The sequence below is a fragment of the Mauremys reevesii genome, linkage group 26, assembly GCF_016161935.1.
Source record: "Mauremys reevesii isolate NIE-2019 linkage group 26, ASM1616193v1, whole genome shotgun sequence".
NCBI lineage: Eukaryota > Metazoa > Chordata > Testudines > Geoemydidae > Mauremys > Mauremys reevesii.
The window spans coordinates 1887241-2008184 of record NC_052648.1 but is presented as its reverse complement, the minus strand read 5'-3'; the positions used below and the strand labels follow the sequence as shown (position 1 = coordinate 2008184).

Sequence of the window (120944 nt, the reverse complement as noted above, 5' to 3'; positions counted from 1 at the left end):
TCTGAAAAGTTTGAGGACCGTTGTGGTTTAGATGGTCAGGAGGCATGGACCCCTCGGTGCTGCTATAAAGCACGACTTTCATGGTGTTCCATAGGGAAGATCATAGTTAGAGGGGACAGCTTTGTGGTCTGTGTGAAACACGGTTGCTGGAACCACTGGTTCAAAATGCTGGAGTTCGCTCACCACTTCATCTTTCCAAGGCAGAGGATTTGAATTTTATGCAGTTTCCTGTGCACGTGGGTCTTAGCAACAGAGGCTGTCTGTTGTGAATGGACACTAACCATTCCTTGGCTCTTACCAAGAGGAGGTGAGGTTTGCTCCAGCATCACTGGCCAAAATGTTCCCCTCTCCCCTCTGTTCAGCACTCTGCTGGGTACTGGGAAGCTGCTCCCCATCCCGAAGTGGCTGTGTTTTGGTGGTGGTAGGTATGCACAGTTTGTCAAGTCCTTTGGGATCCTGCAGGCTGAAAAGTGCTGTAGAAAGGGGAGGCTTTTTGAAGCTGTGCTACAAAAGGGCTAAGGGCATCTGTGGGCTTGTAGCTGGTGGTGGTGATTTGAGGTCAGCGCATGTTAGGCTGCGTAATGTTGTGTGGAAATAGTACCCATATCTCAGAGTCCATGTGCCATGGCTGCAGACGGTTCAGTAGCACAGCAGGTGCTCTAAGACCATAAGAATTGCCCTAGGACAGGAGTGAGCAAACTACATCCTGGGGGCTGCATCCAGCCCTCCAGCCATTTTAATCCGCCCCTCGAACTCCCGCTGGGGAGTGGAGTGTAGGGCTTGCTCCGCTCCAGCTGGAGAGCGGGGTTGGGGGCCACTCCGCATGGCTCCCAGAAACAGCAGTATGTCCTCCCTCCAGCTCCTATGCATAGGGGCAGCCAGGAGGCTCTGCTCTGTATGCTGCCCCCACCCCAAGCGCTGCCCCTGCAGCTCCCATTGGTCAGGAACCATGGCCAAAGGCAGCTGCAAGGGCGGTGCCTGCGGACGGGGCAGTGTGCAGCAGAGCCACCTGGCCGCCCCATCGTGTAGGAGCTGGAGGGGGGACATACCTCAAGCAGCTCCCAGAAGCAGCGTCAAGCCCTGTCCTGAGCCTGCACCCCTGAGCCGCCTCTCCTCCCCTGTGTCCCAACCCCCTGCCCCAGCCCTGATCCCCCTCCTGCCCTCCAAACCCCTCGGTCCCAGCCCGAAGCACCTTCCTATACCCCAAACCCCTCATCCTCAGTCCCACCCCAGAGCCTGCACCCCCAGCTGGAGCCCTCACGTACCCCTGCAGCCCCAGTCCAAAGCCCCCTCCCACACCCTGAACTTCTCATTTCTGGCCCCACCCCGGAGCCCACACAACCAGCCAGAGTCCTCACCCCCTCCCGCACCCCAATCCCAATTTATTGAGCATTCATGGCCCGCCACACAATTTCTATAGCCAGATGTGGCCCTCAGGCCAAAAAGTTTGCCCACCCCTGGCCTAGGACATCAAGACTGGGTCCATCAAATTTGGCATCTTGCCTCTAGTGGGGTTAACAGTAGATACTTGTGGTGTGTTAATAAAAGATCTGACGAAAGATCCACAAGATCCTGCCTCTCTGTGCTCCATGAGAAGTGTTGTTGTCCCTCAAATACTTAAACTTGTACATCATGTCTCCAACCTTCACATGTGATCTCAGAGCCCTGAGCAGTTCCAGTCCCCCTGGTAGGAGAGAATTCCTGTTAACGCCTTTGCTAAAAACCACTTTGTGACACATTAGGAGGCTTTGTCTGCCTAGATGGATTACACACGTCACTTTTCAAATAATAGCTTGCTTAGAGCAACTGTTTTGAACTCTGCCAAATCCATGGAATTTTTGGGAAGTGACCTGTTGGTTCAGGGGGCACTGAGCCAACCAGTGGAAAGCAGTTGGTAGACGGTGTTGTTTGTCTTAAGGGTAGAGGCTTCTGGGAAATGAAGGGACCAAAAAGAGAGGCCGGTGCCAAAATAGTTTTACTGCATACCGAAAATGGAGCCTGCTCCTAGCCCTGGGGAAAACTCCTCCCAGCAGAGCATGCAGCCTTAACCACACCATCAGTTCGCATCTCCTTTCGGAGAGAGCAACACTTCAGCGTCTTCTCTTTTCCTAGGCCAGGTCAACTAATTATCCCAGCTCCCTCCTATTCCCCCCCAGCAAGCCTGAGCTCCTGCTGGCCCTTGGAACAGGAGTAACTCATTGTTGCAAATGAGTTTAATCCAATGTTAGAAGCCTTTATGGTTCTTAATAGAAAATGGCATGAATAGCAAAGGAAAAAATGTCAGATGTTTCCTGTAAGGCCTTTAAGAGCTCTCCTGGGCGTGATTACAACATGTGCGGGGATAGGTTTGAGCAGGGCGGTGGGGGGGGGGGGGGGAGAAAGAGGCGCTCTGGCAGCATCTTACATCCCCATCTGCAAGCCTCATTACAACGAGCGACTTGAGAGGACAGGGGGAAAAACAACCAAGGCCAGAGCACATCGCTGCTTTCCAGTCCTCCAGGCTCCAGCACCCGAACCGTCCAAGGGAGCAAGAGCCTCTCATCCAGCAGGGTTAAACTGAGGACAAGGCACAATTGAGGGGAATTGTGGGAAGGCTGTAGGCTTATAAAGATCCCCCGAGCACCCGCTTGTCCTTGGGCTTGTGAAGAGTCCAAACAGCAAGGCCTCCACACTTCATATCAGGCTTCTGGTCTGAGATTTGTGCTTTGCAGGAGATTTGTCATGATGAGCTTTGAGTCAACAGCCCTAGAGAGTTGGGCCGACAATCACTAGGGTGAGTTGGCCTTCCAGCCAACTCAAGTATCACCAAGCTGTTGCCTAATGGGCCAGGATGACCTGACCACAGCAAAAAGGGTGGAGGGGGGAGACACACCTGAGAGAGTGTAGTAGTACTTACTGGGACCCAAGAACCTCTTAATGCCACCTGTCAAGGGGGTGCAGAGAGGTTACAGGCATCTCGTGGGTCTGGTGTGTACATTCTGGTTCACCAGAGTGTCATGTGAGGTCTTGAGTAATTGCCTGTGTCACTCTGGTCAACAAAATCACTGTGGAATGTATGTTCGGATACCAGGGAGAGAGAGAGTGTGTGTGTGTGTGTGCTGATCACCAGCAAAGGTGGAAGACAGGTTTGCTGTCAGACAAGGTATGTTTGTTCGTCTATCTGTTAACGTGTAAACTGAGTATTGTCTCATTCACAGCGGGCTTCTTGTCACCAGTCTGAACTGAATGCAAGTCTAAGTCTGTAAGAACTTTGGAGAAAGGAACCAAGAGAGGGAGAGAAACAGCTGGGGGCTGGGGGGAGAACCTTATCAAAGGTTTGCTTGGCTATGTTGGGGGGGTGGGGGCAGAGAAGACTCCCAAACACCCTGCACTGAGGAAGTAAAAGGACAGTGGTTTTGCTTCATGAAGAGGGGCCTCAGCCAGGCTTGGTCAAAACACTGATAAGAACTTTGGGCAGTGGCACGCCATGTACGCATGCAAGGCATGCCCTACGTGCCAAGCAGCTGTGCCTTGGTCAACTAGTGGCCCACGGGCCAGATCTGGCCCACAGGACTATTCCATCTGGCCCGCGTGGAGGATGCTCTTCTGTAGAGCAAAATGGCATCCTCTGCGCAGCGTGCATCAAAGTCACACTGCTTGGAAGATGCCATTTTGGGTCACCTAAGACATGCAAGTGAATTATTGCCTTACTAAGTGTCATGCTGTGCCACTGGCTTGGGGTGAGAAAACTTCTTCAGCCAGAAGGTTAATCTGTTAGCTAAGTTTAGTCTCTAGAAAGCGTGTTATGATTTTGATTCTTTTTCCAATATTCTTACTCATTACTACCTGACTTTCTAATTGTTGATAATAAACAAACATTTTCTCTATAAATCAATCTAAGGGCTGTGTTGTTAAGCAAGGTGCTGGTCCTGAACTGAATCACACAAGCTGGAACGTACTGTTCTTTTGGGAACAGCGATCCTGGTCATTCTGGGAGTGTTCAGGGGATAAGGGGCTGGATGCTGCAGGGAACACTTGGAGTATTCAGAGGTTGGGGTGTGCCTGTCAATACCTGTACAGAGACAATGAGGCCTGGCAGAGCTTGCATTGCAGAGGCCGGTGGATTCAGGGAGCTAATCCACAGCAGGCACAGACAAGGCTGTCACGTGCTGAGGACAGGCGGTGGGGAGGTGCCTCAACGCTTGAGGAGCATCACACTAATAAAGGATGGATCAATATCCAGTTTGTCTTCATCGAACACCAGAGTCTTTAGTCCCATTTCCCCAGAGGTTCTCTTACCTCGCAGGCAAGTCCAAAGATTCCTAGGGAGGCAGAGCCCAGATGCCCAACTCTCCCCAAACTCAGCACCTTTTCCACAAGCTGATTCTCTCCTCCAGCCCCTTTGTGGAGCGCTTTCGCCCTCGGCACTCTTCCAGCATTTCAGTCTTTGTGGGGATTGCCTCTCCTTCTCTGCAAGGAGCTAAACCTGCTTAAATAGCCCCCAGGCCCCTCCCACTCCCAGCAGTCTCTGAGAGGAGTGGTTAATTGGAGTCACCTGCTTGGGGGAGGGGGACATTTCTCACTGTCAGAGCTCCAGAAGCACAGGCCAGCTAGTGGTGCCGCAAGCTTGGCAGTGACACTGACTGACCAGAATAGAGAGGAGCCAGTCAAGCAAGGGAGAAGGCAGTTCCTGAGCCCACCATTGAGCCCATTTAAAATAGGGATTATTCTCTTGCTGACTTCTTCCTTTACATTTAAATTTGTCAACTTTTTGCCATGTCAGAGAGAAACTCAGGGTGGATGCAGTGAGTCAGATGAGAGGAAAATTTCGGGCTCCTTCCTTTCCTCTGTAGGCAGGTATTGCTGCAAGCAGGACGCTAACTCTGGTGCAATTGACAGATGTTCCTCCTCCACCAGTGGGGTTAGAATTCGCACATTTAACAGAGATTTGGACTTCCACAGCCATTGGCTGCTCTGCTTTAGCCTGATCCAGACTCCCCGCTGAGGGTTGTGAGTTCAGTCCTTGAGGGGGCCACTTAGGGTTCTGGGGCAAAATCAGTACTTGGTCCTGCTAGTGAAGGCAGGGGGCTGGACTGGAGACTTTTCGGGATCCCTTCAGTTCTATGAGATAGGTATATCTCCATATAAAGCCATGGCTCAGAATCTCAGGGGTTCTGATACAGCTGGACTCGGGGGCGGTCACTGGCTACATATATTTTATGTTGCTGACGAGAAGAGTTAGTGAAGGAATCTTTGCTCCTTTTCCCTCTTTTTCTTTCTCCCAGAGCGTCAGACACCTCATTCCCCGTCTGCCCTGAAATCTGTGCTGTCTCCTGTCAGTCCCCTCTTCGTGACTCATCCTCCTGGCTACTGAGACACCCTTTGCAAGCTAATATTCTCTCCTGGGAAAGTTGCAGGTGAGGGTGCTCAGTCAATATTCCATTGCCTTTGTGTATTGACTAATGTTCATCGCCTCTGCCAGCTGCTGGGAATCATGTACTTAGCATAAGGAGAGGCAGGAAGGCTCAGTGGCTACAGCAGTAGCTTAGGCCTTGGGAGGATCCAGGTTCTGTTCCCTGCTCTGCTACAAACGCCTTGTGTGACCTTGGTCAAGCCTCTCCGTGCCTCAGTTTCCCCATCTGTAAAACAGGTACCATAGTCTGGCCCTGCCTCATGGGGACGTCGTGAGGATAAATACGTTAAAGTTTGTGAGATGCTCAGATACTACGGTAATCGGGACCCTATGAGTACCTACGACAGCAAGGGATCCTCTCAGATGCAGAGCTCCCTGGTGATTCTTGGGGAACATCAGAGGTTTCAGGAGATTGATAGTGAGACATCGAACCTCTTTCACCTGTAGATCACTGGGGTGAGTTTGGCCCTGGAGGGCAGTAATGATGGAAAGTTATTGTCTAGTGGTCCTGATGTGAAATGAGTTCAGAGTCCATTGCCTAGTGGACACCACACAAACGCGACTCTCTCTCAGTTAGTACTAATTGGCTTCCTTGCTGGGTGTCTCAGCAGAGATGTGCACCAGAGGGACTGAAGTAGGTGGCCTGTCTGAGGAAGCATGTGCAGCCTGCACTGTTCTGGCTCTGAGGATAAAGAGCGGATTCAGGCTCCAAGGTTTTCAATCAGGCACCTTTTGCCAGCACAGATTGAATTCCCTTTACAAAATAAAATAAAGCCTTTGTCTGTACAACACCTTTCTGTCTTGCCTTGCAATGGATGGATTACAAATGTCACCTACTCCATAGAGAAGTTATCAGTGTGCATATGTTACACAGTATCTGTACAATGGGACAACACTGACTAATTCCCAGTCAAGTCATGCTAATTATGATTCTTACATTTGGCTGGAGGCTAAGAGTTGAAGAGGACAAAGAGAATGTGAATTTGTTTTCATTTATGGGAATTCTTCCTCAGACGTTGGAAGGAATCTCTCCTTATTTTAGTTTCATATTCACATATATATTTCAGCATCCTTTTTCAGAAGGATACAGCTGGCTCCATAGCTACTTATACACTGGAACGTTGTGATGGTGCATAGTCAATCCTTCTGAAACAATTTTAAGAAAGTCCTGAGGGTGAAAATCAATGTTCTCTTGAAAATGGGACTTTCATACAGGGAAAATTTTCAAATATAACTTTTTAAAGCCTCATCTTCCAAGAGTTTCACAACTTTCCAAGGCCACTCTTACTTCTGCGCCACATTTGGCCTTTGCAGTGGGAGGGGCGGTTACAGGAAGGGGGGACGGGGGAGTCAAAGTTTAAGGTGGCTAGAGCCTGCACAAGCCCTCCCGTCGCACCACCTCTGCCTGTGTATCTGACTGTTACATTATAAAGTACCTTTCTTTCCCCCAATCTCGGTGATCTGATTGGTCTGCGATTTAATGCAGCTCTTCAGCTGCTGAACAATCAAGCCCGGTAATGTTGTCTCCGTCCCAGGGCTGGCCTTAGAGAAAATGGCACTGGACTGGAACTTGGGAGCCCTCTGCTCTCTGCCACAGAGGCTGCTGTGTGGCTTTAGATAAGTCACCTCACCTCTCTGGGCTGGAGTTTCACCATCTGTAAAATGGGGAAAATATCCATCTTCATATGGCACTTAAAGCTACAGATGAAAGTGGCCTATTTAAATGCCAGGTATTGCAGCCTGTGTTGGGCTACACTGTCTTGGAGATGTGTAGGTCTCTTTGTTCCATCTCTTCTGTCCATCCTTAACTGCTAGGATGACTGGTCAGCTCCATTTTTATATACTGTATGTATAAAATCTCCACGACCATAAATCTCCATGTATCTACAAGAGCCTAGGATTGTCCTTAATATGAGCACCAGTTTATAAAGGACATTGTCAAGTACTTTGTAAAGTACTTACTATTCTAAAGGTTAGAAGTGTTTATTTTTCTCTTCTTTGTTTATAAGAACTCCACCCTTATAGGCTTAAAAATCACGTATTTTTCCTTCTGATTTTGTCCTTCACTGAATATTTTCCATCCTCTGTATTTCTAATTGAACTTGAAATCAACAGGAACTTCTTGTTGTTTGTGCACTAACCTCACTACTGGTGTCAGCACAGCTCTGGGGACAAGGTGTACATTAAGTTCTGCCACTGCACAGGGAACAAAATATTGTTACACTAGGGCCTACATAAACATTGGCTCCTCTTCATTTTTGTCTCAGCAATATTAAAAACAAGACCCTGGAAATTGGGAAAACCTTTTCCCATTAGATCAAAACAAGTTTAAGGTATGTCAGCAACTTTTAATATGGCCCTTGTAAGAAAACAGGCAGCCGTAAGCTCTGCCTGCACACTTTCTAGTCTGCTGTGTATTTAAGCTGTTAGAATGTTGGCTGTAGGGAGATTTCTAGCTCTCTGACCCAAATAAAGAAAGGTGCAGGATGAGTCCAAGGAAAATACGAGTAGGAATGATCTCACCCTGTGGGGACACTGTGTGCCTGCTAAACTCCAGACAGACATGTAGAAACCCTCACTATTTTCCTCTGCATGTGTCCACTCCTACTATGAATGAGAGTGGAAATGATTTCCAGAAGCTGTTCTGGAAGAAAAGTGACCTATAACTTCCGAAGGAAAGGCTACAAACATAAGATGTCTGTGTCCCCACATTACATAGAGATCTGTCTAGAAAAGGGATGAGGTTGTATCTGTATTTAACAGGCTTTGCCCTGCATTTTCAAAATCCTTCCATCTGTCATCATTCTGCATTGTACTGGTTTACCCACCTGTAGAGAAATGGACAGAGATGAATGTGCCGTCACTGAGTTTCCTGCATTCAGAGTGGGGCATACAGCTTAGCACGTTCGTAGCTTCTTGCATATGCCAAGAGCCTAGTGTTCCTCTGACGCTGCAGTAGCTCCATGGGCTTCATTGGGGTGACTTGTGATTTATGGTGGTGTCAGTGAGAGGCAAATCAGGCCCAGATTTCAAACATGGTACCTAAGAAAATTCACTCAAGGGGAATATTCCAGGCCTGTTGCTTTGGAGACCCATCTTCTGTATCTTGCTGAAAAATTCTGTAGAGTGTAGACATCACAGTTGGCAGTCTTGGCACAGAGGCTGAGGATTGAATGGGCAATGGAGACTGCCCTTTCCTGCCAGCCCTGAGAGCTGGATCCTCCACCGCAGTCCATCAGCAGGGGATTGGTGTGCAGTGAAAACGCTTTCCTGACTGTCACGGCTCCCCAGCACCATACGATCTGAGCCCAAGTAACAATCGCTTTTCTCTCTCCTTCACAGGTGGGATTTAAAACGAACAGATTGGTGTGTGTGTTCTGCTAACTTCCCTATTATCTAGCTTAGAAAGGCACGGTTCTACACTGGGCAAATTCATGAGGTCTCCAGGGTCCACTGGTGGCTTCGTTAGTATTAGACTATTGTGTCCTATGGGATGGGAGGTAAAGGAAGAAATGTGGCTGGGCTCTGTTAGTGGGGGTCCCAGATGTTCTCTACGGCTTTACCAGCCAGCAGCGGCAAGGGTCACCGGTGGGAACCCTGATTGTTGTTAGTGCTTCCATGACTTCATCTTGTGTGAAGGGGCTAACTGCCTGGAAGGAGGAGCTTGGCTTGTTCCTGGTGTCCCATGAGCCTGTCCCAGATGCCCTTCACCCCAGGTTTGCATTTGTTTTTCTCCCTCCCAGTGTTCTCTTTAGGTTTTGTTTTCAGTCCCCAGCCTAACACAGAAGGAAGTGAATTAACATCTAATGGTGGTTGTTTCAGAGGTTTGTTAAATCACTACATGGTATGTGAAAGCCGTGGGGGTTTCACACACCAGTGTGGACACCAGGCTCCCGAAGCCCCAGGTGAGGCACGGGGTAGCCATGGCAGGAGAGGTGTTCGAGCTGTAACTGCTGAGGCCCAAGCAGAGGGGTCAGGATTGCTGCTGATGTCCCTGTCCCCACCCCGACTTTGCATGGCTCCGGGTGCTGCTCCCTTTCTGGTTAGGGGCTGTATCATTTCACATGTCCATGCACCAGGGGTTGGCAAACATCTGGTTTGGAGAGGAGACATGAGGCAGCTCAGAGACTTATGTTTGGTTTCTGAAATTTTATTGCAAAACTAACAGTGCAAGAAAACAAAACCCTTATGAATTCCAAGGGAACAATTCCTGCATTGGTCTAACCACTTGCTCTAACTTCCTGTACTTTTATTTAGTTTTTGAAGGACAGTGTGTGTCCTCGTTTGCCCTTGTCTGGGCTTGGCTAGAAGATGCAGAGGGGCCAGAGCAGCACTCACTGTGACATGGCATCCAAACTCCTGTTTATGGGGTGTTCGACCTTAAGGATTTTTATTGCTCTGATATCATTAAGCAACGCCTCACTTGGATGGCAGAAAACGTTATTACTGCACAGGCACATTTTATTTGCTTTGGATTGAATGGTTCCAGTTTTTATTTTTGTAATGCTGCGGTTTTGATGGGCTGGTTTGTGTCTATATAGATACAGATATTTCTCCATGTTAAGCAAATTCTCTGATGTGAATTCCTGCTGGGACTAGCTCACAAGGGACCCTTGTGTGCGCTCCTCATTCCACATGGGTTACATCTCTCTCATTCTGCGCTTTTCTTCCTTGAACCAAACAGGTATTTTGGAGAGTCGGTGCTGGGCCTGGCATAATGAGCCATCAGGCTTCTGTCAAAGTAACATGCTTCCCATCAAACTCTGCCACCACCAGAAGTGGCACTAACAGGTCCCTTGTTGGCCATCTAGCAGGAAGGCCATAGGCTGAATGGGCCACAGACACTGAACAACTCTCTTTCCCCTTAGCAAGGGGTCTTTCCAAAGTAGGATGGAGGGATGTTAGCTGGGGGATAATGTGTGGAAAGCCTGCATGGTTGCTGCCCAAGCGACACGTGTTCTTGGGACTGAGGACTTGGGCTTTAGGGCTCTCAGTCCAGCATCTTCGACAGAATTTAGTTCACTGAAATTTTTTGGCTTAAAAAAAAAAAAAAAAAAAAGTAGGGCTGGCTTCCCCCGTGAGTGGCCCCGAGAGAGGCAGTGGTTGTTAGTGAAGATCTGACAGTCACCATGGTTTTGCTTTGGTTTGCCATGAAGGTGCCGGACAGAATGATGAAAATTGCAGTACGGGTGGGAAGTGACAGTTACTTTCAATTCAAGCTGAACTCCTTTTATTTACAGCATCGTGAGCATTCCTAGGGGCTCCTGACCCAGCTGTAGCCAGCCCTAGTTGGCTAAAGATGACTTGTGTGTGTTTCAGGCAAGTTAAGAGTAATATAAAGGCTGCTTAACAGCTGCAAATTTACTATAGATAAAGGCTGGCTCTACAAAGTAAAAACTTCCTGTTCCACCATTCATGGAACATAAAATTAACCACTGCTGGACTGCCACCTTCGCCGGGGGTCCCTCCCCATCGCCTCACCTCCCACTCTGTAGCACACAGGCTACGTGGTCATTTTGTCTTCAGACCTTACCAAAAGTTTCAGATGAGCATGCAAAGGTCCCGCTGCTCCACCAGCGAGGAGCCCAGGGTGCCCCGCTCTGGGGCTCTGGTGTTTGTGGAACCTCCAAGAGAACAGCAGGAATGAGAGGCTGCCAGAGCACAGCTGCAGCAAGTCAGAGTTCACAATCCTCCTGCACGTGTGCACAGAGCAAGGAGGAGCGCGAGCTGGCTTTCGTCACTCCTGAAAACCTTCCAGCGTGGGCCGCAGCTGTACCCAGAACTTCCTCGTATTCTGATGACACCGAGAGGGGCAGGGTCATCCCAAAGCTGCCTTGTAAGTGGAGTTTTGAGTCCTCCTGTGTTTGCTGTGTGGTGAATTTGGTGCTGGTGGAAGGTGCTGGACTGAGAGTCAATTATCCACACAGCCGGCCCAGCAAAGGGAGCAGCAGAAAGAGCTTTCCCTCCCACCCCCCTGCCAATACGCTTCGTTCCCCGTAGGAGCGAGGGCAGGAGTCCGTGGCCTGTTTAAGTGCTGGCCTCTTCTCTAAGATGACTAACACAAAGGCCAGGTAGCGCCGCTTGTGTGGGTGGTTTGTGCGACGTGGACACTTCACCTTCTGACCGGTTCAGAGCAGGTAACCACCTTTGGTCACTGCAGCCCCCCAAATAGTCTGCTGCAGCTCGGCCCCTGGCTACTGTAATCGTCTGTGCTGAGCCTGTTCCCCATGGGAAGCCGCTGAATGGGAGACGTATGTGATGGGTTTGTTCTCTAATGGCTGGAAGGGGATGGAACAATACAGCAAGTGGTAGAACTGGCTTTTGGGAGTCCAAAGGATCCTGGATGAATCTCTAGTTAAGCCCACGTTCACTGTAAGCTGGTGCGTTCTTGTGAGCGATGCTAGAAGGAAAATGCCATTAGAGCCAGGGCTATAAATTCCACCCTCCCCGGCCCGCCCCATCAAAAAAAAAAAAGTCACTGATCTAAAAGGGAACCCATTTAATTCTGGAATGTTCTGACCTTTTTGTGGTGCAAGATGGTTTTAAAAAAACCACTAAGCTGCTCTCCTGATGACTTTTTCATATTGTTTACTTTTGTAACCCTTCTCTGTGGACTGGGAGCCAGAAATGACGTCCACTCCTAGTCCAGCATCAGAGAAGAAGAACTTCAGAGGAAGGAATGCAACTTCATAAACAGCGAACCACAGACACTAATGGGGAGCAGAGGCAAGCCTGCAGGTTAAATTCCTTGCAAGAGAAGCCCACACGTTCTCACCTCTCTGGGATTCAAGAATGATTTCGACTCTAGCCTTCATTTTTCTCCTAAGCCTCTGTTGTCCTTTTGCATCAAGTCAGATGACAGGTGTAGGAGGTAAGTGGGTTTTAATTACCTCTATGTGCGCGGACCTTCTCTGCAAACACTGCATGCAGCAGAGCTGCGAGAAAGCAGATGACTCGTCAACCATAGCTGGTGATACCTGAATTGGATTTTTATCAATTGTAGCTTCATATAAAACCTTGAGTCAGTCGGTTTAAATGTTCCAGTCCTAGGCTGTATTTTTTCCTCTATTTAACAATGTTTTAACAAATTAAATCTCTTCCCCTTTGGCAGCTGGAACTGACCAAATTTTTGTTATTTTGCAAATAGGATAACGTGCCCCTGGCAAGTCATCTTTGTTTTGCAAATGATGAGATTAAAGACCTATTTGCTGCAGGATGTTCTGTGGCAGATACCTGGGATTTCTGTGTGCTCTGCATACGCACACAGCTCTATCGTCTCGGCTAGGAATTCAGCCCTGGGTGGGATTCATGGCAGTGCTTTGTTTCTTGAGCAGTATGGTCAGGATTGTCGCTCAAGTCATGAGGAATCTGTGATTCCCATGTCAAGCAAAGCAAGAACTAAAAGAGCCAGTTCCAAAGGGCGAAATGCGTTTGTAAAGAGCGCGAGGGAGCTCAGGAATATGGGCTGCAAACTAAAGGGCATGTCTGCAAATGCTCAGATTGCCCGGGGGAATCCCACTGGGGCACCTAGCTCCTTGTGTGCGTTATGCAATCTTTTCCGCTGTTCATTTTAAAATAGTATCGGGCTACTAGGGACAGACAAACCCATTCAGATAAAATAGAACCTTAAGCCAGAACCCTCACAGAATAGTTTTGTGAAGTCAGAAAACGTTTTGACCAGCCTCCACTCCCTACTGGGAAGAGCAGGTTTCATTTGGTGTTTGACTTAGACACGCTTGTGGTGTTTGTCGGTTCGTTTCCTAGACCGAATTGTGCTGGAGAGGTGACAAATATTCACCCAAACTTTGAAATACTTGTCAGAGCCAACCCTCCAGACATTCAGGGTTATTCATTACAGAACATACAACGTGCTGTATGGAGTCAACTAGGTGGACCTTCATGTCTGATATCCCGCCACTGGCGTTGGCAGATACCTCAGGCTTCAGAGGAGGAGGACAGTCCCTTCTCCCATAATGCACCTGACCAATTACACAGTGCTGTGTGTGGATAGGAAATTTCCTTACTGCTCCCTGTGCGAGGTACCGGGGGATCAGGTTGGTCAGAAATGCCTTGAGGAGAGAAGAGAAGAGAAAAGAAAAGAAAGAGTAGTGGTCTCCCTTTTGGGGTCAGGAAAAGAGCAGCACAGCTGACCCATCTGGCGTGGCTTTTACTGAGCGATTTTTTAAATGCGCTGTTCCCCACTGGAGCATAGATGAGCTTTGCAGCATGCCTCAAAGGCCACCCAAGTTTAGGTTCTAGCGCCCAGAACCAGAGCGGTTATTAAGCACCATTGATTGCAATGGATGGTAGAGGCTTAAATACCTTGGCAGAGCTGGACCTAAAGACCAAGTTGTGAGTAACTGAAATCCCGAGCCCAGCTCCCCTCCCTGAAAACCCAGGGGCTAACGGCAAGACGTTTTATTTGCTTCAGTGACCCTGTAGCTTACGGCTGCTATGGGACTGCATGAGGACAGAGGCAGTCTCTAGGCAGACAAGGCCAAAACCACGCAAGACTTCACGGGTTAAAACAAATGCCTTGAATTTCATTGCAGAACTGACTGGGAGCCAAGGCAGGTTGCAGGCTGTCATGTTCTGAATTAGCTGCGATTTCCAAATGATCTTCAGGCCCAATCCCGTGTAGCGTATGCAGTGGTGTCACCTCACAGAGACAAATGCATGGACAATTGTGCTGTGTTACAAATCACGTGACACCTCCCCCTCCCCCCCAGCCAATCAGTATCCAGGAGTATACACTAGACAGAGACTCTCTCGCTCAGCATGGCAGGGGATTCGAATGAACTAGCCTCAGGGGTTAGTTAATTCAGCTGGAACGTTCCATTGTCATGAGCAGGACCATCAGATATTTCAAAGAGGAGCCAAATCAGAATTCAGAGGGGTTGGTTTTGCCCAGTGGTGACCTGGGAATTGTTTTGCACACCTCTGTTCAACCCCCCTGGAGCGGCAGTGCCTGCAGGCGCATGTGCCTCGTCCCTTGCACGTCCCAGAATCCACAACAAGGCAATTCTATGCCGGGGGATCTGCTGCTGTCCATAAGTGGGCAGGCGAAACTGCCCCACAAAGCACCCTTAAAGCAGTGGATGAAGAGCCTCCTGGATCTTAGGAACAGGATGGGCCGTGCCCCCCTGGGCAGCAGCTCTTCTTTCTATGCATGGGCGCAGCCTTAGGGCCAGCTGATGTTTGATGCTGCCCCTCATAGAATCCTCCACCGCCTTGGGCTGGAAACTGCCTTCCGCAGTCAGCAGCATACCCCTTCTGTATGCAGCCAGCACAAAACCTGCCCCACGAACCGTTAGCCCCACCGCTAAACTGCCAGGCCAGCTCATGCGCCAGCTGTGGGACTAAGTGTCACCTTGGCAGGTTACCCAAATGCCACCTAAACCCTCCCCCTCCCCGGAGTCGTGGGAGAGAGACAGGGAGGTGTGTCACCCATCTTGCCTTTCCTGCACCTGTCACAATGTGGCCAGTAAATGCATTATGGAAGTCGATGGTTACCCCTTGAAGAAGAGGGGTCTGGTTATTGGCTTTGGGGTGAAATGAAGACAGGTTCCTCCTACGGTTTTAATGTTGATCACATTACCAGGTACTCCTTGAAAAAGTCCCTGCATTCTCATCCCTGACTCAGCGCCGTTGATGTCCAATGTAATCTTCCTTCTGGAGTGTGCAACTCCTTATTACTCTCAGCAACCACCTCCTAGCCCCAGACTGGGGAGGGGGTCCTCGCTAGTGGGTTGTAATTATTTGGAGAGGCATAACAATGAAGAATCAGTAAACACAATGCAGAGGTGAGCAGACAATTTGGCATGTTCCACTACTGATGCTCCTGTTTTCAGTAGGAGGGGATGTCGGGCACCAGATGCTTGCAGAGATGAGAGAAACTAACCTGGCACTGAAGGAAGTCAGAGATTTGCTGAAGCAGCAGGTACGTGAGAAAGCCGTCCAGTTCTCTCCCATACTGTGCCAGAGGGACCAGGGAGGCAGCTGCCTCGCACACTGACCTGTTGAACAGGGGGATCAAAATGGTATTCTCATCCCATGTAAGGGTAGGATCCCCACACCTAGCTCTGAGCATCGCTGAATTCTGGGATAATTTGGATTCAAATTTCCATGCAAACTGCTTGAGCCCTCATCTTACCAAAAACTAACACAAATGAAGAATGATTTGTATACATGAATAGACAGACTGGACATATATCACTGGAGTAATGTGTGGCAGGGCCAGTAGGAGAATCATTTTTTCCTTGGTTTTGTGGGCTTATGAAGTCAACAGGCAGAGGCCAGGCTGGAAGAGAGAGGAGCCCATTCAGCCACCCAGTAGGGTCTAGGAAACAGAAGTCACATGGGATCTGAACAAGCCCTGTATTCACGGTCTCTGTTTCCTCCTGGTGCTTTAATCCTACACCTCACAGACTCCAGCAGCAGCTAAGGGACTTTGGAACGTTGGGTGAATTTAGATCTTGTCTGTTTTACCAAGGAGGTGGCAGTTTGTCTGGTCAGCTCCTTTTTAGCTCCATAGAAAGGTTCCATTCTCCCTCTCTCGCTTCTGTTCACGGAAGGCAGCAGCCTGTGCCTGCCAGAGAATTGGAATGGCAGCCAGGCCCCTGCGCCAGTGCAAACTGGGCAGCCTCTAATCTGCAAAACCATCTGTTGCACTGAGTTACTCTCACATTTCAGGCTGTTGCATAAATATCCAGTGTTTGCTAGGAATCAGGTCAGACATGGCTCCTGGTAGCCTGGGGCGGTGCTTTCCAACACGCCCTTCAAGCTGAGCGTTGCTTCTCCACACAGGCTTTTTTATTTATTCTGCCATGGATTCAGTCTCTCTCGAATGAAGGACTCACGCACATCACTAGAAAGCTAAGGTGGAAGCTTACACAGAGGTGCTGTTCATTTCGTTAAGTTTTTCTATTACCTTATTTGCCACAATTCAGCATTTCACACATCAGTAAGGAGCAACAACAGGTGGCGATGCAGCCGAATCCACAGCACCAGGCTGAATTAGAGGTGGTGCTGGATAGCAGCGCTCCAATCCTGCTCCAAACTCCCTCACTGGCTGGAATGCTTTGAATTGGGGATTTGGGTTTGGTGCGACATCTGGATTAGATTCAATTATTCTAAACACATGACGTGAAGATTACTGTAGCCCCAGGGTAACGCTGGATGGAGGAAGAGTCTGGTGTAAAAGGAAATCCTGGCCTTGTACGTAGGAGCTGTGGGCGAGGTCTGAACAGGTGCTGCCGTGTGGGCACAATCCTGATCAATGGTGATGAGAACACAAGGTCTGTGGGTGCTGGAGAGAGACTAGGGGATGTCACTTTGCAGTCTGACTCCTCCCCTTCCCTCACTTGGGCAGCGCTGCTCCCACCGCTGTTATGGAACCACAGAAATGGGAGCTGGAAAAGACCTATGAAGTCATGTAGACAATTCCCCAGCCAGTGCACTTTGGACACTGGGCTCCCAGGCACTCAGGGTCTGCCATTGTATTTTGAAAGGTGCCTACGCTGAGTGCAAAGTCTTGCCTTAAAACACTTAGCTCATGCATTTTCCTAGTTGCGATGGGGCCACAGATGAAAGGGGTGTTTTGCCTGGGACCTAACTGGTGTCCCCAGAACCAGACTAAAGCCTTGGGCTGCTTCTGCCCTTGCTAGCTGCTTTATCTGGGTTATAACCGGGCTCTCTGGCTTGGGTGTAGCTTTAGGAGAGCTGGGGCCATGGAGAGTCCTGCAACGCTGAGTTCTACATGTGCCTTGAAACACACACATCGTTGTCTGTGCCAGGCCAACATCCTTTACTCCTCTGGAGGGACAGCCTGTCTCCACCCCCACCACTGCAGATTAGCCACATTTTTTTAATGACCCTGTTGATCTTCCCCCACCCCCTCTTTGGATTAAAGGAACTGGCTAGGCAGATGGCCAGTCCCTTGCAGCCATTTCAGTGGCTTCTGCCAGCTGCTTTGCTTTCATCCTCCCACACTAGAAAACCCAGCAGGTTGCTAAGTGAATGGGGGGGGGGGGTGTCCCTGGAGTAAGTGCCTTTGGGAGGGGAAGAGCAGGACAGAGCCTGGGTCTCAGAGCAGCTGTGCACCAGCTCTGGCACCTGCAGTGCTGAGCAGGCTGTCCGACACCCCAGATACTCGGAGAGTCTCTGCTCTCCCTCGATTTCCCACCTGTCAAACCAGTAAAAGCAGCAAAGAGTCCTGTGGCACCTTACAGACTAACAGACGTTTTGGAGCATGAGCTGTCGTGGGTGAATACCCACTTCATCGGATGCACGGATGTATTCACCCACGAAAGCTCATGCTCCAATACGTGTTAGTTTATAAGGTGCCACAGGACTCTCTGCTGCTTTTACAGATCCAGACCAACACGGCTCCCCCTCTGATACCTGTCAGACCAGGAGGCCCTTCATCTAGTGGCCCCTATGTGACACTAATTAACCCCTTACTGGCCCTGACTTTCCCTTTCATGCCCTCCAGCTTAGAGGGGAGGTACAGCTGCAGGGAATAGCACTCAGTGCTATGAGGGAGAAGTCCAGCAACCTACATGAGTATTAAAGCCCCTGGAAAAAGGAAACATGTCTCTCCCCTGGCCCATGGTAAGCTCATCTCAGCAGCAAGGGGGGCCTGCCTCCTCTAGGCTGAAGGGTGTGTGAGAGGTGTGTGGACTGAGACCGCCCTGCGCAAGGCCCACAACTCAGGTGTTGGTGCAAGACTACGCCTCTTGTAAACAGACGTGTAGAAGCACAGGTGTGCAAGTCCCTTCTGGCACTGAAAAGCCTCAGTGCAAGTGACCCGAATGGGAGCGGAAGCGTCTGGCTAACTGGTGGCTCTTGTTTCCTTCCTAGATTAAGGAGATCACGTTCCTGAAAAACACGGTCATGGAGTGCGATGCCTGCGGTGAGTTGCTCCGTGAAATGCCCCAGGCCCAACTGCTCACTGCTGCCTCCTACGTTTGTTTAAACAAGCAACAGACCATCACCTACCCCAGCCCCCATCAAGGGGTTGGCTTGTTCACCTTCATGAAAAGTGCCCTAGGATAATCCTCAGACTTGGCAACGCCCCTGTTCAAAGCACTTCGTAACCGTTAACTAAGCTTCGTGACCCACTCCTGGGAGGCAGCTGAGGATAATTATACCCAGCTGTGAACTAGGGAAAGTGAAGCAACTTGCCCCCAGGAAGTCAGTGTCGGAGCTGGGGGTAGAACGTGGGTATTTCTGGACCCCAGCCCTGTGCTCAGGTCTTTGTCCTAGGGTGTCACCCCCTTAGCAATCGCAGGCGGAACAATTAGCTGGTGCAGGGGCTGGGAGCACACGCGCCTACATAAGCCTCTTCCCTTCTGCCACCCAGGCCTGGCCCAGACACACACGTGCTAGGTTAATTACGCTGCTGTAAAACGCTGTGTGGACAGTTGTCTTTTAGATCCGCTCAGACGTGTTCCTAGTCAACGTAAGCTAAACCGCTGCTCTTCGCCTGAACGCGGCGTGTCCACACAGCCTTTCGCATCTGTTTGAAAATCACGCCTCAAGTTAAACCTGTGCAGTGCTGCAGGGAGGTGAGCCCGGAGTCCTCTCAATCGCCGGCTGCCTCGGGACCAGCCTTGGTCCACACAAACCCCAGCTCTTTGTACTCTCAACTGCTGATAGAGTCTGTTCCATAACAGCCCCCCGCCGGGCCATGCTGCACCGGGCGGGCAGTCATTTCGGTTTTCAGGTGCCTACAGCCTCCTGTCGCCTAATAACCCCATGGGGCAAGGGCTCTGAGGGGGTAGTTAGGGGGCGGAAGTGGGAGGGGGCGGATGGGGGCAAGTTTGCTAGTTAAGAGTTGGCCGCTTCTGTTACTCTGTGCCAGTCCTTCCAAGCCATTTCTGCCCCGTCCGAGCAAGGAAACAAATCAACATTTTGTACATCAATTGCTGCCTGCTCCCCACTAAGCGACTTTCTGGACTGAGATTTACTTCCAGTGTATTTGGTTTTAGGAGAGCGCAGTTGAGGGAGATGTTCCGTTATTTGCCAGCACATCTAAAGAATAGAGCAGTAAGTGGTTCCACATTTCTGCAGCAGAAGAGATTAGCCAGAGCCTCTGGGACCCGCCGTACAGAATCACATTCATCCACAGCAGTTGTTTTAATAAGTTGCTCATAAAACTGTCTTGAACTTTCTTCCTCTCACTTGATCTCTGTCTTCCCTGCTCATTACTCTGGTTTCCAAAGAGGTTGGGGAAAGATGGATTACTTGGCATTCCTGGGGCTATCCTTCGAGCTGTCAGGGCCTTGAACGAGAACACTTCATAGCATCCCTGCAGCTCTAATCCATACCGTCAAGGCAGTAACAGTCCTCCCATGGGACAACCTTGGAGCTTCAGAAATAGATGCTAATCTTAGATCCCCAGCTGGGAGTCGTACCAGCCCTCTCTTCTGGGGCCAGTTCTGGACCCTCTGCTACCCTGGGGAGTCTGGGTAATGGGTGTGATGGTTATGCGAGCAGGATCGGGAAGGATGTGGATGTCATTAATGTACCAGATGGGGAGTCAAGATTCCAGGCTGTATTTCCCACTGAGTCTGAGAGGCCTCAGACAAGTAACTTTTGTGCCTCAGTTTCCCCATCTGCAAAATAGGAACATGACTGTTTTCCCTCCCAGGGCAGTGAGAGATCATTCACTGTTTGTGAAGCACTATGAGAAGGCCCCAGGTAAGTGTAACATCGGATAGGTGCTGGCTGTGGCAGCTCTGTTCCTAACATGTTTTCTATTCTCCAGGCATGCACCCAGGGGCAACGGGCCCAGGGATCAGCATAGCACGATTTCCCAGATGTTTGCCAAACCCGTGTTTCCGTGGAGTTACCTGCACAGAGACTGACTCTGGCTTCCACTGTGGACCCTGCCCCCTGGGCTTCACAGGCAACGGGACCCACTGCACAGATATCAATGAGGTCAGACCCCACCTGCAGTGAGTCACTGGACATTACAGAAACCTGTGGCTAACTCCTCTCTGGAGCAGAGTAGGAGTCTCTCACGTTAGCCTTGTCATCAGCAGTGGAGGTCACACAGTTACACTTTCCTGCCTAATGCAACAGACCAGTGCACTATGTAATTTAACTGGAGTGGATGCATCTCTCATGTATTAAAACTCCCTTCTTCTTGCTCCATCCAAAAAGTCTTTAAAGGCCTGGTGTCTCTTTCTAAAAGTGATGCAAACAGGAGGCATGGGCCTGATGCAAAAAGTTATCAGGTGAGGGTCGCTGGCCTGTGATGTGCACCTCAGACTAGATGATCATAATGGACCCCTGAAACCTGCACAGCAGGCTCCCTCCGAACACACTAAACCAGCCTCAGTGTTTCCAATCTGTCTCTGCAGTTTAAGATCAGATTCTACTAGGCAAATGATTTTTTCTCCCTGATTCTTTGGCTAGTCGCTTACTAAAGACCGGTTTTACGTCCTTTGTACGGCTAGAATTTCGTTCTGTTGCTGAGGTTTGTTGGATGGCAACAGGTTTCTTTGTTTAATGACACTGGGGATATAATGCACGAGGATTAAATTAAAACGGTGGGAAAAGATGAAGCAATTTAAAATGAAGGGAAGGATAATCTTTGGGGCTGGAGGTGCCGTTGAACGCTAACGCTCTCCTTCAGAAAGGGGCAATTTCACCACAGTGCTGTGAATAAACCCTGACCTCTCAAAACCAGCATGGCCAATTATACAGAACTTTGGACTCTGAGACGCTACCAAGAAGGGTCAGTTACTACCCTGCCTGGGAAGCAGACGGCACCTTGGAAATTAACGGGAAGGAATCTTCTCAGCTGATTTGCTTTCCTTGTCTGCGCCCTATTCAGCTTGGGAGAGCGGAGGACATGGGGAGCTAGGGTGACCAGACAGCAAGTGTGAAAAATTGGGATGGGGGTGGGGGGGTAATAGGAGCCTATATAAGAAAGAGACCCAAAAATCAGGACTGTCCCTATAAAATCGGGACATCTGGTCACCCTATGGGGAGCTGCACTTTCCACTGGCACAGAAATTCAAATCCCCCCATTCACTCTTGGGGCCGTCCCTCCTTGCCCTGTCCCGCCGGGGTCAGACTATAGGAATGGCTGGTTTATAATCACAACTAGCAATTCAGCAGGAACTCTCCTTCTTACCTACAGTGCAGCACGAATCCCTGCTTCCCAAGAGTCAACTGCATTAACACGGCCCCTGGCTTCCATTGTGACCCCTGTCCCACCGGCTACACTGGGCCAGCACCCCAAGGGGTGGGGCTAGCATTCGCCAAAGCCAACAAACAGGTACATCCACCCCCCTCATCCCATCCCCAAAAGCCACTTTAAGTGAGGTGGCTGCTTTCTACTGAGGTGCAACTCACCCTCCCACTTTCTCCTTCCCGGACAGGTCTGTACAGACATCAATGAATGTGTGACCGACAGCGCCAGGGCTTGCGTCCCCAACTCCATCTGCATCAACACTCGGGTAAGTAGCACCAGCTGGCCTGGGCCGCTGCCCCGAGACACCCTGTAGCATCCCCTTTCCGTTGGGACGGAGCAGTCGCACCCGCGGGATGGGGGTTCAAGCAACGTTTTCCCAGCACCCACCTTACTTCTTGTCGCTCCTCTGGCAGGGATCCTACCGGTGCGGGTCCTGTAAGCCTGGCTTTGTTGGGGACCAGATTGCTGGGTGCAGGAGCCAGGCAGAGAGACGCTGTCCCAACGGGGAACTCAGTCCGTGCCATGAGAGAGCTCGCTGCATCGTTGAACGTGACGGGACCATCTCGTGTGTGGTGAGAAGCAAACTGCCCTTTGCTTAGACAGCAAGGCCTTCGGGGGGGGGGGTTTGTTTTCCCTTCACGTCCGTACACGGGTTCCTGTGTCTATCACTGACCCCTGCTGGCCAGCACTTGCCACCAGTTCAAGTCTGCATCACTTCCTGCTCCCAGCGGAGCTGAGAGGGGAACCTCTCCGTTAGCACAGCGCAGAGCGGCCTGTTGCTTGCTGAGAAGATGCTGCCTACGTGCAGTGAGCCGACGCTTCCAGGTCTCTGTGTCCCCGCAGCCCCTGAGCACTGCACTGGTGAGCCCTGTTCAGACTGGGCGCTACGGTCCAGTGGAACACGCTGGGGCCAGGGGGAGCCCAGGGCTGCTGAATCTCTCTGTGCCTCAGTATGCGGCTGAGAGCTCAGATCTGAACTAACACGTCACAGCACAGCTGCCTCTTCCAGGGGACAGCTCACCTGGGGAATGGGGCGTCCAATCCCCCAGGATTTGTGAGGCCAAGTGCAGCCCTGCAGCCCGGATGCATGTGCTCAGCAGAGCGGGGCTGCAGTAGATCTCTCACTGCACCCTCGCTCCCCACCCCTGCTGTCTTGCAGTGCATTGTCGGCTGGGCCGGGAACGGCTACGTCTGCGGGAGGGACACGGACATCGATGGATTCCCGGATGAGAAGCTGCGCTGCACAGACCGAAAATGCCGCAAGGTAAGAGATTGAGCAGGACACCAGGGCAGTGCAGAGCAAGAGGCCAGCCCTAAAGAGCTCAAAACGCAGGTCAGCTCCGCTTCCCCAGCCCTATGGAACCGCTGTCCCCCAAGCCAAGCAGGCGAGTCGCTCGGAGCAGCCCCGGGACTGGCTCCAGAGTGACCTGACTCCCAGGGCAGGCGCGTCGCTCGGAGCAGCCGCCCCGGGACTGGCTCCAGAGTGACCTGACTCCCAGGGCAGGCGCGTCGCTCGGAGCAGCCGCCCCGGGACTGGCTCCGGAGCGACCTGACTCCCAGGGCAGGCGCGTCGCTCGGAGCAGCCGCCCCGGGACTGGCTCAGGAGTGACCTGACTCCCAGGGCAGGCGCGTCGCTCGGAGCAGCCGCCCCGGGACTGGCTCCGGAGTGACCTGACTCCCAGGGCAGATGAGTCGCCCGGAGCAGCCCCGGGACTGGCTCCGGAGCGACCCGACTCCCAGGGCCGGCGCGTTGCTCGCGGCCGCCCCGGGACTGGCTCTGGAGCGATCCGACTCCCAGGGCCGGCTTGCCCAGGATTTTGTGGTTTGAAAGAGGGCGGCGGGGAGGGTGTTTGCACAATACACCAGCAGCTCAAGGTACTTCACGGCTGCTCTTCTGCCAGGATAATTGCGTGACCATCCCCAACTCCGGCCAGGAGGATGCGGACAAGGATGGCATCGGTGACGCGTGCGATGATGATGCTGATGGAGACGGGATATTAAATGCCGAGGTTTGGACTCTCTAATGCTTAGCCCCAAGCCGTGCCAGCACATACCCACCGAACCCAGGGAAACAAGGAGGTCCCAGCATGCAGTGCTCCAGCTCTGCCTACATGCCTGGAGACCTGTAGCCTTCACCCTGGGATGCTGAAGTTGAGGCCGGCGCTAATCAGCGTGTGCCTCTGCTGGGCAAAGCTTGGGCGGCCCCTACGGCACCTGAAGCAAAGGGGGCTTTCTGGGGTGAGGGCTTCAGATGTGCCCTAAGGAGCCATTGTTCTGTCCAGGGCTTTGCTCCTCTCGTGAAACGATCAAGGCAGGAAGGGGTGGCTGTGGAGGAAGAGGGGGAGGCTGCGATTGGATGAAATCGTGCTTCTCTGAGGGAGTGGCAGGGATGGGTGAGTCCCAGCTTTTCAGTGTTGGTCCTGGGCAAATGCTGGTCCCAGCTGAACATACACCACTCCTGGGCTTTGCGACAACGCCTGGAATGAGGGCATCAGGCTGGGCTCAGATCGTTCAGAGTAGGTCTGTCCCGGGACCCCTTTCTGTACCTTCCCCACGGCCGGGCACAGCTTCATCACGGCTCCCTTCCCCCCACCTCACAGGACAACTGCGTCCTTGTGCGCAACACGGACCAGCGCAACACGGACAAGGATAGCTTCGGCGACGCCTGCGACAACTGCCGGCACGTGAAGAACAACGACCAGCGGGACCGCGACAGCGACGGGAAGGGAGACGCGTGTGATGATGACATCGATGGAGACAGTAAGGGCAGGGGGGGGGCTGGGACACAGACCACACCCAAACGAGAGTGGCGGTGCCTCGAGCTGGCCCCGGCCCACAGACTGAGTCACATTGGGCAGAAACCAGATACTGGAGACAGGTGGCCTAAAGCGCTGCAGGAAAAGCACTAATTTCTGACTGGCTAAAGCCCTTCTAATCACTGTGTCCTTGGGCAGAGATTCGCCCCCACCAAGGACACAGGCCAAGAGCCTTCACAGTTCACAAGAGGCCACAACACATGCGATCTCCACACTGGCCCTAGAACCCGACTCCCCAAATCAGAGCTGCAGCAGCTTCCACGTAGAAATGAAGCCGCTGGGCACACTGAGCGGCTCCCAGCCTAGGCCACTCAGTGGCTGAAGGCCTGCTGAGTGCTCCATCTGCCTCAGGCTGATGAGGGAACACTCGGAGTTAAAGCAGCAAGTGTCAGGGCCAGGTCCTGGAAGAGGTTTGCTGGTCTATACGTCATCACCAGATAGCTGGGCTGGGGGTAAATGCATGTTTTCTAGAGCCAGAAACCACAACTGCCCCAGGCCTGGGAGAGAGGAAATTCCTTTACAGACTATTCCCCAGAGTCGCTACAACTAAGGAATCTCCCTGGCGCGATTCATTGGTGGAGAAGCTCATGGCATTGTGATAAGAAGTGAAGTCAGAGAGATTGCTGAGTGTATTGTGGCTGGCCTGTCTCAGACCTCCAGAAGATGCTGTCGGAGTTTTCCGAGTCTAACAGCCAATGCGTAGTAAATAAGCCAAGGCTAATACATAAAATCTGCTTTAGAGCAGTTTGGGAAAACACTGACAACTTTGGTGTAAACCCTCTGCAGCCGGTTACTCCTGGACAGAGAAGATGCTGACTGTTTGCAGCTCTGTCACTCTCTGTGAGGAATGCAGGTTGGAGAACAGTTCCTCTCTCAGGCCGGCATGGTACAGATGTGTCTAGGAATGATAACCTGGGTGAGATTTCTTTGTAATGGCAAACCTGGACACTTGTAGAAGCAGCTGTTAACAAGGAGAGTTAACACCCTGTGTCCAGTACCAAGCCACAGGCGGGGAACTACCAGTCCGGGGGGATTTTCTCATCGGTCTCCCTCCCACTAAACAGCCTTCCTTCCTCACCCCTCACATACCAGCTGGATATTTGGAGTACCCAGGAAAGGTTTAGCTCTCACCCAGGTCACAGAGGGGATATGGGCACTAGGGAGAATACCGTGCCCTGGGGGAGATGTCACGGGCGGGCTGCTGTAACTTCTGGATTAGCGTTCGTTGCTTGGAAAACTAAAGTCTCCCACCCTTGGAGCGGCAAAGGGGGAAAAAAATCTAGTGTAGACAAAGCTCAGTTTGGTGAATGCAGCGAACAGCTGTGGGCACCGTTTTGGCCTTTGACAGACATAGCTGCCCTCTGTAGGCAACTTGTGGTATTGCCGGCCAAAACTGAAGTCAAGTACGTTCACACCTCTAGTGCAAAAAGCTCAACAATTCAATGCTCTGCTTTGGCCTCTGGTTCCCGTCAGGCTGTTTACCTGACCCAAATCTTCTGTTTTCTTTTTGTCTCTTTAGTTAGTAAGGTTATACCGTGCTGAACAAACTAATTTATGTTTACAGGCATGTGCTTCTGCCTTTGAACCATTAAAGGGTTCAGAATAATGTGGCCTCTGGTCTTCTGATTTCAGTCCCCGGGGATGATTCAGCCCCAGAGAAGAGCCTTTGGAGGCACTGAAATGCCAGTGAACATAAATACATGAAATGCACATAGAGGGGCATGAAGAACTGGGCCAGTCCCAGCTTCCTGCCCTCTCTGACCTAGCCAAGCTTGCTGCATATGCCTCTCGTGGCAGTGCTGGGTTAAAGGGCCCTGTGTTTGTGGCTTACAGAGATCAAAAACGTGGTGGACAACTGCAAAAACACCCCCAACCCTGATCAGAAAGACCGTGATGGGGACGGAGTGGGGGACGTGTGTGACAGCTGCCCCACCATCAGTAACCCAGACCAGGCAAGTAATCACTGCTCCTGCTTGCGCTCTCATCAGCGGGTGTAGTGGCAGGGATGCCACCCACGCTGCCCAGCCATGGGCTGCCTTGCTGGTAGCTCAATCTCTACTACAGAAGGGCAGCCTGGAGAGACCACAGCTCCCAGCATGCAATGGGCCTGATGGAGCAGCAGCTTCGCATCCTAAAATACTGCTCTCCATGACTGTTGCAGGGAGAAATCCACCAGTTCACCATGAGCACGGCAGGAGAAAGTGCTTCCTCTGTGGGGCCCTCTTCACCTCGCCGGCGCTAAATATCAATTGAGGGGGCAGGTGCTTCGGCCAAAGCAGTCTCAGTTCTTCCTTGGGATCTAAATCTTCAGTCCACCTGGGGCACGTTTCAGCTGATGGTTAATGTTTTGTTTTACCAGGAAGATGCTGACCATGACCTCGTGGGGGACCTGTGTGACACCAACCAGGACCGGTGAGAACCAGCTGCCCCCAGGCTCATTTGGGGAACAAGTAACAGCTGCTCGAGACAACTATTGGCCTATTACAGAGGTGGGCAAACTACAGCCCGTGGGCCACATCCGGCCCACGGGACGCTCCTGCCTGGCCCTTGAGCTCCCGGCCAGGGAGACTGGCCTGTGGCCCCTCCCCTGCAGCCACGCCACCGGCGGGCAGCACTCTGGGTGCCGGGGCTCGCACTCCTGCAGGGCAGCGCAGCAGCATGTCTGGCTCCAGCCGGGCAGCACGGCTGCCAGACATGCTGCTCTGAGTGGCATGGTAAGGGGGTCGGGGGGCTGGATAACGGGCGGGGGACCCGAGGGGCAGTCAGGGGACAGGGAGCAGAGGGGGTGGATGGGGCGGAGGTTTGGATAAGCATGGGAGTCCTGGGGGGGGGCCTATCGGGGCAGGGGTGTGGATCGGGGTCAGAGCAGTCAGGGAGCAGGCAGGGGGGTAGGGGTGTGGATGGGGTCGGGGCAGTCAGAGGACAAGGAGCAGGGGGGTTGGATGGGTCAGGAGTTCTATGGCGGGTAGTCAGGCAGTGGGAAGTGGGAGGGGGAGGGGGCCAGGCTGTTTGGGGAGGCACAGCCTTCCCTACCTGGCCCTCCACACAGTTTTGCAACCCCGAGGTGGCCCTTGGGCCAAAAAGTTTGCCCACCCCTGGTCTATTAAGACATGTCCAGCTTGAGTGAATTTAACTCATCATGGCTTAAGTCACAGGTTAGATTTTTATGGCTGGCGAAACCACCAGCTGCCCCTTTCCTGCTGTCAGGCAGGATCCCAGCTCACCTGACAGGTGGGTGCCTTTGTAAAACACACACACACACACACACTTGTTGCAGGCTTCTTGCTGTTGCATGTGGGGCAGAGTTCATGTGCCCCTGTTGCGCCCTTTAGTATCCACTGGTCTTGCCAGATGTTCTGATCTCGGCTTTTCTGATGTTCTCGCTGCCAGAGATGGGGACGGCCACCAGGACTCACATGATAACTGCCCCTCAGTGCCCAACAGCTCCCAGCTGGACACGGACCACGACGGGATTGGAGATGAATGTGATGACGACGATGACAACGATGGGATTCCGGATCTAAGACCTCCCGGCCCTGACAACTGCCGGCTAGTCCCCAACCCCAGCCAAGACGATTCAGACCGTAAGGGGAACAAGTGTCGCACGAGCCCTGCAGGACCTGCCCCTTCTTGCTTTCAGTCACATGATAGCTAGTTTAAAGAACATTTAGGAGACGTGACTTCCTTTTCTTGGGTGTAGTGACTGGGTTAAAAGGTGTGAAATTCCTCCCCAGGATTATCAGCATCCGTGACTGGGAGGGGGAACCAGCCCCAGGTGGGGGTTCCTACTGAACTGTCCCAAGAGAAGTCCAGCTGTGCATGGACACTTGGCCGCAGCAGGGCACCTATCTGGGAGGTGGTTGTATTAATGTAGATGGGATACATGGGCTAAAGGCGTTACCAGAACCTAGTCACTAAACCAGGCTAAACAGGTCTGGGGGGTTTGCTGGAGAGACCTTCAGCTGCTTGGCACCATGGTGCAAACACCATTACAAATCCTGTTACCCTTTAATAAAAGGCACAGAAAGGGAAGTGGGGCTGGTTAAAGCATTTGAAATGTAAAGTATTAATTAAGGCTTTTATGCGAACATCCCTGGTTCCCTTTCCCTGGCGAGAGTTTTTCGAAGGACCACCCTCCTCGTCTGACAGTTTCTTAGATCGTACTAAAAGATGGTAATAATTGTCCTTTTAGGGAAGAGAGAGGAAATTAGTTGAGTTGGGCAGGAGCTGCTGTCAAAGTCTGATCCTGTTTCCTAAAAGACAAAACAAGATGAACACATCGAAAGGAGAGAAAAGCGCAACAAAGAGAAAAAAAAACAGCTTCTGGCTCTGGGGTTGACCTTCACTTGCAGCCTCACTGCTGGAAAAACAGAGGCCCAGCCCATGGTCTGATCAGCTGCTCCGAGACCTGGCAAACTTGTACCAGCATCGGACTGTTTAGGGCCTGGCTTTTAGCTGCCCTCTGGGCAGTGTTGGCCAGCTAAGCTAGACGCTTACCAGACAGAAGAAAGGAGAAGAAATAAGATATGGAAGGAAACCGTGTCACATCCCAGCTGGTGTTCAGGAGTCAGCCAGAGCGAGGGGTGGTGGTGTGATCTGGGTCCCTCGTTGGTCTAGTCAGGTCAGGACATGGCTCAGGATTAGGATGAAGGCGGTCCAAGGTCCGCAGAGACAGTGGGGGTGGCAGCCATGAATGAAGCTTGTTCCTTCCCCTTCTTTCAGTCAGTGTAGCAGTAGCCTCCTTCTGTTCTTCTGTAATTCCTCCCCCCTCCCGCCCCCAAGTCTTTAAGGACCCCCACCAGGGAGTGATGGCTGGAACGGCCTGTCCTTGCATTATTTTGTCCAGTAAGGCCCAATTTCTGACACATCCATCTCCTCCCACCCCATCTCACACTTGTTTACCAGGAATGATTAAGACCGTGCTTGAGTTGTATCAGGTCGTCTTTTTGTAGGGACTAATTCAGTCTGTCTCGCTTTTGCACCTTCTCCCCTCAACATTGGTGGTTCTGGGTTATTGTGACATTTTATGACCTTTCACTGGGTAAATCTGTAGGCCTAGTTATCACAGCATAGATACAACCACCCTGAAACCTATGGCTGAGAGCCGAGTGGGTGCAAGGAGATGGTGCTATCGGAGAACGGGAGACTTGGTGCGCTTCATTACAGGTGATGGTGTGGGGGATCTCTGCGAAGAGGACTTTGACCAGGACCAGGTGATTGACAGAATCGACGTGTGCCCAGAGAATGCAGAGGTGACTCTGACAGATTTCAGGGCTTTCCAGACAGTCGTGTTGGACCCTGAAGGCGACGCACAGATTGACCCTAACTGGATTGTCCTTAATCAGGTAGGAGACAGCTTCAGATCTAGTGTGAGGGGGCGCTAGGAATTAGCGAGCGATGCAGCTAGATGGCTTGGCTTAGAATCCACCGACAGAGCCGCAAACCCCCAAGTTCTTCTGTTGGCGGGTTGGATGGGAGTGGGAGGGGAATGACCTGCAAAGCTTGAGCCCCGCCCTTTGCCCAGGTGTGTTGTCACTAGGGAGAGCCAGAAGAGGAGGAGAGGTGGCTCAGGTTACAGAGATATGGCTGGAGGCCCCTGTGGGGTGGCACCAGCCTGCTGGAGTAGCCAAATCTCTCCCTTACCTCCCAACCCTTTGGGGTGGGGATTACAGCACGTCTTAAATCAGCACCAGATTTTCACAGATGACTGGAATGAACTCTCGTTGAGTAGGATTTTGCTATCTCCTCCTTGGAGAGGGAAGCACGTTTTCACCTCTTCGCTCCAAGTCCATGTGACAATGATAAAAGTTTTCAACTCCAGATGGTAACGAGTTAACACTTGCATTTCACAGGGCATGGAAATTGTCCAGACCATGAACAGCGATCCTGGCCTGGCTGTGGGTAAGAATCAGCTCTCTGGCCTAGCAGGGCCTTAATAGGTGTAATTCCTCTTCCCAGCACAGTTTTCAAAGAACATTTTGGAGATTGTTTTAGTGGTTCAGCCAAATTCCCTCCTTTGGAGGAAAGAAATTCTTGTCTTGAACGTTCTGGCTCTGTAATAAGCAATCTGGGTGCAATGAAGTTAAGGGATTTTTCTTAGTAACAGCTAGAACAGGGGAAGTTTCTGGATAACATGGAAGTTGGATAAACTAGACACTTGAGCAGGAGGCTCGGTTAAACCAGAGACGGGTCCGGTTTTCATCTGCTATTAGGACCTAATGCTAGGGGAGTAGAGGGAGAGACCGTGTTTGTATGGGTCTCTGGATTAGCCCATGAAGGGAAGGCCTGGATCCCAACAGGATGGTTGAGGCTCTAGTGAGGACTGGGCTGTTTTTGTTTCTTGGCTCACGAGCAGTGACTATTTCTCCCCCCTTCCTACCGGTTGAGGTTACACTGCATTCAATGGGGTGGATTTCGAGGGCACCTTCCACGTGAACACCGCCACAGACGACGACTATGCGGGCTTTATCTTCGGCTACCAGGACAGCTCCAGTTTCTATGTGGTGATGTGGAAGCAGATGGAGCAGACATACTGGCAGGCAAACCCCTTCCGAGCAGTAGCAGAGCCCGGAATTCAGCTGAAGGTAGGACCACAAGAGAGACACCATGGTGGCTTCAGATCACCCTGCTCTTGTCCTCCCATGCGGGTGGGAGGGGGGCATCAGTTGGTTTAAGATCAAGCACCTTACGTGGTGGAAGGGAAGGACTCTCTAGCTTTGCTGTCACTCTGGCCAGAGCTGCTCTTTATGAACAGAAGGTATGTACATGTGATGAATGTAGCACTAGCTTCCTCTAGTGTTCCTACTAAATGACCACGGCCCTTTCTCCTCCCTCAGGCAGTGAAATCTAATACAGGGCCAGGAGAATATCTCCGTAATTCCCTTTGGCACACTGGAGACACGACAGACCAGGTCAAACTGCTATGGAAAGACCCCAGGAATTCTGGCTGGAAGGACAAGACCTCATATCGTTGGTTCCTACAGCACCGGCCTCAAGTTGGATACATCAGGTAAGGAGCAGAGCTTGCTCTGTTCCCTGTGCAAGGAAGGAAGGTCAACCTAACAACTGCACTAAGACCATTTAAGAAAGGGGGAAGCAACTGCTAAACTCAACTCCTGTTTAAAGTCAAACACTGCACCCCTCTCCTTACTCAGCATGTCCAGGAGATGATGGGGGAATACTCCCTCCTTTGGGAAAGGAAATCACTTTTAATAGGGTGAGGCCTCTTAAGATACATCATCCCCTTCCAGAGCTCGCTTCTATGAAGGCCCTGAAATGGTAGCAGACAGCGGAGTCGTCCTTGATACAACCATGCGAGGGGGTCGGCTGGGGGTCTTCTGCTTCTCCCAGGAGAACATTATCTGGTCCAACCTGCGTTACCGCTGCAATGGTGAGTTGTTCCCTGTGCTGACACTTTGGGGACTAGCCTCTTGCTCCCATAATCAGGAGTGCTGCTGCCAGCTGTCCCAGCAGTGCTACATGCTCTGAGAGATCCAGCCACACAACTTGCATTTTATCCTACAAGGTGCCTAAGTACAGCAGCCTGTGGGGTGGGAAGGTGGAATTTGACTGCCTGACATTTTCCCATGCAATGTATGGCCCCGCTCCTTGTTCCCCTCAAGGGACGGCTGCACGTCAGTGATGGATAGAGATTCATGTCTCTCAATTTGTGTAACCGAGCTGGTGCAGCATTTATGGGATCCCACGTGAATGAAAATGGGTTGTTGATTACTAAAATGTATCCAGCTCTGGAGCGAAATCTGGCAGCAATTCTTCTCTAGCAGCACTGGTGAAGACAGGAAGCCAAGAGTTCACGTCCCATTAAACTGCAGGGCCCTTAGGGAGGTGGAATGCAGTCACTGCACCTGAGACTGGCAATCCCCTACACTTGCTCAAGATCTGAATTTGGGGTTTCAGACAAAAGACTATTACTACTGAATGGTGATCCCTTGGAATCATGCTTGGCTTTTCTTGAGGTTCCCAGCTCCTCTTACCTGTCTTCCCACTCAGGTCTCTTTGGATTCCTGTCTGCACATGACAGGGTTGTGGGTGTGTTTATTTCGTGTTACTGGTTTACTCGGCTTCTCATTTGCAATCTTGATGCTAATCTACACCAACTTCAATTTCATCCCCTCCAGATACCATTCCTGAAGATTATGAGACATTCCGAACTCAGCTGGACCAGCCCATGGCTTAAATGTTTGTCCATCAAAATTTGCTTTAAAAAAGTACTCACCTATCCACTACTGCAGCTCTGATATACTGTATAAAGAACTATGTAATGTACCACTGCACTCTGTACAGCAGCAGGTGTCACTGCCTATCTGGCATCTTTTCCAAAACAGCAAATCTCTTTAACTGCTATGAAAGTCTATTGGAATTGCAGAGATTTTAGGTGCTGGAAGGAGATTCATAAATGAAGTGTGAATAGAAGCCAAAAACGATGACTGTGCTGTTAACACTAGTCTTCCACATGGCCTGGAAATAGATGTGCTGAGACGCTACCTGCTGTGGCTGGAACTATTTGAATAACTGTCCCCTACATAGTGGCTCTGAAGCCTTAAAAAGATTCTTTTACTTTGCCTCCTGTTAGACCAAGTCCCATTACTGGTGCAGGCCAGGAAATGTAAGTTTGAAAAGCACATGTACATTACAGATGCACAGGATGTTTGAATTACTCGTGGAACACAAAAGGCACTTTAAAAGGGCACCTTAGTTCTGGAATAATTTGGATAATAAACAACACTCTAATAGACTTAAGTACTTTTTTGTGATCATTGACCTGTTTAAATCTCCTTTACGGACGGGCTGGAGCAGGTGGGAGAAGCAGTCAGATTTGCTTTGTTACGTAGCATCTAAGGACTCCCCAAGAATGCGCTGGGCACGCCAGAGTAAGACATACCCTACCCCAAATCTCAATTCACAAGACAGATTTCTCTTCTGGGTTTAGGTAGGAGGGAAGAAGTGAAGAGCAAGGACGCTACAGGTGAGAAGAGGGTGAGGAGGGCCCAGGGGGAGTGAAACTGAGGTGCAGAGACTGCAGGAAGTTCTCACTGTCTCCAGAGGTCCCTGCTTTGGCTGCTCCTACAGGCTGGAGTCTCTGGCTGGTTCCCCACTGCAGGTTGACCACATGGTGGTGGTGCCCCTGCCCTGTCCTGGGTTTGTAAAAATAACTCAAGCTGTTCCTCTCTCTTCTCCATCCCGTTTGGTAGGATACGTTTACAGCAGCTCCCAGATGATAAAGGGGTTCAGGGGTGGCTTCTGCTCTCCACAGGTGAAAGTCATGCTGAATTGTACTGGAGAGTTCAGCTGAGGTGAGCCTAAAGAGGAACTACTCCAGGCTCCAAGCACTATTAGACTGTCAAAATATTAGCACAGGGCCCCTCCCACCTAGAGCTTTATCACTGAAGAGACTTCTTCCCCTATGCTCTTCTTAACATATTAGATTTTACTTACCACGTTCTTCCACTCCACCACCTGGGGGAGTTGTAGCTATTTTCAGAGGTAGGTAAGCCTGAGCCATAAGAGCACTTCCCAAACACTTGGTTTTCTTGTCACTAGTCTAACTATTGAACACTGCAGGATACCTTTCCCTCTCAGGATAATTCAGCAGGCTGAATTGCCAAGAGCATTCATCTTGGAATGCCCCTTTGAACGGCTTTTCCCCTTCTGAAGGAGGGGATTACAGCAGAGACTGAATTCTGCAGAAAAAACAATGGATGTAGTGTTCAGTCCCCTATTTATCACACTACCTATGGCAGTGGTCCCCCCAGCACTGCAGAGAGGGTGGTTCTTGGCTCAATCAATGCTTCAATACTCCGGTTTGCAGAACCGCATTCTGTGAATGCTGCAGATCGCATGCCCAGCATTTCTGGATAGGACACATCATACCCTGTTTCTGACCATGCTATTTTGGGCATTCTTAATATAGCCATGCCTTGAAAAGGTACATGGGGATCATGTGTGGTTTCTGCTGCTGTTGAGTGTTACCATGTAGCCAAGCACAAGAATTTCAGATCTGCAAGAACCACAGATGCGATTTCTCCCTCAAGTTTATCAGAATGTTCTTCAGCCATGACTCCAAAAGCTTCAAAACTCACCTAGTAGAGCCCAGGTCTGACACGTTTTTGCATTTGAATGATACTACACCCAAAAAGGGGACATCCATTTTGCAGAGCCTTGCTTACTTTCACAGAACCCAGCAAGTGTTGGATAGCAAGTTAGTTCACAGGCTAGTGCTTGCTGCAATAATACTGCAGTCGCCAATCACACAGCACTATCCTCTTCCTCCTCTCCATGTACAAAGAGCCTAAAGTGACGCTGCCAAGTCGAGTTTTGCTGTTCTAGCCAAATGAACAACAGGACAGGGATTTCTCTGGTAAATTTTCTTGACAGCATCTCCCTCCCTTTAAGGTTACCATGAAAACACAGAGCCAACCAAGTTGTTGTTCTACCAGAGGATAAAATGCAGATGAGTAATGTTCCAAAACAAAGAATGAAAAGTTTTAAATCATTTTTAAAAATCCCTACGCAAAATGTACTGGGGCAGGAACAGAGGCATCATAAGGACAGGAATTAAAAACTCAACAAGAAATGATCCTTTGAGAGCTCCGTGAAGGGAAAGCCCCTCAAGTCCATCTGCAGGGCCCACTGCAGGTTTGTTCAAAAACCATTCTGTGTGTCAAGATTTTGTCCCATCTGATTTCAAACAGTTCAAGAGATGTGGATTCCACAACTTCCTCTGGAAAGCAAAATATATCTTCAGTATAAATCACATTTCATTTACATGCACAAAGGGCATGTGTTTATTGTAGGTGGTCCTTCAGTCACACTGGGGGTAGATTCTCTCCCACAAGAACAGTCCCACCAGAACTGCATCTCATCACCATAAGAACAGGAGTGCTGCTGCCCCTTCATTCAGAATTCTGGTTAGAGCTAAACCTCCATCAATTTACCTCTCACGAACAGGAATAAATCAAAATGTAACAGAAGGCAAATTCCTTCCAGGGAGGGTTCAGTAATAGCCGTCTCTCAAGAGCTAAATAGTTAGTCACCATATCCCAACTATGGATTACCTCTGTAATATAAACAGAAAACTTGCCCCGTTCACCACTGGTCATACCTGTCTCACCTCTCTAACAACCAATTTATATAGCAGGTTTCACTGCATTTATCATCTGCACCCAGGTGTCAGTATATGGGCGTATGCTTGAAGGGTCAACCAAGAAAACTGCTTGAACTTTTACATGATATTTTTAAAAAGTCCAGTTATAGCTTAAAAATGACTCTAAAACAGCCCCATCTTACTTTATAATGCTCTAAAATTATATAGTTTGTTAACGTTTGTAAGTGCTAAGTTCCATGACTCCCCTACACATAAGGGATTAGACACATATTAGATGAAGTAGGACCAGGAGGTGAAGTGACCTGGCCAAGGTCACACAGGAACTCTACAATACCAGGAAAGAAAACCAAGTTATCCAACTCCCACTCATGTTCTATCCACAACCCCTCCCCACTCCAACTCATTTCCTTTGACACTCCTGCATTTAGCACTGCAGAGTTAACACAGCTGTAGGAGAATGAGCTTGGGTGTAATTTTGTGCTATACTTCAGCAATAGGATGGTCTGCTAATTTGTGGCAGTAACTATTTTAGATCCCAGGTGGAGTTTGTGGCACTGCCAGTTGGGAAAACCACCTGACTGGCTCAAGTTTATCTACAGATCATTGAAATACAATGCATGGAGCTCACAAAGTAACTGTTCTTTTAGCACCTTTTCAGACATCTTACAGTCTTTGCCCGGTTATCTATTTCACAGGGTGCTGAGCTGTGAAGGATATGTAGGGATCTATTCTCCCACCACTGAAATACATCCACCCCAATATAACACAGCAGCAGCAACAAGTTAGATCAGGAAGTGCAGAAGAATACCACCACCTTCCACAAAACTGCCAGGGGGAATTCAGCAAAGTCAACTAGAACTTACCTGATTCAGAATTTGGTCAGGATACCAGCATTAGACACCCGACATTTACAAACACCACCACAGGCTAGTCAATGATCACGTGATCAGAACCTGGGGTTATGTCCCACTGAAAAGATGGCAGGATTGACCCCTCTACTGTTACCACTGGTGCTGTGAGGACTGGGGACTTCTCTAAGTAACTTAAGCATTGAGGGTTAACACAATGCTTTATCATCTTTCTAGACCTGTGATCTAAAAGCACAAGGCACATCCTGAAGCTGGGATTTCATTACCTAGATCATTATCAGTTTGCATACCTGCAAAAGCATTATCAAGCATAATGTTAGCCAGCCACAATGATTTGCCTCCATGGTTTCTGGTAAACATTACTAAAATAGTCTTTTCTTTTTTTTTTTAACCACTTGAACATTAAAAAGCTTCAGTGAGAAAACTATTAAGGAAGAAAAGCTGAGCAGCCAGAGACGAAAAAACATTTGAACTTTATTACATTTCATTTACAAATAATGCAAAGATACAAAGACAAAAGCCTTCACACAAAAAAGGATTGAAAAGAATATACATTTAGTTGAGCTGCTTTTTCACATCATTTCTCAGATTGCAAACACTTAAAGCCAACTTCAGTTTTCCACTTTACCTACAGAAAAGCACAATAAATTAAACTTCTATGTCACAGGGACAATTTCTCCAGAGTTCCTGGGTCACCAAAGCTGTAGCTGAATATAGGATTTGCATATATCAGTGAAATAATCCACAAGTTATTTTGATAGAAAAGTTTAGCTTGTAAAGAACAGTATATTATACTGTCTCTGAAAATACATAAATCCAACACGTTTTCCCCCAAACTCGGTAAACTACATGAAGTTGTTTTAGCTGCCAGTCTGTGAGAGAAGCTGCCAGAAGCAGCTGGATTTAACTTTACTGAAATCAAACCTTCCCCTTCATAAGTACTTTCCTATTGCATTTGATTTGCAGTTCTTTTAAAGGAATCCAATAAAAGATGGGGACCCCACTCAGATAAAAACAAAAATGACAACTTCCAATTCCCTCCCAAAGAAAACAAAACCCTAATATCTACTGACCTTTGACTTAGAACTGATTGAAATACAGTATTTTAAATTGCTATGCTTTATAATGCTGACCAAACAGTATCTGGATGTGTATTTTATATATATACATATATATGTATATATATATATATACACACCCACCCACCATGTATCATCTAGGCTTGTAAAGGCTCGTGCCATAAATATTTAGGATCCAGTAAGTAAAGAAAGATTTGTTTAAATGAGTCCTATCTCCCTCTATACTTTGTCCCATAAATACTATATATACACAATACTTATATTTATCTTCTATTCTGCAAGTAAAGAAAGATTTTTCTACCTGCTTATCTTCCTTATGTCTGTTTAATTTTCTTCCAGATTCCAACAATTAGGCCAATGATTAGGCTGGATGACTGACTACCTTCTCCTCTCCAACTGAGACTCTTGTGGCATTATGTAAAGCATAAAGACAACTACTAGTTTTCTTTTTCTTTACTACCAAATACCCAGAACAGATTTTAATAAATAATTTTCCGCATGTCTGGTAAATTTCAAACCAGAGTTAATTTCTGTGTCCAAGTTATAAGCCCCTAAAATGTCTCATGTAGATACTGACACACCATTATTACAGTGGCAGGAATGAGTCCCTATACTAGGTTTATAAAAAGAAACACCTTCTATCTTTTTTTCTAAGCCACAGTATAAAAAGATTGGATTGACTAGTCCATAGGACATGTACAAATGAACCTTACACTTCATTTATTGTATAAATACAACAGTTTAGAAGACAGTAAGAGGGAGCATCTGAAAGCAGACACATTTCTAATGAAAACCAGCAGAAGGTACAACAGCCTTTCAGTAAATTGTTTGATACTTTGCTTTCCAAAGTGATCCAAGATAGATCAGACTGCCTTCAAACTGGCCAATGAGCCTGACCCTACTTCCATAGATTTAGCTAAGATTCATTACATATATAAAACTCCTGCCATCTAAGGAAACCCACTTCTCTTGTCATTTACTCTCAATTGCGACAATTTAAGCTTTTCAGGAAACAACTTGTGTCACAAGTTTATTAAAAATAAATAAAGGTCACATGAATCGGCACACATCTCAGGCTGATCTTTTTAAAACATACATTAGCAAACTTACACATGGCAAAAAACGACACTCTACCAACAGGTAGGATGGAGACTTCCCTTTCATACCACCATGTTCCCCATAAACATCTTTTTCTGTAGCTTTATATGTTGATATTGAAAAATCATAACTGCAATTATGAAAAAAACAAAGGCTTTGTTTCAAGTTTACTCTATAATTAGGGCTTGCAGAAATGAGTTCCCTTTGACAGAATTCAGTAGGTGTGCCTTTTCTAATATATAATGTTGGAGAATGTTTTTTAACATTAAACATCCACATGAGTGAGGTTTTTTAAAAGGCTCATAGTCAAGCAATTTGTATTTGATTCAACTGACATGGCATGGTGCTTTATAGCAGCAGTCTCAAAGCAAGATAACCCAATCAGTGCTCTCCTTTTTCTTGGCTTCAAGATAATCTCCAAATGGAAGAGGTTAGGGTTATTGCACTATGCTATGTAGGGTCCCTACATTACGCTATTGACGACCATAATGTAGGGAAGAATCCTGCATTAGCAAAGGGGACTCACTATTAAGAGTTGATAACAGACACAGCACCTTACAAGGCACAAAATGAGACATCGGCTGCCCCAAGGAGCTTAGGGTGGAAAAACCCAAGAGGCCTTTACCATTGCTCTTTTCTGTGATTCTAAGATCTGCATTTTCTTCAGTATAATCACCAGCTGGTTTTGTTCTCATCTGCACATCTGATTTTAGGAGCCCTGAGAGACAGAATATCACTCTTGACTCACTAAATGAGGCTCAGATACTTTTCCTTCAGTTAAAGAATGTAAACTTCCAAGGGGATGGGAGCAGCAGGGGAGAGCTTAGGTTAATATTGGTTACAACTTAATTTTTGCAAGCCCTAAACCCAATTTAAACTTGTGTGCTGAGATTTTTTTTCGTACTGTGATTTAATTTGTCTGCCTTAAAATATTCAGTTAAGGATTTTCTACTGCTCTGCCCTCCAAAAAAAAAAAAGAGGGGTGGGGTGGGGGGAGGGAGGGAGACATCACTAGGATTTTTGAGTCACTTGACCGTTTTTAAACAGATATCAGGAATTGTGAAAACATTTAACAGACAAATGGAAAAATATAATGAGTCAGCCTTTGTCACTCACTCTCCAGCACATTAAACATCCAACTTGCTTATACTGATTCTAACACTGAAGGTTCCAACCAATTCTGACTCATCTACCACACAAACCTAAGGAAAATACTACAAAAGATGCCAGGCTTGATCCCAATATTAAACAAAAATGCAAACAAACAGAGCTGCAAGGACTACAGTAACATGGAGCAAGCACCTCATTCAGCCTAGCTAACTGAGCTCTACACATCAACATAGGAAAACCACTGCCACGCAGTATCCAGGGGGTTATTATACATCCACACTTCAAAGAATTGTTTAATTCTTCACTTCTAATCTTATTTTAAACACATATATACACACACACACACAGTTGTACAAAAGCCTTAGACTATGCTGGCTTGCAACACACATGAGAGGAAGAAACTCTGGACTCAGCAGCAAGGTTCACAGCTCAGACCCAAGCATCCTATCCCCCACATGGCATTGGGATCCTTTCTAACTTCTGGGTACTGCAGATGTGTTACATATGTTCTATTCCACAGCAGATTCCATGATGAGAACTGTTCAATTCTAAGAGGGCTGACAACAGAATGGAGAGGATTCTGTATTCCAAAAAGAATTTTTAAACAAATTCACTTCATTTACTAATACTCTGCTGAACAGGAGTTGGAATTGCTGGGACTATGACACTTTCCAACACCCACTAGCCACAAAGTTTGCATGCCAGATTTTATAGGTATAAAGCAACTTCCCAGCCTGACAAGCCTGTAAGGTGGATGTGTGAGTGGGAGGCCTTCTTTAACTCATAATGAGCACTCTCAGTTCTTCCAGAGGATTTATGCTAATGTGCCAGGCTCTGCAGCCCACTCCTGATTTACAATCAGGCAGTGTAGGAGACATCTACTTCATGGAGAGGGAGGAATCCCAGCACCCCCGCTCAGAAAAATGCTCCTCTCTGCACAGACAAATCTAAAATTGCTAGTTGAGAGCTAAACCATTTGAAATAGATAATTAGCTTTCTGAGTCAGCTGGTTTTAGTTTAGATTTCCAAGCACTGCACACGTTCAAAATCCAGCGCTCATTTAAAACGAAACCTGCAGAATTAGTGACTTATAAAATGCAAACTCATTCTCTCTCCAAGGCAAAGACTGCAATTACTGGACTCCAGCTTCCTAATGTTTGAAGGGAGTGTTTTGAGAAGCTAGGACTACCCCTACCCTTGGCATATTCCCATGCACAGCTCCTGCATGTACCATGTTTTGGCCATATAATCTGGTTTGTGATTAGTTTTTGTCCTAAAGCCAGTTCATAGAGCTGTCTTCCTCTGATTCACACCCCTCGCTGTATATTTTAACTACAAAGAAATATGCAACACCCTCAACACATTAAAAAAGTAAAAATTTGTAAATTATAACGAGTGCAGGAAAGCAAAATTAAGAAGTAAAATAGTTAACACTGTCCTCTGATAGTTGTTGCTAGCTCCAGAAAAGGTGTTTGGTTCTTGTTCTAATCATTAAAAGTTTTGCCACTATCACATTAGCTACTGCAAGTTCTCATTAGTCAGGGCAAGCCAGATCTGTTCACAGTGAAACAGCTTCAGTGTTTTGCTGTGTTCTCCAGCATTCAACTTTCCTTCCAAAAGAGGATGTAAACCTTTCAATTGCCAACAGCTTTCATAAAATGACCAATATGCAGCTGTGGAACTGGATAAACCAGACATTGAAATAGCAGCAGCAACAGAGATGTTAATTTCCCTCAATCACATTGTTGGGTGAGAGGGATTGTTATATTTTGAAACCTCTTCTCTCAGATACCTACCATCTAAGGGCTTCACTACTGAGTGATCTAGCAGATCTGTTCAGCAAGTACCCTGGCCCTATCTGGGCATAACTCAGTGCAGATGCTCCACAGTCAGCTGCAGCCAGAACACACAAAAGCCCTTAAGACAGTGACTGGGAATTGGATTGGGACTGTGACAACAAATGCAAAACACCCCCAAACAAGGCAATTATTGCCAGCTCAGCACAGCTGACACTGCTAACCTGCACACTACTTAACAGGACACGTGGCTTCCCAGCAGATTGCTGGAGACTAGCTAAGAGACGTCAAGGTTTTATGTTTTTGTTTTTACAGAGAAGATCTCACCACAGATGTTTTCTCCGCTGAATCATGATGCTGCATTAATGCTAAGCCATGTACCAGATTAAAATGCATTTAACAGAAAACAGGATCTTCAGAGATACCAGTAAACATTACGATTACATCATCTGTCTGATTCTCCGGCAGGTGGAAACTACAAGTCAGAAATTCCAAAGACATAATTTGTCCCATTCTCCTGTAGCTATTTAATATACAATCCAGCGTTCCAGCGAAAAAAGAGTCAAGCTAAAATTAAATCAAATCTATTTATGCACGTCTCTCTCCCTCATTTACCTGACGTACAATCTGAAAAAAGCAACAGCGTAATTAAGCTAGTACTGAGGAGATGGCCAGCATTCCTTTCAGCAGACATTGGAACATAAGAAGTAAATGGCACGTATAGGACTGCTCTCTAGTTAAGGGATTTACATTATGAAACTTTGCTATTACACTTTACATTAAAAACCGCTCTGGTTTTAATTACTAGCACCCAATTACTGTGTCACTATGCATCTAAGGGGAGTTTTACAAATGCAAACAGGACACTCAACTCCCACTGACTTTCAATGGCAGCTGGGTGACTAATACCCTTTCGTGCCTTTAGAAATATCCCCCATAAGTTAGCAATATTTGGCTGTAATAGCTTGAGCAAACCTGGAGAGTTGTTACTTGTAATTCATCTCCGCCAAGCTAACTACACCTACCACCTTTCCTGTAGCGTCTGCTAGGTGCCTTTCTTGGAGCCAAGACAAGAGACACTGCTGCAGATATTGTTGTAGCTGTGGTCCAAGTACTAATTCAATGGCACATTCCTTTCCCGATCCAACACAAGAATAAAGCCATAAATGAACCACAATTATTCCACGGTAACTGGAGTAAAGGCACCTACAGCACGCAGATGTTAGTAATTCGTGACACATGGCCAGTGCTCACAACTAAAATACGCTCCACCAGAGCAGCACAACTAGTCCAGCTCTATGAAGTCCCCTTACAGATTACATTTAGCGCAAATTCAGCCTTACACAACAAATAGACCAACTGTTCAATCCATGATTTTATTGCACTGACCATATTAGGCTGCAGGACCTGCGACTCATACCTCTGAACTGGTATTACCCAGCCCATCTAGGAGAACCCAGGCATCGAGTAGGCAGGCTCTTCACCCTACTTGCATCGAGAAAGCATCAATAAATGCAGGCAAACTAATTTTTTGGTATTGAAAATTAGAGGGACACAAAATTAGAAGAAAAATCCACTACACCAGTGCAAAGAAATCTGAAAACATGACAGCCTTTATCATAGATTACACCACAATGGCGTGGGCCCCTCAAGCCAAGGTTCTGCTCTACCTGCTTGCTCATGTATACTCTCCCCAGAGCTTTGTACATTCTTGCAGTGCTACTTCAAGGGGAAAAGAAACACAATGGAGTCCAATAGATTCTAGGTGCATTTGAAAGCTGAGGACAGAACAGAGAAATTCTGTGGCTTTAAACGTGCCTCCTTATATTTGTTACTTGTAATTCATCTCCGCCAAGCTAACTACACCTACCACCTTTCCTGTAGCGTCTGCTAGGTGCCTTTTGGTACACAATGGAGTGAATGCAGACTGAAAGGTGTGGGAGAGGTCAAACTACCACATAGGAAGAACACTATTACCAGAAGTCTTGTATTAGGGACAATTTTCTGGTCCAGTTTTTAAATACACAAGCCCCTGGTTAATATTTTGCTCTGTAATTTGTGAATATAGACCACACGCAAACTGAATTACAGCCTCAAACAGGAGTTCTTCCTGTTCTCTTGCTCTCTTCTTTTAAAATACACCTTTTATGTTCTGTGATAATCCTTATTGCCTGACTTGTCTGCAGCCTTCAGAAACCCACAGCACAATGCACAGCTCCAATGTATCCTTGAGACTCCAAACTCAGAAAACGCAACAACCTCTGGCAAAGGCAGGTAACCATACCGTTTGTCAAGTTCCTGCAACCAACAGAGTGCAGGAGAATAGATTTCTTAGGGCGTGTCCAAATCAAAACTTTTACTGGATTGAGTTTCTTCAAACAACTGTAGAATGTACATTAGGTGTGCTGGAACAGGTTAGAATGGGCTTTGATAATACTCACTACAAAATGATTGGCATAATAATCTCCATACAAAAACTTTTAATTGCTCACGGGACTTTTTGTACTATTTGTAATCTATAATACATAGCTGGATTTCCTGTCCTATACAGACTTATATACTATATATTTGCTTTCATTCTATGCTTGTACAATATACTTTTCTGCAGCTACCTCTGTGGCAGCCTCACATTGTATTACTGAATAAAACAGTAAGCATATTTACCCCTTTATGCCTTTATTTTGATAAAGTCGGTCAAGCCCACATATAAGGCAATATACACCACAGTTAAAACCACCCCCTCCCACCCACAAAAAAATAAATAACACAAATGAATATAGTACTTAATGTAGTGTTTTGTTTTGCAGTATAGAAATTCCACACAATGATTCTGTTTAAAAAGGTAAAAATGATTTATAATACACAGTTATCGTAATGTCATCATGGTGCCCGCATAGAAAACTGACATGCAATCCATGCCTACACTGCGCAGTATAAATAGTAAGCAACTAAAAATACAAACAACAGGAACACTACAAAGTTTTTCCTTTTTTAAAAAGAGAACATATACATATAATAAATGCTAATTGCTCTTTCACATTGCCATCACAGTGACAGGGGGTCCGTTTGTCAAAGTAATAAATGCTTTCATCCTTAAAGCACAGAGTACATTTTAACCAACTGTACGATGAGGGGGGTTTCCTCTTCCATATTATACACTGAGGTGGTTTCCAAAATGAGTAATATCCTAATAAGGGAAGGACAAGTCTTAAATATCATTCCTACAGAAACTGAGCTTTTGAAAAACAACAATTCATACCTTACGCTGAAGTGGAATTTAATAAAAAAGAATCCTGTACCAGTTATTACAAACTTCAGGTGGCTCTATTTACCTAACAGGAAGTTTTAAGCAACCATCTTTGTTAAGAGGGTTTGCACCAGTATTCTCAGGCACAATTTTTTTGTTTTAAAGGAAAACAAAAAACGGTACATAAATTATCAATAGTTTCTTCCATAATTAAAAGTCAACATCTTTCTTTCCACCTTTTTTTAAAGCAAAGGTTCTCTCTGTACAGGAAAGGTTTTTGCACCGTTAAAGAATGCTGGCAAAGTGTTCACTAACATGCAGAAGCAGTAGTGAGACAGACATGTTTGATGCTGCCTGCGCTCAACCATGCATGCAGCATACAGACCTACCATAACTTGGCCTGTGCAGATCCATTTTTAAAGAGAATGCAGAAATCAGTACTATATACAATGCAAAAGAGCTTCTCCCGTCCCCCCCACCACTTAAGCTGCAATAAATAGCAGAAATCCACTTTTCTTTTTAAATCACAGTACTTTATACATTGAGAGTTTATTCCTATTACTTCCCCAAAGTATTGGCAAATGCAACAGTCTGTCGTGGAAAATTCTTATAAAAACATAGCTCTACAGAAATCCATCAGCAGGTATGTTTGGACATTAACCCTTTGAGACATGAGACTGTTTAAAAAACAATTAAATCTAATTTAATACTTTCAATTTTTTCATCTTATTTTTCCCCAAGCAATGTCCTTTCCTCCCCTCTTTCCACAAGTATCTCTGTAAGCATCATCAGTTCCTTTATTCTAATGGCCAATGCTTTTCCACATCTACCACCCTCATAAGCAGAGTAGAAAATGCAAAAGGTACTACTTAACTTTAAAATGAAATAGAAATCTACTTACGTTCTGAAAGCATTGGGGGGATCCACCCTGTGTCTGAACTCGAAAACTTTAAACATTTATTGTTTAAAATAATGTAAACTCATATACAACTGTTAAAAAAAATCAGATGTAAAGGGTATGGGAAAATATTTTTCTACTAGAATAGGGCACACATGCTGCTGTCAATGGGCCACGCTCCCAGGGAGCAAAGTGTAGAAACTATTGAAATGTTACTGACACTGTATTAAAACAACTGCTCTGATTCTCAAAGGGTTAAAAATGAAAGCAGCTAGCCTGCCCCCTACTGGGGCTAGAGAGATGAATCACATTCTTTCATACACATCCATCATCCCCTTCTCCCATGACCACCTCTTCTCTTACCCCTTCCAGAAAAGAAACACAAAGTAAAGATATTTCTCCTAACTAGATGGTCCCTAATCTCCACCCCGCACACACACACACACATTTTGTTTTTGACAATTGCATCTAAATGGGTTTATTTATTTATTTTTAAATTAAGGCCATTTTAAATGTCTACTTACAAGTCTAATAAACAAGCTCTCCTATATACACATGTAGTTTAAAAAAAATAGAAGGTAGCATTTAGCGATATCTCCCTGTAAAACTATCCAGTCGGGAGTCTGTGAATTCCTAACTGGATGCTTCACTCTTAAGTGACTCTTGTTTTAAAAAAATAGATCATCACAGACAAGGATTTACATGCATAAGAGACATCTGAACAAGAGGTTGATATAGATAGAGATCCAATCAATGAACTAACAGTACTGTCAAGGAGATTAAGTAAACTGCACAAAGTGTACTCAATTCACACTGTACCTTTGGCTGTTTTGAAGCAAAGAACTTCATATCATCTGTGCCCAAATTACGCACGTTCTTTTAGGGTATCCTCCTGTTTAAAGCTACCTTTTTTTTTTTTTTAATTGAAAAAGCATTAGCAATCTGACATAAGCAGACTTTGGGAGTAACACGTAACATCTGGCTTAAATGTTCATGAACATTATAAATGGAGATGCAAGATAGCCTTGCAATTATGTGGGGAGGAACCAAAGAAAACTATCCTTTAACAAGAAGCTTACACAAAAGCTATGAGACAGAAAAAATAAAAATCCCACATCACTTTTAGTGCAAATGGTCAACTAATGGCACAAATATGTGAGCAAACACGCACCCCCACTATATAAGATCCCAGCAATAATTCTGCTTAGCAGTGTCTCTGTGCATCTTAGGACAGCACCTCATGGATTTCTGGAAGCACACAGAAACCTAGCTATAACTCATTAGAAGTAGACCACTTTTGCCATGGACATTTACGTTCCTTGCTCAAAAAAAGGAAGGGAAAGGTTTTTGGGGAGTGGGGTGATTGGGTTGGAGGATGTTTTTTGATAAAAAATTTCATAACAGGAAAAAAAAAAAAAACCTAATGATGCATTTTTTGACCAAATGCAAAACAGGGCAATGCAGACTCAGTCAATAGGAGAACAGGATTTGGAGAGGGTGGAGAATAAATACCATTCCTGAAAGGGGAAAAACAAACAAACAAATGATGTCTTTAAATATAAGTTAAGAAGGCTTTTTTATTTGAAATTGTATTTATCAAAAATATATTTGGATATTCGGCCCCTGCTGCAGGGAAATATTCTCTTTTTGCAGTAAATCCGTCATTAACGCATTCAATATACTATTTGGAATCAATTTTTTTGTTAGTACAAGTCAAATAATGGAGATTTTAACTTCTGCTGAGGAGAAGGGTCATGTATGTGGGTTCTTTTACTGGGAGGACTAGTGTAATGAGCAGAACATTTTAACAGCTATACTTCAGACAATTACCATAAGCGCACTGGGCTCTTGGTAAACAGCAACTCATATTTCTCAGATTTGTAAAACAGAGACCTAGTGTCAGGAATCTAGGACTCATTATTGTATGTCAATTTCAGCCATTACATTTAAGTGAAACCACCATTTTAGACTCAATGGATGGGTTGTTTTTTTAAATTATTCACCATTCTGTTATGCTGTACCAGAGAATATTAGCGGTGACTAACAGAAGTAGTCTATTATGAATGTAAGAGCCTCAGCATGCTAGGATACAGTACATTTCACTATTAGCAAGTGATTTTTCCCAGGGTTATAAGAAGGAATATCACAAACTCATAGAAATGTAGAGCTGGAAGAGACCTTGAGAAGTCATCAAGTCCAGCCCCCTGCGCTGAGACAGGACCAAGTAAACCTAGAACATCCCTGACAGGTGTTTGTCCAACCTGTTCCTAAAAATCTCCAATGACGGGGATTCCACAATCTCCCTTGGAAGCCTGTTCCAGAGCTTAACTACCCTCATAGCTAGAAAGTTTTTCCTATTATCTAACCTAAATCTCCCTTACTGAAGATTAAGCCCATTATTTCTTGTCCTACCTGCAGAGGACATGGAGAACAACTGATCAGCCCTTAACATATTTGAAGACTATCAGGTCTCCCGAGGCATCTTTTCTCAAGAATGAACATGCCCAGTTTTTTTACCCTTTCCTCATAGGTCAGATTTTCTAAACCTTATACTTTTTGTTCTCCTTTGGACTCTCCAATTTAGCCACATCCTTTCTAAAGTGTGGCACCCAGAATAGAACACAGTACTCAACTGAGACCTCACCAGTGCCAAGTAAAGCATGACAATTACCTCCCACGTCTTACATGACACTCCAGTTAATAAACCCCAGGATATTAGCTTTTTTTCCACACCTGCATCACACTGTTAACTCGTACTCAATTTGTGATCCACTATAACCCCCCAGATCCTTTTCAGCAGTGCTACCGCCTAGCCAGTGATTCCCCATTTTGTAGTTGTGCAATTGATTTTTCCTTTCTAAGTGTAATACTTTGCATTTCTCTTTACTGAATTTAACCTTGTTGATTTCAGACCAATTCTCTAATTTGTCAAGATCATTTTGAATTCTAATCCTGTCCCTCAAAGTGCTTGTAACCCCTCCCAGCTTGGTGTCACCCACAAATTATATAAGCATACTTTCCACTCCATTATCCAACCCATTAATGAAATATTGAATAGTAGCAGGCCCAGGACCCCACTAGATATGCCCTTCCAGTTTGACAGTGGACTGGTAATAACTATGCTTTGAGTATGGTTTTTCAACCAGTTGTGCACCCACCTTTTAGTAACTTCATCTAGGCCACATTTCACTAATTTGCTTAAGAGAACATCATGTTGGAATCTGTCAAGAAACCTTAATAAAATCAAGATCCATCACATCTACATCTTCCCCCGTACAGTAGGCCAGTAACCCTGTCAAAGAATATTTATGTTCCTGTTACCGTAATGTGAATATATAAAATGGCAAACACGTGACAGACTTGCCCTGGGTTTGCTTACTTCTGGTCAGCATCTGGCTTCAAATTCCAGTTAGTTAAAATATTATATATATTATTATATTTCTGGAATAAAAATCACAAAAGGATGTACTGTATAAGTATTATGCAGCATGCTTCAATTGGCCTTATGTAGTTTAGCTACTTTTCTAATATCCAAATACTTAAATAAAAAAATGCATAAATAACAGTAACAGAATATTCAATAGGCAACGAACAAGAATTTAAAAAAAAAATCATAAAAATAGCCACCCTGACTTGCTACACAACGGCCCTTCCTGTTGCCTGTATGAATTTCACACAAGAAGTAGAATTTAAAAATAAAATTCTCCGCAACTTAGCCACCAATATACTTTTAGTGGCTTCAGAATGCTCCACTCACTCCTTCACACTCACCAGGTAATGAATTATAGTACTTTTTTGTGTGCTCAGAAATTTTAAACAAGAAAAAGGCTCTGGAAATAGTGTTTACAGTTGCTTTTTTGGATAACCGGCTACCGAGAGCCCACTGGGCTGCCAGGCCGCTTTCCTGCTTTGCCAAGTACACGAGTTTGCTCAGGGCATACGAACAGGCAGTGGGTGCTGGACAACAGTCAAGGAAACAAACCTGAAAACAAATATGGCATATCAATCAAGGGAGAAGCATTTTACTCTACAAAGCAACTGTCACAAAGTAGTCTGGGAGAGTCGAAATTAGCAGCCTCCCCCCTTTCCCAGAGGGTGGCCATACAGGTATTTTGCTTTAGAGTTAGTGAGAGGCCAGGAGTCAGTTTCCCTTCTCAGTCTCACAAGGAGATGGCTGTTGATCAGTTACAGAAACAGCCAATGATCAAATGCTACTGATGTGGTATTTTACAAAGAGAATCTCTTTACCCTTGACTCTGAACCTTCATCACCTGCCCAGAAACACCCCCTTCTAGTGCAAAGGATAAATTGAGAACCTTACGCTGGGACTTCGCTGGTGGGGGTTGGGAGGGGAGAAGGCTGATGCAAACTCCTTACTCATTTAATGGCAATGAGTAGATAAGGGATAAAATATGGCGCAAAAGGGAATGGGGGTCTGCAGCACTGCAAGCTTAGAACAACAAGCTTTACTCATTGTACATGTTGTACATGACAGAGCTACTGCTCTCGGCAACTCTTTAATCTGACATGACTGACCCATTGGACTCTTCAGTTCAGCTGGGCTCCAGGAACTAGTTTTATTCCCAGGCTCATGGTGTCCTCAGTCTACAGCCGGTCCATCCTGAAAGTGTCCTCTGTGGCAGGATCGGTGAGGACCATATCTGGGTCATTAAGCATGTGCAGTCCATCCAAGGTTAAAGGGTCAATTTTGAGTTCATCCAGAGGGAATTGGGAATCTGAATCAAAGCTGACATCTCCGACACCTGCCAAAGAGCTGGTCAGTTCCTTTGATAAGCTGGGAGGAGATTCTCCTGTCACTAGAGTGAAGAGGAGGGGAGATAGGCCTGAGTATTGCTGCTCATTTACCAAAACACCCACTTCTTTGCACAATCTTCTGGCTAAAGATAAAGTGATGAAACAGCTTGCACACTGATCAGAGGAGTTTACCGGATTAGCAAGAATACATTTGAAAAAGAAAAACAGATCCTAACCTGCATTGCAGGCTCTACATCATCCTGGGCAGCCTAATACAACGCATAACTCAAGCAAAGGCCTGTGGGAATGGAACTGAAAGGGACAGACCACACAGTCACATGACTATCACACCAACACTTGATTATTAAAAAATAAATGTAGAAAGCTTTGCAGAGGCACCTTTAGGAGTAAAATGGTCTTAACTTCCAAATGAGGAGTGCAGTGAGACCAAAGCCACCTCTCACTCCTCCCCTCCCGAAGGTTCAAAAAGAACTAAGCTCTCTCCATAACTTAACATACATGATGCCAAGGACTAGACACCAGAAGGATCCTAAAATGACATTTGGACTAAGCTACTGACTTGTTTAGTGACCCTGGGGGAAATCACCTCACTTTCAAGTGCTTCATATCCACCTCAATTAACACGTTTGGCACTAAGGTCTCTCTTGTTGCCAAGTCTCAGCAGAGAAGCTGAAGATAAAATGGGCCATGAAGGCTGAATTCTTCTCACACCATGACAGATGGTCCTAGAAGGTCGGGGTGAAGTAGCTAACACTGTCACTGCAAGTACAGTCTATGTTGTGACTAAATGAAGGATGTCCGTCTGGCACCTTTCACCAGCACAAAATCCACAAACATTTGTATAGTCTAGAACACAGCCTTCACAGGCTCCACTCCTCCCTCCCAGGTCCACTCACCAAGAACAGCACACAGTGAAAATGACCCAGTACCCTGAAGGAAAGTTTTACTCGTCCCTGTTTGGTTAGGTCAGCAAGTGCCTTACCTGTGAGGATGATGTTGGGGATGTTTCCATGGCTGGAGTAGTTCAGCTGTTGAGAGTCCTGCAAGTTGCCATGGCTCCCAGTAAGTCCCATCATGGCTGCCTGGGAGTAGTTAAGGGTGGAGCAGGGGCTGTATAGGCTGTTGGAACTAATGGCGTTTTCTATCATATTAAACTGTTCAAGCTGAAGACCAAGGCACAAAGGAATAGTTACTTCTAGCCATCAGGAAATACAGTGAAGCAATTTACAAACCTCTGCTTAGGGAGATAACATTTCATAAGGGCAGGCAAACAAATTCATCTTTAGGTTTTGTAGACCAGAATATGGTCTATTTCCACCTAGCTTTGCAGAATAGTTTACTGCCAAATTCAGCTCTTGTCCCAAATCAAATTGCTGCCTACAATATCCTACCAGGCAGTCAAACTTTTGAAATAAATAAAGAAAACAATACTTAAAAAAACAAACAAAAAAAAAACCAGCAACAAAAATTAAAGCAATATGATTGATGCTATTAAAGCCAACTATTTGCTTGCCTCAAGTGCAATCCCATTCTGAAGCCATTTCACTTTCTCAACTACACTGGAACATTTAACAGCTAAAGTAGGGACTATAGTGGGTGGCTGGTCTGACAAAGGCATAGAGGTCTGCTTGTTAAATTTTGGGATCCCACACACCTTGGTTGCAAATTACAGATATATGTATTTGTTGCCACCCACAAAGTGAGATCTTCCAAATGGGATCACTGTCAAGGAAGTTTTTTGTTTAAATCTAATAGTCTTGGCAGAGTCCCTTTAAAAGCCACCTGCTATAATGCTTAAGGGGAACAGCAAATAAAATGAAATACCAGTGCAATTACAAACTAAAACAGAAGTAATAAGATATGGACAGAAATGTGATCTTTAGAATAGCCATAAATTGAATTCTATGTATTTATTTTAATCTCAGAATGGCCAAAATATAGTCAAAATCTGAGATGAATTTGCTCACCTGATGGGATAGGGCATTAGCCTGCCTAGCTGTCATCTGCTGATCATAATAGGAGTCACCAAATACACTCCCCAGAATGGAAGAATGCTGAAAACAAAACAGAGTCCTTATGTTGTGAAAGTCACACAAACAGTTAGGCATACCCAAGGTGTGAGAGTGACTGAACTCTTCCAACTGAATGGTATCAAATTTGGTCAGAAATACCATTATTTATTTATTAAGGAAAACTAATAAAGAACAAAATAAAATATTGGATTTTCTCTTCAAACACAAGAGTCCTCCTGTATAACACTTTTCATTGAAACACAAGAAATATAGGCTCTAGGAAACCATAAGCTTCTGCCCATACGGGACATACATAAGCTTCTGCTTTATAACAGAAGTTATGCAAATATACTATAACAAAAAAAACCACTGCAATTTTTGCACAGAAGACAAACATTTTTCCATGAAAAGAATAAAACCCACAAAAACAGCTAAGGCAGCAAAGTGCACATTGCAACTGATAGATAACATGATAACAGTTTTCAAGTACGTAAAAAGTTGTCAGAAGGAGGAAGGAGGTAAATTGTTCTCGATAACCTCTGAGGATAGGACAAGAAGCAATGGGCTTAAATTGCAGCAAGGGAGGTTTAGGTTGAACATTAGGAAAAAACTTCCTCACTGTCAGGGTGGTTAAACATTGGAAGAAAAATGAGCTCGGGAGCTTGTGGAATCTCCATCATTGGAGATTTTTAAGAGTAGGTTAGACAAACAGCTATCAGGAACGGTCTAGATAATACTTAATCCAACCATGAGTGCAGAGGACTGGATGACCTCTCAAGGTCCCTTTCGATTCTATGATAATGCAGTAAGTACTTCTGTCATCAATATGCCTATGATGGCTGGTTACCCATCTGCCTCACCTAGTATTTACAAAATGAGCGGTTTAACTAAAACAATAAGATGCCATAGTGAATCTCAATTTACAGTATCAAGTATTTTGCATCAAGAGCAGATCATAGAAGTTATTTATTAAAATTCCTGGGTTTGAAATGTGCTTTCAGCAGTACCAAGAGAAGGTAAATTTGCAGAAGGAATTCTATAACCATACTAATTTCCTTCTTTTCCTTTTACTGAAATGTCCATTTATCAGTCATTCTGAAGGTGACCAATAGCTTTGAGTTGTTGTGTTATTTTACTTTTAAACACCATCCAACTTCTATTTACTCAAAAGGCTACTGGCTATAATAGAAATCACAAATATAATTCCTTCTTTAAATTCTATCTAACTCAGTAGATTTTCAACTAGAATCTGCAATCTTCAACACAACTAGTGTACTTATAGAGAACTTACTTAAGTTTGTCTCATGTTTAGAGATGTATTTGTTTTTGTATTTTAAATGTCTTGCATAGTATTTTCAAGCAGTTTTAATTTAATGAAATTTAACCACAAGGCTAAGAGACAAATCATTTTTCCCCACAGAAAGTTGAATGATGAGAAATCTTAAGCAAAAACCTAATTAGCAACTATACAGTTACACCAACTAATACAACTAAGGACATTAAGATGGCAAAGTTGCAAAATACTCAAAAGCACAAGATGAAGTCCACAACAGTGAACGTAAAATCAATTTAGCAGACAACAGTTAAGATAACTAATAGTAAAATCTCAGATGAAACACTTTTCTGAATGGCACCGATAATTTCCGTTTGTGCATGCATATATATAAAATATTTCAATCAGCATGAAAGAGGAGAAGGGATGGTTGTTTTTATCAGCAAGCCTTCCAACAGTCTTTTGTAAAAAGGAGCCATCATGAAACAAACATGATGACAATGCCTTTTCAAAGCAAAAGAAAGGAACTTTCTACCTTAAGGCAGAATCTTCCAGTGTCATTATGCTGTAGGGAGACTCTTGAGCTACGGTGGCATCAGTGGATTCACAGTCTGATTACTAAAAGCCTTGAGGAAAGCCCAGTAGGGATTCAGCATGGTGTACATATTCAGTCCATTTGCTAAATAGATCCTATATGCACCAGGCCTGTTCTTAACAATACTGAGAACCCCCATTCCATTGTGTGTGGGAGGGCAGAGGGCATAGTTTGAGTGCACTCAGATAACAGAAAACTGTTGAACTCCTGAGTAGTGAGCATTCTGTATGAATCCTGCACAATGCTGAAACATGGTGGATACTTGCAACCCATCCTTAAAGCGTTGTTCCAGGCAGCTAGAAGCAAGCCTCCCAGCCAGGTAGACAGACCAGCACTAGCAGGGCTCAGGCTAGTGAACAAAAAACAGCAGTTTGGATGTTGTGGCTTGGGCTCTCAAGCCTAGAGGGTTGGTTGGGCTTGAAGGCCCAAGCCATAACCTCCACACTGCTATTTTCACTCTGCTAGCGGGAGTCTGTCTACCCAGGTTGCAGGACTCACTGCCAACTGCACTGAATATATGCCCAAAGGTTCTATGTTCCAAACTCTGATGTGTAAAGTCAGAAAATATCCTGATGCTCGGTAAATCCTGTCTGGCAGGAAAGATCATGGTCTCCAAGCCCTTTCTGAGAGTGACCGGCTATTAAATGAAGCGAGGAATCTTTTCCTTCATACTGATTCAAGAGAAAGAACAGGATTTTACAGCAAAGCCAAGGTTTCCTTCACAGAATATTCCCACTCTTATTGTTTTACATTTGAAAGGGATGATTCAAACACTTTCTCATTAATTCTTAAACTAAGTTATAATTAATTGGATCAAAAAGTGAAAAATAAAAGCACTTTTTCCTTCTAAGTACTGTAACAAGATGTTTTTGCCAGAATTGTATCCTGCATGTTAAATAAGGAGCTTCTTTGTCAGTACCTTGTTGACTCTCATTGTTCATTTATGAGACATGACTGCCCTGACCCCAATACAAACCCTAACTTCAACAGTGCCTCTTCATATCCTCAATATGAACAACGCACGCCAATCTGGAACGGTCATTAGAAATGCAGCTGACATGCTGCAGCCCCAGACAGAACCTACCCAAGACGCTTCTCCTTTAAACTTCTGCCATTTTTATGCAAGCTTTTCAAAGATACAGCAAAAAGGAAGAGAGAGAGAAAGAAGGAAAGAGAAAAGGAAAGAAAAAGTCCTTGCCGAAGTATGGTTATCGTGACTCCTGTCCTAGAAGAAGCCTGAAGTAGAACATGAAAAGCAATGAATTGGACAAATTTCTCATGTGTTAGCTCCTGTTCCTCACGAGGCGCTCTGAACAAATCACAGAAACTCAAGCTACATTAATTTTTTCTTGAGACTCCTAAATGCACTATTTAATAATTTTATGAGTGGTAAAGCACCCTAAGGAAAATCAATCAGAAAGTTCATTACTTCAACACTTCAGGGTCCAAAAATAATTTATCAACTGGTCTGATACACATCTTGTTATCCCATCTCCTACAGAAATACTATACAAGGTCTGTTTTGTCAACAGTACATCTTCCTTGGTTAATGACGTGGTGACTGCAAAAAAAACCTAGCTTAAATCATTGTCTAGAAATACATACCATATTTCCCAAGTATTTAGCTGTTCTACTAAAAAAGCAACTTTATATCTAATTGAGACAATGATGTCAGGGAAAAAAATCAAGTAGTAATAAACAAAGCCAGTGTTAATGAAGAGCCATGCAAACAAGCTGAGAACCACAAGCAGAGCTTTTCAATTCATGTTTTAATGGAAAATCCCTTACAGATCAGAAATGAGCATTTGGAACTCAAGTGAATAGCAAATAGATTTGGGGCGGGAAGTTGAGGAATAATTCCTGTTGCATGAACTAGATGTGATTAAACAACTTATATTCTAAAAGTTTACATATAGAGAGCTGGTTCTACTATTACTAAAAATAGGGATTTACCTAAAATTAATAAAAAAAACAGAAGTTAGAGGTGGTAGAGGTCACATCTACCCCACCCCTCCATCCTTAATAAGAGCAAGATTGTTCCCCTAGACTACATCTTCCAGTTTCTTGACCAGCCTATTTTTTTAAAACATCTCAACTGATGAGGGTTCCACCTCTTCCCTTGAGAAACTATTTATGCTGGAATCTAACAGACCTCACCATTAACAAGTTCTCCCCACCACCCCAACCAGTCAGTCTACATCTTCCTTTTCCTCCTAGTAATACCCTTTTCTATCACTTCTCTCCATCCTTAAAAATACATAGCTAGTTATGTCACCCCCACCCCCACCTGTTGGCTTACAGATGTGGGAAGGAGAATAGGTTTTCTAATTTAACAAGGTATCAAGAATTATTTTCCAATCTTTCCCATTTGGCTTTCGTTAGACAGCAAATTGTATCTCAGCATCTTATTTAGAAGTACAGTATTTCAAACCAAGTTCTGCTAGTTTGGAAACTAAGCCCCAACATTAATTAATTGTTCCTTGTAAATTGGTCTGATGTGTATCCCTTTGTCAATATACCAAATATGAAATGAATTTTTTTTAAGAGGCCATATAGTAAAACAGGCAATGTAATTAAACTCCATCTCCTGCCACATGTCTGCTAGAGGAGGAACCACATGTCTGCTAGGCACATCGCAGTGACTTGGTTTAAATACGGAGGGAAGACCAATAGGGAAAACTGCTCTCAACTGCATTCCACCATTTCAGACTGCCCCATGATAATAAGGTAACTGGTCTGAGGACACAGGCAGGCAGGGAGGAGTTACTGACCAGTCAATGGACTATCAGTAGAAGCCTACATTTGGGGATTTCAGGGCTGAGAATTAGTATCAGTGTCTGATAACAGCATTAACCTAATGGCAGCTTAGAGAAGAGGGAGTACATTTTCTTGCCTACTCTGAGCCATACAAAGACAAAGCAGGGCTAGAAGAGGCAGGTAGAAGAATCAGTTACAGTGGCAATGGAGTGACGGTTAAAAAGTCAGACTGACAGCCCTAACCCTCAAATCTATTACTGAGTTCACTAAGTTGTGACTGAAACCACTGACTCAAGTCTATGGCTAATGCCCAGGAGAGATGAATCTCCAACTTTGAGAAATAATTTTATTTATTTTAATTATGCTTCTCCTTATAAATATCCTTTAAAAATTAAAAGTACCAGAAAACAGGAAATACAATGTCAGACTCTCTCATGGTGTCCAATGAGCACTCCCTCCTGCATCCCATCACCTTTTTTGGGATGTAGGAAAGGGCAACAACTTTTACTTATTTCAGCAGCATTAGTAGGAGATTCTAAACCACCTCAGCACTGCCTGATTAGCAGTTCCCCCTAAAAACTGATTCACTATTTCTTTAGTTGCCCTGCAGCTGGTGGATTAAATTCCCGTTGCTCTGTTTAAATACAGGCACAATGATTTGTGGGACTCTTGCACATATAAATTAATATTTACACAGACAGGAAAGATAGCCACCCTGCAAGACTAATATTTAATGTTTTTCTAACCTGTTTCTTTCAAGCCATGAACTGGAGTTGCTGCCTTTTCAAGAGTTCACTTTCTACAGAGGTTTCTTTAGAAGTGTCCATTGTTTCCTGCTTTAATTGCACCTGAGGATGTGAGTTGTATTCAGAGGTGCACAAATCACCTGGACAGACCTCCCTATCCCCTCACTTTCTTTCACATCCCCACGCCCTTCCAGCCAGTCCAACAAACACTGCTATAGACTCACACTTCCTATGAGGCATCATTCCCTTTATTGAAAGGGATCTTTCTGGATTCATTTTCTGTGGAGCTCTCATGAAGGAGTAATTGAGTGTAAAGAAGTTTAACAGTAGTTTCTATTAAAGTTTGAATTCACCAACTTTTGGAAAACTCTGTATCTGAATGAAGCTGCAAACATGATGAGACATCAGTGATGCATGAAGCACATAAAGTTACAGTGAGACAACCATGGGTCAGTAATGGAAAGACTCAACTAAAAAACAAACACAAGAAGCAAGGCCTGTGGAAGCACAGAGTCCCTTACTTGAGGGGAGCTGCCAGGAGAGAAGCCTTGATTGGAGACAGGAGAGGTGGGAGACTGGTTGGCTGGGGATCCAGCATTACTGCGGTACTGCTGGAGTGAAGCCTACAGAACAACACAGAATTAAAGACCATGGGATTGATGAAAGGTTGAAAAATTATATACTTATTGGTGTACAGCTGGGGAAGCCAGGTGAGACCATCTTCAAGAACTCCCGGAGATCAGCAAGTATGCTATGACTGTGAATAATGCCCCAAACATCATGAAAAAGGTCAAGATACCAACACGGCGTGGTCTGGTGTCTAGCTATGCACACCTAAAAACAGGGACCTGCTCTTATTCAAGGACAACTGAAGTATTTCTGGTTTATGTTTTGTTTTCGGTTTAAAAAAAAGGTCAGCCAAGACATAAAAGAGACACGTGTGGAAAGAGGCCTCCCAATCTGGGAATAATTTGAAAATATTGACATTGACACCTTCAAACTCAACTGCCATCCCATCCCCCTTCTTAATTTGATGCCTATGGCCCTTAGAAAAGTGATATGAATGTTTTTCTTCCTACTCTTAGGAATTAGTCTTGGTATATTAATTAGGTTAAAGTGTATAATTGCAAAGACAAACCCTTTTCATAACTACATACTTTCCCACCGCATGAACTAGACACCATCTGATACATACACTGTCTGTAGGCTAATGCTAGCTATGCTCATATGGTTTTTAGCTTTAGTGAGATAAGGTGTTCACAGAATTACCTTTTTGCTGTCACATAATGTACCCTGGATTAAGGTAAGAGAATCACTCAAACTCAAAACAGACACAGAGCAGATGTTGAAATAATAAACACAGCACTTTCTATAATGCTGTCTTTGGGAGCCAAGATTATTATGAGGAAGAACTCAATATCACTGAGCAAGGAGTAATTTAATCAGACAGTTTTATAGAGTGAGGAGTGGTGTATTAATAACACTTTCTAACACTGTTTAAAATGCATAAAGAATAACTCAAGGTTAGTAAACCTTCCTGACAAAGGTTTTTTTGTTTGTTTTTTTAAGATTCATAGAATTCAGGTATTATATTGAGATCCTGCAGGCTGGACTTCAGCGGGGCTATGAAGATTAATGGAAAACCTTTCAATGAAGCCGCACTGTAGCTTAGAATACTTTTTTACCCATGTTTAAAATGTAGTGTACTTGTATACTATTTCAAGTTCTAAAGAGAAACCTAACATTCTGAATGTTAAGGGCTTAGAGAAGTTTAGGATGAGAAAAGCAATGTGAAAAGCAGAGAAGGAAAATCAGAATATCTGTATTAGTTATTGCATAAACATTAGAAAGAAAACATTCAAACATGTTGTTTTGAGTGGCTGGCATGTCAAAACCAATATCCCTTCAAACTACTGATTTCTCTTTCACCTTTATCTTCTCCCTACTCCCTTACAATCCTGGCATAGAAGCCACATCTTCACCAGCACAACCTGGTTTAAACCTGTTCCCCAGATTGAAACCCACAATCATGTCTTAGCCCTCCATAGTGAAATGGCTCTTCTTGTTATCTAAACAGCTGCTAGTATTGCCCCACTGCCAGGAAGAGAAGATGTTCCAATGAAATCAGAGAGAGCAATTCGCTGGCCTTCGGAGCAGAACCAGCAGAGAATGTGCCAAGTATCTCTTCCTAGCAATGGGACATCATCTCAGGGATGGCCTATTATATTGAACCACCTTCTGAATTCTGGATTCCAGCTTGTAATAGAAAAAATTTGCCTTCTTGGTTTAACTCTGCCCTTCAACCACCATACATATAGATGTGTATACTCCGTTCTTTAGAGAGACTTGAAAGCAACTATAACAAACTCTCCAAGAAATAATGTTAGCCAAAAAAATTCCTCTTGAACAAACTGCTGTGCTTTAAAAAACAGTATCTGTGGTTTTCTGTATCTTGGGTGGAAAATGCTGATTAGCACGACTTTATCAAACTTCAGTTAAATGTCTTATCTGGACTGTGTAGCACTCAACTTGTGGATACCAGATTCATCTGGGGCAAAAATAAGTACATATGATGGCTGGGAAGGTAGCAGTACACGAGCACTAAAATGCAAATGCTGCTGTCTGAAAATTAAACTAAAACTCCATTTTGGAAGACACCTGAACATAGTTAATATGGATAAATATTTTTCAGTTATGAAATTCTGGTCTTTCCAATTGTATAGAAATGTCTGGTCTTTCAGAACTTAAAACTAGCCAAATTTCAAAAGATGCTTCTCACTTTACAGATAGAGATGTTTATAAAATGGTACTTTTAAATTCAGTCGCTCCATGCTTAGCTGATGGAAAGCAGCAATGAAATGACTAACACCTTGTAAACTGCAATGCTAACACAGATACTTATCTACATTGTCTCTTCTAAAGGCATAGGGCACTCAGAACTCACAGATGTGTCATTTAAAATGACAATTTTTTCCCCAACCACTTCCTTTATTAATAAACCCTACTGACATATCACCTTGACCTCTGACTTGGCAGTTTATAAATTATTTTATATATCATCCACCCAAAGAATAAGCGCATCATCTTCATTACCCACCTGTTTATGTTTTTTGCTGGCCTGAAACTATATCTCTGAAGACGCATTTCTACTGCTTCAAACTTGAGTTCGTTAAACTGATTTTAAAAAAAATCTATTTAAACTATTTCAAGTGGGCCTGAATTTAGACAGGGTTAGCCAGAGTTATGGCACCACTCCCATTTTACCAAGTGTTTTAGAAATCACATTCAGTAGTTTAAACAGTTTGGCCTGGTTCATATGGGTTGGCCATATTATGTTTAAAACATTTTTTATAATATGTTTAAAACATGTTAAAAACTGGTTGAACCAAACTGTTTGAATCCAGTGTACACAGTGCCTGGATGTGGAACTGCTACAAGGGCTATCTAGTTAGAACTCTGACAATGCAGGCCAACACTGCTGTTGAATTCTACACGGTCATGTTCTCTGGAAGAAAGCTATTTGTTTCCACTTATATCATCTTCAGTCATTGCCCAAACTTACCGAGTTGATGTCTATGCCCATGGAAGGTTGGGTCTGGCTGCCTGGAGGTGACTGTGGGATGGTAGACGGTACCGTGACTGAGAGGGGGGGAAGCTGTGATCCTCGCTGTAAGCCAGAAGTCTGCATTAAAGGGGTATTCTGAGGCAGACTACTTGCCACTTGGGTCTGTTGCTGTTGCTGGGAACTAGTCTGGGTAAAAAACTGATATGGTGGAAGCTGCTGTTCCAAAGACAATGCATCCATAGCCACAGCCTTAAAGAGAAAACAGGAAAATGTACTATGCAAAGCTCTGTTCAACTCTGAGACTCCTAAAATGTCACACCAAGCGAATATTCATATATATCTAAGCGTTATATATCACAAAAGCAACCTGGAAAGTTAGCTGAGGTCTTGCATTTTAAAACATACAACTTGCATTTAAACCTTCAAGGATGTGGTTTAAAGGGACTAATTTGACATTTTATTTGTTGTAAATAAATAAAAAGTGTGTTTGCAACCCTAGTTTAATGTTTGATTTGAGAGCTGACAATTCAGTCAGTCAAGGAAAACCCATCTACTAAGTCCCTGTTCTGAGCCTCTGAAGGACCAAACTAGAGCATGCCAGGTATGGCAGAGGCAGCCTACAGGTGCATCGAAGGGTCAAAAATTGTAAGAGCCAAAGGAGTTTCTCACATGATTGACATGGAAGCATGAAACACAAGAGACTCTTGTGATGTTATCTTTAAAGAAAGATGTTTTCCTCAGTGCTTCCAAGGCCTTGGAAGACAAAGTGAAATCTGTTTCCTTAAACTGTCTTCTCCACTGTCTGACAGCATACATGAATTTATCTCGGTAGAATTGCTCAGATCTGGCTGCTCGCTTTGATTTAAAAACACCCAGCCCCAAAGCATTTATTTATAAAAAGGAACATAATGACACTAACTTTACAAACATACCGAAAGGAGAAAATTATGGAATTAATGATGCGACTACAGGTTTATCAACCTTGCAGCTAACATTTCCCTATGTGAATGAAGTTAGAAACAGACAGCTATGATCTAAAACTTTACAAAGTGGAACAAGGTTTGTTGTTCTTACAAAATGTACTCCTTCTCCAGATCTTCAAGCAGCCTCCTACCTGAGTAATTGGTGACAGAGGTGAGAGCGTAGGAGACATCTGCTGGGACTGTGGTCGTCTGGAGTCTGCATTCAGTGAGAGGGGACTGACAGCTGGCTGCCGGGATGAGGCTTGCGTCGTTGTCATTCCTGCCAATAAAGGAAGAAACCAGTTTACGCAGGAACTGTGGTGATGCTCATTTACATTTAACAATTTGTTTATATGAAGTAAAATTATGACGACTAAATGGCAGAATTTTACAAAACTTTACAGTGAAGTGCTGAATATGGCTAGGCCACTATTCTATGCTGAACGCAGCATCAGGCTGAAAGTCTTGGCGTATCTGTACTGGATTTTGGGAGTGAAAATGCCACGATGGAGAGGAGATTGTTGCAAGCATCTCTGCTGATCACTCCTGTTAATGTATAACTAGATACTGCCATTCAATTAGCCCAGTGGTTGCCAAACTGGAATACAGAGCCTTTCTTGATGCTTCATAGAATGAAACATTTTAAGAGCTGGGCAGTGCCGTTTGTGGTGCAGGGAACAGGAAGGGGGTCTGCAAGATGATCCCTTTCTAACAAAGTGGTTCTGATTTTCAGTCTGTGGGCCACTAACCTAACCCAAAGCCCATGAGAACCACTGGAAACTTCCAGGGGCAAATGAAGTCAGGTCATTTTATAAAAAACTAATGCGAGCAGGGCCATAATTTTGTTTCCTGGAACGATGTGGAAGGCTGTTATCTGTGTTCATCTCATAGTCCTGAGCCATTTCTTATTTCCCTTACTAATATCCTGCACTTTCAAGACCCTGCATTGTGGCTACCATTGTTCCATGCCAAATGGACTCCCTTTGGCTGCAGGCAATCCTGTTTATTAATTCTTACCATGCTGTGACACCTTTCATTCACAGATCTCAAGTGCTGTACAGACATTTGTTTAGTCTTACACAGACTCTGGGAACCATGTAGAGGGCCCACATCTATAAGCAATCTCAGGCGTTCATATATTACAATGAGGAGAGCCATACAAAGCACCTAGGCAGAAAGTACCTGTTAGATGAATCAGTGATGAATGGTTGCATTGTAGGGGAGTTTTTCTTTTGTTACTGGGATAAGAGGTCAGATTTATAGATGAGAAAGGTTTCAATGGTCAGCACAAAACACTCTACAACAGTTACTAGGGATATTCCTACCCCTACATAGTTTGCATGGCATCAGCACTTTTCATCAGGGGCTCTCTAAGCACTTTGTTAACTAACCCTCACAACATCCCTGTGGCATAGATATTCATATGCCCACTTTACAGCTGGGTACGTTGAATGCACAGAGATTAAATTACTTTCCCTGAAGTCAGTGAGCAAGAAAATGGCAGCACTGAAAATAGAAACTGGCAATCTCAACCCTGCCATCTCCTGCTCTGACCACTAGACGACACTCCTTCCACCCCCTAGAAGTGCTGTTGCTAAATGAGATACTTTCTCATTCCTCAAGCTCTCATGACTGAAGATAAAGCAAGCAACCTTATGATGAAAGCCTGCCAAGTTGCTGTAATTTACCAACTCTTTCTGCAGTGAAGGAGCAAGCCCATGTTTCTGTGAGTAGTCATGACTGAGGGATCAGTGAGAGACAAGGACAACACAGAATCTGACACCAAAACTTTTGCCATAGTTTGATTGGTGCTTCTGGCTCTCATTCATGTGACAAGATTGAACAACCCAACAGCTCCAGGTGGTGCATCAGAGTTGCAGAAATGGGAGCAGAAAGACAAGGAAACAAGTTACTCAGGCCTGGTTTACACTAGAAAATTAGGTCACTTTAACTACATCCACCAGGAGGTATGAAAAATCCACACTCCTGAGGGGTTTTAATTAAGCCGACCTAAATCCCCGCGTAGACAGCACTACATCTACGGAAGAATTCTAGCTACCGCCTCACGGAGAGGTGGATCTCTGTGGTGTAGGTAGTGTCTACACTGAAGCGCTACTGCGGTGCAACTGTGCTGCTGAAGTGTTAAGTGTAGACAAGCCCCAAGTCGTGTGCTCTAGTTCTGCCCTTCTGCCCTTCCCCCCTCCCAGTGTTATATACTACAGGGTAATAAATGTAACAGGTATTTTTCCCCCCTCATTGTCCTTATGTCATAGAATCCTGAACAATGCTTCTGCCCACTGTATTCACCAGCCCTATTCCAGCTGAATTTGAAAGGAGATAAATGGTTTACTGGCAGGCAATGAACAAGGACAAAGCAAGACCAGATTCATTTTAACTGTAACAGATTTGTTCACGTGTAAATGAACAGGACACACAGTTTTCATTACAATAAATTTAACTCCATTAAATATGAATTCCCCACAAAAGCAACCAATCTCAACAGGTAACATCCATCAAGGTTCTGCATTTGTTCTGACTTGTATTGCCTATTATTAGCTTCAGCTCATCCTTGAAAAACTGGGATAAAAGGCAGCACTCATAGAAACACTATGTAGCTAATGCAAAAGGGGATTTCAATTCTTAATTATGACAAAGTGCTCTCTGTACCCACTGGAGGCTGATGCAAGAAGCAACACTACAGAGATTGCCAAAGCCTTTCACCCAGAGTTTCCAGCTTCACGCCAAAGCAATTTAACTCAATTTTATGTATTCTGTTATGGAACAAGGACAGGACAGTCCATTCAATACAGCTCTAGTCTGCTTCCTGAACAACATGTTAGTTTTTGTGCATCTCAACATCAGAGAGCTACTAACAAGCTGGAGGGAAGTTAGAAGAGCAGCAAAAATAAGCAGCTGGAGAAATTGACTTTCAAGAAAGCCATGAGAAACAGAGCTGGGCAGAGAATGGCAATTCCATTTCATTAAGGATTTAGAAATTTGGTTTCATAGCAATTTGAACTCGGATCCTATAACTTCAAGGTTCTAAGCAGGCTGAATTAGCAGGCTCCTCTTCTACAGGTTTTTCTGCTACAATGCACAGTCATGCTCTGCAGCAGTCTGTAAGAGCCAAGTTCTGTGCTGATCACTGATGGCTACCATATAAGAAGAATGTTTATCCCAACTCCCATGCCACATGCACCAGCACCACCACCTTTCTTCTCCTCCCTTCTGTCCTTCGTCTATTATTCTGTTCTCAGTCTCTCTCCCGTCTCATTATGTTTCCCATTTCTTTGCTTCTTCTGCAGCCCCTGATGTACAGTGGATACAAAGTAACGGGCACAGCAACAGAGGTAGCCACACAAGAAAGAGAAGGAAGAGAGCAGTATAACCAAGACAACCAGTATAAGGAAATGAATGTGGGCAGCACTCATTCAGTGGCCCTCTGGGCTGGTGCTTTATAAAATGCAATTTCTTTGCTAATGGTGTTTTCGGTGATATAAGGCGCCTGCTTGCTCAGGCAACATGAATTATTTCTAAATAAAATAAAAACCCAAGTCAGAGATTGATTCTTTTTTCTTTCTGATCACTGGCTCAGGCTATTTGTCTGGAAAAGGTTACTGGTCCTGAAAATACAGTATTTGTGCTGGTCTACTGACATTTTTCTAGCATGGTTGATAATGTGATTTTTAATGATGTATTATTTGTATTGCAGCAACCCCTGAGGCTCCAACCAGCATCAAGTCCTATTGTGCTAAGAGGTGTACAAACACAAGAGTCCTTGCCCTGAAGAGCTTACAATCCAAGATGACAACAACACAAAGAGAAAGCAGGATACAACATTAAGGCAATGTGGTCCAGGTGGTTGTAAGTTTATTCCTGAAAGCCTTACATAGGTGGGTGTATTTAGGATCTCTTCAAAAATGCAGTTTGTGCTAGGAAACAGTCAGGCTTACAAATAATCCTGACTAGAACGTATTTTAGGGGGCTTATACACTAATTCAGTGGCCTAACAGTCCACAGTAGGTTCAGGTAAAGGAATGATACAATCTCTCAGTAGAGTCACCACAACAAAAAGAGAGGACAGAAGGAATGGAAACAAGAAATCAAGAAGTTTGCTGCAGTGGTTTCCCTATGTGGGTGCACTCTGGCTGGTACCCCATAAAATGAGTTGAGTTACTGCCAAGATGCGGACTTTGCATCTCACCCTGGAAAGATTCATACAAAATAAATCATAATAATGCATGTGTGCCAAGAATGAAAGATGGAAGAATATCACAGTATGTATACACAAAATACAGCTAATTATGATGATTTACATTTCTTTATCCCAAAATGATTTATACGAGTTGCATACACAGAAATCATTTCAACCACCAATGAAGCCAACTTTGAGATGAAACACAGCAGCTGTTTAGTAATGTTCACCAATGCTACACAACTGTTGAGGGATAGAAAGTGACTTTTTACTGACAGAATCTATAAATTAGCCCTTTGGCTATGTTCTTACCTTGACTGGCAGTGCTGATGCCCAAGTGAGTCAAGTTGGCTGCAAGATTTCCGGTGCTATTGGAGCTACTCAGGGATGGGAATGTGGATTCCTCAGGATCTAGTGGTGTTGGGAGAGGAGAAGGGAAATGGATGTTTGTCAGGTCTGGCAGAGAGCCACCTGTGTTATGTGCAGCCGGAATCAGCGTTGTAGTGTTTTCCTGGTCAGCTGATGGAAAGATGCTAAATAAAAAATAAAAAAAATACAGTAACAAAAGTCAGTTCAGATTTTAGTCTACATGCACACTTCCCACATTATATACAAAAAGAAAGTTTATCTGAAGCTGTCATGCACAAAGCTATGTAAAAAAATATACATGTAAAATATTTAGAGTGGTCACCGTTATAAAGTTTCAACATTTACCCATGGTTATCACACGGCAATATTTTCAGTGGGGTTGCAGTTGTTTTCATATTATTTAGAAGAGGGAACTACACTTTTTGCATTTCAGGGTGATTATGATCCTCCGGCTTAAAAAAAAAACCTACAAGACTAACTCTACCTGATGTATGCATATGGTAAGGTATCACATACAATCTCCTGTGTCTTGTAGTCATTATTTAACATTTTTTTTTTTCACACACTGCTGCTGATAAAGTTTGCTGACAAAGACACAAGACAAAACATATCAAAAAAGTGCAAAGTTGTTTGTAGTTTTTTGAGATTTCTGCACTGAACTTTGAATCCACTTTGTACAGAGGTTCTGAGAAGTATTTAGCCAATAATTTTTTTTTTTTTTTTTTTTTTTTTTTTTTTTTTTTTTTTTTCATTTGTCAGAGTTCAGGCAGGATTTGCTAGAGGCAATACAAAAAAAAAAACTTCATCAAGGAAATCAACAGGAGATTCAGGCAACCTCTCTGGCTTTTTGTCCATCTACTCCAGAAATATGCATTCTAGAGCATATCTAGAGAACTCAAAAGAGCCAGCGAACTTTCACTGTGTGAGATGTGCTTTCCTGATTATCTCAAAGCTTTTTACAAAACGTTAATTGACAATAGCCCCCAGTTTTACAGATTGTGAATCAGGCACAGAGAGGTAAAGTGATTTGTCCAAGTTCACATAAAACATGCCAAACTGGGAATAAAACTCAGAATTCTTGACCCTCAGTCTCCTGTTTTAATCACGTACTCTGTATAATTAGTTAGAGACTGAATCTAGAACATTTTTTAAAATGGTTTCATCATCTGAGTTATCATGGTCAAGCAAACCATTTTTCAAGGAACGTTAGCGTTCACCACGTTTTCAGTGTTTAAAAGTAGCCTGGCTAACATTGTTTCATTGTCAGCATAGAGGGAACCTTAATCAATAGAGCTTGTGGAAGAGGAAGCTTAGGTACAGGCAGTGAACTTTCTACATGCATCCCTACAAAACCATATACCCCACTCCCAAACTTACTTGATTCCTGGAACTTCACATGATTTAGGCCTCGAAGACCCTGTCTAAAATAGAACAGAAAGACACTGTGAAAGGCAGACATGTGCAAAACAACATTTAGGAAATAATTTGTTTAAAAAGACAGGAAACCTACTAAACGAAACAACCTAAGGAGAGCAGTTTCTCATATGCTCTTAAAAGCCTTTTCTTGCTCAAAATGGGTGTTTGGTGCCACACCAAAAACTGATCTCAGCATGGACTTTAAGCCAGCTAAGCTTCAAAGTTCCATTGATAAACTAAACGAAGATGGAGCAAGGGTAAAACATCTCCTGCTTGAGTCAGCATGCAAACATCGACCACGTCGTTTTTCTTACTAAATCTAAGCCTCTCGCTCTACGTGGGGGGTGCTGACATTAAATAAATGGAAATCTACAAACTATCACAAAGTTGCTAATTGAGTGACAGAAAAGCAAGTAGCGCTTTAGAAAAAACCTTGGAAAGTAGAAGACAGGTATATCAGTAAAACTTTAATAGATTATCTAAGCCCTTATGAGCTCCCACCTCACAGTGCCACACACCAAAAGCTCCACAGCATAGCAACTTTCATACCAATTGGAGGGCGGGGGGGAACGCAAAGCTCTCTAACACGGCTCCATGAGTCTGCAAGAGGGCTACACGGAAGTACTTGTTCCCCATATCTCCCAGCTCAGGATATAAACTCTGACCCCTAATGTTTGTTACATCAAGTATTTTCATTTTGATATTTCTGACTTCTCCTGTTCCATGTCACATTTTGTTTTCCTGAAAAGCTGCCTGGACAATTGCAGGGTACATTCTAACAAAACAGGATTGCAACCTTCCTGATAAGACATTGTGATATGTAATGTATTAATTACTGCCTTTGCTAGCAAATCTTTGTGCTAAAAGAACAGTTATTAGAAAGTAAAAGCTCTCAGATGAGGTATAAGACTATGCATCCAACTGTCATAAACCATACAGTCAGGCATCCATAGTACCTCCAGAATACAAGTCCTACTTCTATCTTAGTGAGTTTCACTAGCTCAGAGAAACTTGCCTCCTAGACACTTTATGGACATGAATAATACAGTGGTAATCCACAGAAAAAGAACCTTACAGTCTTCCCAACAATGTCACTTTCAAGGCTTCTCATATGAAAATCCCACATGATGGCAGCAGTCACTTTGTGTGATCATAAAGCAGAATTAGCTACTCATATAAATAAAAATCTGTATGTAATACAGGGAACGATCACTTGATAAACCAAATGCAGGCCTTTTTATAAAATATGCATCCCTTTTTTAAAAGGTTACATTTGCTATGGACTGACTGTTAAAACATGTAATTGCCAAGATAAGCAGGGAGACCATAGCAAAGAGAGAAGAAAAGGGAAAGCTGCCATGCTGAGAAGTCACAGTTAGACTTTGAAAATACTTTAACACAAAAAATAGCTCAAAAAAATCATTAATTCAGTTGGTTTTGAAGAACTTCATGAACCAAACATCCTTTCCCAATTGGTAATTTAATAGATTTTTTTTTAAATCAAAAGTTTATTGATATTCAATAACTCAGACCTGTTTAAACATCCATATTCATGGAAGTATTAAAAAAACATTCAGCGCTCAAAAGCAAATGCTACCATTGCTACTTCTATCTATCTAGTAACCAGGCTGATGGGGGAAAATAGGGAGACAATAGCAGCTTTGTAGGAGCAAAATAACTGAAGTCCTGAATATTTACCATTTGTTTTACAAACAACAAAAATCTGATAATTGTTTTGGGTGCTGAAGTTGCCTTGAGAAATGCCAATTAGACAAATTGACAGAAAAAAAGAAAACTAGGAGAGAGAGAAGAGGTAGGATGGTGAGTGGTAGAAATAAAAGCAGAGATACAGGTAGAGGTAGAGTGCATTTTATTTCATTAAAGTGACATTCTGCATTTGAAAAGTCTTCCAAGAATCAGGTTTAGAAAACAGTTTCCCCCGAGACAGTTGACAGCAATAGGCACAGAGATAGATATACTGCTCCCTGATCTCACATTAGGTGGTTTGCTGCAGAATACAGAACTTCAACTCAAGTCTGAGCAAGCAAAGTTCATTTCAATTCAACATTATTCAAAATGTTTACCTAAACATATTCACAAAATAAATTGTCTGGACTAGAATATTTGAACCTTACAAAGATTTGGCATTTCTACCTTTTTAGTGTCCCATGCTTGTTTAGAGAGGGCTTTGTCTGTTTCAGATGTGCCTTCCTCCATTCCAGGGACAGTCAATAATAAGACTAGAAAACAGAATAAAAGTTAGCACATCCCAATATTATAAATCTGCTAAATCCTGCAGGAACAAAAAATTCTGGTCATTTTTAATCCTAAATAACAATTCCTATTCTCAACTGATAAATAAGATGTCTATTTCAGAATAAAACTATATCCAGATCAATAAAAAAAATGCATTTCATCCCAAGAGTAGCTCATCAGCTTTCTAAAAAGCTATTTGTTTTTCCATCTAGGACCAAGAAAACTTTCAAAAGCATGTAAGTGACTTAGCCTAAGTCCCACTGACTTTTAGTAAGGCTTGGATAAGTGCCTAAGTCATTTCTGAACTGCGTTCACTGCAGAGTTAACTTAGGTGATTAGCAGACTAGCCCTGGTGTGAGCAGCCCTATGGCAAAGCCCTGACCAAGTTACTGTACCTCACTGGTGCTGCGTTCACATGTGGACTTCTGGGCGCATATCCCATGGCTCTCAATGCTGCAGTAAGTGAACCACTCTATGGCTATGTCTACACGAGGATAAAAAAAACCCATGGCTGGCCTGGGTCAGTGGACTCAGGCTTGCAGGGTTCAGGCTGCAGGGCTGAAAAATTGCTGTGTAGACATTCAGGCAATGGGCTGGAGCCCAAGCTTGGGGACCCTTCAACCTTTCCAGCGGAGCCCCATGACTGCGAGTCAGCTGACCTACCCCAGCTGTGGCGACATAATGGGTTTTTTCCCAGTGATTCTGTCCCAATTAATTGTGAGAGAACTTATGTGACCTTGACACACAGGAGGAACTGTGGGAAGGCACTCGAAGACTATCAGCACTTGAATGATTCAGTTTGTGTCCTCACTGTACAGAGGGCAGGTTACCAGTCTGAGTGAAAGCTGTACCCAGGCTCTATAACCCCAGTTGGGCCAGCTAGGCAAGAGTTTAAAAGCATCAAACCTGGGCGAGCGAGTTGTACGTGGAGGGGAGAGGGATGTCAGGGGCAAGACCTAAGTAAGAGCCCAGTGAAGACATACCCTATATGCCTTTGAAAGTTTTACTCCAAATCTGATTTAGACTGCTCAAATCTAGATGGAGCACTGCATGCTGGGACCTGTAGTTTCCCCTTTGAGGCTATCCTATTTTTCTATCTGCTCCATTTTAAGTAAGTGATATGCAAGACTTAAATGCTTCTAGTGAGTTACCAATGTTGCCCCAATGGGGCAAAATCTAGACATTTCCACTGGGATATGAGAAACTGAATGTATATTATTTCTGTGGTCCAGGACATTTATGGGTTCAAAGTTGGGAACAATTTTATCGTGCAAGCAGCAAGGCTGCATAGCGACAGACAGAACATCCATACTAAGCAGATTTCCATCTGCAGAAACCTTGCCGATTACAGCAATTTTCCCCAACAGAGTTACCAGTGCTATTAATACCAGGGGGTATTAAATCTTGGTTAAAATCGTCTGGAATATATTCTCTTTGTGAAAAGAGCTCTCGCTGTGACCTCTGGTACCCAAAAACTTGTTGCCACCAAATGATTGATCAACGTGAAATAACACAGTGATCTCAGTCCAGTTCTAAAACATGTCCATAATGCAAACCATCACTACAAACTGGAGCTAGCTGGAAGCCCCGAAAGTAGTGCCAGCATAGAAATCATGGACTGCATGGTCCAGGAAATCTAAACTACCTTCTCACGCTTGAAGATGGGCCATGCCAAACAAGGCTGAAGTAAAATGGCAGGATAGAGTGTATAAGAAGCCTGCTCTATCCCTGATAATGCTCTACTTATTTTGGACTTCAGTCTCCAGCACCAACCACATTTTGACAACTCCTGCAGTCCCACTTATATGGGAAAAACATTTAACGATTTCAAGTTCTGAAATGGATTTTCCATTTTCCCACCCCACACCACCCGCCCTCGAAGAGTTTACCTCTTTTTTGCTGCATGTCTTGTGACCCTCCTGAAAAGGACTCTTGTTGAGTTGGGGTCATTGTACTTTGATGCAAGGCAGAATCTGAATTGGTCCTGACAAGAAAGCAAATAAACCTGTTAGCTTTTTAAACTAAGGATGCTTATGAGGATAATAATCCCATTAGTCACATGGGAAATTCAGCAAATTAAAAGAAACCTGAAATACCACTTCATAATTGTAAAATATTACACTGGGATTATGCTGGGCAATATTTCTCTATGAAATGATCAGATAACGTTAGAGAACTGAATTTATTACAGGCTTATAGAGTAATTGTTTCAACAACACAACAGAGGAGGCACATCAAAGACGAACAAATGAGTCACTATAGATAGAAAACCATCTGGGGTATACTCTCGCTGGTATCGTTGGGGCAGTGTATGGTCTCAAAATAATAAGCAGCAGCACTTTTGTAGTTTAGAGCAATTTATAAACATTGCTTAAGCTTCACAGCATCTCTAAGGAAGATATTACCCACATTTTACAGAAAGGGAAACTGACTTATCAAGGAACACAAAAGTAGCCTGTTAGAGCCAGCATTAAACTGTGGGAGTCCCAGGATCCTAGTCCTCTACTCAAACCATGCCACTCTTGCATGATGTAGTGTCCTCAAACTGGTAAGCACAGCACACCACATAGGCACTTCTTGTCCCAAGCTGTCAGGTGCAAGGGGCATGATGGCGGGGACAGATGACTCCACATTCCTTGCTCACTGATTGCTTGTGAAGAAAGACCAGCCCCGCTTTCAATGTAATTGTAAAAAACTAAGATTTTCTAACTCAGTAATTCTGAGCATCCTAGTCCTCTACAGACATACGCCTGGGCAACTTTACATCCCAAAATCTAAGTATGCAGTGGAATACTTTACATTTAAAAAATAATCTCTTAAAAGAATCCATAAAGAGTTGAAAAAACTAAGTTCTAGATTCAGTTAAAAAAAACCCATGGTAATCCAGATTACCGTGAGTACTGTAAACTACCATAGGGAAAAACAAATGTTTCTTGCACTTTTAAGGGCTGTCATAGGATCTAAGACCTCGGACCAGAGACTAATGCACATGGAATTATGCCACTAACCTTCTCCAGCTTGTATCCGATGGAGGCGACAGATACACAGTGCCATATGGACAACTGTCCACGTGATTCAATTAGTTAAGGGGGAGAAAACCAGGAGCTTCTTGTTTAAATAACAGGCCCATTTGAAAGCTTTGAACAAAGAATAATTTAAGTTACTTTGGTCGAGCCAATAGACACTAGTGAGAAAAGTGAAGAGCATTTCTTGTGGAGACCATGCTGATTTTGGCATGACATTTCAAACAAAATATACATATTAATGGTGGCTTCGTATATGCTGCAGGAAAGAGTTCCTACTTAAAAATTCAAGCCTGACAATACAGAAACAAAAAATGCTTATACCTATTGGGGTGGAGTGGTATAGAGGGAGTCATTCTGAACAGTCAAATGAAGGGGTAATCACTCTCCACCTCCTTCTCAAATGTTTTTTTGACCTCCTCCCATATAATCCTACGTTTTCCCTGGCCACATACACACGACCCCCTCTCCCTGCTCCCCACCACCCCCCACACACAGGCTGAAGTCTTTTCAGACAAGTAGGGATGGGTCATGAAATATGGCGCCTTGCTAGGAGGACACAATTCACCTACAGCTTCAGATACAGTTTATTCCACCTACACCTCTCTCCTGCCACCACACATACATTAATACTACTCCCTCCGTGTATACAGGTTGTAACAAAACTTTCCTCTGAAGAGAGAGAGACCACAGAATGCCACTCAACCGGCCAGCAGCTGTCACTTTTGAGTAACAGCAGGATTGCCCTCATTTCCAATAGCCACTCTGGCACTGGGATTTTTAAAGCTAGTCAACAGCAATAAGCTAATTCTGTTTTATGAAAGTCAGCAAGAAATAGTGGCTGGCAGATGCTGAACTCATATGAGTCAGCTTGTATTAGAAATGGAAAGAAATCACCTGCACAAAATTCAGTCCTGGTTCTGCTGAGTTTTGAAACAGGAGTCAGACCCCTCAACACTGCCATTTTGCACTTCTGTTGTATTTTTCACTAAAGGGTCTCAAGGCACTACCTAAGCCTCTCAACAGCTCTGGGAGGCAAGTATTTATTATTGTCCCCTCTTTACAGCTGGGGAAGCGGAGATACAGAGAAGCGAAGTATTAGGATTTGTGAAAGATCAGACAGCCATATAGCAATAAGGAGACTAACTATCCAGTTACATTACACTGGATACTGCTTCAGAGCAGGAGATATTAACTGTCCAGATTTCAGAAGAAACATCCCCTGCAAGAAAGACAGTTGTCCATTATGGGGTTTTTTTGCACCTTCCTTTGACACAATTCACTGTCAGAGACAGGATACAACACTGTAGAATTCTAATCTGAGTCGGCATGTTTTTATGCCCAAAGTCACAAAATGAATCAGTGGCAAAACCAGAATGGAACTCAGGAGTCCCCCATTATAATCCACACTCACGCTCTACAATGCTTGGGGTTTATCTGCTTATTTGAAGTAATTTGTAAAACAAACTTTAAATACAAACAGTGCTGATGAAGACAACATTTTAATGCCACGCCATAAACCAAAGGATATCTGCCTTCCATGTTTATCCACAGACAGCGGACGCCGGTGTGGGGACCCAAGGCGGTTTCTGTCACGATACACTCTGTCCACCAGACCATGATGCCGAGTTGTCCTACTTGTATCCAGTCCAGATGACTGAAAAGGAGTCTAAGGGAGATAAAAAGTTATCAACAGAAAAATACATGTAGAAACCACCTGGTCAGAATCAAAATATCACAGCTAGGCCTGATTCTGTATGCCCTAAAAATAAACCTAACCGCTATGGATACACCAGCCAATCATCATTTGGGCAATGTAACTTTTTCCTTAAATGTAATTTTCATATACTAGACAAATCACACTATATCTGGAATGGAGAAGCACTGGAAACTACCTCCCAAAAGAGAGGCTAGTAATAGGGGGAGGCAGACAGCAGCAGATCTCCTAAATTTGCACTATTTTTCCAACCTTTAAGTCCTACCCCATCTTTGAAACACCAGGAATGATAGAAATGAATAAAGTAACCTATGAACCTACTGCTAACTAGTGCATAAGTTACTCCTGGTGTATCATGCAGCATGGGTCCAGAAGGAACATGTTCACAAATAGAGCTTAAACTTAACTATGAAGGCAAAAGATGCAGGAAGGGGATTCATCCAGTACACTGAATTATTTCAGATTCCTAATATTCACTTGATGCTCTGTAGGAAATGTCTCTCCCAAGGAATTTTTTTCACCCCCTCTTATCAGCACCATAATTATCTTAAGACAATGACAAAATAAAAATATCAAAACAAGAAATTTTTGCTAACACAGATGATTAAAGCATCGAACATTTTTAAATTGAATTTACTTTCTAAAAGTTTCATTTAGATTGGGCAAGCAACTAGGCTGGTCAATTCCACTCTAGGGCTCTTATGCTTTAGAACAATGTATACGTCACTAGAACTTATACTACTTGGCAACTGGTTTCCCAGAACCTGAAGCTGCTGCAGACAATACTTCCAAGCCATCTCACTCTAAATCCTCTACATCAGTGGTTCCCAAACTGGGGTTCGTGAACCCCTGGGGGTTCGCAAAATGTTACAGGGAAAAATTCCCTAATGGCGGACAGAGCTGTCCCTAGGAACCCCAGGCAGCAAGGAGCCAGCAGCCTTCCAAGAGCTAAGCAGATCAAAGCAAGCATATCTATCACACTGAGGAGATTTAAACTTCAAGACTCCTTATAAGAAATGAGAGGTGGATATTTTTTGCTGTTTTTAAAATTAAATAGGCAGCTAGTATTGTTTTTAAAATTATTATGAAGAACAAGTTTAAGCTTTGTTGTAATGTGCATTGTTTGCCTGGACTGCTCAAACCCTGAATGCTTGTGTAGGAGAAACTCCTTGAGTTGGCTTCTTAAATATCTTTATGCTGTTTCACATCTGATACTCCTTGATGAAACATAGGAGCCTTGTTTTATAACAGGCTTAATCAACGTGATACAAGCTACAAAAGTGAGATCTTGGAAGAATGTTGCCATTTTCATGATAAATAATTAATAATAGTGTGTAATAAGCATGTCATAAAAACAAATTTTATATTTCCAAGATCACTGCTTTTATAATTTATACTCAGGTAAAGGAGAAAATACCTGGAAATATTCATTTTTAGGAGGGGGTTCGCGAGACTTGACATTTTGTTGAAAGGGGTTCACAGGTTGTTAAAGTTTGGGAACTACTGCTCTACATCATCACAGTGCAAAGCTGATAAGTGGGAGAACAGAATGCTCAGCCTCCACTCGTACATCAAGGGCTGTCCACGTGGGAAGAACTGGGTACTCCTCAACTCTTTGCTGAATCCCTTTGCTCCATCTGTTTGGAAATCCTAAATTTGCTCCTTCACTCAGGTCCTGCAAATACAGTATACTGTCCTGTCTGCCAAACCACAGAGCCATCTTGCCATTACACAACCGGACATGAGGAGTTTGGGATGCAGGCTGCCCCGGGGCTGTCCCCAAGCTGCTGCCATAAGAGGCGCCTCGCCCCTGGCCCCAGCAGCTCCGGCGGAGCTGGGCTAGGCTGAGGAAGGGGCTCCTCTCTCCAGCTGGCCATGGCACGTCCGGGGCAGGTCCACGCTGGGGCTGGCGGGGAGGAGTGCCCTGCCGCAGCTCTGAGCCCCTGCGTAGGGATTAATAAGCAGCTGAGCAGCTTAGAGGGAACTTAGCCAGGCCTGCATGGAGAAGACCCTGGGAGGCAGCCTTGTGATATACTGAGAAGGAATTCTACAGAGCTCGAGCAGTGAAAAGTGGGCAGAGGATTCATTCTGGGGAGGACGGAAGAATTTTTGTTCCTTTGAGTTGGGACATTACCACCCTAGTCTAGGGAAGCCAGGAGCAGAGCACTTAGAAACTGTAGCAATTGGCATTACGTAAAACTTTTAAATACACAGAACACAAGCAACCTAAACAGAGAAAATTAAATGAGATTTTAAAAGTTTTCAGTTTTAGTAATATGAGATATTAATCAGTAACATGGGCAAAAAAATGCATAACTAGGATTGTCCTGACAATATCTTTTAATACAGGAGCAAGCTAAGTAGATTTAGTATATAAATCACACATAATGAAATGGAACAAGCCACCAGTTTCAGACATCATGAGAAAAATAATCTAGATAAAGGAGTCATTTAAAAAATTATCCAGAGTATAACAAAACCTCAGTATTAGCCATATTGAAGAATGGAGCCAACTCAGAAGTGGCTGTTTAGTCACAGGACATTTGACTAAAGGATTTTACCCCCTCAAAAAAAAGTTGCCAAGAATATGCACCCAATTCCACAAAATATTCGTTCTGTAATCTTAAACACTGTCACTCCTTTGGGGATGGGTCCCATTACAAAGTCCAATACTGGTCACATTATGAACAAGGCCCTTTTTTTTTTTAAACAGAAATATTTTTAAATCACTTTTTAAATCTTTTTAAATCACTGTCACTCCTTTGGGGATGGGTCCCATTACAAAGTCCAATACTGGTCACATTATGAACAAGGCCCTTTTTTTTTTTTAAACAGAAATCTTTTACAAAAGCTATTACATGGTTTTTACCAATTTTGACCAAATTATGGACCACTCAAGTATGTAAAAATACTCATTATGTTACGAAAATCGAATATATTAAGTAGATGCACTTTAGTTTATGTATAGAGGCAAGGCTGTCTTTCAAGTAAGGCATTGTCATGGCAGATACATATATGCATGTGCATGCGTGCGTATGTAGTCCATGAAATAAACCACAGCATTAAACTGCTTATACTTTCAATATGCTTACTTTTCTTTATTTGTTGCTCTTTTCCTTTCCTCCTACCCCCCAATATTTACCCAGGAAACTGTGAAGTTAATTTTTTGAACTTTTTTTTTTAAAATTTTTGTAATAAACACCAGTAAATTCCCAGAAAATTTTAAACAAAATAAAAACTGAAAACGAAGGGCCCTGCCTATGAACAGTACCATGCAGATGCACATGGGCACTATAACCATTAATAAAGCAGAGTTACCGTTTGGCAGCGTGCACTTATATGTGGCACCAATTGTGAAAGATGTTCACAACCAGAACGCAGCAGAACTATATAAACCAACTTCTTGGTAACATGCATATTTTTCCATAGAGCACTATGTGCTTTTTATACTTTAAAATTACATTCTTTAGGACTGACAAATCTTAATACAGTTATGCTGATCTGCAGAGGTTATGATTCTGTGCTCTGGGCCTGTTATCAGGCTTTACTGTACAGTCTCCAGTTGAAGAAAGTCACAGCACTGATTTAAAATGTATAAACAGCAGCTGACGCTCACCTGGAAAGGCAGGTCCATGGCACTGTTCCCAATCTGATTCACATTCGGCAGTGACCCTCCATAGTACTGGCCACGACTCTGTCCCAATTGCAAATACTGTGTTTTCTGTAATTGTAACTAAAGAAGAAATAAGAAAAAAAGGATGATTGCAACTAGGAGAGGTACTTAAAAAACAACATTCATTTCATTCTATTGTGCTTAATTTCTGACATCACCAAGAACAGCTTCCATCCCAAACAGTGTGAAAGGAAAATTGACACCAGATCACAAATAAGTTTAACTATGAAGAGTAAGATTGAAGATGACAGCTTCCCAATTCTGTTTGACAAATGATAGAAAGTCAGCTTTGTAATCACAGTGATCACATGCAAGTTTATATCAATAAATTATGTGAAACCATAAGGTATTTATCTCACCTACTACACTAAAGAGCGAGAATTTAAAAAACTTGCATTAATCTGATGTTTGACCATGCTAATGCCAAAATTAGATACGAGTTCAAAGAGCTCAGATATATATGTAACAAAATCACTCTCATTTAAAATATATATATTTGTTTAACCAAACTTGCAAAGTTTCCGGCATTTGTATTTGAACAGAATTAGTCAGTCTAAATTGTAATCTTATGCTGTGTAGGAAATCCTCTTGTTGTCAGGGCACGGTTTCTTAACACTGGAAAAGGCTGTTTACTCAAGCAGCAGATAGCTCTTAGATTGAAATTTTACATTCTGGACATAAGAGGAATTCCTCACTATAACAGACTTGTATGAGAGTAAACAATGTAACACAAATAACACAGTTTTAAAGAATGCAGGAAACATCTTATTTTCAAATGTTAAATGACAACACACTAGCTGAAAAACATTTTAGCATGTTCTTCTACATGTTCATCTAACCAACGACAGTTTTTGTGAAGAGATAAAGGAAAAAAGGAAGCTTTGTACATGGAATTAAGTAATCTTATTTTCACAGTTATTCCTTCTCTTTTCAGAGAACTGTCTGTCCTTAACCACTTTTGATTAACAGAACCTGCCTTTTAACAAAGTTTTAAATGACTGGCTCTCTTTTCAAGATCAGAAAATCTTGCATCCAAATCAAATTTACCAAGTTACTAACTCTGTTTACAGTCATTTCTCCTCGACCTCTGTACTACTTTTGCATAGCAAACTCAGATCTGATGTCACAGTGCCACCATGTCCCTATGACAGACTGACCAAGTGCGGGCTGGGATCATTTAAATGCAACAGCTTTGATGTTTTAGTTTCCGAAAAGCAAGAAGGCATTCCTAGACTGGCAATGATAATTTGTTTAAAGAATGTTTGATCCATGGACTAGAAGCACTGTGGCGTGTACATCAACAGATCTCTCATTTTCACTCACAAACGGATCCTTAAGCCATTCTCTTAGGGCTTGGCTACACTGGAAAGTTGCAGCGCTGATGGTGGCTTTATAGCGCTGCAACTCACTCACCGTCCACACTTGCAAGGCACATACAGTGCTGTATCTCCCTGGCTACAGCGCTGGCTGTACTCCACGTCTGCCTGGGAAAACGACTGCAGCACTGGTGCTGCAGCGCTGGAGTGCCAGTGTAAACAGTGATTAATCTTACTACGCTGTAACTGACCTCCGGAATTTTCCCATAATGCTTTTAACTAAAGAACTCTCTTTGTTTTGTTATGATGCCTCTCTTTGTTTTGTTGTGAACTCGGGGCTCCCAGAGCTGCTTATCTAAAAAACAAACACAGCTACTGTTTGCTGTGAATGAGGCAGGCAGGGGGGATGAATGTCCACAGCTAGTGTTTGCTTGAGGAGAGAAACAGCATGGCCGTGGGGGGGTGGGGGGGGGGCGAGTAAGTCAGAGCAGCTGCTTATCTGGTCTGAAGGCTATTTGCATTTAAGAGTGTGGGGGAAGTGGTCGGAATTTGCAAGGCAGGGAGCTGACACAGTGTTGGCTCCAAAAATCCACTCTCTCTCTCTCCCCCACACTCCCGGTCACACTCCACCCCTCCCCCTTCTTTTGAAAAGCACGTTGCAGCCACTTGAACGCTGGGATAGCTGCCCATAATGCACCACTCCCAACACCGCAAATGTGGCCACACTGCAGCGCTGGTAGCTGTCAGTGTGGCCACACTCCAGCGCTTTCCCTACACAGCTGTACGAAGACAGCTTTAACTCCCAGCGCTGCACACCTGCAAGTGTAGCCAAACCCTTAGAATCCCAGGATTTCAGAGAATGAGGTTTGGAAATGCCACTAAAAATCTAGCATCCCCAAAGCTCAGTGTTCACATGTTTGTTTGTTTTCCTTTCTTTTGAAATGATAAAATGGGACCTATGGTCCCGCCTTTAAGGCTATAACAAAGACTATGGGGTTGAACAAAGACATTTATGTCATGCCAAGGAATTTGTTTCCTCCTAAAAAGTTGAAAAATGTTACTATCAAGGATTACTCAGATAAAACAGTAATAATGTGACCAGGCCTCCTGAACAGTTTTGAATATGCACTGTCTGGCTCTAGACAGTGTTCTCAGGTCGCTCAATTTCACAAAACAGTAAATTCACTCTCAATAGACAAACGTGCACACTGATATGATAAAATCCAAATATTAGAAAACAAATCTACTTGTTCCTTAATGGTGAGCACTCTACGAGAGCCAGCAATTTTCCACAGACCCAGTTAACCCAGGTCTCTGAACTGTTTTGTTTGAGGCACTGGATTAATCTGACAATGTATCTGACAATTCGCAGATCTAAGCTCAATCATAGAAATTTTATTGTCAAAAAGGCACAAAAACTATGCTAGCTGTTTAGCAACTGTGAAGCAAGTGGTCTGCGCTTCCCATTCCTTAAGAATGCAACTCAATCTACAGAGGATGGAAGAGTTGAGAATGAATTTGCTGTATTTAGAGTGAAAGTGATTTCTTCCATTATTCTTGGATTATCCCCTTTGATACTAGAACAGTCTTAAAATGAGCTTGTTAGAAGGCGTTGATGCATCTTTGGGCTTGGCTACACTTACAAATTTGCAGCGCTGCAGCAGGGTGTGAAAACACACCCTCTGCAGCGCTGCAAATGCTGGCCTCTAAGCCCCCCAGTGTCAGGCCCCCCCGCCCCGCGCGCTGCGCGCCCCCAGTCCGCTGTCCCCACATTCCCAGTGGAGAGGAGACACAGGGGAGGCTTTCTCCCCTGCGCTGGGCGCTGACTACAAGCGCGCTTCGCTTGCGCTGCCGCCGCGCGCGCGCGCAGCGCTTAAGTTAGCCATAGCAGCCTAGATTTTACCAATACTACCTTCAGAGAACTCCATGCAGAAAAATTACTAAATTTTAATTGCTCATTATTGCTACTATTTACTGGTTTTCACTGCTATATAAATTTACATCTTGTATTTTTATTATTCTCTTCAGCCTCTTCCATTTTAAAAGTTCTGCCCTACAACAGCTGCTGCTGGTTATCCCACAGTTAAGTCAACACTCAACATACTTCACTGTAATAGTGCAAAGCAGTCTCAATGCCTCACCTAACACCCTTCTACCAAGAACATACGTGTTTTAAAAGACCCATTCTCATTCCCAATAGGACCTGCAGTACAAAAGAGACTGTTACTCACCTTACAATAAAGGTGTTTGAGATGTGTTGTCTATACATAGTCCAATCTTGGGTTCACACATATCCCATGCACCAGAGACTAGAACCTTTTGGCCAGCAGTGCCAGTTGGCCCATGCCCTGGCTGCTCTCATGCTCCCCGCTCATGAAGGCATAAAAGGATGGAGTGGGGCCAACTGCCTCAGCTCCATAGCCAACCAGAATTCAAATGATAATGAACTCCGAAATAGCAAGGAAGGCCAACAGGTCATGGAATACACATAAAAACATCTCAAAATAGACCAGTTATTGTAAGCTAAATAATGGTCTTTCCTTCAAGCAACTGTCTACATGTATTCCACTCTTGGGACTCATACAGTAACTCTGTGCTAGGAGATGGATAATCAGAGTCTTAACCAAATAATGATTGAAGGACCACTCTGCCAAAAGCAAACATCCCAATAGCACAGTATTTTTTGAACGTGTGAATGGAACCCCAGGTGACAGCTCTACAAATTTCAGCGATGGGGACATTTCTAAAGGAAACCACAGATGCAGCATGAACTCAAGCAGGGTGACCTTTTGACTGGTCAGGGGGATCAAGCTTACCTATTTGATAACACAGTCTGAGAGCACAGCATGGGCATAGACTTTGAATAATCTAGAAGAGACTCTGCATGGCTTAATTCTATCTACATGCAAAGAAAGCTCTTAAAAAAATCTAAAGAGTAATTTTCTTTCAGAATCACTGGCATGAGGTTTCAGAAAGAAAACAAGTGCATGAATAGTCTAATTAACATGAAAATTAGGTATTATTTTAGATCCCATCCAAGGTTCCTACCTAGAGAGACACCTTATCCCTATGAAAGATAATGGCAGGCTCACCATGCACTAAAACTTGAATTTCTCTGACACAACAAGCAGAAGTAACAGCCACCAAAAATGATGTTTTCATGGAAAGATGATGTAATGAACACAAATAATTGTTCAAATGGAGGACCCATAACATCAACTAATATCACACATTAAGATCCTACAAAGGAGAGGATTCTCTAATCAGAGGGAGTACATGTTCTAATCCCTTCAGAGATCTAGACACAGATGTGTAAACACTGTGCATAGAAGTCTACTCGGGTCTAATTTTTAAGCCTGACCCAGATCCTCACCCACTTGACCTGAGCCTGAGGGGGCTGGATTGTTTTCCAAACCAACCCAAACCCTGTTGGGTTCACATTGCATGGCTCTACCTGTGCGGTTTTGAATCTGAGGATTATAGGCAGATATAACCACAGGTTGAATTTTTGTAGAACTAACAAAGTCCAGATGATTTTAACAAGAGCAGGTCATCCAAAATTAACAGAATGTCTGTTAGGAAGAGTGAGGTATGATGTCATTCTGTCCAAATGGTAAATCTTTTCCTTTTGACATTTGTGTCTTGTGGAGTCCTTCCTACTATTTTTCAAGATGTTCAGGACATCCCTGGAACAACACTTCTCCACTTCAGCTAGGCAGCAAGCATTCAAGATGTACAGTGCAGAGACACTGGGTCTGGATGAAAGGTCTTCCTGTCATCTTGGGCGATCAAGCCTGAGACAGACACAACATTTTTGGAGTCCCTACAATAAGTCTCAGGAGGTTTGGAAACCAGAACTGTCTGGGCTAAACTGGCACTACTAATATAACGTTACAGCATTCTGCCTGAGCTTTCTCAGTGTATACGGTATTAAAGGAATGCATGGGTTGGGGTTCACATCAGATCCCCAAACCATTAGAAAAGCATCCAGTAGAGATCCTTGACTTCGGCACCCTCTCAAGCAAATGGTGTTGCATTGTGTGTTCATCTAAGGCAAAAATAGTCTATGGTTGAGTGACTCCGCTTCTGGAAGATCTGTTGAATAAGAGCTGTTGGGTAACTGAGTTTTGTTCTGACCATTCATGGACAGAAGAAAACTGCTGGTTCAGCCAATCTGCAAGGGAGTTCAGTCCTGAGCAATATCCAGTGTTTGATGCACCAATTCCATAGCTGGATTCCTTCCTGACAGAGGATTATCTGGATCCTCTTTGCCAGTTTATACAAAATACTGCAGTGGTATTGTCTGTCATCACCAGTATCCATTTGCCTTGGATTAGCGGTAGAAAGCTACACATTGCTACACTAACTACACTGAGATGTCAAGATCTGTCTCTTGACCAGAGAGCCTACAACTGATGATTTAAGTGTGTTCCCCAACCCAGATCGGAAGCATCCATCATCAGTGTTAATGTGGAAAGAGAAGGCAACAATGGAACACCTTTGCATATATGAATCAGAGAAGAAGAAGAAGAAAGTAAATGCTGATGAACCCTCAAAGGCATGTCTATACGATACTTCTCTGGAGTGAGTAGAAACTTCAACCAGCCCTGAATACAATGAAGTTGAAGTCTGGCATGGGGAGCGAAGAAAGTGCCATGTGCCTAGAATTCTTTAGACACGATCTTAGGGACATTTGAGAGATGCACTGTAACTGATTTATAATTTCTGTCATGACTTTGAACCTGAACTGTGGTAAGTAGATACCACCACAGCAAGAATGTATCTTCTTTGATGGCATCAAAAGATATTTCTCCCCATTTATCCTGAGCACCAGTTTGGCAGGTATCTGAATATAATAAATGCTGCTTGAGGCTAGCTGAGGAGGGGTACCTGGAATCAGCTTGCTGCCAAGATAAGTATTAATGGAAACGTTCTGCTTTTTGAGAAATGCCACCATGACCACAAGGCATTTTGCAAATTTTGCATTTTGCAGCTGCTAGGCAAATGGGAGAACTGTGCATTGGAATTGTGTTCCCACTGCAAATATTTTTTAGGGGCAGGTTGGATTGAAAAAGTACGCTCCCCTGGCTGACACCCTGCGAGCAAAGGGCTACGAGGTCTACACCGACGCTCTGATCGTTGGGGCCTTGGGCGCCTGGGACCCCCTTAATGAACGCGTGCTGTGGACCTGTGGGGTGGGCCGTCGCTACGCGCGGCTCATGAGATGCCTAATGGTCTCGGACGCTATTCGGTGGTCCAGAGACATTTACACAGAGCACGTCACCGGCCACCGTCAATACCAAGAGTGAGCCGGCGTGACTTCGCGCACCCACAAGGGGGAAGAGACCTGTAAACTTCCCCTGTTGGACTTTATCCCCTGAGCCCTGAACCAACCAAACTGAACTCTGCCCTGTGAGGGTCATCCTATCATCATTACCCAGTCCGCTCATTTATTCATGCCCACGACTATCCATAATCTGTTTGTATGAGTGATGTACCCTCACTGCTTGCTGGCTGTACCTTGAACTCACCCACCGTATACCCCGCATTGGGGACATGACAGACTGTGTATATGTATATGCCGTCCAATACCAAAACACTAACATCCCCCTACAACCTGTATGTTACCCCCAATGACACAATAACTGATGCTTCAAACACTTTGTATCATTTATTTTTAAATATTCTCTAATAAACTTTAAATCTGGAAACGTGATAGATGTAAAGCAGTCTTGTGGATCTAGGGAAGAGATTACTGAGGTTAGGGGCAACACTCTGAATATGAATAGTCAAATGAGTTTGATTCTTCTCAGATCCAGAATTACTCTCTAACCTCCCTTCTTTCAAGCTATCAGGAAAAATGGAGAATAAATGCCCTTTTCCCTGAACTGAAGAGGAATTTCCTCTATGGTTCTGAGAGACAAGAGATTCAAGTCCTGGTTGCAGAATTCTTTTGAGAGGGGTCCCCGAAAAGAGACAGGGAAGCTGAGCAGGAGGTAGGAATGGTCTGGAACCGAATGGAATATCCAGTCTGAATAACCTCAAGGACCCATTGTCCTGCTGTAATATTGTTCCAGGTTTCCCAAAAATAAATCAGAGGGTCTGGTTCAGAAGAAGCTCTTGACAAGACTGTCAAATGTGTTGCCTGTTGGATCAGTAGTGGGTGCAAAGTAGCACCCAAAGAAAAAGCTCAAGGACACATCTTGTGGAAGTGTTGCTTCTTTCTTGGAGGCTCAGCTGGTCTCTGACAAGAGCAGGAATAAAGATATGATGCGTTGACTGTGATTGAGGCCTATTGTTTCCTCTTCAGTTGAGGAGCAATTTTTTACAAATGGCTTCTTTTGTGGTCACACTGGTTCAGGAGTGTACAAAATAAAGCTCCAAATCTACCCCAAAGGAAGAGACTTAAGTGAATTGACATATTTGGAAGGAAAAGCTATCCTCGGACTGTCTTCAAATGAGAATTTCTAATTATCAAAACACTCCTCTCCAAAAGCTTTGCTGGCAAAGGGTCATGGACTTCCTTGATGAAGTACCACAAGAGTCCAGAGAATAATTAAAATCTTTAACAACAATTAGCAGCTAAAACCTCACTACCAGTGGCAGTAGACTCTGGATACTGCACACATTCAATGACAATTGCAATAACAATGAGGTGTGCGTCCTGGTTACAATCTTCCAGTATCCCATGTGAGGTTTAAAATGCTACTAACAATCCACCTTTTGAAGGGTCAGAACTATTTAGTTCAAAGAAGGATGACACTATGCACACTCTTGATAGGACGCATTGTGGACAGAGTTTAGCTGAGCCGATCCCTAAAGACCATCTTTAACTGGCATCACCAGTCTTTCTGGCAGAGATGTAGGTAATTTAAAGAGACGTTTGAGATTTTTCACTCACAGCCTCCACTGGAATCTTGAGTGTTTCAGCTAAACTTTTAAGAAGTCCTGAAGTGATCTGTAGTCTGGAGCTGCTGAAGTGGATGGAGTTAGACTCATCAGGTGAAAATGACAGTACTGCAGCTGGAGGAAGATCATTCTGATGAAGTTGTTCCTCCTCAGAAGTGTGGAACTCCTACTGAGTCTCCTGTGCACCATAAGGCTGCTGTTCTGTGAGAGTTCTGATGGGTTCTACTTGCTCTGGTCTCCATATAGACATGTCTTCTGAGCTATTGAAGGTCCTGGGAGCCCAACAGGGGCAAGAGTGTGCACTATAAGCAAACAGTGTAGTGGGTCAGAGAAGGGAGGGGGGCACCAGGGTGAGTGCCTCCTCTTGTGTGCTCTGCTATCCTGAGATACAGAATCTTTATCAGATGTGAAGTGGGCTGGGGAATCAGAAGGTGAACACACCTTACTCTGATTTGAGAGGAATATTCCTTTTCCTCATTCCCCTTGCACAGGGAAACCTATCTAACAGGAGTTCATGGGCGGTCTTTCCCTGAAAGCCTAACCAACATAGAAGCACATACCAGTACTGATAAAGGGGCTCTCACGTAACTGGGACTCTGGAAAATTTGACACTATTAAATCCCCCCCAGGCCATAAAGCTCAGTGCCAATATGATCATTACCATCAACACCAACCCAGAGGGCTTCAGTACTGGAACAGGGGTTATTGAAGTTATTGGTACCAACAATGCGAGTGCTGACACAGACTTGAAGCTGGTACCAAGACCCCTAAGGGCAATAATGCCAACATAGTATGATTAACCACAAGGGGCTGCTCTTTGTACAGTACCAAAGAACACAGACATGCTTTAAGGTGTCAAAGGAACTACATTTATGCCCTGAACTACCATTAGAGACTGGGTGAGAGGATTTCTGTCCTTTCTTTGAGGCCCCATGAAAAGATGATCTTGCGTTCCCTACAGGAATGATGGTGTCTCCTACCCTTTTTTGATGAAGATTTTGAAGCCACAACCCTTGCCAAAGGAATAGAAGAGGCAGACACACCCATGGCATGGTAGTTGCTGGTGCACTTTTTGAAGAAGACAGTTCCAAAGCTGGGGGATCCAGCATACCCAGACCCAATGCTGGTCTCATATTTAACTAGCAGGAACAGCTTCAAATTCAATTTTGAAATAAACAAATAGCGCAGTTGTTCATGATGTGTCCCTCACCTACACAAAAAGCACTTAGAAGGGAACTGGTTGTGTCACATGAGAGATTTGAAATCAGGAGATTTCTGAACAGCCATAAGGACTGAAGACCCAGTATTGGGTAACTAAAGCAATATAAAAAGTTTCCCTAATGAAATTCAACACTAATTCTAAAACTACATATAACACTTACAGTAGAAAAAAATGAGGAAAAAATAGCTAGAGTTTAGACACCACTAACTATCTCTCAGCCAAAGATGGTGAGAAGGAACTGAGAGGCAGCTGGCCCTATTCAACCCTTTTATGCCCGCTAAAGGGGGGAATAAAGGCATTTGGTGGCACATGGGGCATATATACACCAAGAGTGGAATACATAATGACAGTCACTCGAAGAAAAGAAGGAAGAAGAACAAGGAAAGATACCCTCATCTGGCCACTTCCTGAAGTTACTCTGTATGATCAGATGATGCTGTCAGCTGACTGATATCTTAAAAGTTTGAGGAGCATTTTTATGCTCCAAATATTTGCCTGAAATCAAGAAAATGGAGTTCAAGTCTTCTGTGTGTGTATAAACCAGACAAAAAGCAATGCAAAATTTCACTGTTTTGATTTGTTAGTGCTCTAAACCTGTGACTCATCTTAAAAGGGATTACTTAGCCTTCATGATATGAAGCAAGTTAGATCGGAATAGATACTGGATGCCACCAGAGCAAATTCTTCCTCCTTTTTCTAATCAAAATAACACCATCAGGGTATGAACTTTTCAACTATATGCACAAAATGTAAATTAAAGATGCAATCCCAGAAACAAAAGAGGTTGGACTCTTTGAAATACTCTGATCAGAATTCTTGAAAATAAAAGGTTGCTTTAAACAGAGTGAGTTTATTCTCAAATCCTTTCATAGTTTCCATGGTAACTCTAGTTTGGTCTACTGAGATTAAATTAATGGCAGTTTTCTATTTTGAACTCTTGGGACTTCATCAAGATATTTTACTTTCTTGGTCCAAGATAACAGAGTCAACTTACACTGTACGTTTCCCATACCTATACTGTGTCTGAATGCTGGCTGATGTCAGTTAGGGCACAAGACTGACTATAATGCTGCATATTCTGGCTACTTCTTTGGAATACTCTTCATGGTAAGAAACGCTTTTGCTTATTACATTTGAAAGGGGAGAGGCCTTGGCATTCTTGTTTGGGAGAATTACATTTTGCCAAATGACATGTCCTGATTGGATCTTTAATTTTCCCTCCCAATAGCACTTTTCTCTAATTAGATTAGGAAGATGTATTTTAAATTAAAAGATGAAATTTCTAAATTGATCATTAAAAACAATGGTTTTGCATTAAGCAGTTGTATACTGTAAACTAAATGCTGCCCAAATGAAAATTTCATGCTACCAATTTGCTATTTTATATTTGTGAAAGGAGCTATATTTAAAAACATTTCCAAAAAGCTACAAAAAGTGATACAGCCAAGAACATCCTATGTGCTGACAGCACCACCTTTACAATGAAACAGCAATTTGTCATTTAACAATTTGATACCTTAACTGCCTGCACATTCCAAACAACTAGATTCCTAACTCAAGTTACATCAGCAGGAAGCTAGAACAATGTTGCTGAAGTTAGTGGAGTTACTCTGGATTTACAAAAGTATAACCTAGATCAGAATCTGGATCAGAATCCAGCACCACCAGATTTAACACAATTACTGGCTTGTCCTAACAGCCAGCAGTGCTGCAATTTTCCCTTATATCTGCTTTATGACTTGCACGCAAAAACTAGAGTCACATTCTCTTCACTTACCTCCAAGAGTCCCATTTAAATTGGGCTAAAGCTTTCTAAAAATATAAGAGTTTGGACAGTGGGATTCAGAATGTAGGGGAGGGAGGAGTAGTGGGAAAAGAGAAAGATCTCTGAAAGTGAAGAGTGTGTTATTTTTACATGGGGGTTTTCTGCACAAATTTAAGTAGTATCAGAATATGGAGATGGAAGCCAAAGGAAGTGCTAACCACTAGGAATATAACAGCATTTATGCAAACTTAACACTGGCTGTTCTAAACTCTTCCAAAAAAAATTCTCAGCAAGTTACAAGCGTGTACACAGAACTCGGCTGCAGTAAGATGACAAATTTCATGATCACCCTTTTTAAAACATCTTTTTATACACATTCAGAATGCTTGGCTCCCACAAGTCTGATGTCATAATAAGGGTGGAGTGTCCTTTTGATGAGAACAGAGATAATCTCTTGTGAATCTCATGAACACAGGAAGTAATAGTTCAAGAAAATTGCCAGTTTGCAGTTTCCATACTAAATTTTATATACAAATTCAAACTTAGCCATTCCAGAAGCAGCCCATACTTTCAAGTTAAATATACAGTGAATTAAAGATTTAATCTAATTTATAATTTAAAATAAAACATTAGTGATATTAAACTTCTCTGATTAAAGGGCTACCAGGAATTCTCTTAAATACATAAAGTTACACTAAAGAAGAGTCTTCAGGCAGTTTGCTAGTACAAATCTGTCTCAGCTGAAATGAGATTGGAGTGCTGCTCCATGCAAGCAGTCTCCAAATAAGGCACATTTAAAAGAGCTCAGGAACTGCCCCTCCTAAATGACCATCTGTGAGACAGAAACAACATCCCAGAAGTATTTACAGTTGCCTGGAAGTTTTTGGGCTGGCACCCAAACTTACTATTCAATAGCTAATATGGGGTCTCCTATATGAAATGTGGTGGTGGTCCCAGTCCAGATCCCTCCTTGCGCATCCATATCAATGAAAAGCCACCACACCATAATCGTTACCCTTGTTAGTCATCTGAGCAGGGGCCATGGACCACCTGGGTAGTTGAGACCAAACTCCCCTCTCATTCTAAAGATGGACCCTGTAGATCAAGAGTAAGGCACACCAGCAGGGCAGAAGAAAGCAAATGCCCAGGTTCTGACTGACCTGTGGATGTCACAGTCTCCAAGGCTGTCAGTCTGGCACCTTTCTCCAGCCCTAAATTAGACACAAAATTTAATAACCTCAAGATTGGCCAGTTTGTTTCCACAAGGAATTTGAGACTTTCTCCCAAAGTAAACAAGACTTCTCACTGTCCACTACTCCCATGAAGATAAGCAAAGCAAATAGAATCTTAAAAGGAAAGATACGTGAATAGTGTATAAGAGATTCACATATATGGATTTGGACTTGACAGCATAGCCTTTGGCAAAAAACTTCATAAGCCAACCAATCACTACATAAAGCAAAATCTATTCAAGCCATCAAAAAATTAAAGTACATTGTTTTTTCTGCCTATGTTTAGAAGCTTCCCAAAACTATACAATAGTTTAACTCTGAACATAAAAGCAACAAAGAATCCTGTGGCACCTTATAGACTAACAGACGTTCTGCAGCATAAATTTTGTGTGATGAAACTTCTTATTCACAGAATGCAAGCTTATTCTCACCTTAGTCTATGTTACAAGTGTTATCTTGTAAGGTGCTCTAGGATTCTTGATGCTTGATCTAGCTACAGACTTCTGAACATAAAATCATTTTTAACTATAGAAGAATAGCCCTCTTGTTCAGACTTTTGAAATTCACTTTGCATTTTTAACTCTAGAAATCTTAAGAACAAGGTAATCACTCTGATTAATCTATTTAATAAGATTCCAGGATTGTCATTGTCTCTTTCTCTCTGAAGCTTAGAATGTCTGTTGAATCAGTGTGAACCAATGGTAACAGCTAAAAGCATGGCCAACAGCTCTTTTTTTTTAGATTACCACCAGGTTTTGCAGTCTGTTACCATTCAAATTTTAAGTTCTCAGCTGTTTTAGGCTTTTTACAAATTACACCCAAACAACAGCACAGACCCTCGCCCAGGGTTATTTAAGACAACTACGCCCCCTTCAGTCACAGAGTCTCTTATTTACTAATATCACCCTACCCACAAGTGATCTAGAATTTCTATCTGATTTGTAAATCTGTTTTTCTTTTTAATTGTGATGACAAAAGTAGTCGCACAACCATGAAAAAAAAGAAAATTTCTACCCATATATCCCCTCCTAAGAAGAAAAATTTAAAACCAGTACTCCCATTTGTACAAACTCTGCAAGTATCCTGCAATCAGATACTTGCAGGCAGACCAACATATACCCACATAGAGACCCATTACAAACCAGAAGCACAATACTAATGAAAGGGTACCATCCTACTACATAAGAGCACCCATACTGGGTCAGATCAATATGTCAAGTATCCTGTGTTCCAACAGTGGCCAATGTCAGGTGCTTCAGAGGCAGTCAGAGGCTAGGGCAGGGGTCAACAACCTTTCAGTAGTGGTGTGCCGAGTCTTCATTTATTCACTCTAATTTAAGATTTTGCGTGCCAATAATACATTTTAACCTTTTTAGAAGGTCTCTTTCTATAAGTCTATAATATATAACTAAACTATAGTTGTATGTAAAGTAAATAAGGTTTCAGAATGTTTAAGAAGCTTCATTTAAAATTAAATTAAAATGCAGAGCCCCCTGGACTGGTGGCCAGGACCTGGGCAGTGTGAGTGTCACTGAAAATCAGCTCATGTGCCGCCTTTGGCACCCATGCCATAGGTTGCCTACCCCTGGGCTAGGGACACCCAGAGCACAGGGTTGCATCCCTGACCATCCTGGCTAATACTTTTAGCCTCAAGGTATTTTACACCTTATTAGGCTAAATATCCAGCACGTCCTTAGGCAAGTTAGTCACTCACCCAGCATAATAGTTGGGAGAACTGGTTAACATTTGTCATTAAACTCCTTAGATGGTTTTTGGCCTTGAATGACATGACTGCCTGATGAAGTGTATAGAGTATTATTTGTTTGCTTTTTCTTTTTTAATTTTTCTGGTCCACAGCAACTTGGGATCCCTTATGTTCAAGGATACCAGATTATATATGAAGTGAAACAAATAATATGGTGAAACCCTATTAAACACTACAAAAGACAAAGTCCACATTCAAACTAGATTTTTTTCCCCGCCTGCTGGGCACGGCTTACTGTACAGCAAGACAATATGGGCAAGCACACTTACTGCACTAAAGAGGACAGTGACTAGAGTTCGCCTTCAGCACAACACCACGAAACACAAACTGCAAAAGGGAGTCCAATTTTCAAAGCTATCATTGCTTTGTAAACTCATAAAATGTCTCACAATCAATTAACACGATTTTTAAAAAAAGCAGCAAACATTTTAGGCCCACAGGGACAACTCACAAATAAGTGTACAGCTGCTTGAAGACAGAGGACAGCCAGGAAGTGGCATCTTGTATTATGCTGGAAACAGCGAAGGGTGAGTTACAGTGACTATTACAGGTTTCAGAGTAGCAGCCGTGTTAGTCTGTATCCGCAAAAAGAACAGGAGTACTTGTGGCACCTTAAAGACTAACAAATTTATTTTAGCATGAGCTTTCGTGAGCTAAAGCTCACTTCTTCGGATGCATAGAATGGAACACACAGACAGGAGATATTTATACATACAGAGAACATGAAAAGGTGGAAGTATGCATACCAACAGGCAGAGTCTAATCAATTGAGATGAGCTATCGTTAGCAGGAGGAAAAAAACTTTTTGAAGTGATAATTAAGATGGCCCATAGAAGGTGTGAGGACTATTACATCGTTCATTACATGTCTTGAAGTATCTGCCCTGAATGTTTGGAAGAAACTCCCTGCACACATAAAAGAAGCAATCTCGTTATTCTCTTTCAAATCCCTCCTTAAAAAACTCTTCCTCATGATGCTTACAAAATACTTGACAACAGTTAGGCTGCTGGTGTGCTGAGACCACTGCCTATTATGCAGGCTGTTTCTTTGTATTCCCCCATCTGTCTATCAGCCTCTAGTCTTAGACTTACGTTTCTTGGGGCAGTGACTGTTTTCTGTTGTGTTTGCACAGAGTCTAGTACAATGGAGTCCTGGTCCATGACTAATGTTCCTACTCACTATGGTAATAAAAATAATTGTAGTAGTGAGTGCAAATGGGATGTTCGATACAGAACAGTTAAGGGGAGGAAAAAATTTAGTCTAACGAATTTAGCAAGAACAGTTGAGAGAAATTTCAAACACTGTAAATCAAGACAAGCAAGCATATTATCTATAACTGAAATTGCTGGTTTTGTGGTTTCTTTTGAACATACCCACCCACCACACCCACCAGCCCAAAAAGACAGACACACACACCTCTAATGGTAGAATTCTGACATTAAGATGAAAACAAATATTCCTTTCAATTCCTGACTGGGTGTAGAGGTGAAGAAATAACTGCTAATTTGCAAGGGTCATCAAAAGGAAAATGTGTAAGACTCTTCCATCAATGTAATCAGCAATTCTAGGTCAATGCAGTTCAATTTCCAATTATAATCTAATGATCACGGGGGTTAAATATGGATCCTTGATTTGTCTTTTTTTTACTGAAGAGAAAGAGTGCAAATCCCTTTATTTTTAAATAATTTAATTCTGACTTTGAGCATCTATAGTCACCTAATCAAATGCAAGAATTTTTCAGGATTGTCAAAAAAACCAAGCATTCAGCTTCTACCTTGGCTAGTTTACATGCTAGAATTCTGGATGTAGTTTCTTTTTACTTCAGAAAACAGCAAGTTGTATGTTCTGCAAATAACTAGATCAGAATGATTAAAGTCTGTGTGTGTGTGAGAGTGTGTGTGTGAGAGAGAGAGAGAGCGCACGCGCTATTTCAAGGAGTCAAAGAGGCACTAACAAGTTAAAAATTATTTTTAAAACAAAATTTCCTTATCCAAGGCCATGATCCTGAAAACTGTTACACACAGGCAGACCCATTCAGAACCCACTGAAGTCAATGGGGATCCATTAAGAGGAGACCAATTTCTCTTTACGATTCATATTCACTAGCACCAAGGCTTCAATCTCTAGATTGCAAACCCAACAGGAGAATGTTTACATCCAGACAGAAGCTGTTAAAACATTTAAAGTGTTATAATTTTTACTTTTTAGCAAACCTCAATTTCAGGCCATACTACTTAGTTGTTAAATTAGTTGTGGAAAATGTTAAATGCTCATGACAGTATATTGATTTTATCTGTAAAGCCGCTAGTGTGTTAATTCATCAGAAGACACTGTTAACTATATACTGTCCAAGAATGGAAACAGCACAGCCAGCTTTTTCACAATTCTACTAGGATAGTGCAAGACAGACTGCACAGCAGAGTCTGTATCAAAGAGAAAAAAACCAAAAAACAAATCCCTTCTCCTCTCCCTGTTTCTCTGCTGTCACAATTGGGAAGCAACTCGAGCAAGCGAAGCTTTCTAAAGACACTGAATGCCTGCAATTCCTAATTCTGATCAGACAGCAGTGTCTGGATCCAGACTGACGGATGTTCTTCCAACAGGCACAGGAAGTGAAAGCCTGAAGTTAGAGCAAAGTTGTAACCTACAGTGATAGCACCTGTTCTTTCCAGAGCACTCAAGGGACATAACGTATTCCACCACCACCTTTATAGTGAAATGTTTTGTAAGTTTTATTTTCTTATGCAATTTTTGTTGTTGTTGTTGTTGTTACTCAAAGAATAGAAGAGCAATAACACTGGCTACAACCAGACAGCGTAGATAGGACTGTGTGAAAGTTTCCCTACTTGCATCTGCCAATGTCTTCAAACTTGAGCTGTGATGCCATTAATATTCAAGTGCTGTAGGTTCTACAGCACAGACAACCAAGCCAAAACAGGAAGCCAAATGACTACTACAAACCAAGTGAAAAATACTAAAAAAAACCTCTTACCTATAACATGTTAGAAGTTATCAGCCAGTGACAAAAGCAATGAAAACTGTTTTTGCTACATAGCTATATTTCATTGGAGCTTTTTTTTTTAAAATCCCACACCTCTTCAATATCAGAGCAGTAAAGTATGTATGTACCCGGTGGTGGGGCTCACAATTTCCAACAAAAGGTCCCACTCCTGCAATTAACTACACATGGGTGGACTACTGCACCTGTGCGTAGCTCCACAGACATCAGCAGTCCATCTACATGCTATCAAATGCAATACCCAAGCCCAAGAGCCTTCCCAATGCACTAAAAATTCATCTATACAACTTCTCAAACCCTTTGAAAACATCTTTGTTTTGCAAGTTTGTTTGCACTGCAACTTCAGCTAACCACAAGGTCTCTAAGGCTAAGGACTTGGCGAAAACCCTATGCAGGTCATTTAAGATGGGATAAAAACATTAAGAAATATGCACTAAACATAAGAATGGCCACACTGGGTCAGACCAGTGGTCCATCTTGCCCAGTATCCTGTATTCCAAGAGAGGCTGACACCAGATGCTTCAGAGGGAATGAACAAAACAGGGCAATTATTGAGTGATTCATCCTGTCGTCAATTCCCATCTTCTGGCAGTCAGATGTTTAGGGTCAACCAGAGCATTGGGTTGCATTCCTGACCATCTTGGCTAATAGCCATTGATGGATCTATTCTCCATGAACATATCTAATTCTTTTTTTAGCTTAGTTATATTTTTGGCCTTCACAACATCCCCTGGTAATGAGTTCCACAGGTTCACTATGCACTGTGTGAAGCATTTCCTCATGTTTGTTTTAAACCTGCCGTCTATTAATTTTCTTGGATGACACCTGGTTTGTGTGTTATGTGAAGGGTTAAATAACACTTCTCTATTCACTTTCTCCACACCATTCATGATTCTGTACACTTATCATATACCCCCCCTTAGTTGTCTCTTTTCTAAGCTGCACAGTCCCAGTCTTTTTAATCTCTCATGTGATTCTGCTTTGGACGAGAGGAACGGACTAGTTGGTTGGTTTTAAAACACTGGGGTGCACCTCCCTGAGGGAGGCAGGATGAGGTTATCAGGGGAGCAGTGAACAGGATGGAGCAGAGGTGCTTCCAAGTCAGTCACATCATGCAGGTCACTGCAGGCCCCGTCTGGTGACAGAGTTAGGAGGCTGCTGCCATCACTTGCAGCTTGGGAACTGGGCTTTGCTCAAGTTCAGGTCAGGCAGACAGCATGTAGGCAGCTGGGCATCCTTCAGGTGCCTGTGCATACACACTGCAGAGGTACTGGATTTGATGGGAGCAGGAGGGGTCGCTACAAAGCTGCAGCAAGGAGGAAGTAGAGCCTCCCCAACAGCAGCAGATCATCTTCCTGTGCTCAGCAGCAAGTAAGAGGCAGGGGTCAGATGGGCACCTGGTACTTGCTCCTGACAGAAGTGTGACTGTGGGAGGGGTGAGTGCATCAGAGGCACCCCTGCCTCTACCTCCTGCAGGCACCCGGCAACAACCCACCCCCTGCCTCCCACACAGTCTGTCCCCTGTATCTTCCCAGGCACCCATCGCATCTTCACATGCACTCATCAGCCCTGCCTCCTACTCTTCCCTGCATTGCCAAAGGGCAGAGGGGAGCGTGCATGGAATGCGACTCTCCGAAAGGGGGAAAAAGCAAAAAGAAAGTTTTGGAATCTCTGAATTGGATGACAAATTCCCATTTCTAATGTCCATGATTCTGTAAGCCATCGTTGCTGTAAGAATATTATAGCAGAGCTAAAAAAGGTAACAATTATACACACAAAATTTGTTAAAATCAGTGCCAATCAGTCAAATGACACCCAATCATAAGAACTCAGAGTTGAGGTATTTATTGATAGAAACTTAGTCAGTAATAATTCATTTGATTCCCTGCCAGCTAGGCTTCTGAACTTGCTGAGGTATTCACTGCATCCTTACAATTACAAAGCAGCCAAGAATTACTACAGTCTTTCATGAGTTTAATAGAGGGTTTTTTCTTCTGCCTTCTTAATGAAGAGATTATTTTTGAGACCTCGGCTCATTTCACTGAATCATTTCTTCTCTTATGCTTCATCTGTAAATTCCATAAAGCTAGACCTCCATGACATTCTAGATTCGCCCTTGTAAGCTTAAAACAAATCTTCAAGGTGGCCTCAATTATAAGGTTATTTGTCTTCTGAATAAAGCAATATTATAGTTACACACACAGAGATCACCTCTGCAACAGGAGATATTGTTGCTGTTATATAAAAGTTGCCTTTTTTTATTCTGGGAGCAGCCAATTATGCATTTTAGGAGTGAAAATATTTATTATTCATACATCATGCTAAATTTGCATGATACGTCATAGACAAAATTCCTTTTGCATATGAATATGAATCCAGATATGACATACCAGAGAAATATGGGTGGGTGATTTAATAGAGCACTGTGTCACTTTTTTTTTTCCCATTAGCCAAGACTAAAGTCTTCTGGAAAACGAACAAGTGAAAAAGTATAACCTATCTGAGTGCCTACATATCTTGCAGCATTTGTTTAATTTAACCGATTGTTTTTCTATGTTTAAATACACTTTGCTATTTTTAGTGAACAAAAGTTTACAGTTTAAAACCCAGTTACAACTCAGTAACAAGTAAAATCAGGATACAGACTTAAAAGAGTGACTATTCTTCAGCGTTCTGCTCTATCATTGGGCATGGAGCCAAGCTACGCTACAATACAAACCAAACCTTTGCACTGTGCTTAAAAAAAAAAAAGCATGCGCACACACAAATCAGATCTTTTGCCAGTTCTCAAATGTCACCCTTTGTTTTTGTAAAATATCCAGCCAAAAGGAGAATGTCTACCACTGACAATTAAATGTAAAACCTCAACCTGGACTCAGACTTGAAACGTATTGGTTAGTTTATTATGAAAAGAACTCTCCTGTCTGAAATGTTTTAAGTTTAATGATGTAGAGCCACCTTTAGCCAACTGTGAACAAATAATTTTTGAAGTGTGTCTGCTTGCTGATGGACATTTCACAGGATGATCTGGAATGAAGTGTGCCTCCCTAATACCTGCTCTTTGCCCCATGCCCTGCTCCTCAAATAGAAAGGCCTCAGGAAAGATCAAACAAAAGCAGAGATGCCCTCATTAAGCAAGATAAAAATAAGCTTTTATGCGCCAATTTTTATTTTTAGCCACAGAATGAATATTTAGTTATATAATCCTACATGTTTCACAAATCAAAAGGGAAACAGGGCATATTTACATTCTTTGACATGTACTATGAGGGCACATGGCTGTACACCACAGACAGGTAGCTGGGAGCATGCCTAGTGTGATTCATTAGTTAAAATGTTATTGTTACAAAATGAATAAATGATTCATCCACTGTGGAGTCTTGTGTTCATTCACACTGGGGAGAAGGTTATTTAACCATGTCGGTGCTACCAAATTTATACTTCACCAATCCCAGTGATGTCACACTCTTTGCAACATGCCTTTCCCTTCGACAGTTCTTTAAATTATGACTATACTTGATCTTCAGCCTCCGACCTTCATGCTGCACCTCAAGAATTGTACTGAGTTTACAAGATGAGGAACAAGCCCCCTTAAGTTTGGAAACACTTGGCATTCCCAGAATGCTAAACGCTCACGTAGATTTAATCCTTTTGCTGTACAAATGAAAAGATTAACCGAGTTTGAATTCTGTGCACAAGGGTGGGAATCAGGCACTTTTCAAAATGTCCTCCTCAGTCTCCCTCTCAGGTGGGAGAATGCTACAAACTTTAAAAAAATCTCTATTGTGGGTTTCCTGCAATTGTGTCCTTGCAATGAGCTATTAAGCAATCTGATGGCCTCTGGATATTTAGATAGTAAGGAATAAAGAACCTGATAACCCACTCTACTCAACAGTATTAGAAGCCATAAAAGTGGCCTCAGTGTGCCACTGAGGAAAAAGAAAAGGGAACTCTAGTCCATTGCCTCGACCCCTGCCCCCAGATCTTCTCAAAAGAACCAGCCCACTGGAGGTGTCGGAGCACAATTTGAGGGATTTCAGTGCATCAGAACAATTAGAAATTAAAACAATGAAGAATCCTCTGTAGAGCTACACACCTCTGCAAGTATCTCTTTCTAACCTGATGCCTCTGAAGAGCTGGCAGTAGATAATCAGTTGCCTCAAATAGCAACACACCTTCTTGAACTACCTGGGCATGATTCTAAGCTAGCTGATGTCTTGGGCAGATAGTGGTTTGAGGCATCCAATTCTAATACGGTATATATCTCCCTTCTGAAACCTTGATAATCCAGAGGGGAAAAAAACACATCACTAACAATAAAGTAATTATATGTTGGGAATTCAAATGAATTGAAGATTCACCTACCATCACAGCAATTTGCCATTAGCATATCCAACTACTAACATGCAGAAGACTCACAAACAGCCTCAAAAATTAAGGTATGTGGGATCATCAGGGAGGGTATTCTCCCAGTCACCAAGAAAACAGAGATGGGATTAATTGGCAAGAAAGTAAATATTCTAGGAACACTTCCTAATAAAAAATATGAACTGTTCTAGTACATACTAGTACATACTTTTCTAGTACTTTTCGTCAGCATGCATCCGACAAAGTGGGTATTCACACACGAAAGCTCATGCTCCCAAACGTCTGTTAGTCTCTATAAGGTGCCACAAGACTCTTTGCTGCTTTTACAGATCCAGACTAACAGGGCTACCCCTCTGATACTTTTCTAGTACCTTTAATCCAAGAACCTACAAGTGTTTTGCAAACATTATTCCCATTTTAAAGGAGGGGAAAAGCACAAGAAGGTTAAGTGACATGCCCAAGGCCACACACTAAGTTACTGACTGAAACTGGAGCTCTCAGCTCAGGAGACTTGACTCCCAATAACCTACTCTAATCAGTAGACCACAATTCCTCTGAATAGCAAAATGATCGTGTTTATGAAATTTGAAAGGGTACCCCATAAATTAAGAATGTGCCACTCTAATCCTCCCCACCACCCACAACAAATCATAAAAAAAAAATTAAGATTTTATGTTGTTGTAGTTTTTAAATAAATGCACAGGATTGTTCTGGGGAGAGAGAAAAAAATTTATTCCTAGGAAATCAGTTATAAGCAGCTCTATCATAGCTATTCAGTGATAGCATTATGAGTTATAAAGTAGTGATGCATTTTCAAACATCTTTGGTTGACAAAATGTGCTCTTTTGCAATGCTAATTTGACTCTAAACAAGTGCCAATGGAGGCCTCCTGAATTCCATTGTTTCAACTACATGGAGGTCCCCACTTCGGTCACCACTCTCTGAAATTTACACTAGTGTTTGGGCTGCATTTGTTTGCTGAAATGCAAGTAGTTTAAGAGCAAAGCAGCACAAAGGATGCACTGTTGAGGTCACAACCGGTTGTTGTCACAGTGAACACTGTTGCATGGTTAGCAAAAACTGCAATAGAGTATCTTGACAGCCTTTTTCACCTAGTTCTTCCAATGCCACCAGCTAGCATATATTTATCTGTAAAACAGCTACACTAGCACATTATTACAGCCGTAAGAAGCTGAATTTTTATTTTAAAATGTAAACCTCCATTGTTTTTTCTTCTCTCAGAGATAGTTTTACATTTGCTGCACACTACACTAAAGTAGTGAGTTCCTGATAATCTATTCAGTACTAAAACACAGCCAACACAAAATAAGCTATTGTGCACAAATTAGTATTTTCACAGCTGCTGACAAGACTGCTGTAATAATTCACTATTAGAAATTGCTAAAGTTGTTTCATAATTAGAGCTGAGTGATATAATAAGATAATGCAAATGTATCTTACATTAAGGACAGCAATTTGAACAAAAAATTTACTCTGATAAAATTAAAATTTTTGCTGAATCTGAATCATTTTAGCATTACTGGATGTTAAAAAAATTGTAAATAACTGTAATCTCTCAATTTACTACCACAGATACAAAATTTAAAAGCAAAAAAGTTAATAGCAAGAAGATTTAAGAAGCTGCTACTAAATTATAACTGAATTTAAACAAGTGTATGTCATGTTAAAATTACTAAGCAATAACATCTTACATGTACCTTACATGTTCTCAATGCAGACACTTCACTGAAGAGTACAAATAATTGATAGAATTATTGTGCTCAAACATTAAAAGCTGAAATGCCACCTTACAGTCACTGATCCTGCACAGTTTCAGTGGGGCTCCATCTGGGCATGAGTCCACTCAGACCAAGATCGGTGAAGAAGGAAGTCTTTACTCTCTTTCAAATGTAGGTAATAGTTTGCAACAAAATCAATTAGACAAATAGATGGGCTCTAGCACTAATTACTTATTTCCTATTTTAAAGGTAGTATTTTGTCAATCAGTATTTTGTCACCCTGCTTTCTCCCAATTGGCACAGTCAAATCTAAGGTGATTTAAAAAAAAATCAAGATGCCAAGGAAAAAGGTGATGTTTTTGTCCTGTGGAAAATGAGATGCAGCTGGCAACAGAGAAGTTGTGAGAACTTATCTTAAGTCTTTTCTGCTATAAGAAACTAAACCATTACTGAGCATGGTTTTAAGCAATGGTTCCCCCAAACCAGGACTGAAAACAGTTGACTGTACAAAACTGTTTTCCCTTGCTTTCTTCCACCAAATTGCAATCACACTTTCTGAAATAGTACTGAAAATGGTCTGCATCTGATCTACATTCAAACATTTTTAAGGGAAACATGTTGCTAAAACATTTTCAGCAACTGTTCGATACCATAGTATAGACATGGTTTTGTGGTCCAGTCCTACAACCCCTTGTTCATGCAGGAGGTTCTTATTCACATGAGCAGATCTCCACTCAGGTCAACAGGCCAAGTTTTGTAACTATAACCAGTACTAAGTCAAAATTACAGACTTTGGTTATAAACAGGACAGTGAAAAATTAACAACCCAAAACAACTTTTTGGGATCTTAACTGTGGAAAAACCTGCTCTCAAAACTAATGGTTCTCAACTACTGGTCTATATCCCAATACTGCAGCTTCTGGAATTTGTGTCTGGGATGTCAAGAATGCATTTTACTGGAAAGGAAAACCTGAGTTCAATGTCAAACAACTGGAAGAGCTGACAATACATATCTTTCAGAATGGATTTGCTTGTAAACTGAAAAAAGAATGAGGAGTACTTGTGGCACCTTAGAGACTAAAAAATCTATTTGTCTCTAAGGTGCCACAAGTACTCCTCATTCTTTTTGCTGATACAGACTAACACGGCTACCACTCTGAAACTTGTAAGCTGAATAACTGCTATGAAGGCAAACCACCATACGGATTGTTCAGCACTAGAGCTAAAGAAACAACTTTAAAGACAGAACTTGTTTAACTGAATATGGTGTTCTCCTACTATCAGTTACAAGATGCTGTTAAAAATAACATATTTTTACAAATGTAATTTCTTGTGTGTGTGTATAGAATCTAACAAAACACTATGACCCTAAATACAAGAACACTGCAACTTTATAGGAAAAGACTTCCTCTAAGAAAATTCAGTAATAAGAATGCATGTAAATGACAAGAAGAAATTTTCCTCCTTTGTTTTTTCAAACAAAATGTAAGCAAGTTTATAGTAAGAAATACTACACTGGTAAATAAAGTATGTATGTTTTATACTATGGCATATCATCAGCCAATCAGGTCTATTTCCCTTGGACAAGGCAGACTAGTTAAGGAACACAGAGTGATGCACAAGAACAGAAACTCTTTATTCCCTTGTGGGTAATTAACTTTCATGTTCACACAATGCAATTTACACTAAGTCTTACAAAGAATGAATAACATTTGGTACAATTATTCTGCACATTTAATTCTCCCTAAACTTGTGAGTACAAGTACAAAATGCACAAAGCCAATGGGCACACAGTATGGCCTCTTGGACATCTAAGCCCTGATTCTGCAACCTGTTACACACCGGCAGACACCTGCACACAAATCCCCAATCACTTCACAAACAGCCAATTGCAGTATTATGGCTTTAGTCTATGTCCTGCCACAGAAATTCAGTTACCATATTGGAAGATTATGAACCAGCCCTAAGTGACCTAGTCTTTGTCTTAGAGATGTGGTATCCAGGGACCTGAGTCTTTCTTTAGAATTATGAAGGAATTAAATGGGTGGACCTTTACCGCCCCACCCACCTCCCCCAAAAAACCTAGGGAACTAAAAGTCAAAATTAATATGTACATTTGAGGGAAACCTCAGTCTAAAATCCGGCTAATTTCCTTTATAAATTATGTATTGATAGATACATGTTTACAATACATAAGCTGTCTTCTGTTAAAAAAAAAGAAAAGAAAAATCATGAGCCGCACCAGCACAAAACATCTTTAAATCCATCAACAGTGAATAAAAAAAAAATCTAAAATACAGTGCCATAGAAGACCATTCTAATACCACATGATTTTCTAATGGTTGACTTTTTTTTTTAAATCAGTTACATGTCTTTTGTATTCAGACTCTGCTACATCATTTGTGCGTTGATTTATAGGTAATAGTTAAAACATTACCAAAGTACAATATCAAATAATAATTGTTGTTCTGCTTAAGAAATTAGCAGCTAAGATCTGAAATAAAATAAAAAAGTGACTAAGCATTTTAGACACTGATTAAATAATGTAGGGGTCAGATCTCTCAAACCCTTATAAGTGAAGAACAGTGCTTACTACCATATGTAGTACTATTGACATAAATGGGACTACCCACAGTGTAAAGCACTACCCGCACCATTTGCAGGGTTAGGCCCTAATTTCTCATGATATATTTCTTCAATATATTTTAGCTTTACATATATGTATAATGACTATCCACCTAGTTAGCATTTTCATCAAATTATTTTAACAAAAATAAACACTATCTTAATAAAATTAAATACTGTATCTCCATCATTAATTTTTAGCCTGCCTTTTAAAAAATATGGATGAGCATTCTTGATTTAACTAATCTTTTAAATACTGTTTTGCATAATGTCTACATTTGATTGCTTTCAAATTGTGTGTTCTATGAAGATAAGACATATTGCTCTTTTATACAGGCTTTAATTCAAATAAAGTAATGAAATAAAATAAAATAAAGTATTTTAATTCAAAATACAAGTAATGAAATTCTCTCTCACTTTACATATAACAATTTTATTGTATATATACACACAAATGTATTGATATCGTACCCTGTTTAATCATTCATTCATTTTTATTTAATTTTACTTCAGTCGTGTGGCTACACCTACTACATTAAGTTTACTGTTGTCGTTGTGTGTGTTTAAGATTGAAAGATCAATTTAAAAACTTCATTGTCGTATAAAAATTCAAGCATTCAGGCTTAGTCAAGGTGAAATTTGAGCAAGTATTTCACAAAAAGTAATTTTCAGTAACTAACATTGAAAAAAACAGGTAATGTAGGCATGCACCATTTTCTCACGTCTTAAACATATACAAAAGCAGCAAAGAGTCCTGTGGCACCTTATAGACTAACAGACGTATTGGAGCTTGAGCTTTCGTGGGTGAATACCCACTTTGTCGGGTGGGTATTCACCCACGAAAGCTCATGCTCCAATACGTCTGTTAGTCTATAAGGTGCCACAGGACTCTCTGCTGCTTTTACAGATCCAGACTAACACGGCTACCCCTCTGATACTTAAACATATACAAACACTAACAGTACCATCATATGGATTGATATGATGCTGGATTATGTGTTTTAGAACATAATAAAACAAATGCGGGCCATTGTGGATCACAGGCTTATTATTGTTATTGGGGTCCTCAGATGAAGAGTACAGTTATTAGTATTAAGGTTGAATGAAACATCTCCATGTACTTCCATTACCATTGGGGTTTTATCCACAACACAAACCTTTACACAAGAGTCCTGGAATAATGAAAATGTTTCCAACTTTTGACATGAAGCTAGTTTTTTGTTTACTTCCTTGTTTATTGAACCAGCATCATCTATGTCAGCATAGCTCTCAGAGCAGTGCTCACTTAGTTAACACAGCTGAGTCCAGAAGAGGGAGCTCAAATACTGTTTTGGCTGAGATCCCTCAAATCCTAGTGACTTACAAAAAATATAAAATAAACAGCTAGAATCCAGGGGACATCTCCAACTGGATTAGAACCACCTTTAACAGGCGGATGACATTCTGAGCCTAAACTGCTTTTTTAGACCCTGAATTTCCTGACATTTGAAGGTCCAAATATGAATACCAACATAACTTGAATTTTTGTGTGTGCTAACATTTTGGTCCATATAACCTTGAAAAATGGATTAATATTTATAAAGGAATATTAAGGCTTTTACTCGATCGTTTAAGATGACACACGCAGTGGCAAGCCTCATCAGGCTGTGCTGTAGCAGATATTTTGTGGGGAGACTGATGCAGATAGCCCATTAATCAAAAGAAAGTAGTAATTGGTAGGGGGAAAGTTGTTGGAAGTTCATGCCCTGTCCCAAAAAACGGGCTCTCCACAAAAAAACCACTCCCCAACCTTAAAAAATAGCTCCTACTCTGTTTATGATATTAAAGTGCACAATAAAGAGAAGTTCTTTTCACTCACTTTGGTAAGATGGGGTCTCACAGATCTCTCCAATTACAGGCACAAAGGTCAATTCCATTTGAGACACATCCCCACTTTAGTGTGTTCCCTGTATTAGCCACTCACCTTCCTCTCCCCACACACAATGCCTCAGATAATTTTAAAAAAACTAAACAAAACAAAAAACATGCTCCCAAGCTCTCTCTGCTGCAAGATGGGACTTCCTCTCCACTCCATCACAATGAGGCTAAGCTACCTTTAAAACTAAAATAATTTAAGTTTCGGGGGGGGGGGGGGCAGGAGAATGCATTTCTGGTGTGAAAAAAAATCAAGACTTTGCTGTTTCATATTTAAAATACTTTGGGGGTAAGAACAAGAAAATACCATGACTTCAACAACAACAACAAAACCACACAAGACAGACTATATTGTATAAATAGGTGGAAGAATACCAACTCAGAAAAGCATTAGTGTGCGTATGCACAAGTCTTTGCCTCTGCTATGACCAATAACTAATACTAAATAGACAAGATGGGTAAACACTGCAAAAAGAAAATTACTAATAATGAAAAAAATGAGAAATTTTGGGTTGGTTCCACAAACTGAATCAGAATAATGCATTTTCAAACTGACAGCAAAGTGTGTGGTTGCCAAGTGAAATTGAGAGCAAACAGCAAGATTGTGCTTAACCCTTTTTATATTGCATTTTAAGCACAGATGAAATCATGCAATAAAAAAATTCACAAAGGGGACATTGTGCTCAGCTATTTGGTCAAAATTTCCATCACTTCAGAACCCAGATTCCTGAAACAAGTTATTAAGCTTGGGTCACTTTCTCAATGCTGGTCTTCCTTAAACTAAAGATGATTTCCATCTGCAAAATTCAGAATAGAATTTTGAACACCAATATTTGAGTATGATTGGATCTGGGATTGAGATTTGTATACATCCTTACCACATATAAATATTTCAAACTGTGAATGCTCAGTACTGAATATCACTTTTCAATGGGCACATTTTAAGTATATTTTTCAGGAATTCTTTCTCAAGAATATTCAAATCCTGAGAAGTATCTGGAGGGTTGAAAATTACAAAGCTTGTGTATATTTAAATAGATTCTTTACAAAACCCAACTTGACAAGCTCTACCAGGACAACAGCAACACAAGGGATAAGAGACGATTCAGATAACTGCAAACATGACTAAAACTGCTTTCAGTATATCCTCAACTAATATCAGGAGAAACTACACATAGCATCCTCCATTAAATGTCAACAAATAGTTTAGCGTGAGTTTAGTAAGAGTAAGTAAAGTATATACCATAGTAAGAGTTAGCTGATAAAAAAAATGTGTCTTTGTTTTATTAGAGAGACAAGGTGGGTGAGGTAATATCTTTTACTGGACCAGCTTCTATTGGTAAAAGAGACCAAGCTGTTTTAATTAAACCAATAAACAAGTATTTACACTATTCTGACAACAAGGAATATAAAACAATACAGCAAATTCAACAATATGTTCCCTTTCGTGGTATGATCGGGCTACAAACAGGCTTGGTGTTGTTTTTTTTTAAACTTAAATCAGCATAAAAAATGTTGACACACATAAGCTGAAGACACTAATGGAGAGTTCTCTCTCTCAACCATCACTAGATCTAAACCAGAAAAATCCATAAGCAGTCAAAATAGCACCATGACATTCCTGGCAAGTACTAAAAATGTATTCACTACACTGTAATTTCTAATTATGTGTTTCCCAAAGACAGCACAAGACAAGACAGAGTTCAAGGTGCACTAGTTTGCACTGATGACAATTAAAACATAATGGGAAAAATATTAATGATGTTAACTCCATGCATTCACACAGTTTTACTTATTATCAATATAGTAATACAGGTGCCTCCTCTACACCTTCTTGTGCCTGAACTCATCCAGCATACTGTCTAAGTTCAGTTGCAAGCTACTCAAGGCAGGGACTCATCTCTCCATATTTTGTAAAGCAAAAGGAAGCTTTCAGCACTCTACAGAAGGCATCAAGAAAGCAAATGCATATTTACATAGAAGGAGGACAAGGATCAGATTATAAACTCTTTGTGAGAGACACAATGTCTTTCTGTATGTTTGCACAGGACCAAGCACAAAAGGCCCCTGAACCTAAATACTACATGAAATCTTCCCCACACTCCTGATGGACCTCACACCCAGATGATACTCCTCTCACCTCAGTCTGGGCTCTCACTCACACAATGATGCTCATTATCATTCCTAGGTACGGATTCTATCCGGCAGTAATAAGCAACTTCTGTTCAGCAGATGAGCATCATGGCAACCACCAAAAGCTGGACAGGGCAGAAGGGCCTGCAGAACACCATGCCACAATCCCCCCAGTCTCCACTCTTCTGTGAGCTACCAGAATACATGGCACTACCCACCATGTGTATATAGTGGGGAGCCCTGCTCTCCAGAAGGGGAAGTTAAACCAGCACTTGGGCTGCACACAACACCCCTCCTCCTTCAGCACCCCCCCGACACACACAGAGGGGGTGTCAACCGCCCCCTCCTCCCTCAGCCCCCCCCCCACACACACAGAGGGGACGTCAACCGCCCCTCCTCCTCAGCCCCACACACACAGAGGGGACGTCAACCGCCCCTCCTCCTCAGCCCCACACACACAGAGGGCGTCAACCGCCCCTCCTCCTCAGCCCCCACACACAGAGGGGGCGTCAACCGCCCCCTCCTCCCTCAGCCCCCCCCCACACACACAGGGGGGGTCAACCGCCCCTCCTCCTCAGCCCCACACACAGAGGGGCGTCAACCGCCCCTCCTCCTCAGCCCCCACACACAGAGGGCGTCAACCGCCCCTCCTCCTCAGCCCCACACACAGAGGGGCGTCAACCGCCCCTCCTCCCTCAGCCCCACACACACACAGAGGCGTCAACTGCCCCCTCCTCCTCAGCCCCACACACACACAGAGGGGGCGTCAACCGCCCCCTCCTCCCTCAGCCCCACACACACACAGAGGGGCGTCAACCGCCCCTCCTCCTCAGCCCCACACACACAGAGGGGCGTCAACCGCCCCTCCTCCTCCTCAGCCCCCACACACAGAGGGGCGTCAACCGCCCCTCCTCCTCAGCCCCCACACACACAGAGGCGTCAACCGCCCCTCCTCCCTCAGCCCCACACACAGAGGGGCGTCAACCGCCCCTCCTCCTCAGCCCCCACACACAGAGGGGCGTCAACCGCCCTCCTCCTCAGCCCCCCCCCCACACACACACAGAGGGGGCGTCAACTGCCCCCTCCTCAGCCCCCACACACACAGAGGGGCGTCAACCGCCCTCCTTCCTCAGCCCACACACACAGAGGGGGCGTCAACCGCCCCCTCCTCCCTCAGCCCCCCCACACACAGAGGGGGCGTCAACCGCCCCCCCTCAGCCCCCCCCCACACACAGAGGGGGCGTCAACCCCCTCCCCTCAGCCCCCACACACAGAGGGCATCAACCGCCCCTCCTCAGCCCCACACACAGAGGGGCGTCAACCGCCCCTCCTCCTCAGCCCCCACACACAGAGGGGCGTCAACCGCCCCTCAGCCCCCACACACAGAGGGGCGTCAACCGCCCCCTCCTCCCTCAGCCCCCCCCCCACACACAGAGGGGGCGTCAACCGACCCCTCCTCCCTCAGTCCAACCGCCCCGCCTCCTCAGCACCCGCGGGGATGTGAACAGCCCCCACAAGGCGGACACGAACTGCCCGCGCCAGGGGGCCAGCTGCCGTCGCCCCTCCCCCCCCGGCTCGTGCCCCTCAGAGGGGCCCGCCGCCCCCCCCCCTCGGCCCCCGCCGGGGCCCCGCGCTCACTCACCCTGTGGGCCCGGGTCAGGCTCAGGTCCTTCATCACCTCCTCGAAAGCCGCCGTCTCCTCCGCCTGCTTCTGGTTGTGCAGCGCGATCTTCTCGCTGAATTTCCGCGGGTTGTTCGAGGCCGCCATCTTCCCCCGTCCGCATCCCCCTCCCCGGGCCGGAGGGGGCAAGGCGCATGCGCGGGCGGAGGGGCAGGGCAGGGGGTGGAGACCAGCAGCGCCCGCGCCCGAGACGGGGCGAAATGAACCAAGTGCGCATGCGTGCGCGGGGCGAACTGCAGCAGACGCCATTGCACACGCGCAGCGGCGGGCTCTCCTGCCTTCCCCGCAGGTACTGGCCCTTTAAAGATGAGTTGGGAGGGGAAGGAAGAGGAGCAGGTTGGGCACGGTCCAGCGCGCATGCGCCGTAAATCTAGGCTCCTCTTTGCCGATTCCCATCCAGCAAGAATAGATGGATGGGGCGGGGCCCCCTATTCTAGCTACCACAACCCCCCCCCGCCTCCACCCCAGCTCTGCCTGCCCCCAGCCGGCCCATTTCCCCTCCTGCCCCCAGCCCTGCCTGCCCCCACCGGCCCATTTCCCCTCCTGCCCCCAGCCCTGCCTGCCCCCAACTGGCCCATTTCCCCTGCCTGCCCCCAGCCCTGCCTGCCCCAACTGGCCCATTTCCCCTCCTGCCCCCAGCCCTGCCTGCCCCCAACTGGCCCATTTCCCCTCCTGCCCCCAACCGGCCCATTTCCCCTCCTGCCCCCAGCCCTGCCTGCCCCCAACCGGCCCATTTCCCCTCCTGCCCCCAGCCCTGACTGCCCCAACTGGCCCATTTCCCCACCTCCAGCCCTGCCCCCAACCCCCATTTCCCCTTCGGCCCCCAGCCTCCACCCCAGCCCTGCCTTTCCGCAGCCTCCCCATTTCCTTCTGCCCCTGCCTCCACCCCAGCCTGCTCCCACCCCACATTTCCCTCTCCTGCCCCCGCCTTCAGCCCTGCCTGCCCCCAACCCCACATTTCCGCTCCTGTCCCCAAGCCCTGCCTGCCCCAGCCCCCATTTCCACCTCCTGTCCCCAGCCCTGCCCGCCCCAACCACCCCATTTCCCCCGCCCTATCTGCCCCCAACCCCTCATCTGCCCCCGCCTCCACCCCAGCCCTACCTTTCCGCAGACCCCATTTCCTTCTCCTGCCCCTGCCTCCACCCCTCCTGTCCCCTGCCTCCATCTCACCCCAGCCTGCCTGCCCCCAACCTCCCCATTTCCCCGCCTCCACCCCAGCCCTGCCTGCCTCCACTTCCCCCTCCTGTCCCCTCGCCTCCATCTCACCCCAGCCCTGCCTGCCCCCAACCTCCCCATTCCCCCTCCTGTCCCCCCCGCCTCCACCCCACCCAAGCGCTGCCTGCCCCAACCCCCTACTTCCCCCTCCTGTCCCCCCGCCTCCACCCCAGCCCTGCCTGCCTCCTACCCCCATCACCCTCCTAGCTCTGGATGCCTCCAAATCCCCCCCACCCCCACACAGGAAAAGCTTGGAAAAGTGACCCAAGGGCACCCTGAAGGATCAGAAACCAGGGGGGTCAATAATAAGTACCCCAGCATGTTCTTTAATCTTGTATTTAAGCCGAGCTCATTAATTTTAGAGGCCTGACTTCTAGTTTCTGACTGCTTGGGGGAGGCAGGTCTGAGTTAATTAGAGATACTGAGCAGGATTTTGTTATAGAAAAGACAAGGCACCGAGCTGGGACTCAGGAGAGCTAGGCTCAACTCCTACCTCTGTCATGAATTTCCTGTGTGACCTTACGGTGGTTAGCACAAATTTGGTGCCCTGATCTCAGCTGCGGCCTGTAGGCAGGATTGTAATACAAGTAACTTGTATTGTGGGAGAGCCTGAGAACCTTACACAGGAGGGGTCCACTTTATGGCAGGAGCTGTACCAACAGTCTGTACCTAGTCAGGACTTTAACTGTCATAATACCCTCGGTTACTAGCATTTTTATTTGTTTTATGATATCACCTAGAGGCCCTGTTCCCAGCTCAGGGCTCTGTTGTGCTGCACCCTGTTCAGACATGTAGGAATTTAGATAGATCATTGCCCCCTGCCGTGGTCTGAGCAGCTAGTCAAAGTCTGGGGCCCTGGGGATGGTCCAGTTGTGGGCTAGAAATGGATGGAGTCTGGTATTTACTTTGATGCAGTCTTGTGTCTTTACAAGGAAAGTACAAAGTCCTGCTTTTCCAAATGCAGGAGGAACCGGAGACAGAACAAGTTTCTTAGCTACAGCTGCAAGCTTCTTTAACCACCACCACACCCAAAAGAACCTCTCTCTAGGCTTTTCTCCGAGTCCAACACCATGTTCACTGGCTGCTGTCGGGCTGTGTTGTTCTTTGCCTCCGAGTCTCTCCCATTCTGGGTGTTCTTCTGCCAGTACTAAGGAAAACCCCTTTTCCCACCCAGGCTAAACTCATGGGCAGGTTCATAACCCCTTGTGTCTTAGGCTGGTGGGCTTGTGATTAACTTATCCTGACCACTATTCACACCCACTCTCAAAGAAGTTTGGGACCCATGCAGTCACCAGTACCTCCCAGCATAACACTATATATAGTCCCTGCTCCCAATGACCAACAACATGCAAGAGGTGGGGGAAAGAGGTAGGACAAAGTAACAATGGAAGCAGCATGTTTTTCACAGTAAACGCTAGTCACGGCTCACCAGTAGCCACCCCCTTCTACAAGAGACGGTACAAGAAGTTAGGAGAGATGTGGAAGCAATATTTACACTGTGGTAACCCAGCCCCCCCCCCCCCAACTATCAGTGTATACCCCTCCACCCACCTATAAATACACCTCCCCTCTCCTATATATATAAAAATATCCCACACACACACATCCTTTCTGCTCTGTAGCAGCCCCTACTCTTATGAAAAGTGCCCCAGCATCTTTACTGTCCGGGACCTTAGAAGATCCACCCTCAGTAAAATGCATGGACCTTACTGCCTCTGATTTTGAGAGGATGAAGGGTAGAGATGACTCTGCTCAGATTAGAGCCTGTGGTTCCAGGGAGTGTAGCTGTTTCAAGACAGAAGCTTAGGCTGCTAAGTCACCCCTTGCAGCTGTGTTAATGATGTCTTGGTGTCAAGTGCTGGGATAGGTGAGATGCAGGCATTCAGCAGTAATAAATCCTGATCATGCTAGTATTTCTCAACACCCACACGTTGGCCTTTATACTTCCACTTTTATGTAGCAGCTGAGGTAAAGTGAGCATCATTTGTCACATAAACAGTCCATGCCATAGTACCGATAATGGTGTATTTTGTAATGGTCGAGTGGTCAGAGCAGAGGCCTGGGAGTCAGAAAACCTAGAGTCTATTCCTAGCTCTGCCACTGATTCACTGTGCAGTCTCTGCCAAGTCACTTCACCTGTCTGTGCCCCGTCCCCCTCCCTTTTGAGAGATATAATGATACTTGTCCACGTTTTAAAACTCTTGGAGATGGCTCGATGAAATTATGCATCTGTAAGCACAATATATTATTACTATTAACAACAAAGTAATATTTTACCTTGAGTTCCATTTACCAACCTGCAGTTCATTTATAACTTAGTAACTGATGTATTATTGAACAGGAATAAATAATTAGATAAACAGCAAACTAAATAGTTAAATACAGCCCAGCTGAGTAAATGGAATTGACTGTATAGTGGTATTAACTGTGTGCAAGCTGCATAATGGATCTTTAGTGCTAAATGAATGTAGATATTTTGTGACTTAAGACTCATTAACTACATGCATTTATTTTTGCTTGGGAAGGGTGGGAATGATTTGCAGAGTTACCCTGATCTAAGAATTGATTAATACAAATGGGAATTCAGCATCCATAGACCCAGATATCAATCTGCTGGTATTGCCATCAGAAGATTAAGTGCTAAAGATGAAACTTGATTCAACTTCCTTTCTCCTTCTGTGATTAAATATGGAGTGAAAGTCTGTGGATGGCCATTTGCGTAGATTTCATCCCAAAAGCAGCAGAACCTTTCACCTCCCCTGACTTCTGCTTCTCTGCTGGTGCATGGTGGAGGAACACAGTTTTTTCCCAACAGTGTTTTGGCTTTGGCTCCAGAGTCCTGTGATGTGATTGGATGAATTACAATGCCTAAACTAGGTTTTGTTCTTGTGCTCATATTCCATGATTTTAAAATAATTTGTTTAATGATCCCTTGGTAATCCTGCTGGGGGTTCCTAATAGAAACAGTTACACAAGAGGAAATGAAAAATTAGTCTCTCATCTGCTAGTAGCTGCTTAGCTAGTGGTAGCCACTAATGGGAAAAAGAAAAAATAGTCCAACCATAGAGAAATGGTTCAAAAAATATGGGAGGTTGTGGTTATGGGAAATTAACACATCAATTACATACCCAGCAAAACAGAGTGAGGATAGATAGATATTTGATTATCTTGTATTCAATATTCAATGTACACTTGCTTGCAAAACAAAACAAAAAGGCACACCTGTCCAATTGTTCCTGAATATTAACATCTGATAGATATGCCTGGTCTGTTAAATATGTTAAACTTATTAACATCATTAGAAATGACATTATAGGTGTTGCAATGATTCTCACTCTAATATGCTAACAGCCTGTCAGATAGAAAGATCTGATGACTATATTCCTGTATGTCTCTCTAAACAAAAGCTAACTGTTCGTGGTAACTGTTTTCTTTCTGATATTTACATGGCAAGTATTTGTAAACTTGTTAAAACTTCAATAGTTTTGAAAATTGTATTAAATTTCCTTTTAAAAAAATCCACACATTTATTTGCTTCTGGACTCTCTTCCCCTTGCACATGATGGGGTGTGGGTGGGGTCTGGACTACAGCTGAGTCAGTGCATGGCCTGGAAGCCAATATAAATCTTGATTGCATTAAGGCTCTGGCAAGGAGGCAGTTCAGCCCAGTGCCAGGTTTCACCCTTCCCCCAGCAAATGCTGTGCTAGGTCTTTGACAAAATGATGAGCCGATGCCAGGACTGTTATTTATACGACTGCCCCCTTTCCACCTTGAGCACAGACGGGCCGTAGGAGAACACTGATGGTCTGACTGGAAAACGGCAACAGGGACACCCTGGGATGATAGACAGACCAACCTCATCCCTCTACACCTTTTGAGAGAGAAGCACCTTTGAGATTAGGACAGACCAGACTGCTGAAGGTGGCTCCGAAGCTCATCTGGAGTTAGGGAAGCACAGGGGCTAAAAGGCCTGCGTCAGGTTTTGTTGCAAACAAGACCCGGCTTTAGATGCATCCAACCTGAGGTAGTTGACATGGTAACAGTCAATCCTGAAGGTGACCGCATCCCTACTGATTGCTATCCCCACTGTTGGGATGGGGGTCTCTCGGGTTGTTTGTTGGGAGGTTTCAAATTACACTGAGCTGCAGTCTCTTGTATCCTTCTACCTCTCTCTCTACAGATTATAATTCGTTACACTGATACAGCATTTTTAATCCAGTAGACGCGGGCTCGCAAGGAACTTCACAGGCTGTCAAGACAGGGCTTACTTCACCCACTGCTGAAATGCAGCCTCAACAACCCCTACCGAGTTGATAGGTCTTAGTCCCCGGTAGACAGATGTCCAGACTCAGCAGAGAGGCCAGAGGAGAGCTTTTGTTTAGAGAGACATACAGGAATATAGTCATCAGATCTTTCTATCTGACAGGCTGTTAGCATATTAGAGTGAGAATCATTGCAACACCTATAATGTCATTTCTATCTAGTCCAGTATCCCGTTGTAATGCCCCACACCAGATGCTTCAGAGGAAAGGTGTAAGAATCCCCCACAATGGACCATTTTGGAATAAATAGCCCACAGCAGGATTTTTTTCCTAGCCCCAGCCAGTTAGCATTTGCCCTGAGGCATGAAGGTTTGATCCCTCATATTTCTTACCTAATGTAACTGTGGACGTTCTCTTTAGCCAGAAAACCATCTACTCCTTTGTGAATGATTTGGATTTATTTGTCCCGATGAGGGGTAGAAAATGAAGGCAGGCATTCCTGATGCCCTGGGTTCCAACAGGGTGATGCAGAGACTGGCTTCCTGAGGTGACCATCTGCCCTGAGCCGTAAAAGAATCCAAGTGAGCTCCCATCCCAACAGGGATGCATCCATTGTCACAGCGATTGTTGGAGCTGGACAAAGGCATGGAACGTTAATACTAAACTAACAGCTCTACACAAGAACGATAGCCGAGGCATGCTCCAGGCAGATGCACTCAAGCTCTGTCTCAGGCGGAGGCGGTTGAGAAGGAACTGAGGGCAGTTCGTTCATGCAGCCCTATCTAGATAGGCTCCGAGCACGACACAAGGATGTATAGGATGCATACGCAGGCTGAACGGACACTGCTAACAACAAATCTCCGATGAAGAGCTTGAGGGGCACATGTGCAACTGAAGTGCAGCACCTCTAGGGACACGACTCGAAAAAGAACATTCCCGTTTGGTTCACACTGCTTAACTTCATATTTTTACCTGTCCTACTCATCAGCACTAAAGACAGCAGAAAACTGGTGCAGGGCCCTGGGCTTCATCACTGCTGCTGCCTTGCCTAGCTGAACACTTTGAGTGCAAACAAAATGTTAGTTTATATTTAGGGCTCACAGAAATCTGCAGCAGGAAGGAGGAGGAGAACTTAGTGACTTTCTGAAGGCAGAAGTCTTATTTGTTGCATTGGAACTGGATCCCCAAATAAACTAGAATGCCTGGAAAACCCAAGCAGTTCAGGTGTCTGAGCGTCTTAACTTTCACTGCCTGGAACATTACAAAACGTTGTTTATTCAGCAGTGTAACCAGGTAACTACTTACAGACCAACCGTGGTCCCGTTTTAGTGGTTTCCATAACTAGATTGCTGTCTTTGTTGTATGAGTCTGCACTTCACTTGCACGCCCAGTTTCAGAGAAGCAAAGCGCTTAAGCATGTGTTTAATTTTAAGCACATGATTAAGTCCTATTTCAGCAAAGCATTAATTTTAAGCATGTGCTTCTGGAACTTTGAAATACAATTGTAAGAGCTTTGCTGAACAGGAATGGATTACTGACATGCTTAAGTGCTTTCCTACTACTGGGCCTGTGCACCTCAATAGGTGCACTCTCCAAGCAGCTTCTTAAGATCCCCCTTGCTAGATACGATTCATTCATTCAAACCTTATTTACTTGTTCATAGAATCCCATCCAAAGCAGAACGTAGTTACCTGTTTTGCACTATGCGAATGACAGATTCCCCAAACCGCAAGCCATAAACCAAAGCAGAGTAGTCACTGAGTCCCTGTCCTGGGAAACGATGCAGCTTTTTAGTTCTTTTCAAGGCTCCTGCCTGAAATGCTCCCATAAAGGGATTTACAGGATCACGGCTTGCTTTTTCTGAATTCCAGCATGATAGCGTTCATGCCCTGGTGTAAAGGCTGGAATATTTTCTGTGTTACTGCCACAGACAGTGATAAGGACAGGTTCCCACCCCACCCCAACAGCTGCAGCCCTAGAGGATAAACAATAGTTTTCCCCTTGTCTAAGATGACCTAAAAGTCTCAGATCTTGATGGGGAAGCCTTCAACGCAGCAAGCCCATATGGTAAGCAGAGAACACCTGTAATACCGGCAATAACCTGACTCGCCTAGTTTACACAAGTAATGAACAAGCAATAAACATGTGTCAGGTTTGGGGCGGGGGGGGGGGGGAGGGCCCGCCTTGTTCAGGGATTTTTAAGTCAACCATTTCCAACTCCGAATTCCACTTAGGAAAACAAGCACGTTCAGTAGATTTCTCTGATCAGTCACTTTATGATCCAGATATCAAAGTGATACGTGGTGACTAGACAGAAAGGGGCAGGGTAGAAAGTTCCTCCCTAAGCAAACAGAAAGCATTTCCACCTAGGGAGGTGGTTAGAATGCACCCATCACTGTGGTATTTGACTGCATTCACTTCCTAAGAAACGGCCAAGACACATGTCTAATGCAAAAACCCTTTCCACAAATTCTACAGTTTAGGTAGTGAGTGCATTACAAGTTTGTCTCCTTCAACCCTCAGTGAAACCACACATTTATTTATGAATCAGTATCTTAATGCTGCCATTAACATGCTTACTCTGAACACAAGACTTCCACTCTGCATGATGAATGGCTGTTGAATTTAAGTCTGTGTCCTCCAAGGCTGCAGGTTTAACAGGTCTCCAGCTTGGAGATCCTAGGCTGCACTAGTGGATGAAGGAAAGATGATGCACTTAAAACAATGGCAAGCTCTGTTCCTACAGAGACACAGAGTGGTGGTCTGATTAGAAAGTTATCAGATACTATATGTAAAAAACTCCTGGGTACAATTCCAAAGCAATGTGACGGGGAAAAGATACATATCATATCACTACTTGCCGATAGGGCTAAATTCTGCTCTGGTTACCCTAGTGTTAATCTGGAGTAAATCCAGTGATTTCAAAGGAATTACTCCAGATTTAAACCCGTGTAACCAGAAGCAGAGTTTGGCTCCTGGCCTGCATAAACAAGTGAAAAAAGTTTTATTTTTATTTTTAAGAAGCCACAGAAATTGCTCTACCTAAGTATGTGCTGGGACCTGGGTGTGAAATTGCAGCTGCGAAGCCTCGGGGACCAAGCCAAGAGTCTTTGATTTGCTCTCTGTGCAGTAAATAAACCTTAGAAACTTTTGCCTCAGCAGTTAGTCTGATTTCCATTTCAGTTCACAACTCTGGGCTCCCAGTGCTGCCTAGTCCTTGGGCACTAAATCTTTACCTTTGTCCCACAATCAATCTCATTTCAGGCTGCAGATGAAGCTAGTTTGGCGGCTGTCTTCAAGCTGCTCCTTGCCAGATTCCACAGCCAGACCTCAGGCAGAGTTAGCCCGCTTTGTGGAACGTACAGGGTTTGAACTGTCATGAAGTTAAAAATCACAACTGGCTCAGAAATGTAGTTCCAAACTTCACTGTGTGGCTCCCTTCAGTTTAAATATTAAACTAAAAAGTGACAGACTTGTGCTACTGCAATTCAGGCAGTAGCTTGGGATGAGGATGGAAAACCAGGAAGCTTTAGGGTCAGCAGTTTGAGTACCATGCCCAGGCAGGGTTTAAAATGCACAGTCCGATGCAAGAATTGCCACAACAAATGGAATTAGAGGAGGTTGTTTTTCATTAAAAAACAACACCCAGGTGAGGACCTTACAGATTAAGTTTCTTCCCAAAGCAAATCATAGAAATGTAGGGGTGGAAGGGATCTTGAGAGGTAGTTACAAATACCTGAAATATGGTCTAAACTGAGCGAGCGTCAGCAAAGGCAGTACTAGGAGGTACTGCTGGAAAAGCCCCATATCCAGCTGAAATACTGGGATGGGCCCCGCTCTTTTTAAATTGAGCTTTAGGTTGATTAAGCAATGCAATCCTTCCTCTTGCCTTAAGGCACCTGCAGTGAAACCCTGTTGATTCACACTAATGATGGGTGGCCTACTGTAACTTATAGAAGTTGGTCATTGAAGAAGTCTGCTAACAAACGTGAGTTAAAAACACCAAGGTGCATCACAAAGTATACTTTGATCATTTACTCTGAAAAAATGAGTTAGATTTGAATCATTCATGTTTCATAAACTAGTGCTTTTCCTCAGTAGATCTCAAAGTGCTTTACAAAGGAGATCAGTATGATTACAAACAGAGTGTTGGTAATATGACATCTCATCAGACAGCATCTCCCCATGATCTGCTGCTCAGCAGAGCAAGTGATACTAGGTCACCCTTGCTAGAACAGAGAGGGGGTAGCTGGCAAGACGTTCTCAAGAAAGGCCCTGGGATTTGCTGACATTCAGGGGACACTGCAGGCTTGTTTGTTTCATTTGGCCTCTGAAGAGGGGTAGATGGATTGAGGTACTGGCCACTGGACAGGTGTGGGAGTGTTTGAATAAATGTGCTGTGGCTTGCTAAGAAGGCTGAGCCGAATGTATTGTATTTTGTCATTGTAAATCATTGGCAGGGTGCTTGGAACTAGCAGAAGAGCGCTTTTATTCATTCCAAATCAAAAGAAAATAGTCCCTGCTATCAAAACTTTGAGGATTGGGGTGAGACGGCTGGGGTATACTTGTGAGCATCAGCCTCCCTGGGGAGTTATTAAGTGAGAATTAGCGAGGTTCTATTGTAGGGGGAAACTGAAGTAAGATTACGAAGCAGACAGAGCTTTGGGAAAGTATTAAATGACACCGCTGTGTTAAACTAACACTGCCAAGCACAGGACACTGCCAAGAGTTCCCATTTTTCTTTACAGTTTTAAGTATATTTTCAGGCCCATAAAATGACAGAGGCTATTATCCTGGTAGCGCCAT

General features: G+C 43.9%; 2 protein-coding genes across 17 annotated transcripts; one reads left to right on the top strand and one right to left on the bottom strand.

The window, feature by feature from the left end:
• Positions 1-11101: 11101 nt before the first annotated feature.
• On the top strand, positions 11102-33154 carry LOC120391834 (cartilage oligomeric matrix protein). 9 transcript variants are annotated; one of them, XM_039515984.1, is made up of 20 exons: positions 11102-11228; positions 12018-12263; positions 15244-15332; positions 18254-18305; positions 20163-20335; positions 21546-21683; positions 21787-21864; positions 22013-22171; positions 22759-22863; positions 23501-23608; positions 24200-24359; positions 26249-26367; positions 26775-26827; positions 27806-27999; positions 29582-29760; positions 30268-30316; positions 30803-30999; positions 31252-31424; positions 31666-31805; positions 32554-32612. In XM_039515984.1, the coding sequence occupies exons 2-20, from the start codon at positions 12185-12187 to the stop codon at positions 32610-32612; spliced, it is 2304 nt and encodes a 767-aa protein (XP_039371918.1). In that variant the 5' UTR covers positions 11102-11228; positions 12018-12184. The 9 variants fall into 9 exon arrangements, with proteins under 9 accessions (XP_039371918.1, XP_039371919.1, XP_039371916.1 ...); XM_039515985.1 differs by having other exon boundaries at positions 11123-11228; positions 15247-15332; positions 32554-33154; XM_039515982.1 differs by lacking the exon at positions 11102-11228 and having other exon boundaries at positions 12185-12263; positions 32554-33154.
• A 3709-nt stretch (positions 33155-36863) lies between these two features.
• On the bottom strand, positions 36864-110775 carry CRTC1 (CREB regulated transcription coactivator 1). Of its 8 annotated transcripts, XM_039515363.1 has the most exons (17): positions 110622-110775; positions 78916-79032; positions 75114-75251; positions 73568-73629; positions 72449-72543; positions 70458-70543; positions 68265-68308; positions 66831-67051; positions 62476-62603; positions 61359-61610; positions 58318-58419; positions 52381-52467; positions 51396-51576; positions 50174-50454; positions 40084-44679; positions 39212-39304; positions 36864-37892 (listed from the first exon to the last, which is right to left on the bottom strand). In XM_039515363.1, the coding sequence occupies exons 1-14, from the start codon at positions 110745-110747 to the stop codon at positions 50243-50245; spliced, it is 1851 nt and encodes a 616-aa protein (XP_039371297.1). In that variant the 5' UTR covers positions 110748-110775; the 3' UTR covers positions 36864-37892; positions 39212-39304; positions 40084-44679; positions 50174-50242. The 8 variants fall into 8 exon arrangements, with proteins under 8 accessions (XP_039371297.1, XP_039371296.1, XP_039371304.1 ...); XM_039515362.1 differs by lacking the exons at positions 36864-37892; positions 39212-39304; positions 40084-44679 and adding an exon at positions 49498-49619; XM_039515370.1 differs by lacking the exons at positions 36864-37892; positions 39212-39304; positions 40084-44679; positions 110622-110775 and adding exons at positions 49498-49619; positions 108987-109138.
• Positions 110776-120944: the final 10169 nt, after the last annotated feature.

Bases quoted from the DNA above. Each gene is read 5' to 3' on its own strand.
- LOC120391834 (XM_039515982.1), top strand. From the start codon at position 12,185: ATGATTTCGACTCTAGCCTTCATTTTTCTCCTAAGCCTCTGTTGTCCT. The intron at 12,264-15,243 runs GTAAGTGGGTTT...TCCTGTTTTCAG, and splicing joins TCAGATGACAGGTGTAGGAG to TAGGAGGGGATGTCGGGCAC. The intron at 30,317-30,802 runs GTAAGAATCAGC...CTACCGGTTGAG, and splicing joins CGATCCTGGCCTGGCTGTGG to GTTACACTGCATTCAATGGG.
- CRTC1 (XM_039515363.1), bottom strand. From the start codon at position 110,747: ATGGCGGCCTCGAACAACCCGCGGAAATTCAGCGAGAAGATCGCGCTG. The intron at 52,468-58,317 runs GTAAGGGACTCT...TTTTGTTTTCAG, and splicing joins CTCCTGGCAGCTCCCCTCAA to CATTCTTCCATTCTGGGGAG. The intron at 51,577-52,380 runs GTGAGCAAATTC...CTTGGTCTTCAG, and splicing joins CTAATGCCCTATCCCATCAG to CTTGAACAGTTTAATATGAT.